The 138,434-nt window shown below is 45.3% G+C and overlaps 2 protein-coding genes across 5 annotated transcripts; both read left to right on the top strand.

The window, feature by feature from the left end:
- The first annotated feature begins 60,747 nt into the window (after nucleotides 1–60,747).
- Plekha2 (pleckstrin homology domain containing A2) lies at nucleotides 60,748–124,008 on the top strand. 4 transcript variants are annotated; one of them, XM_045130733.1, is made up of 12 exons: nucleotides 60,748–60,809; nucleotides 75,382–75,544; nucleotides 92,936–92,992; nucleotides 99,669–99,717; nucleotides 101,494–101,591; nucleotides 109,007–109,147; nucleotides 109,681–109,827; nucleotides 110,117–110,185; nucleotides 110,561–110,631; nucleotides 111,241–111,304; nucleotides 119,355–119,432; nucleotides 119,982–124,008. In XM_045130733.1, exons 2-12 carry the CDS (start codon nucleotides 75,404–75,406, stop codon nucleotides 120,342–120,344), a joined length of 1,278 nt encoding a protein of 425 aa, XP_044986668.1. In that variant the 5' UTR covers nucleotides 60,748–60,809; nucleotides 75,382–75,403; the 3' UTR covers nucleotides 120,345–124,008. The 4 variants fall into 4 exon arrangements, with proteins under 4 accessions (XP_044986668.1, XP_044986667.1, XP_044986666.1 ...); XM_045130732.1 differs by lacking the exon at nucleotides 60,748–60,809 and adding an exon at nucleotides 61,087–61,195; XM_045130731.1 differs by lacking the exon at nucleotides 60,748–60,809 and adding an exon at nucleotides 61,279–61,387.
- Nucleotides 124,009–124,282: 274 nt separating this feature from the next.
- Nucleotides 124,283–137,605, top strand: Htra4 (HtrA serine peptidase 4). The gene is made up of 9 exons (XM_004668974.2): nucleotides 124,283–124,820; nucleotides 125,435–125,534; nucleotides 126,490–126,694; nucleotides 127,680–127,874; nucleotides 128,282–128,314; nucleotides 130,611–130,725; nucleotides 131,418–131,475; nucleotides 131,814–131,909; nucleotides 136,872–137,605. Exons 1-9 carry the CDS (start codon nucleotides 124,331–124,333, stop codon nucleotides 137,035–137,037), a joined length of 1,458 nt encoding a protein of 485 aa, XP_004669031.2. The 5' UTR covers nucleotides 124,283–124,330; the 3' UTR covers nucleotides 137,038–137,605.
- The last annotated feature ends 829 nt before the right edge of the window (nucleotides 137,606–138,434 follow it).

The raw sequence follows: 138,434 nt of genomic DNA, 5'->3' as shown, positions 1-138,434 counted from the left end.
TTGACTCCAAAGTGAATAAGCTGGGTTTATTTTCTCTATGGCTTCTTTCGAGACTCCTGGTGTCGTCCCAGCCCCTGTGCCAATGTCTGTGATTCCAGCAGGCACACAACATTTCCTCAAGATGCCTACTGCGTGAAGGCCAGCCTGTATTTATTGCTGCTCAGAACAAACTGATCAAATGTACTGAGACCTTACAATGTGCAAACTCACCACCAGATTTCAACTGTAAAGCTGTGTAGACTTGTGCATTTTTTTTGTGCCAGACCTCAGAAATGACAGCTTGTAGGCACAAGAGGCTAATCTGATGTGTGTGAGTGCACTCCCAAAACAGTCCAGCATTAAAGCCATGACAGCTCTTGTGCTATACCATAAGGAATGTGCCTTCTACCTCACCGAAAGGCTGGAACTTGCTACACTTTGCCTTTTATGGAATCCTGAACTTCCCAGGTATTTTATGTGTGTATGGTGTGCATGTGTGTATGAGCGTGTTCGTGTGTGTGGTCAAATTGTATGTGCTGGTGCATATGGGTGCATGGAGGTCAGAGGTTAGTGTTGGATGTCTGCCTCACTCACTCTCCACGGGGCCTCAACCTGGAGTTCAATAATTCAGCATGTCCAGCCAGTCAGCCCCAAGGACCTGTCTGCCTCCCCAGCTCTGGGATTTCAGGTGCATACCTTTTACATGGGTGCTGGGAAATGAACTCAGACATTAAGCCATTTTCCCGGCCCCAAGGCATTTTTTTAAACTTTCTCCCTTTCAGTTGATTCTGGTTACCAATTTTCTGGTCACCAATTTTCAGTTTAAAAAAAAAAACCACCTAAAATGTATGTGATGACCACTATGGGGCGCCATTCCCAAAATCTTTAGGACTCCCCTGCTCCCAATTGAAGATCAAACCAAACCATTCTTTGGAGGCTTGAATGAAAACCAAACAGAAAACTAGAGTGAATGTTAGTGTGCAAGGATGCATACATACTTGTGTGTGTGTGTGTGTGTATTTCTAAATGTCTTTTAAATGTGTCCAGTAGAAGGCTTAAAAAGTTTAAAAACACTTTAAAATTTCAAAAAAAAGCCACTAACTATCTCACTGTTGAAGAAGTTATTGGATTGGTCAATAATTTTATGGAGTGAAAAAAACATGATTGCAGTATCTATTATATCTTAATGCAGTGCTGGGAATTAAACCTGAGTGTCAGGCATGCCAAACACATGCTTTACCACTGATCCACATTCCCCAGACCCCCTATTTTTGAAAGTAAGCTGCAGAATTAGAAAATTTAACAGTAAAGTATGGTTCTGATAACTTGATGAAACCAAAACTTCAGGAAGATGAAGCAGCATTCAGGAAATGACATGAAATGGGAAAAAAAAGAAAGAAATTGAGAGTGGTGTAGAAAAAAACTTAACACCTGGGAAAGAAAATCTTTTTTTTTTTTTTTTTTAATTGTGAGGTAGGGTCTTACTCTAGCCCAGGCTGACCTGGAATTCACTATGCCATCTTAGGGTGGCCTTGAACTCCTGGCAGTCCTCCTATCTCTGTCTCCTGAGTGCTGGGATTAAAGGTGTGCTCCACTACACCCAGCTAAGAAAATACGTTTTTATGGAAGAAAAGGGCTGAGGATATAACTCAGTGGTAGGCTTGATCACCAATACTACAAAAGAAGAAAGAATATTGAGCAAACAGCAGAATACTATCTTCCCTCACCCCAGCACACCAAGCTCCTGCTCTCCCATGGCTCAGGCCCAACCTGCTTCTACTGCCAAAGTGAACCTGACTCATGGCTGAAAGCCTGCAGCCTCTGGGCTCCAGCTGCTGTTAGGTGCAAAGCGCTTGCCTCAAGGGTGAGGCCTGGACTCCACCCCTGCACTGAAAATAAAAAAGGAAAAGTGAAAGCATGAGATCAACTTTGAAGAATTCTTCTCTTAACAATTTTGCACATTTCAATTCTGAATTGCGAATATGTCTATAAACTGTAAGCAATATTTTCATTAAATCTTGTGATTCTGGTGATTTTCTTTTACCCAAGGCCAGTACACTCTTCTACTGAGTGACCACTGCCATATGCATGAGTTCAATGACTGTCCTGGTCGCAAGTTCAGAAATGTGAAAAGCTTTTAAGTCCAAGTCCAAGGAGGAGATAAGGAGACAGCAGGTTAATTTACCACCATCTCACCTAGGCAAAATAATGGAGGTTGGATAAAATAGTGAGTTCACTGGAAAAATTTGCTGAAATAACCACTAGCTTATCTAAGTATTTTTAATTAGGATGATTTTATGCTTATAGAAAAGTCGCAGACAATCCAAACTTTCCTTCTTCTGCAATCTGCTCTGCACTGCCACCTCTCCCTGTGTCTTGTCCCACTGGTTCCTATGCCCAGCCCTGGGGACACACCCAGGAGAAAGCCATTGTCATCTATGTCTTCCCTTCGCCCCTCACTACCTCTTCCCTCTTCTTTCTCTTCTCTTGTTTTCTTTTGTCATGGTGGAACGAGACACAGAGCTTGTACATATTAGGCAAATGCACTACAGCTGAGCTTTTTCTCTTTCCCTCCTCACGGATTCCCCTTCCCCACTGTCCCCCAGACAGTAATCCTGATACAGCATAAGGAAAGACTGTGAATCCTTCCTCCCTACTTTAGCAATTTCTTTTATAGCATATAATATGTGATGAGTAATCACTTCTCCAATCAGGTACATTTCATAACCTTTTAGAAGTTAGAAAAGGACAAATCAATATGTGATAATTAGCATCAGATGAAAGAAAGGCCGCTTCCTTCCTTCCTTCCTTTCTTTCTTTTTTTTCCTCTGCATGTTCTGTGCAAAGAACTTGTGTGAGGCTCAGAGAGCTGGAATCAAGGCCTGGCCAGTGCTCAGGGCCCTGGGACTGTCCTTGTAATTCTGCTTACCTCTTTTCTCATTGACACACCTAGAGACACCAGGAATTGGCCTAAGTCTAGGGGGTGGGTTCTTTTTAAAACTACATGTGTTTGAGTATTCTAACATGTTATAATTGTCTTTAAAACTGGAGCAACTTTCAGGCTGAAGTGATGGCTTAGTGGTTAAGGTCTTGGTCCTTGCCTGTGAAGCCTAAGGACCCAGGTTTGATTCTCCAGGACCCACACAAGCATCTTGTTGCATGCATCTTGAGTTTGTTTTCAGTGGCTAGAGGTCCTGGTGCACCCATTTTCTCTCTCTCCCCCTCTCTCTGATTATAATACACAAATAAAAATAAAAATCCTAGCCAGGCGTGGTAGTGCACACCTTTAATCCCAGCATTTGGGTGGTGGAGGTACAAGGATCCCTGTGAGTTTGAGGGCACCCTGAGACTCCATAGTGAATTCCAGGTCAGCTTGGGCTAGAGTGAGACCCTACCTTGAAAAAACAAATATAAAAAAATAATAATAAATAAAAATACTTCTTAAAAAAACTTGAGCATTTTTCCAGTGCCTTTTCAGATTTCTTTTGCATTTCAGGCAGAGTGGCCTGATATAGCCAGTCTCCTAAGTTATTCAGTTATGGCTTACATGTCTATACACGCTTGGTCCTCAGCTGATGGTGCTGTTTTGAGACTTGGCTGGAGGAAGGTCTTGCAAGTGGTTTCTTAAGAGTATATTATTTCTAGTTCCTTCCTGACATATTCTCTGCTTGCTAGTTGGCCACCAACATGTGACCAACTGCCTCAAGCTCCCACCCCCACGAACTGAACTGCTCCTGCTGCCCTGCCTCCTGCCCTGAAGCTGTTACTTCAGAGAGGTATTTAGTCACAGATAGGAGAGCAATTAATACATTTGATCATAGTTCTGCCTTGAGAAATACTACTTTGTATGGAATTCCTGTTTGTAAGCCCACTCGTCAAATTAATGTTTGCCTGATCCTTTAATGAAATTAGATCATAAGCAATAAATAAATTATAGACCCCTCTGCCAAAAAAAAAAAAAAAAACCTGTAACTGTACTGTATGACAGGGATTCTGTGTCCATGGACACCTGACCTTCAGGGAGCAGAAGGTTCACTTGGCTGTAGATAAAACGCTTTCATGCTGTCTTGGCGATAGACTGAGGGCACAGGAAGCATATACCAGGAAGCAAATTTGTAGGCAGATTTAAAGATACTAGTTGGGTACACTACCATTCCCTAGGTGGGTTAAATTCTAGGCCCATCTGTGCTTTGGGCCATTGATACACCATGTGTGGGGGTGCATGTGTGTTCCATGTCACTTGTGTGGAGGTCAGAGGACATCTCTGTCGAGCCTCACCTTCCAGCTTGCTTCAGGTAGGAGCTCTCGTTGTTCGTTGCTATGTCCACCAGGCTAGTTGGCCCACGAACTTCTGGGGATTCCTCATTATTGCCTCCCATCACACTGGGATGCCTGCTGGGATGACACATGCTTGTGCTGGTATGTCTGGCTTCTCGTGAGTTCTGGAGATCCAAATTCAGGTACTCATATTTGCACGGCCAAGCACTTTGTCTGCTGAGCTATCCTCCAGCCCTGATCTACTGTCTTAATTATGAAATAGTCCTATTTCTGGTCTATAAAACAGACCAATGTCAAGAATCTTATCTTGTCTGACAGTTTTCGTAGTTTGTTCCACTTTTTTTTAATCAGCAGGTATTATTTAGATTTATTTATGATTCCACTTTGTTATCTTGTTCTAAACAAGAATGGTTTCAGGGCTGGAGAGATTGCTCAGTGGTTAAGGTGCTTGCCTGTGAAGCATAAGGACCCAGGTTGAATTCCCCAGTGTTCATGTAAGCCAGAGGCACAATGTGGTGGCACATGTGTCTGGAGTTTGATTGCAGTGGCTGGAGGCCCTGGTGAACTCAGTCTCTCTCCTTCTCTCTCTCTCTCTCTCATTCTTTCTTTCTCCTCTCTCTCAAGTAAATAAATCAATCAATAAAATTAAAGAATGGATTCAAGGCAGTTTACAGGCATAAAAACCATCAGTGTCATGTGAGATTGCAGATAAAAATGATCATGACACAGAACTGGACTGATGCTGTTGGAACCAGTCATTGCCACCCAACCATATGGCAGGCACGGTCCATCCAGACATCAACCTGTCACCACTGAGTGAAATCTTTCTGAAGCAATTCAGCAAGCCACTCCCCCACCATGTTTCCTTTTGCTCTTATCCACTTGTAATGAACTTAACAGACATCATTGTTTATGACATCACACAAGAAAGGCTTCAGTGGAGGTTGCATGGGAAAGTCAGCAGTTCTTGTCCTGGACATGTGTGTTCTCCGCATCGTGTCAACATGCTGGCCACAGCCAGTTCCTGCCCACTGCCTGCTCCCAGGTGGCCCTCACGCCAAGAATGGCTTTCACATTTTTGCACTGCTGCAGATGGAACCTAGGACTTCCTGAAAGCTCAGGAAGTCCTCTATCACTAACAGACATCTCTGACCCATTTTTAAAAAATGATTTATGATATCTAATGTGGTGTAAGTACAGTATTGAAGGGATGACAAGAACAATGTCTGCACAGCTTCAGTTCTGATGCTATTTCCCCACCCCCTTCCTCTTCATCTCCCTGCCCTCTTCCTACTATCCCCTCTGCCTTCAGTAATTCCTCCTTCCACGTTCATGCCTCATATCATCTGCTGCCCTTCCTGCCACTTTCCCTCAAAGCCCCCAACCATCTCACAGGTCTCCTTCTAGTTTCCTAACCACATTACTCCCACATTTAGAAGCTCGGATCTGCACAAGAGAGAATATGTAGGGTTTGCCTTTCTGAGCCTGGTTTACCTCACCAATATATTTTCCAATTCCATTCATTTTTTCTGTAAAATTCATAGTTTCACCTTTCCTTATGGCAGAATAAAATCTATTGTGTATATGCACCACACCTTCATTATCTGGTCATCTGTTGATAGGCATCTCCATTTCCCTGATACTATGAAAAGAATAGCAATAAATATGGACATGCAAATATCTCTTAAAATGTAGAGTTCTCTGGACCTCTGCCCAGGAAGGGTATAGCTGAGTCATATGATAGATTTATTTTTAGCTTTTTGAGAAACCTCCACACTGCTGTCCAAAGTGGCTGCACCAGTTTACACTCTTCCCAGCTCTGAATGAGAGCTCCCCTTTCCCCGCACCCTTGCCAACATTTGTTTTTTGATGATAGTCATTCTGAATAGGGTGAGATGGAATCTCAAAGTCATTTTAATTTGTATTTCCTTGATGGCTAAGGATGCTGAGCACTTAAAAAAATTTTTTTAGCAATTTACGTTTCTTCCTCTTCTTTTTTTTTTTTCTTTTTGGTTTTTCGAGGTAGGGTCTCACTCTAGCCCAGGCTGACCTGGAATTCATTATGGAGTCTCAGGGTGGCCTCGAACTCACAACGATCCTCCTACCTCTGCCTCCCTAGTGCTGGGATTAAAGCCACGCGCCACCACGCCTGGCTTACATTTCTTCTTTTGAAAACTGTCCAGTTCATTGCCCATTTATTGATTTGCAGTTTTGGTTTTGTGTGTGTGTGTTTAATTTTTGAAGTTACTTACATATTCTATAGACCAATCCCTTGTCTAAAGTGTAGCTGGCAAAGATTTTTGCCTATGCTGTATGTAGACTGCTCGCTCTGTTGGTAGTGTCTTTTGCTGCACAGAAGCTTTTTAATCTCATGCAATCCCACTTGTCAGTTCTTGACAGCCCCTGATTTTTGGAGACACGGCCTTGCTATGGAGCCCGGGATGGCCTTGAACTCGCCATCCTCCCTGCTTCTGTGTCTCAGGGGCTGGGATTACAGGCATGTGCCACCACACCTCCTCTGCTGGCAGTTCCGGGCCTTGTGAATGCTACATGCCCTTGTTAAAACTTGGTTGTCAACTTGACAGGATTCAGAGTTAACATGGAAATAAATCTCTGAGGTAGTCTGTGAGGGATTTTCTAGATTAGGCTAATGAGGTAGAAAGACCCACTCTAAATGTGGCTGCGCCGTTTCTTAGGCTGGGGTTCTGGTCAGAGGAGAAGTGAGGAAATCCACCTGAGAGCCGCACTCGCTGCGATTCCGGCGTGGACGCCTGCCTCCAGCTGCCTCCAGCTCCTGCTGCCGCGGCCGCCCCACGGGACGGACTGTGCGTCCTCTTAAACTGCAGACGGAAATAAGACCTTCAGTTGCTTGTGGTCAGGTATTTGGCCATGACAACAACCACGACAGGAGATTATAAGTAGGGAATAAGGTGATGAGAAGAACAGAAAGGACAACAGGAAACAGTATGAAAGCAGAAAGGAAACTATGCTGGGAGAGAGAGTACAAGGAGGGGAAGAGGGAGGGGGAAGGAAACAAAAAATTTGTTTGAAAACACCATAACAAAAACTAATCCTTTGTATGCTCATAGAAAAACTATGTAAGTTAAAGAGTTCATTACTTAAATAATTTAAAGAAATATGTATTTGCGGGAGGAGAGAGAGCGTGCGTGGAACTATGGGCACATCCGCGCCTCTGGCCCTTGTGAGCAAACTTCAGGTGCTTGCACCACTTTGCGCACCTAGCTTTATATGCATACTGGGGAATTGAACCCTTTTAAGACAGTGGGCTGCAAATACTGTTAGCCATTGAGCAATTTCCCCAGTCCTCACTGAAAGTTTGTAACTCCCCATAATGCAGGATCACATGATCCTGAGGCAAATGAGATGGCTGGGATGATCTTGCTCAACCGGCTGGTCAGGGCGGCACTGCCATCCCTCTATTCTGACCTATAGCTTGGCGCCGTCTACCTCACGGGAACTGGCCACTTTGGCTGAGCTATGAGTAGGGTACTATGGAGTGAGTTCAGGAAGTGCCTGCCCTAGTTAAGTGCTGCCCAGATGGGCTTGGAGCACACTGGGGAAACAGACGGATAACAAAACATATTTTTCCTCTTTTTTAGTTTTTATTTTATTTTGTGTGTGTGTGGTTCTAGGTATAAAAGGACGTTGGGCATGCAGAGAAGGCCCTTTGTCCCTGGGTTGTATCTCTAGCTTTTTAAAAATATGTTCTTTTCTTACATATTTGCAGTGGTAGGTATCAAACTGAGGCTCTTACCCATGCTAAGCTAACCTTCTACCACTAAGCCCTTTCCTTCCTCCTCCTTGTTCAGAGAAATTCAAAGATGCTTCCATTTAGTCTGACATTTTTCACTTGTGGTTTTAAATTTTTATTTTTGACAATTTCATACAAGTACATAATGTATTTTGATCATGCTTATCTCTACTCCCCGCTCCTGTTAAATCCCTTCTTCTTCCCAACTGATTCTTGCCCTATTTTCATTGTTGGTTTTTTTTTTGGTTTTTTTTTTTTTGGTTTGTTGTTGTTGTTTCAAGGTAGGGTCTCACTCTAGCCCAGGCTGACTCACGGCAATCTTCCTATCTCTGCTTCCCAACTGCTGGGATTAAAGGCGTGCACCACCACACCCAGCTACATTGTTTTTTCAGAAATATTTTCATGTTTATTTATTAATTTGAGAAAAAAGGAGGCAGAGAGCTGGGCGTGGTGGTGCACGCCTTTAATCCCAGCACTCCCAGAGGTGGGAGGATCTCCATGAGTTCAAGGTCACCCTGAGACTACATAGTGAAGCCTGAACTAGAGTGAGACACTACCTCAAAAAAAGAAGACGACGATGACAACAATGAAAAAGAAGAAGCTGGGCGTGGTGGTGCACGCCTTTAATCCCAGCACTTGGGAGGCAGAGGTAGGAGAATCGCCATGAATTTGAGGCTATCTTGAGATTACATAGTGAATTCCAGGTCAGCCTGGGCTAGAGTGATAGAGTGAGACCCTACCTCAAAACAAACAAACAACAAACAAACAAAAAACAAAACAAAAGAATGAAAAACAAAAAAGAAAGAAAGAGGTAGAGAGAGAGAGAGTGAATGGGCACACCAGGGCCTTTAGTCACTGCAAATGAACCCCAGACCCATGCCCCACCTTGTGCCTCTGGCTCATGTGGGTCCTAGGGAATTGAATCTGTGTCCTTTGGCTTTGCAGGCAAGCATCTTAAATGCTGAGCCATCTATCTCTCTGGCCCTTTTCATTGTTTATTTTTTTATTTTGTGGGTGACCCACTGAGTAAAAATTAGGGTTGCTTACACGAGTAAGGGATTATTTACTAGAGTATGGGCAATTTACCAGAGGCTATACTACTGAATAACTGTTTTTTTAATACCTAATTTTCCCTAAAACATGTCTCCCTCTCCTGTCAAAAGGACTTCTTTTGGTTTTGGTGCTGAGGTTCAAACCAAGGGCAGCTAAGCACATGTTTAATTATTTAGCTATTAATTATTTTGCTGCCACTTTAAAGGACTTTCTGTATGTACTTAATAAATTATTAATTTATTTAAAGGAATTCATTTATTTACTTAACTATCTTTCCAAGACAGGGTCTTGCTATATAGCTCAAGCTGGCCTTGAACTCAGTATCCTCCTGCCTTTGCTGCACAGATGTTGGGGTAACATCCATGTACCACTGTGCTCGGCACTCAGAAGACTTATATTTTATCATCTATCTATCTATCTATCTATCTATCTATCTATCTATCTATCATCTACCTACCTACCTATCTATTGCAATTGAGTGTGTGGTGTGTGATGTGAGGTATAGGCATGTGTATGCACCCCAAGCGCATGCGTGCGGAGGCCAGAGGAGAACAACAGGAGTCTTCTTACTGCTGTCATTGCTCATCTGCATAATTTCTTGAGTGGTATCTCTCCCTCACACTGGAGGCGCTCAGCCTGGAGTGTCTATCCCTCTGAGCCCAGCAATTCTTCACCACCCTCTCCTGCCCTCAAGGAATTGAAGTTACAGACCTGAGCAGCCACACCCAGCTATTTTACATGGATTCTGGGGAGTCAAACTTGGCAGTCTCTGTCCTGAGAGGCCCTTACACTTAAGCAGCATGAGCTCTTAACTCTGAGCCTTCCCTCCAGCCGGAGGACTTTTAGAATGAAACATTTTTAACATTTTAAATGAAACATTTTGATCTTGAGTCTATTTTCTTTTTTAAAACACACACACACACACACACACACACACACACACACACACACACACACAATTTGCAAGCAGAGCAGAGACAGAGAGAAAGAACAGAGACAGAGAGAATGGGCATGCCAGGGCCTTCAGTTACTGCTAAGTGAACTCCAGACTCATGCACCACTTTGTGCATCTGGCTTTACATGGGTACTGGGGAATAGAATCCAGGTCTTTAAGTTTTGCAAGCAAGTGCTTTAACCACTGAGCAATCTCTCAAGCCCTGGAATCTATGTTATTTATTTAAGAGAGAGAAAGAGGGAGAGAGAGAGAGAGAGAATGGTTGTTCCAGGGCCTCCAGCCACTGTAAATAAACTCCAGACGCATGTGACACCTTGTACATCTGGCTTAGGTGGGTTCTGGGGAATGGAACTGAGGTCCTTCAGCTTTGCAGGCAAGTGCCTTAACTGCTAAGCCATCTCTCCAGCACCCCCTTTAATCTATTTTCAGTGCAATCTTTTCCAAACTTTAGCAACTTAAATATTCATAATAAACCACTTTTAAAACATCAATGAGTAACTAGAAAATAGTCTAGTTTCTGATTTTGTACATGCGCTGGATGGTGAGTCCCTCTCAATGTCCAGAAGAACCATTCCACCTTCTCATCACAGGCTGCCTTTGAACCTCTTCTCTGAGACCTGGTGTCTCAGAAGAGAGAAAGAGTGCTTCTCCATTGATTCCTTTAGCATCTGTCATGATCCTTGCCAGAAAGCATGGGCCAAGTTGTGATTTGACAGAACCAAACCCTGAGGTAGCCATGACTGCTTTTCACAGCGGACTGATAAGAATGGAATTCTTCTTCTTCATTTGCTAAGTTTCTGGCCAGCTTTCTTGCCTCTTTTTTTGTTGTTGTTTGTTTTTATTTTTGTTTTTTTCAGGCAGGGTCTTACTCTAGCCCAGGCTAATCTGGAATTCACTATGTAGTTTCAGGGTGGCCTCGAACTCATGGTAATCCTCCTACCTCTGCCTTTTGAATGCTGAGATCAAAGGTGTGTGCCACTGGCTCTTCATTTTCTTTACAAAATGTGAGATCTTGAGGGGGTCCTAGCTTTTAGATGACCCCAAGTTGACCACTGTAAGTCATGTCAAGTTAGTGACTCAGTTATTGAGGCAGAAAGAGCCAAGCTTGGAAAAAGAAGAGAGTTGGTACTTCATACCTGAACGGGCAATTTATGTCCATGGTCTGGCTCCACAGGCAGGGCTACGTTTACTGGTCTTGGGGGTCATTTTAGTTTAACTTTTCATTTCTAGCATTCTATTAGACTATGTTAGAACACAGAGTCAAGGAGATGCAGCCGAGCATGTCTCAGAGAAAGTGAAGAGAGCCAAAAAGGAAGGAGAGAATCCAATGGCCTTAATGCTTGGAGCGTTCTCAGTCTAGAGGCTCAGGTCAGTGACATTCCTTCTGTGGCGGTTCAGTCACATTTACATGGTTTCATAATAAATCACATTTTGTCATCCTAACATTGTAAATGCTGCTTGTTTCCAGTTTGAGCCTTGTACTACTCACTTTGCACACTGAAGTGACAAAGGACCTGACAAGAACAAGTGAAAGAAGGAAAGGTTTATTTGGGCTCATGGCTTTGGTCCAGCCCACCACAGAAAGGTAGACATTGTGGAGCAGTTTGGTTCACATCTTGGCCCACCATGAAGACGGAGGTTGCTGACACTGGGCTCCATTTTCTTCCTCCTCCTCCTCCTCCTCCTCCTCCTCCTCCTCCTCCTCTTCTTCTTCTTCCTCTTCCTCTTCCTCCTCTTCTTCTTCTTTCTTCTTCTTCTCTTATTGCAGCCAGGCCTCCATCCCATGGGCGTGTGCTACCCACATTCAAGGTGAGTCTTCACCCCTCACTAACCCTCTCTGAAAATTCCCATACAGATGAAAGGGTCTACTGTTCTTCCCCCACTCCTGTGTATCTACCTGAAGACTGGAATGGACAGTAAAATGGAATCTGAAGGGTGAAGGAAAGGATTGATTGACATGGGAATACAACTTGAATGGAAACTGGACCTTTGGGGACCTCCTGTTTGCCAACCAGGAGGGAAAAGTGGATTAACTGAACTCCTGCTGGCAGCAGCTGACAACTAACTGGACATGACAAGTGTGAGAAGCTTTGGGACACCAGTCAAGGGGCACTGAAGCAGAAAAGGAGCAATCAAAGTGAGACCAATGGCCCCAGAGTTTTGGAGACTTCAGGGTGGCCAGTGCTCTGCCAGGGCAACAAAACACTGGGGCCCCAGATCCCTGGCTCCCATCTCCCCAGCAGAGTTATTGGATCCCAGATGACAACTGGGGACCCAGACTAACTCCCTTGAGTGGTGCCCAGAAGAGCAGGATGACAATAGGACGCTAGCTCCTGACCTGGATCGCCCTTGGGGCTAGGATGCCCCCCTCACGGTTTCTACTCTCCCAAGAAAACATTAGGTCCAGATCTCCCTCACCAAGAGAGTCTTAGGCCCTGACAGAATCTACCCCCATCCCCATGGACCATGGCGCAGACATGGACTAATGCAGAGGATCCAATCATAAGCCCAGAAACAGCTTGGAGCAGAGCCTGTACTCCTGAGGACCAATCCAAGGACAGGGGAGGGACATTCAAAAGGCATAACTGGATCTCTTTACGCAAGACCTGGGAGACCCCTCTGTCAATCAACTTCTTCTTCCACCTCACTACACCTGTCTTTTATCTAATTCTTTATTGGATGGGTGGAGAAGAACCCTCATGCTAGCCACAGGTATCAGAAGGTCCCATAGGGTCATCAGAAGCTGTGGGAGCAGCAGCAGGTTCTCCTTAAGCAGGAGCCGGAAGCTGCTGAGGCATCTGCGGGGCGGAAGGCAGGCCAGCGGCAGGAGTCCCAGCACAAGCAGCTCCAGGGGTCTCGGGTCTGGCAGGCCAAGCAGCCGGAGGTCCAGTGCATTGACAAGCTGGAACTTACGTAGACACGGGCAGGTCTTGACTGGTGCATGCAAATAAGGTGAAAATCACGGAGGCCAATCAGAAGAGCTAGTGAATCTGCCAAAATTCACAAGTTCCCACCAAGCTCTCCGGTTTCCTTGGTGCCATGGCAACCGCTTTTGGAGCAGCAGGGGTTCCAGCTGGCACTCCAGGTGTTCTCAAGGAAGGGCCCTTTGCTCCCAGACTGTGCCAGCACCCCGCGACTGGGAGCGGCACTCAGAGGTCAAAATGGGGCAATCATAGACAGCCTTGCAGTCTGTGCTTTTCACCCAGGGTTTCTCCATGTCACAGAGCAGGGTGGAATCAGCTCCTCCATCTCATTTTCTGTCTCTCAGATTTGCACCAAGGTGTGTCTCTCCAGTCTCCCAGGTGGTGGCTAAATATGGACAAGGAGACAATAAAGATTTAACCCCAATAACCTGCCGAAAGCAGAGAATTTGAACCCTCTGCTGCCCAGTTCACCACTTCTAGCAGATCCTGGAAAGTGTACATGGAAGCCAAGGTTAATAAATTATTTTTACTTGTATAGCATCTGGCAGGAAATGCAGCATACGCTGTAGCGATAGAAAACCAGTTAGGGATTTTGCGCAGCTAGGACAAGGAGGCTGTCGGTGTAGCATATGCCTTCAATTTTGTAAAACTCGGCCTAAGAAGGTAGTTAAGTTTAAATTTTGGGTGCTTTACAAGCTGACGATTACTGTATTTTGGAGTAATATTAAAACAACCTCAGTGATTAAAAATGAGAGAGGTGATACATTCCCTATTCACTGGACTTCAACACCCTGGTCATGTGGGGCTGGTAATGAGTAGCTCAGTGGCAGAGGCTTTCCTAGTGTGCATGAGATTCGGGGTTCTGTCCCCATTACTGCAAGGAAAAGAATGAAAACATTCTATCCTGGATGGAGGCTCCTTCAGGTATTATGAAAGAATGGACCAGTTCAGACACAGCTGAAGGGTAGGTTAAGCAAATGCTTGTTAGAAGAGAAAGCGAAAGTAAGGCAGAAAAGCTCCCCAGCTTCCTGAGTAGCCATCTGGTGACTTGCATTTGGGCTTTTTAATGCTCTTGGGGGTGTCAAGATGGATTGGATTGGTTACTCTGAAAGTATGTTGAGGGGGTATCAATAGGCTGATGAGAATTAGATAAGGAATTGGTTACTTTCTTTTTAAGAATTGGAATTTTTTAAAGAATTTTTAAGAATTACTTTATATAGACCAGCTGATCTCCCAGTGAGTCAGCATGAGTCAGAGCTTTTGACCTTTTGGAAGTCAGAGCTTCCCAGACTGCTTTCTGGACTTAACATAAAATCTCTGTGCTTATTGGCTCAGTCAGGCCATACAGATATCTGCTTATCCTTTCGGGCTTGTAACCTTGACTAAGTCCCTACAAAATGGGGGCTACACTACCCCTGATCCCTATCAACATCTCTCCAGGCAAAGCTAACACAACACACACGGAGAGAATAAGTCAGAGCTCACAGAACCAGAGCTGTGACATTCAGGACATGCTACCCCGGTATGTCCTATATAAACATATTGATCAGTGCTAAGGTCTTCCTGAAAGTCAGGGATGAAACTACCATGTGAAAGACACTCTCTTTACTAGGAGGAAAGAACATTCTTACTGCCAAATACTCAGATAGCTGCACAAACTCACCTGACTAAACCAACTGTTTGCTTCCAAGATCCCCACCCCCCTCCACAATTTAGTATTCTTACTCCAATGTAGTGTAGAAGTATTCATCCTAACTGCTTCTTCAGGTAATTTTTTGTAGACTCCTGTGTACAATAAAGTCTGTATGCTTTTCTTCTGTTCTTATATCTGTCCTCCTGTCTTGCATCAGTTCCATCTGGAGACTATAGGAAGACAGAGGAAAAATTTTACCTCTTCCATATGTCTGCCATATTTTCTTTCTCTCTCTTTGTGTATATATGTGTATGGCATATATGTGTCTATATGTGCATGTTCATATCTGTTTGTATGGACACACATGTGCATGGGCACATGAAGACCAGAGTTGACATCTGATGCCTTCCTCAATTGTTGTCCACCCTATTTTTTAAAAATGTTTTTTAAAATATTTTATTTATTTATTTACTTGAGAGAGGGAGAGAGGGAGAAAAAGGCAGGGAGAGAGAGAGAGAGGTGGGGGAGGGAGAGAATGGGCATGTGGAGGGCCTCAAGCTACTGCAAATGAACTCCAGATGCACATGTCACCTTGTACATCTAGTTTATATGGGCTCTGGGGAATTGAACTATGTCCTTAGGCATCGCAGGCAAGTGCCTTCACTGCTAAGTCTTTTCTCCAGCCCTCTACCCTGTTTTTAGTGGGGGGGGGGGAGAAAATTGGCGCCAGGGCCTTGAGCTGCTGCAACTGTACTTGGGACACATGCACCACCTTTTGAGCATGTGCAACCTTGAGCATGTGTCACCTTGTGTGTCTGGCTTACATGGGATTTGGAGAGTCAAACATGAGTCCTTAGGATTTGCAGGCAAGTGCCTTAACCACTAAGCCATCTCTCAAGCCCCCTCTGCCCTATTTTTGGAGACAGGATCTTTAACTGAACCTGGAATTCACCCATTTGGTCAGACTAGCTGGCTAACAAGCCCAAGGATCCTCATGTCTCTGCCACCCCAGTGCTGGGATTACAAGCATGTGCTATCATATTTGGATTTTACATGGGTGATGGAGGTCCAAGCTCAGGGCCTCATTCTTGCACAGCAAGCCCTTTAGTGACTGAGATATCACCCCAGTCCCTATTTTTAGATTTTTTTTGAAATAAATAAATGTATTGATTGATTGATTTAGATACTAGGTCTTGCTGTGGCTCAGGCTGGTCTCAAATTCATGATCCTTCTGCCTCAATTTCAGTCATTTTTTAAAATGCATGCATGTGCATATGTGTGTTCTTATGTGTGCATGTGCAGGTACATATACATAGGTCTGTTCCTTTGTGTGCAGGTGCATGTGTTGTGCAGGTGTGCGTGCCTGTGGAGGCCACAGGTCAGCCTTGAGTGTCATCCTCAGGAAAGCTCACGGTCCACTTTTTCTTTCTTGATCCAGGGTCTTTTATTGGCACAGAGCTCTCCAGTTAGGCTGGACTGACTGGCCAGCAAGTCCAGGGATTGCTCTGCCTTTGCCTCCTCTGGGCCTAGCACTGTTCCATGGGTACTGGGGGACTGAACTCAGGCCCTCATGCTTGTGGGGCAACCATATTGCCTATCTACCCCTACTTATGGTCCTATCTTTGTGTGTGTGTGTGTGTGTGTGTGTGTGTGTGTGTGTGTGTGTGTCTGTGGTTTTTCCAGGTAGGGTCTCACTCTAGTCCAGGCTGACCTGGAATTCACTATGGAGTCTCAGGGTAGCCTAGAACTCACAGTGATCCTCCTACCTCTGTCTCCTGAGTGCTGGGATTAAAGGCATGTGCCACCATGCCCAGCTGGTCCTATCTTTTAATATTTAATGTCTCTAAAAAATTCCAAGTGTGGTATTCTAAGTATGGTCTATGCTCCTAGCAAATTCTTTTTACCTAGTACATAAAAACAAAAGCCTTAGTATGGTAGCATATGCCTGGAATTTTATCATTTGGGACTCTGAGGTAGGAGTTCAAGGCCAGCCTAAACTACATAGCAAGTGGCAAGCCAACCAGGGTTGCATTGTAACAGACCATGTGTCAAAAATAAATGTAGACATTGTATAATGTTTAGGCCAAATTAAACATATCTAAGGCTGGAGGGATGGCTTAACAGGAAAGGCACTTGCCTACAAAGTCAGAAGACTTAGGTTTGATTCCCCAGGACCCACATAAGCCAGATGCACAAGGTGGTGCATGCATCTGGAGCTCATTTGCAGTGGCTGAAGGCCCTGGCATACCCATTCTCTCTTTCTCTATCTGCCTCTCTCCCCCAACTCAAATAAATAAAATAAATAAATTTAAAAAACATATCTACTCCTTAAATATTTATCCATTCTTTATGTTAAAATATCCAAAGTATTGATAGAAGAAATGACTAATCAGAGCTTCCTCATCAAGTAATTTATTGATCAAAGAAGTAGCGCCTTCTGGTGCCAGAGGACAGACCCTGAGAAGTTACCTCATCTGACCCTGTTACTTTACAGATGAGGGGTGTGCTTAGTGCAGGACCTCTCCTTATGCAGTAGAATTATCACTTAGCTATTCTTTCCACTCAGCGATTTAACTTTCTGATGCATAGAAGAGAAACTAAGGACAGCCTTGGGTTTTAAATGAAGTGCACTGGGGATGTCGTTTGGTGATAGTATACTTGCCTGGAATGAGAGGCCCAGGATTCAATCCCCAGCACTGCAAATGGTGCCTCCTGGAGCTGTGCTGTGACTGGCCAGTGTGACTGTCTGTGGTGGCCCTGGTAAATGGACATAATGGAGTCTGTGCATGGAAAATTCAACCAAAGCAAGCAAGGCCTTTGGTAGCAGTGTGCTCTGGGCACAGGAGTTCATGGACGTACATGATTGTAGTGCCACCTGTTTGGAGGCAGTGGTGGGAAGATCACTTTCAATAGCAATGTTAGAAGGGAGAAAGAAGGCAGAAGAGGCAAAGGAGCGGTGATTCTTATGGGCCCATTACAGAAAGCACTTGCATCTTTGGCTGATAAAGAGATCTTAATTGGCATGCCTGTCTTCAATGGCTGCTCACGCACACAAACACACTCGCACCCACATAACACATACACAGACCATATACACAAAATGTATATATACATGCACATAATATTTGGCAGAGGCATGTTTACACAAAACTAAAGAAAAATGAAGTTAGACATAGGAATCAAAATGTTTTTGGATTCCCTGCAGGAATGAGCTCACAAGTTAAAGCGGGTGGGGTGGAGTGCTCTCCAACTATTAAATTTATTTTTGAAGTTTTCTTTGGATTTAAATTGGCTCCAGGAAGAAAACAAGCCCTCATCCCAGGGGAAACATCTTTGCAAAGCTAATAGAAAGGCCTGATTCTCCTTGCTGCTAATGGAGTGGCAGGTGCACAGGGCCCAGGGCCAACAGAATGATCCTGTCCATGGTGGTTTCAGCAATAAGTTTGGCCAGATATTGAAATAAACATTTGAAACTTGAGAAACTCTCTCTGAGGTATCCTCTGTTTACCCTGGCCATCTAGTTTACACAGAATGATGTCACTCACAGGGTTTAGAAGGCAGATCCAAGCTTTCTAAATGGCAGTCTTGGGAATCAAAAGCAGCCATGCATGTGGGTTTGAGCTGTAACAAGCATGCTTCCTAAGCAGAAGCCTCTGCCCACTGCAAGCAGAAGACTGGTCACTGCAGTGGGAGGGCATGGGATTCTCAAGGCACAGAGATAAAGGTCAATGTTGGGACTGGGAAGATGGTCCAGTGGTTAAAAGTGCCTGCTTACAAAGCCTGCTGGCCAAGTTTCAATTCCTAAACCACTCACAAAAGGACCTACATAAGCAGTTTGCAAAACAGTGCAAGTGCCTAGTGTTTGCAGACTCAAGAGGCCCTATTGTATATGCACATGCACTCATGTACACACACACACACACACACACACACACACACACACAAATGCGTGTGCATGCACGTTCACACAAATAAATAAAATACAAACATTTTTATCTAGGCATGGTAGGGTACACCTTTAATCCTAGCACTTGGGAGGCACAGGCAGAGGTATGTGGATTGCTTTGAGTTTGAGGTTACATAGTGAATTCCAGATCAGCCTGGGCTAGAGTGAGACCCTATCTCAAAAAAAAAAAAAAAAAAGAATAAATAAATAAATAAAAAGGAGGCAATGCTGCAAGGGTAAAAACAGTTTCAGTTTCAAAAATGAAGTTGTACTAGGTAGTGGTGGATTATGCCTATAATCATAGCACTCTGGAGGTGGAGGCAGGAGGTTTATGAGTGAGATGCTATTTTTAAAATGGTGGCAGGAGAGATAGCTTAGCATTTAAGAAGCTTGCTTACAAAGCCTAAGGACCCAGGTTCAATTCTCCAGGTTCCACATAAGCCAGATGCACAAGGTGGTGTGTGCATCTGGAGTTCGTAGTGGCTAGAGACCCTGGTGCGCCCATTCTCTCTCTCTTATCATCTATCTGCCTCTCTCTTAAATACACACACACACACACACACACACACACACACACACGTATATATGTTTACAAAAGAGAGTCTTGCCTAGTGGTGTTTGCCTTTCACTCCAGCACTCAGGAGGCTGATGATAGAGGATCACTGATCCTGAGAATCAAGAGTGAGTCCCAGGTTGGCCTGGGTTAACATGAGACTCTGTCTCAAAAATAAATAAATAAATAAATATCAATCAATCAATAAATGAGTTCTGGAGAGATGGCTTAGCATTTAAAAAGGTTGCCTACAAAGCCTAAGGATCCAGGTTTGATTCCCCAGGTCCCATGTAAGACACATGCACAAGGTGGTACATGTGTCTGGAGTTGGTTTGCAGTGGCTAGAGGCCCTGGCATGCCCAGTCTCTCCCTCTCTCTTTCTCTAATAAATACATAGTCAATCTTAAAAAAAAATAAATAAAGTAGAGTACTAAGAATGCGTAGCTCAGTGTTTGCCTTGCATTTCTGAGGCCCTGAGTTCACCCCAGCACCGCAGGGAGGGGCAACATATCCACTGAGTACAGCGTGGGAAGCTCACCTTTGCCAGTCTCCTCTAAGCAACTTGTATCTCCCCACCCCGATTTTTTAAATCTTTATCTTGTCTTATTTCTCAAGCTGAGACTTTGAGCACTATATTGAACAATAGTAGAGAGAATGGGCACCATTATCTCATTCAAGATTTTAGAGACATCATGAAAGCATTTTCAATTTTGTCAAATGCCTTTTCAAATGCATCAATCAAGATGACCATGTGATTTCTGTTCTTAAGTTTATGTGTATGGTTTATTACATGCACTGATTTATGTTTGTTGTACCAACCTTGAATCCCTGCTAAGAAATAAACTTGGTTGCATTGTATGACTTATTTTTCTAAATTTTATTTAGTTATTCACTTGAGAGAGAGAGAGAGAGAATGGGTGCGCCAGGGCCTCCAGCCACTGCAAACGAACTCCAGACGTGTGCGCCCCCTTGTGCATCTGGCTAACGTGGGTCCTGGGGAGCCAAGCCTCGAACCGGGGTCCTTAGGCTTCACAGGCAAGCACTTAACTGCTAAGCCATCTCTCCAGCCCCGGATCCTGCTTTTTTAAAATACATTTTATTTATTTATTTATTTGAGAGAGAAAAAGAAAGAGGGAGAGAATGGGTGTGCCAGGGCCTCCAGCCACTGCAAACAAATTCCAGATGCATGGGCCTCTTGTGTACCTGACTTACATGGGTCCTAGAGAATCGAACCAGGATCCTTTGACTTTGCAAGCAAATGCCTTAACCACTAAGCAATATCTCCAGGTAGGATCCTGCTTTTTAATCCAGTCAGTCCGCAGCTTTTATTGGTGAGCTAATGGCTATTTACATTTAATGGAAAGAGACTTGTTATTTCTCACAGGTCTGCTAGGTGATACCCTGGCTGGCTGGGTAATTGCCAATTACCTTGGAGTTGCTGGTTTGCTGTCTGTGTGTGACTGATTGCTTCCCAGCACATTGTAGTTCATCTGTCCTCTCATTTTTTATGTGTTCTCATGCATGAGACCTTCTTTCTGCTTTCTCCCAATACAGTATTCCTTTGAGAATTTTCCACAGTTCTGGCTTTGTTGTCATGAATTGCCTTTGGTGTGTATTTGTTTTGAAATAACTATTTCTTCATCAATTTTGAAAGATAACTTTGCCAGGTGCAGCAAGCTTTGTTGGCAGTTATAGACTTTCAGGACTTGAAACATATTACGCCATGCTTGCCTGGATTTTAAGGGTGCTGATGAAAGATTTGAAGTTATTCTGATATTCCTGCCTTGGTATGTGAGTTGATGCTTTTCCCTTATAGCAATGGGTGTGTGTGTGTGTGTGTGTGTGTGTGTGTGTGTGTGTGTGTGTTTGAGAGAAAGGGTGACAGAGAGAGTGAGAGAGCATGGGCATGCCAGGCCTCCCTGTCACTGTAAATGAACTCCAGATGCATGCACCACTTGGTACATCTGGCTATTGACATGAGTACTAAAACCTTGAACCAGGCCACTAGGCTTTGCAAGGAAGACCCAACTCTCCAGTCAGCCCTTATAGCTTTTAACATTGCTTCTTTGTTTTGGATATTTGACCTCTTGACCACGATATGTAGTGAAGACTTTCTTCGCTAGTCATGTCTATTTGGGATTCTAAATTCCCCTTCCAGTTGGATGTTGACTTACTCTAAGTTCTGCTGTAATTTCATTAAATAATTTGTCTATGCCTTTTGATTTTATCTCAGCTCTATTTTCTATCACATGCGTTCTTAGTTATCTAGATTAGCTGGTCAGTGAGCCCCACAGATCTTCCTGACTGCCTCCCCATTTCTGGGAATACAGATGTTCACCAGCACCACAACTGGTTTTTACATGAATGCTAGGGGTCCAAACAGGCTCGCATGCTTGTGTGACAAGCACTTTATTAACAGAGCCCTCTCCTCAGGCACATGTTTTCTTCACACATGTCCTAGTACTATTGTCCTGTCTTAGTCCTCCAACCTTGAAAACTGTTCTCCTGCACACTCTGTCACTTGATGGTGCTTTCTGATGCATTATTTATTTTTTCCTTTTTCAGCATGTGTGTTTGGCTCTTTTTCAGTGTTTCCTCTATCTTTTGCACATGTGTGCATGAGCATATGTATGTCTGTCTCTGTGTGGGCATGTGTGGGGTGCAGGTATGTGTGCACACGGATGTGTGTGTGTCAGGCCGGAGGTTGGTGTTGGGTATTTTTCTTTATTTCTCTTCACCTTGTTTCAGGACAGGGTCTCAAGGAGCCTAATTCACCTAAGAAAGCGAGCCAGCAGACCCTGGAGGTCCTGCTGCTCTGCCTCCCCAGGTGGAGGCCACCATGCCCGACATTTAATGTGGGTGCTGCAGATACAAGCTCAGGTCCTCGGGGATGCTGCATGCCAAGAAGTTCATCCACCAAATGATCTCCCCAGCTCTTCTCTCCATGTTTATAGATTTCTCCTCCAAGTTATGAACTGTTTCACTTCCTTTGAAAGAAGCTTATCTGAGTCTTGTACTCACTTCCTTCGTTTGCCCATCTGTCTGGTCTTCAATGCATCAGTGAGCCTTCTTAAGAGCATGACTCAATTCTTTCTCAGACATTTCTGCTGTCTCTGTGAGGCTGGCTTCCATAAGAGGGGAGCTGGGCCCCTGCGGTGTTTTGCTGTCTAACATGTTTGTCTCTTTGTGTTTCTTTGTTCTATTTTCTTCATCTGTTGGGACAGATGTTTCTTCCAGTTTTAACCTTTCCCCACTTTTCTGTATGTGTGATTTGTTTTGTTTTACGTGACTCCTCTAGTTGGTTGTCTTCACTGAGGATTCCTTTTCCTGCAACTGTTTAGGAGGGAGACACAGTAGTGTTCCAGTTCTGTCTGGCTGCAGGAGACCCTTGTAAATTATACTTGTGTCTCCCCTAAGTTTCAAACAGTGGCATTGGCACACTGGTTGAAGAATGTGTGAGTGTGTGTTCATATATATATATATATATATATATATATATATATATATATATATACATATATATATACATATATACATGTATATATATGTGTGTGTGTGTGTATGTGTGTGTGTGTGTGTGTGTGTGTGTGTGTGGGAGCAAAGGATATCAGAATTTAAGTAGTAAAATTAGAAAGGAATGAAAAAGGGAAGAAAGTGGTGGATAGTGTGAATAAGAATGAAAGAACATGGGCTGGAGGTATGAGAGGTAGGAGGATTATTTAGATATAGAAATGTAGAAAAGAAGATTATTATAGATGCAGAAAAGTAAAGACAGTCATAAACTTCTTTTTTACTGCGGTAGAAGTTAAATAGCTTAACATTTAATATATAAAGTTATTAAAATATTAATCAAACCTAAACAATTAGAAAGAGAAACAAAACTACTAGAAAGTCAAAAATGCAAAAAAATTGCCAGCGTGATGGCAGACGTCTTTAATCCCAGCACTCGCGAGGCAGAGGTGGAGGGATTGCCATGAGTTCAAGGCCAGCCTGAGATTATATAGTAAATTCCAGGTCAGCCTGGGCTAGAGTGAAACCATACCTCAATAAATAAATAAATAAATAAATAAATAAATAAATAAATAAATAAATAAATAAAATCAGTAAATTAAATTTATAAAGGGAAGTAACCTGAATTAGACAGTATTATGCTTTGGGTTTGAATTTTCCCCCTCACTGCCATAATGTGATTTCTCTCTCCCCTAGGGTTGTCATTTGCATCAGGTCTCCATAAGGACAGGGGTAGACGGCTAAGCTCAGCAGTTTGGACAAACTAAGTCTCTGTGCCCTTCTGGATGAGAGCGACTTATACAAGTATAGACTTGTTTCTGCCTGCTTCCTGGCCAGAGTGTCCCTCCTCCACTCATCCAGTTACAAGCCCCCCCCCATGAGTTAGGAACCCACAGTTGGGGCTTTCTGTGACTCATGCTCTGAAGGGATGAGGAAGTGCCCCCCCCCCATTGGTTTATGTGCTGGCTGAGTGCTAAATTGCACAGCAAGTGTGGGGAAAAGGGAGTCATTTTTCTGGCTGGCAGCATAGTGTCCTGACCCCCTGGGCTTTATAGCACCCCACTCTCCCACTTATCCTGCTCTGCTCTGCCCTTTGTGTTTACTTTTCTCCAGCCAGTTTCTTGTCTCTGAGGAGCCTTCTACGAAGCTACTGACATTGATCCATGAGGAAGCTGAGCTGATATTGGTCGTTGGCAAATACCGTGACAAAGACCTGCAGGATGGAGAACCCAGTGAGAAGTCCTGGTGGTGGAGTGTTGTAGTTCCCTTTGCGTTGTGGGGACAAAACACCTGACCCAAAGCAAGTGATGGGAAGGACTTATTTTGGCTTAGAGTCTTAAGGAGAAGCTTGACGGTAGCAGGAAAAAGATGGAAGAACAGAGGCTGGACAACCCCTCTGCCACAGTAGGTGAAAATAGCAGCAAGAGAGTGAGCCGAATTCTAGCTCAAGGAAGCTAGCTATAATACCCCTAAGCCCACTCCCAACCCCCAAACCACATATCTCTTCCAGAAAGGTTCCAATTCCCAAATTACCACCAGCTGGGAACCAAGTGTTCTGAACACATAAGTTTATGGAGGACATCTGATTGAAACCACCCCATGGTGTTGACCTGGGGTCTCTTCATGTGGCCACTTCATGGAAAGAAAATGTTCCCCAGGGTGCCAATGTTGACTATGTCCCTGGCAGCAACAGTTGCAGAGGGGGGCGTGTGGTCTGATTGTGAGACACATTCTCTGGCATGTAGAGCCCACACTGGCCAGTCAGAGTAATGCAAGTGGTGGTGGACGCTTGGTCCTGTGGAACAGCAGCCGTGGCCATTCTTCTCTTCAGTGTGTTCACCTACAGGCTCCACCTGGCTCGTCAACTGCCATCTTACATGGACAAGTTTTTATTGCCTGGGTAATTCTCATCCATTGGAATGGCACCAGGAGGTCTGCTGGAGCAGCTGAAGTAGGCTTGCTGAGCAGAACACAAATCCAGTCATAGCAGCAAGCAGCATAGGAAATATTTTTTTGATGTGCGTGTTTGCAGATGTGTGCACCTTGTGCATATGTATGGGGAGGCGAGGGGAAGACGTTTGGTGTCCCCCTTTATTGATCTACCTTAGTTCCTTGAGACAGGGTCCTTCTGTGTTGGTCAGAGTTTTCTAGAGGAATAGACTAGAATGAGTATGTATTATAAAGGGGATTTATTGAATTGGTTTTTAGGATACCGGCTGGTAGTCCAAAATTGGTTGCCTGCACACTGGAGAGCCAGAGAACCCATCATCTGCTCAGTCCATGAAGCTGGATGTCTCTGCAGTCCCAATGTGGTATGGAAGGCCTGGAAGATTTTGGGAGAGCCACTGGTCCGCTGCATGTTGGAAGGCCAATGAACTTAGGTTCCAATGTCTGCAAAGGATAGTAGCAACAAGGTAAATGCACAAACCAATAAACAGCACTGTGGGCCAGACAAAAGACCCGTGTTCTCTTGAAACTTCTTTATATGTAGTCCACTACTAGAGGGGTTGCTTTATCTGGAGGAAGGACTTTCTCTTCAGTGAAGCCGTCCTGGAAATGCACCCATCCAAAAGGTGTGTCATCTGCGTGAATGAGTTAGGAAACTGCATTCAGGATTTCAGAACTCAGGGCATTTGTAGGCCTCAAATCTGACTATAATATTTGAAATCCATGCACAAGAGAGCAAAGACATAACATAACATAACTAGGCAATATTGAATGGAAGACAATGAAAACTTGGTCTTTGTCAGGGAAGTGACTCTTGAAGTTCTTTAGGGGTATAGCATACCTCCTCATGGGTCACACTTTCTATCGCACTTCTAGGGTCCAGCTTGGTCATAAGTTTGGTCTAGAGGCTAAGATGGGTGTGCACTGAGAGGCATCAGTATTTCCTTGTGTAGGTCGTTTCTAGTTCCATATACAATGCAAGATTAGTTCTCTTATAAAGGGCAGAGAGTTTAATAATGTGGGGAGTGGAGGTGGGATAACTGCACTGCTCAGGGTGGGAAGGGTACTTCCACAGGCTCCTCCCTCTCAGAATCTGAGAGTTCAATGTCCACAGCTTCATCGGGATCCTCCTGCATATTTCTATTCCAAGTTACAGGATCTCATTCTATTTTGATCAGTGTCCTCACTTTGACTACCAACACCCTGCAAAGGTAGGACTTACATCAGCCAATCATATGATGAAGGCTAGGCTTTGGCTTTCTGTAAATTTGGTCTCATGACTGCTGGAGAGATGAGTCTCTTCTGAGGCACACTTAGAAACCTTTAACTCCTTTGTGCACATCTGGAGCTGGGAAATTTCATCTCTGAGTTTATTCTTGTCCCCTGTTGTGTTATCCAGCAATGCTAGAAGTAGCCAGCATCATTACATTTCTGACTCATATTTTTTACAAATGTTCAAAATTTTTATATACAGAGTCACTGAAAACCTTGCTCCTCACAAGAGGTAAATCAGGATCATCAAAGATATCTCGACCTGGAGAGATGGTTTAGTGGTTAATATGCTTGCCTGCTCAAGCCAAAGGACCCAGGTTCAGTTCCCCAGGATTCACATAAGCCAGATGCACAAGGTGGCACAGGCGCTGGAGTTCATTTGCAGTGGCTGAAGGCCCTGGTGTGCCCATTCTCTCTCTATCTGCCTTGTTCTCTCTCTCTCAAATAAATAAATAAATAAATAAATAAATAAATAAATAAATAAATAAAATACAAAATATCTATCTCCCAGAGTTCTTTAAGTAGTTCACACCATGGACTATCTGTGCTTTCCTTCTTACCAGGATAGTCTTTAGGAACACTAGAATTGGAGAAAGAGTGATGGGGTAGAACATCTGACATTGTACTCTAGCCACTGCAAAGGAGTGACCCCTTGGCACGACTGTATGGGGTACTGAAAGGACAAGATGTGTCTATACTACACATGCACACTAAATGTGCATGCACACCACATCTCTCTCTCTTACACACACACAGGCACTCAAAAAAAAAAAAAAATCTCTCTCCCGATTCTTTGTTAAAAACAACTCAAAAGCTGGTGCCTTCGGCAATGTCAGAGTCTTTGTGTCACAGAGTGTCATCTGCTGTCTCAGATGTGTGGGAAGCCCTTTCCACTGGGAAATGGTTTAGGCTCCAATTTCCTTGCATGTGTGGGTAAATAAGCCAGCAGGCGATGTTTTTTTTTTGAGGGACCTGGTCTGAGGGGACCCCAGCAAACTCTCCTTGTTGGACATGTGCACTTGAGGTGTTATAGTCTGATGAAAACAATGGGGAGCTATGATTAAGGCATGAAAAACTCCAGAATGGAGCATGCTGCCTAACTGCATTGTACCTAAATAAAGAAGGCCACCATGTGCTGGGAACTGTGTCACACAATTGATGTTCTGCCTTTTCACCAGACAGAAGTGGAGGACAGGGGAGCGCTGGCTCTGTTGTCACTTCCAGAGCAACTGTATAAGTCCCTGGGTATGTAAGCACACTCAGAAATTTTAAATAGGAAGTGGGATGGGGAGAGACCAGTTAACAACAGCTGAGCCCCGGTACACTGTTGGAGCCTGTGGGTCTGGTTTTATCCTCAGTTAGGGGTTCTTTTGGTCCCTTCTATGCACAGTGTTCAGTGACATAAAGATAGACTGCTACTGACCTTGTTGCAGAAGAAGCAAGCCCTTCCAATGGCCAGTGTAAGCAGTTAATGGAAAAACATGGGTGAGCTAATTGGAAGCGAGTCACAAATGCACTCAACATCAGATCTGCTATAGTTTGGATCTTGAATATTCTCCAAATGTCCATGTGTTTTCACTTGTCCCCAGGTTTTGGTACTATTGGGATGGGATGGGACCTGGAGGAGATGGGTCCTAATGACAGGAAGTTAGGTCACCACAGTGTACCCTTGAGGGGGTACTGAGTCTCCAGCCCCTCCTGTCTCTTGCTTTGCTACCTGACCAGCATGGCATGAATAGACCTCTTCCATCATGCACTTCTGCAGGATGTACTGCACTGTCACAGGTCTGGAGCAATGGTGCCAAATGACCCTGGGTGAAAAACTGAGAAACCACACAAACTTTTCCTCTTTTTCAGTAGATTATCTCAGACATTTTATCAGCTGTAGAAAGCTAACACAAAATCCTATAAACACCTCTTACTTTTGAAAACCAAAGTTTATAGCTCTTAGTTGCAGAATGCATTTGTGTTTGCAGTTGGTCATCAGAGAAACGATCTGGATCTCACCCCGTTGCCCACTCGTCATCTGGTACCTGTTTGAGAGGCAGCACATGGCATCAGGAAGGCAACTGGTTTGACAAAATATGTCTAACTCTAATTTGCAGAAAGGGCTGGGGTATGGCTCAGTGGCAGAGCCTTCAAGAAGCCCTGTGGAGTTTAACCCCAGCACCAAAGTAAGAAAACCAAGATGCAACAGAGGAACTTATGATCGGAGAACAGTTACAGCATGAACTTCTCATTTTCCTTTGGAGATACAGGTTCTACCTCTCCAAGAAAGATGGAAGATTGAGAGCAAATGGGGATGCAGGTGTATTGTTTGATGAGAGAGTCTGAGGTCCACAGCTGGCATAACATACCTCTAAAGGCCTTTGAAGTCTGCCACTGGGGCTATGTGAGTGTAGACTCCATATGAGGAGGTATTTAATTTATCTTAAGTATCTTGCTGGTGAAAGGAATATGAAAGAGAGCGAGAAAGACAGAGAGGGAGAGAGAGAGAGAGGAGAGAGAGGCTCTAAAAAGGTTAAAAGAGAGAACTCAGTTCTGGAAGAACACCATTCGGTGGGAAGCCTGCTTCCTGTGTCAGTTGTCCTTGATACTGAAAAGTCAGAAGTCCCTGACACCAGAAGATTTAACAAAAAAAAAAAAAAGAGTCCTTGAGATTAAAAGCCAATAATCTTTGAGAACAAAGTTTATATTTCTTTTTTTAAATAATTTTTTAAACTCTTTTGATTGACAACTTCCATAGACAACAAAACATGATAATTCCCTCCCCTCCTCCATTTTCCTCTTCACAAATCCACACTCCATCATATCCCCTCCCTCTCTCCATTAGTCTCTCTTTTATTTTGATGTCATCATCTTTTCCTCCTCTTATGAGGGTTCTATGTAGGTAGTACCAGGCATTGCAAGGTCATGGATATCCAGGCCATTTTGTGTCTGGAGGAGTGCATTGTAAGGAATCCTACCCTTCCTTTGGCTCTTACATTCTTTCTGCCACCTCTTCCTCAATGGGCCCTGAGCCTTGGAAGGTGTTAGAGATTTTTCAGTGCCAAGCACTCCTCTGTCCCTTCTTCTCAGCACTATGTTGTCTTTTGGGTCATTCCAGTGGTCACTGCCATCTGAAAAGAGAAGCTTCTCTAAACAGAAGTGAGAGTAGTATTAATATTAATATGAACATTAAGAGGCATGAACTTAATGTTCATACCCATATATTAATTCTGCTCTCACTTTTGACTAGAGAAGCTTCTCTTTTCAGATGGTGATGAGCCCTGGGAAAACCCAAAAGGCATCCATAGTGCTAAGAAGATGTGATGGAGGAATGTTCAGCACTAAAACATCTCCCTCATATCTTCCAAGGCTCAGGGTCCATTGAGGAAGAGGTGGCGGAAAGAATGTACAAGCTGAAGGAAGGGTGGGACTCCTTACAATGCGCTCCTCCAGACACAAGATGGCCTGGATATCCATGACCTCACTGTAGTAGCACTTCCTTCACAAGACCCTCATAGTACGAGGAAAAGATCATGACATCAACCTGAGAGAGAGACTAGTGGAGAAAGGGGGGATATGATGGAAAGTGGACTTGTGAAGGGGAAAGTGGGGGAGGGGAGGAAATTATCATGGCTTATTGTCTATAAGTATAGAAGCTGTCATTAAAAAAATAAGAAGTAAGGGGGGTGGGGAGGGAGGGAATTACCATGGGATTTTTTTTTTATAATCATGGAAAATGCAAATAAAAATTTAAAAAATTTTAAAAAAGAAGTAAAAAAAAACCCACATAAAAGTAAAAAGATAGAAGTGTTTACTGGGCAGTTTGTTGAGCATAATATATGCATTTAGCCAGACACCAGCAGGAATTACACCTCTAGGGCTCAAGACTTCCCCTGTTACAGGTTTTTCAGTATCAGGCATGTATTCCCTCCCATGGAGCGGGCCTCCAGTCCAATTAGTGAGCAGTTGGTTTCCCCCATAACAGACATGCCACTATCACACCCATTAGCTCATTTGGCCTGGCTGGCCAAACTTAAGGCTTTCAGTGTCCACTGGTGTTTATCTCCACTGGTGATTTCTCTTCTCCCATGGAACTGCATGCAGCATAGCTTTTTCCAAGTTTCTGCTTCTATTTCTGCATCTGGTAAAGGGTTCCTAAATTTTTCCTTCCTCTAGTTTTACCCAAGAAACTACATCCATTTTATATTTTAGTCAATTGTGTGAGATTATGGGGTCAAATTCTGACTCAGAATAATGCCCGGGACCCTGTGTCAGGGAACAAAGACCCCAGCAGACTTCTCACCAGGCATGCTTTTCTTGCCGGAGTTCTTTAACAACTGCTGCCCTTCAGCAGAAGTATCATTGCCTTGTTTGGATTGTGAAATCATTCTTGCACTCCAGACTCATTTCTAACTCTGTGATCTAAAAAGCCAAAACTCAGCTATTCCAGCCAAAGATATTTTGTACAGGTTTATTTTGCATGATGAACTACATGGGCCCTTGCTCTGAAGGCACTAACTTTTGTATCAACTCAGGTTAGTATGTTAAGAAATAAATGCATAGAATGGGCCTTTGTGGCACAGGCTGGTAATCCCTGTTACTGGGGAGGTTGAGATAGGAAGACTGCACCAGTCTGGGCAACATCAAATTCATGACTAGGATGGACAACTTAGATAGAATCTTTTTCAAATGAAAAAGCAAATAAGGGCTGGAGAGATGGCTTGGCAGTTAAGGTGTTTGCCTGCAAAGCCTAAGGACCCAGGTTCAATTCCCCAGTACTCACATAAGCCAGATGCACAAAGTGGTACATGTGTCTGGAATTCATTTGCAGTGGCTAGAGGCCCTGGTACACCCATTCTCTATCTGCCCCTCTCTCTCTCCCTCATAAATAAATACATTGTTAAAAAAAGAAAAGAAAAGAAAGGGTTGGAGATATATCTCCAGGGTAACTAGTTTAGCATGTGTGAGGTCCTGGACTCAATCACAGCCCCAGAGAAGCAAAACAAAACAGATCACGAGAGAGAAATTCTAAAGCTCTGTCAGCAGAAATATGCAGACATCGCTGGTCCCTTCTAGGTGTCCAACAGTTCAGCAAACTTGGCCACCTCTTCGGTCCTCCAGGCCGCTATTGTCCCACCTGTTTCTGGAATGCAGCTTCTGAGAAGGCAGAGCGGCAAACCCTTGGCCTGTGGCAGCTTGAGAGCGGTAGGGAACCTGCTCTGAGCACTTGGCAGTCGTTTCCCGAGTCTTGCTGAGCTCATCTGTGGCCCCTCCTAGCATAAGCAGATGCACTATTGATCTTCAGGATGAATTTTCAGGATGAATTTTGGGAAACAAAACTGACCCATTCACTGACCTTCAGTGTCAAGGTCAAAAGATTTTAGGTTTGCAGATAGCAATTGCTGCCTGCAACACACCATGTAGTACAGACCGCAGTCCTAGTATGTCTTTGTATATGTCTCATACAATTTGTCAGTTGGTCAAAATAAATTATTGTCTTCTATGATTGCTTTTCAACATATTAGGAACATGTTCTCTTACTCTCTGAAAATCACCGTAATACTATTATCTGACCCAGCTAATAAGCATTTTTATTGACATGTAATAAGCGCACATACTAATGGGCTGGTCTGTGTTAAAGTTTAATACATGTATACAATGAAGTCACAGTAATTCATATTTCTGCTTCCTTAAGTACTTATTATTTATTTGTGTTCAGAGTCTTCAGGTTTCAGCCTTCTAGTTATGTAAAAGCTATATATACACAGCTGTGCACTACTAGTCACTCCACTGTGCTGTGAGACATTTTCATCTTTGTTTCTTTGCCTGGACAGGCAGCTGAGACTGTGCCACAAGCATTTTGGGGACAGGTGATGCTATGGCCTTTGCAGACTTATAGGAGATGACTGAAAAATAACAGCTCCCACCCTATATGAATTTCCACTTGCTTGAACTTTTCCCAGTTCCAACTTTACCCATGAGGCAAGTTTGGTGTGCTGGTGGAGCTAAAGTCAAGAATGCAGGGAGCTCAAGGACAGGCAGGTCTTCGGTCTACACTCGGTCTTACCTGACATTTTCAAGGAAATCCTCGCTGACCTCCAAGCATCCTACTCCTGCTGTTTGGGAGAACTACCCTATCCTGTGTAATCAAAATATGCAAAACAGGGAAGGCACAATCTCTGTGCAATAATATTTCCAGTCTCTGCACCAAGTGGGAGTAAGTGTGAGTAGGAAAGTCAAGTGTGAACAGGGAAGCTGCTGTCCAGAGCTGAAGGGCTATGCCCAAGGTCTCCCCAGTATACACTGAAAATGCAAAGGAGGGAACGGTCCTTGGTATTTGGGGGCAGTGGTCAGAAAATATTACATGGACCAGGTGGCATTTGACCATCTTGGAAAATGAGAGGTTTTTGTTTGGTGCCCCATAGGGATGCCTGTGCCCAGACAGACATATCACAAGTGAAGTCTTGGTTGAATATGCCAGACCATCTGGAGGCCGATTATGGCACACAGGAATAGGAGGCACAGGAAGAAGAGGGGAATGGAAAGCATGGGCAAGATCATAAGGACCTCTGGGAATGGAATAAGCAGGTCACATGGTATCTGTAAGTAGTGGCTTCTACTGGAAGGTTTAAAGTGCCAGAATGACATAATCAGAGTTTTGTTGTAGGAAAATCAAGCTGAAGGCTCTATGGAAGAAGGAACACAGGGGTAGGAAAAAGTCCAGAGGGACAAGTCACTTTTCTCCTTAATATCACCCAAGAGCTTAAATAAAAATCCAGAAGATTGCTCAGCAGTTAAAAGTGTTTGCTTGTAAAGCCTATCTGCATGGGTTCAATTCCCCAGTACCTACATAAAACCAGTCACAAAAAATGGCACATCTTCCTAGCATTTGTTTACAGTGGCAAGAAGCCCTGGAACACCTGTGCACACACACATAAATAAACAAGTAATAAATAAATAAGCTGGGCATGGTGGCACATATCTTTAATCCCAGCACTTGGGAGGCAGTGGTAGGAGGATGGCCATGATTTCAAGGTTACCCTAAACATGTTAACATGAATTCCAGGTCATCCTGGGCTAGAGGGAGACCCTAGCTCAATAAATAAATAACTAAATAAAATAAAATGAAAGTAAAAACCAAAACTAAAAGCTGTACATGGAAACAGTGACTGAGATGTTGTACTTATCTTCTCAGGAATAAACACCTGACCAGAAGCAGCTGATGGGAAGAAAGGGGTTGTCTGGGCTTACAATCTTAAGGGGAGGCTTTGGCATGGCATGGAAAAGATGGTAAAGCAGAGGCTGGGCATCACTTCTGCCACAGCAGGTGGGAGACAGCAGCGAGAGAGTGACAAGGGGGAGCTGGCTAGAACACCCTCAAGCCTGCCGCCAGCCCCCAAACCAAACTCCTCCAGCAAGGATCCACCTTGCAAATTGCCACCACCTGGGGACTAAGCACCCCAAACAAATGAGTTTATGGGGGACATTTGATTCAAACCACCACATTGGGGGTTAGGAAGATGGCTCAGCAGTTAAAACTTGCTTATGAAGACGCCGCATGCTTAGGCTGCAAGGTCACTGAGAAATCCTGCTGGAGCTGAGCTGAAAACCTCCTCCATGTAGACCAGTTGACAGAAAGCTGGGAAAAGCTCCATGGGAGAGAGAAGTCATCAGTGGAGATAAATAATAGTGGCTATTAGCCTTAAGTTTTGCCAGCCAGGTGAAATGAGCCAATGCATGCAATAGTGGCATGTCTGTTATGGGGAAAGCCAACTGCTCACTAATTGGACTGGATGGAGGCCTGCTCCACAGGAGGGAATACATGCGTGGTACTAAAAAACCTATGGTGGGAGAAGTCATGTGGATATGGTGGTCTAGGGGTCAGGAGAAAGGTCTTGGTCCAGCATACATACCTACTTGAGAGTTGTCAATACAAAGTAACTGAAGACAGGAGAAAGACAGCTAAGAGGAAGGAGGGAGAGGTATGAGGCCAGTGGGAGAAGCCCGGTGCACCTGCGCTTTCTGAGAAGGACTCTCCTCCGCGCGCGGGCAGGTATCCCTCCCTCGCGTTGCTGGCTGCGCTGGGGCTCTCGGGCAGGTCCTCTGAGAACAGTAGCTCAAGGCAGAGTTTATACAGGGTCCTGGAGTCATTTCTCTGATCGGAGAACAAAAGGACAAAAGGTTTCAGCCACCCTGGGGCCATTCAAGGAACTTCTCGCAGGACAGCTGTTCACTTGGAGCCTCAGGGAAGGGATTTCCACAGCCTGTGCGCTGGAGCCAGGAGCCAGCCCTTCCCCAAGGCACAGCTTCCTCTCACAAGCCAGCTCCGTGGGAGAGCACGGGCCACTCCCACAGCTCTCCAGTCTCCCTGTTTGTAGGCGCTGGGCATCCAACCCAGGACCTTTTACCTGCAGCTTAGTTACTTTCCCAGCCCACCTGTTTATTTTAAGATTCTCTCGTGTCCTCTTCCAGTGTTGTAGTAATAAAAGGATATGTTTTCAATACCAGAAGTTAACATTCATTGATGAATTTAAGGAGACTATAAATAATGCTAATAATACTCTGAAAACAATACTACAATTAGCTTTATCCTCCTAGATTTCTATTTTCTTCCATTTGTTTTATGAAACATTATTAAAATTACACACACCCATGGCCTGTTTTAGCTTATCCTATCTCCAAATACAGGCACCTTTTGAGGTGCTGGGGTATGAACTTTTGGGTGAGGGACATATTGTACATAATTACTTTCTTTGGAACGATTTCTAGAGTGGGAATCACTGAACCAAAAAATAAAAATGTTTGGCGCTTGGTGCGGAGGTGCACACCTTTAATTCCAGAACTTGGGAGGCAGAGGTAGGAGGATCACCAAGTTTGAGGTCATCCTGAGACTACATAGTGAGTTCCAAGTCAGCCTAGGATAGAGTGAGACCCTACCTCAAAAAATAAAATAAAATAAAATAAAATAAAATAAAATAAAATAAAATAAAATAAAATAAAATAAAATAAAAATACTAGGAAGATCCTAAAATTTATTCTTCCAAAAGAATTTAACAACAGATGGTTGTAACAGATTATTTACATGTTTAAAAAAATAAATGAGTGAGCCAATGACAGGCTCCATCCAGCTGCACAACAGACACTTCCACAGTGGCTAAGCTAACAGGTAAATGAAATAATCATCTTATAAGGAGCAAAGGTTCGTTTTTCCTCACCACTCACCTCATCATAGGTGGGAGGTTTTTACCTATGATCTGGTTGCCTTGCCGTTTTTAGGACTGTGGGGAGGCAGTGCCTGGTGGCAGGGGGTGTGGGAGAGCAATGATGTTAACCTCGTGACTTAGAAGGGAAAGAAAGAGGAAGAGGAGGGCTGGAGAGATGGCTCAGCGGTTAAGGCACTTGCCTGCATAGCTTAATAACCTAAGTTCAATTCCCATTTAAAACCAGATGCACAAGGTGGCGCACATGTCTGGATTTTGTTCGTTGCTGTGGCTAGAAGCCCTGGCTTGCCCATTGTCTGTATCTGCCTCCTTCTCTCTCTCTCTCTCTCTCTCTTAAATAAATAAGTAAAAATATATTTAAAAATAAAAAGGACAAGAATGAGCTCAGGGCACTACCATCCTCTTGGAGGGCACACCCCCAATGACCTAAGGACCCTTTGGTTTCACCTCCTAAAGACCCCACCACTGCTCAGTAGTGCCAAGGGCAGTGGACCAAGCTATAAATACATGAACCTTTGGGGAACATTTATCCAAATCAAACTATAGAAAGTTTTAAAAACATATTGGTTAGAGGCTTACTCATAGTAGGCGAAGCACCAAACTACCACTGAGCCACACCTCAGCTACACATTTCAATCATTTAGCTCCTTTCTCATTCCTAGAAGACAAGCTTCATAAGGCAATGGAGTTCACATCTCTCTGTGTGGAGTACGGATACAAACAAACGCTTTCACTTGCAGAAAAGAATAAGCCCAAGATGGCTTCCCATCCCTTCCTTTCCTCCCTCCTTCCTTCTTAAATTGTCACAGGCCTTACTGAAAATGACACAGAGAATTAGTGGCAAAGGCAGAAAAACTAGAAATCCAGTTTTCTGAGTTTTCAGCCCTGTCTATTATCATCCCTAAGCAAAGAACATCACCTGTCCTTAATAACTAGCCTGACAGTGATAGAGCTTTGTGGCTGAATTCATGGCAGTGATGCTTTTCAAGCAGGATGCTCAGTTGGCCATGTGCAAAGCACAGTATTTCCAAATGCTTTTCTGCAGTTGCTGGAGAGGAAGAAGGCTGAAGAACGTGCGCCTTCTGCCACCGCTGCTCCTTCCCTGACCTGTCCTGAGCCTGCTTTCCTAAGATTTCCATGAAAGAATCTAGGGGCTGGAGAGATGGCTTAGTGGTTAAGGCACTCGTCTGTGAAGCCTAAGGACCTCAGTTCCATTCCCCAGTACCCATGTAAGCCAGATGCACAAGGTGGCCCATGTGTCTGGAGTTCGTTTGCAGTGGCTGGAGGCTCTGATGTGTCCATTCTCTCTTTCCCTCTTCCTCTTTTTCTCTGTCTCTAACAAATACATAAAACAAATATTTTTTAAACAGTGTATCTAGTATATTTGAAAAACATTTATACAATTACTTTAATTGTATAAATCTGTAGGGTACAATGTGATTACTCTACATATGAACATATGCATATATAGTACGTGATTCTCCTGCCTCGGCCTCCTGAGTACTGAGATTGCAAGTGTGCATTAGCAACCTAGCAAGAGCCATACTTCCGGGTATGTGCTCATGTGTGTGCATGTGGGTACATGCATGCCAGAGCCTGAGTGCGGAGTCAAGAGACAACTTTAGTGTCAGTCCTTACCTTCCAACTTGTTTGAGGCAGGTCTCTCATTCACTGCTACTTTTGCCAGGCTAGCTAGCCTGTACACTTCTGGATTCTTCTCCTACTTTTGACTCTCTTTGTATATTTATAGCTTCTTATTGATTTTTAAATATTTATTTATTTATTAATATTTAATTTTTATTTATTTGACAGAGAGAAGGAGAGAAAGAGAATGGGCACACTAGGACCTCCAGCCAGTGCAAATAAACTCCAGATGCATGTGCCACCTTGTGCATCTGGCTAACATAGGTCCTGGGGAATCCAACCTGAGTCCTTTGGTTTTGCAGGCAAACGCCTTAACTGCTAAGCCATCTCTCCAGCCCCGCTTATTGACATTTTTTATGCCATGATGGTTTTCAGCCATAATTGTCCCCCATCTTGTCCCCTATCCCCAGGAGTTTTCCATTGAACTCCCTTCTCCCTCCAACCATTTCCTTTTTTATTTTGACTTTTGATGTCTTTTTTTTTTTTTTTCTTTTACCTTCCTTTTCTCATCCATGTCAACATGTTGATGGGCCCAATACTGGGCAGGTAACAACAGCTGCTATGAGGTCATGAATACAACTACTCTCATGTCCAGAATACAATGTTCCAGTACACTGCTTCCTATCCTCTGGCTCATATTCTTTCTATCACCTCTCCTGCAATGTTCCCTGAGCTTTGCCAGGCATGAGAAGTATGTCTCACTTAATGATGAGTGTTCAACTTCTTCATAGGACTTTCATGGGTTTTGTTTGAGTCTCTCCCAGAAGTCACTGCCATCTGCAAAAAGAAGTTTCTCTGATTAAAAGCAGCACTACTCTATGAGTATAAATGCAAGTATTTTAGAGGAAATGTGATGGACACAGCATATCCATTTAACCAAAAAATAGCAGTAACTTCCCCTATGACCTCCCCAGCCATATGATTTTGACTAAGTTTTCAGTCCTAGGCATGAATTCCCTCCTGTGGAACAGGCCTAAAATCCAAGTAGAGAGTAGTTGGTTAACCACATAACAGTCATGCCACTACTGAATTCATGGGTTCATCTTGCCTGCCAAAGTCACTTGCATAGTCTCAGTTTGCTTTGTTTCACTGGGTTTGTTGCCAACTTCAGTTTGAAACTTCCCAGGGAAGTTGACTAACTGGCCATACTTGGGTCCCAGACTAATCTGCAGCCCAAACAAAATCAGGTGAGTGGGGCTGGAGAGATGGCTTCATTGTTAAAGCACTTGCCTGCGAAGCCAAAGGACCCAGGTTTGATTCCCCAGAACCCACATAAGCCAGATGCACAAGGTGGTGGCATACATAATGGATTTTACGTATAGTGGCTGAAGGCCCTGGCCCATTTTCCCTCTCTCTCTCTCTCTCTCTCTCTCTCTCTGCTTCTCTCTCACAAATAAATAAATAAAAATAAAATAATTTCAAAACAACAATAAGCAAAAAAAAAAATCAGGTGAGTGGAACATCAAGATTGGTCTAAGCCAGGCCAGCTGACCACTTGGAGGCCACTTCACCATGAGTTACTGATGAGCATCAAGACTCTCTGGAGCCAGAGGCCAGGAGGGTGAAGGAGCCTGTGTTGGGAGAGTTGTAGGGAGGGGAGGGAGGAAGAAGGGGACGGGAGAAAAGGGGGTACAGGCGAGGAAGGAGCATATGTCAGGGGAGTTGGGGGGAGGGGATGGGAGACAGGCTAGCCTGGGACCACTTCAAAGGAATGAATTTTTACATTTTTATTACTGGGGATTGAACCTAAGGCCTCCCACATGCTAGGCATGGTCTCTGTCACACTGAGCTCTATCCCAGACCCCCCCTTCCCTCCCCTCCCCCTGCTCTCTTGTTCCTCTTTCCTCTCTTCCTCTTTTTTTTTTTTTTTTTAATATAAAGACATGCTTTATAGCTTCGGCTGGCCTAGAACTTGGCATCTTCCTTCCTGCCTTAGCCTTCTCTTGAGTAGCTAGAATTACAGGCCTGTGCCACCAGGTCCAGATTTCCCTTCTCCTCCTCAAGCCCCCCTACCCCTCGCAACAAATGATCATTGTTTTTCCTCCATAGTTAAGTATTCCCCTTCTCAAAATCAGAAAATCTAATGGAAATAGCATCTCCACGATTATCTGGAACTTCAGTGTCACATTCCGACCAACAGCAAGCCAAGGGAGCCTTCTTATCTGTAACTTGAAGTGAAGTACCTGGAGCGATTCTCTTCCTTGTGAACTGTCACCTGGAGTTCATGGTCACATCATTTTCCTTTTGGCCTCTGTCGTCTGGCTGGTCCTCTGCCACCTGATGCTGTTATTCCTCCATGGTTGTTCACCAGCTGTGCAGGGTGGTGTGGCCTTCACAGTCCTGTTGCCTGTCTGCCTACTTGGAGACAGCTGTGACTCTGACATTAGTGTGGAAACCTGGGAAGGACGTGTGGAAACCTGCTGGCCTGGTCCTTTTACTTAGCAGGAGAGACACCAGGCGGAAGTATTGTGTCACACCTGCTCAAAGGCACTCAGTGTATCAGGCAGAGCTTGTTTAGTCCCTCAGGTGCTCTGATTCCTAATGCAGTGAAACCTCCAAGAGTGTGATGAAGCCACCTGTGGGAAGGACAGAGTGGCAGACTGTGTACTTAGCATGCTGTAGACCTTGTTTAATCCCCACCTCCAAAAAAGAAAAGAAAAAAAGAAGAGAAATACCGCCCCCCCCCCCCACACACACACGTGCACTATTCAAACAGTTCCCAAGCCCATTGATCAAAGCCCCACCACATCTTACTTATTATAAAATAATAAATCCTGCCCCTGTGTGAATGCCCTGCAGGCCCCTCAGCAGGACAGGACCTCCCTCTGATGCTCAGTGTCCTTACTGAGCCCCTGTCACACTGAACCTGTCCTGGAGGGTGGGAGGGAGGCAAGTCCTCCATCTGCCTCAGCTATGGTAACCAAACTCTGTCAATGAGTCATTTATAAACAATGGACATTTACTGCTCACAGTTAGTTCTTGGAAGCTCCAAGGTCAGGGCTGTGGTTTCTGGGGAGGGGTCACCCCTCCTCAGAGATGGTGTCTTCTAGCGGCCTCTACACAGCTGCGGGGGCTACACACTCCCATCAACTCTGCTGCCAGAGCGTGAGGTTCACTCCTCATCAGTTTCTAGAGGCTCCCACATTACTAGTGCCACATTAGTCACTGAGCTCCAGCATATGAACTTGCAGACGCCAAATTTGGCAGGGAATACCATCTTTCAAATGATAGTAGGTTCTGTCAGCGCAAAGTTCTGTTGGGGGACAGAAAGGACCAAGTATGTTATCAAGACTCAGGGACATTCAGGTCACCAAGGCTGCTGAGAGCAGAGTGAGGTAAATGACAAGCTTGGGAAGGCCACTTTGTATCTTGTCGCCCTTACATATAAAAGAAAATAAAAAATTTCCCCATGTGCTTAAAAGCACCCCCAAATATCTTCTTGTTGGTTGCAGTGGTTGAATCAATGTTATAATCATCAAAAAGCAGAGATATCAAGCACCAGGGTCTCGGAAGCTCAAGGACAATCTGGGGAGACTCCACAGATGGGGCCTGGTTCACATCTACTTTGAGAAAGGAGCCAGCCCTTCATTTTTCATTCAAGAAACCGACACCCTAGAGCATGAGAGAAGAGGAGCTAACAACCTACTCTAGATGGTTCTGGAAAAAAAAATCTACCAGTGCCATAGGTTTGTAAAAACAGCCAAAAATTAGCTCCTTGCTTGCATCACCACCTCCACAGGTAAGACAACTGGCTGTTTCTTATGCTTTTTCCTGCCTTAGCTCATATGTGTAGCTTCTACTGGTAGTGCTGGAGTTTTCCTTCTGTGGATGTCTTATTATAAATAGATTGTTAACAGTCTTTCTACTCTGCCTTCCTATTGTAGAATAATTTTTATTGAATCAATATTTAATGGGTGCTTCATGATTTATGCAAACATTGCTTATAGAAGAGCTATGAGCACATTATGGTTACTTTTACCATTTCCATAATTATTGGAATTCATAATGTTAGTATTGTTTCTATTACTATTTACTTGTGCTGGCGGTGGGGGAGGGGAGGCTGTGGATGGTGGCTCTAGTTCTCCCACTGGTCCACGTGATCCTCTACCTCGTGATCTGCTCCTCCACTGTTCACTGTGGTCCTCCCTTCACGTTTCTTGAGTTTGTGAAGAGCTCTGGTGTGAGTGGAAAATCCCCTCACTGCCTTTTCCTGTGGCTCAGGCCGAGCCTTGAAGCTGTGGCCCCGCAGACCTGCTGCTGCTGCTGCTGGAGCCGCTCTGCCTGCCTGTGCGGGCTCTGGACGCTCTGGATCTCTCCTACTTCTCTGCTGCCATTGGTAATTTCTTACACACCTCACTTTTTAGTAGAAGAGTGTATTTTGATGTTTGATTTTTTTTTTTTTTTTTTTTTTTTTTTTTTTGCTTTTTCTCCCCTCAGCTGCTTTGGCATGGTTACTACACCACCATCTTAATTGGAAGTTTAAACATTTTTTTAAAGAATTTTATTTATTTATTTTAGAGAGAGAAGAAGATAGATAGACAGCTAGGGAGAGAAAGAGAGAGAGAGAGAGAGAGAGAAAATGGGCATGCTCTAGGTACTGCACATAAACTCCAGACTTATGCACCACCTGTGTGTCTGGCTTACGTGGGTTCTGGGGAGACAAATCTGGGTCTTTAGGCTTCACCAGAAAATGTCTTAACTGCTAAGCCGTCTTTCCAGCCCTCTTTAAAACTTTTTATTGAAAATTTTCTTTTCTTTTTTTTTTTTGTAGACTGTCCCTCATGGGAGTCTTTTAATTGTTTGTTTTTTTGAGATAAGATCTCACTCTAGCTCAGGCTGACCTGGATTTCACTAAGTAGTCTCAGGATGACCTTGAACTCACAGTGATCCTCCTACCTCTGCTTCCCTAGTGCTTATTGAAAATTTTCATACATACACAAGTGCATTTTGATCATAATCTTTTCCCAATACCTTCTTTTTTCCTCTTGTCTCCTTGCCACTGCACTCCGATGATTTCATTTTTCGCCCTTCCTCATCACCCATGGTGCATGTTGACGGGTCCACTATTATGTTTATGCAGGTAACAACAGCTGCTGTGAAGCCATGAAGGCACTGTGTCTTTAAGATAGTGTTTCAAAGAACTCCTCCTCACCTTTTGGCTCATATATTCTTTCTGCCACCTCTCCCAAAATGAGCCCTTAGCCTTGGAGCATGTGACAGAAATGTCTTACTTAGTGGTGGACACTCATCTGTCACTTCTCAGCACACTGATGAGGTTTGAGTCTCCCCAGTAGTCAACACCATCTGAAAAGATGAAAAGTGGGAGTAACACTAATGTATGGCCATAAACATAAATATTTTGAGGCCATGAACGTAAATATTTGTTGGGCAGAATACATCCATTTAGCCGAATGGTAGTAGTAGCTTCCCCACCCAGGGCTCAGCCCCCTCCCAGCTACAGGCTGTTGCCCGGGTTTGTAGTACTAGTCGTGAATTCCCTCCAGGGTGGACCTCAGGTCCAACCAAGAGCAGTTGGTAACATCTATAATAGACGTACTTCATTGGTGGCCTCATCTTGCCTGGCTGGCCACTTTTGTAGCTTGCAGAGTCCACTGATGGTTAGGTTATTGATGATTTTTCTCCCACAACAGGTTCCATAGCCCTTTCCAGCACTATGTCAGCTACCCATGAAGGAGGAAACTTCCAGCTCAGTTCTAGCTTGATTTCTCAGTGTCCTGCATCCATAGCATGTAGTGTCTTCAGCAATAGTCTCACCATCTACTTCTGGAGGACATCCAAGAGCCTTGATAATAGCCTGTGCTGTTTTGGGGACCCTGAGACCTCCCTAACAACTCATTGTCAGTTATCCCATCCCCAACACTGGGAGTTTTATGTAATAACCTATGGCATCTGGGTACAGCATTATCAACCCCCATAGATTTTTTTTTCTTTCCTTCTTCCTTCCTTCCTTCCTTCCTTCCTCCCTCCCTCCCTCCCTCCCTCCCTCCCTCCCTCCCTCCCTCCCTCCCTCCCTCCCTCCCTCTCTCTCTCTCTTTCTTTCTTTCTTTCTTTCTTTCTTTCTTTTTTTCTTTCTTTCTTTCTTCCTATCTCTCTTTCTTTCTTTCCCTTTCTCTCTCCCTCTTCCTTTGTCTTTCTTTCTTTTTGTGGTTTTTCAAGGCAGGGTCTCGCTGTAGCCTAGGCTGACCTGGAGTTCACTATGTACTTCTCCAGGGTGGCCTTGAGCTCACTGTGATCCTCCTGCCTCTGCCTCCTGGGTGCTGGTATTAAAAGCATGTGCCACCATACCCAGTGAATATTTCTCTTTCTTTTCTTCCCTTTTCCCTCTCTTTTTCCCTTCTCTCCTCTCTTCTTCCTTCCTTCTCTTCCTCTTCTTCTTTCTCTCTCTCTCTCTTTTCTTCTCCCATCTCCGACTTTTCTTCTCTATTTGAAGATGATTGGTTGGAAAGACTGACATTCTCTTCTTTTATAATCCCTTGACTATAAACAGCACCCAGAATCTGGCTGTCATTTGACTGTGTCATGTTTCTGCAGATTCGCAGATACCCGCAGGCTCAGAGTCAGAGGCTCCTATGGTCTACCTTGGTGCCTTCACGGAGAGGGGTCTTGGTGTTTCTTGGGTGAAGGGCATAGGAATTTTATCCACTTCTCTGACTGCCTTTGTTCAGAGTTTGAACTTTTGAACCTCAGCCCAGAGAACCATGGAAAGACAGGAAGGGAATGCCCTGACCAACAAAGGAAAACGGGGTGAGATGAGGCAGATCAACTAGGTAATCAGTTAATTCAGTGAATGTCAGCCATATTCCAGGTTCTGTCCTGACAGAGGGGATGTAAAGATGATTACATTCTAGGGCTGGAGAGGTGGTTCAGCAGTTAAGGTGCTTGCCTGAGAAGCCGAAGGACCTGTGTGCAATTCTCCAGATCCCATGGAAGCCAGATGCACAAAAGTGAGGCAAGCGCAAGGTTGCACATGTCCACTAGGTGGTGCAAGCATCCGGAGTTTGATTATAGTGCCCTGGCACGTCAATTCTCTCCTTTTCTTTCTCATTCTCTCTCTCTTCCTCTCTTTCATAAAAAAAGACCAGGCTGTTGGGCTTGTCTCAAAAAAAAAAAAAAAAAAAAAGAAAGAAAGATGACACGCAGCAGCAGAGGGGAAGGCACACAGGTAAACAGATACACAATGCGATCTGTGCATTTCATGGTCAGTGGCCAGTCCCCTTATAGTGACAGCTGTCTGTCAGGCATTGCATCCTGCAGCTAGGTTTATTCCTTCCTTCCAGCAACACTGGGGACTGGCACCATGCGCTGTGCTGAGTCTGCGGTTCTGGCACTGAGGAGGTGAAGACGGGAGGAATAGGAGTTCGACACCAGCCTAAGTTAATGCCACCTTGTCTCAGAAAACCAAAAACCCAAACCAAGCACACACATTGTGTGCTCGACATTATCACACCCATCAGTATAAGGTCAACTGTCCCATGAAAGAAAGTACAAGAGCCTCAGGGCAGAGAGGAGGGAGCACTCTGTGCTGTCTTTGGTGGGGTTCCCCAGGGCGCCTGCCTGGGCAGAAAGGAAGACTGAGATATAACCTGTCTAGGGAGGGCCTGTCTCCCACATACTTCATGGACCTCACCCACTTTTCCCTCTGGTCTGCAAAGTTGTGTAGACCATCTGAATGGGCCCAGCCCGAAGTACAGTCCTCAGGAAACCATCACAGGCACTAGAATATTGTTTTCAGCCTGGAAAGAACAAGGAGGGGGAAAAACAAACAGTAAAACCTTGAACTACAATTCTCCAAGCTGCAGAAAACTCTTAGTGATACAGTCCTCCCCCCCCCCCCCCCCCCCCGTACCGAAAGTGCAGTGTGTCTGAGACTGGGTGAGGACTGGGCCCTGGGCTGTGGGTGGATGTGTGGGTTTAAAAACAGTTTTTAGAAAGGAAAGTAATCTGGTCCCTAGAGGCTGGTGGGAGGCATCACGTGATGAGGGGGAGAGGGGAACATACAGAACTCTGACCTTAATGGTTTCTAAAGTTCTCTTCAGAAACAGAAACTTGGCTGGGGTCTCCTGGGCCAGCTGCAGGCCTGTCTTTCCTCCCCTCCCCGTCAACATAAATAATTTTTTAAAGTATTTATTTATTTATTAAAGAGAGAGAGAGAGAGGGAGAGAGAGAATGGGCATGCCAGTGCCTCCAGCCACTGTAAATCAACTCCAGATGCACACACCTCCTTGTGCATCTGGTTTACATGGGCCCTGGGAAATGAAACCTGGGTCCTTAGGCTTCATAGACAAGCACCTTAACCACTAAGCCATCTTTCCAGGCTGCAAATAATTTTTGATTTTGGGGAGTTGGAGAGGGTAGCAGTAGTAAAAAGGAGCTGGATCAGGGAGGGGCAACCCAGAAAGACTTAATCCATCTTTCCTAGAGAAACTGCTTAGGGGAGTGCCAGGTGTTAGAAGAAATACAGTTGCTTTGAATAATATTTTGTGTTTTGCATCTGTGGCCTAGTTTAAAGAAGAGCCCCACACTTTATAGAAATGAGTTTTTACTCTTCAAGCTTCTGTGCTGGACCTCACACATGCTAAGAACCCACTGTTCTATTGAGCTACACCTGGAACCATAGACTCTATTTTTCAAATTTACTTACTGTTATTATTTTTGAGTTTTTGAGACCGGGTCTTAGCATATAGCCCAGATTGGTCTGATACTCCTGCCTCAGTCTCCCAAGTGCTGGAATTATAGGCCTACATCACCACAGTAGGCTATACTTACTATTTTTTAAAATCTTTTATGTTTGATTAACAAGTATTGATTGTACATACAACGGGGCTCAGTGTAATGTTTTCACACAGCTCGTGCTGATCAAACCCAACCTTCCCTTACCTGCCCTTCCTCACTCTTCTCAGCCTCTAGCTACCACCAATGTTTGTTAGCTCCCACGTGTGGTGAGAACACATGGCGTTTGTCTTTGTGTGTCTGGCTTATTCACTTACTGTAATGACTTTCAGTTCCATCCACGTGGTTGTAGAAGACAGGATATCATGGCTAGTGTTCCAGTGAGTATGTACCACATTCTGCCTAAGCTGATTACATGCCTTTTTCTTTTTAAAGTATTTATTTATTTGAGAGAGAGAGAGGGAAATGAGGCAGTAAGTGGGGGAGAGACAGAGAAATAAGGCAGAGAGGGAAGAAGAGAGAAAATGGGTATGCCAGGAGGACCTCTTGCCATTGCAAACCAATTCCAGATGCATGTGTCACTTTGTGCATCTGGCTTTACATGGGTACTGAGGATTCAAACCTGGGTCCTTAGGCTTTGCAGGCAAGAGCCTTAACACTGAACCATCTCTCCAGCTTCCCATGCCTCTTTATTTTGGAAGGGATGCATATGTGTGATGTGTGTGTAGCGCATGTGCAGATGTGTGTGCCCTTTGTGCAGGCTTGTGGAAGCCAGAGGAGCACTGGGTGTCCTCCTCTTCATCCATTCTCCTGTTTCCTCGAGAAACATGTGTCTCACAAGAGCTGCCCTTTTCACAGTCAGCAAGTCCCGGCAATTCTCTGGTCCCTGCCGCCTTGCCCCAGGCCCAGGGTTACAGATGCATGTGGCCATGCTCAGCGGCTTGTGCGGGTGCTGGGGAATCCAGCCTGGGTGGTCTCAGACCAGCATGCTTGTGCAGCAAGCGTTCCAGCTCCCCAGCCTCTGTGTTTGAGACGGGGTTTGCCTGCACTGCGTGCCTACCCACTTGCTCTCTGTCAAGCCGCTTCCACTGCATTGCCTCCAAAGAGCTTCCTCCTCTCAGACTTGTCATTTCTGCTCTTTCTATTTCTGTTTTGCTTTGGGTAAGATGAATGGAAAAAAAGATAGTAGGAGGGGACCTAGAAATGGACAGCATTGATGAAAGGAAGGAAAACTATGATATGGGGAGAAGCTGGTTGAGTTATTTATCCATTTTAGGTCTCAGAGTTTCTCGTTTCTTCATGGTTTGAATTCTATACCACTGCAGAGAGACATGGATATCTAGGTTCATATGAATTTCAACACCAAACTAATAACTACAATAAATAGCTAAAATCCTGACACTACAATTGTGTGTATTTGAGGCAGTTCACATACCTCCTTCCATGGCAGGAACACAAAGGGCATGGCTTTAAGAAAAGCAGTATCTGAAAAGACTAAGGGCTGATTTCACACCTAGTCTCCTTCCTCCCAGCCCCGCTTTCACACTAAAGGCCTTGCTCTGGGCGGAAAACACCTCCAGTATCAAGATAAGTGTCCACTGAAGATATGTGCATGTTAAAGATGTAAGACAAAAACCATTTTGTGATTTATTGCTCGCCACAAAATCTGGATAAAAACTTAGTGGAGTTGCCCACTGGTATAGATCATTAGAATAATTTTCATTTCAAAGATGCACTGTACCTTTTGGATACATTTTGGGTTCATAGCCTGATTGAGTGGAAAGTACAAAGAATTCCCGTATCTTCCCCTTGCACAGCTTTCCCTAAAGAATGGTTTGAAGGGCAATAGCTCCGTAGCCCAGGCAGGCCTTGAACTTGTAATAGTCCTGGAGGAAGATGTTTCATATAACTTGAAGGAGGTCAAGAAATTAATTGGCATTGCCAACCAGGGCCCTGATGAGTTCTCTGGAAAAGGTATACTGGATAGAGACTGTCACCTAGGGTGTGTGTCCATAGGGTATTTAGTCACTTTAGGCCCCAAGTGAAGCCATAAGCCATTCTGGTTTATGCCCTGGTTTTGCTTCCTTCTAGCCAGTACTGGAAAGAACACAACAGAAATTCTTCATTTAATAATGTGGAGCAGGTTTCTCAGAGCTTACCTTCTTATGAGAAATATGGAACGTGTAGATGTTCACACTTGCTTTTTGTGGGGGGAGTTTGTTGTTGTTGTTGTTGTTTTTTTCCAGGTAGGGTCTCGCTCTAGTCCAGGCTGACCTGGTGTTCACTATGTAGTCTCAGGGTGGCCTCAAACTCACAGTGATCCTCCTACCTGTGCCTCCTGAGTGTTGGGATTAAAGGCATGTGCCACCACGCCCAACTGGGGGAAGTGTTTTGGGGGGGAGGGTAAAATGAACCAAGGTCTTACTGTATATCTAGGCTAGCCTGGAACTCTAGATCCTCTTGCTCAGCCTCGCAAATGCTAAAATGACAGGCCTGGGTCACCAAGAGCAGTTCAACCATGCTCATTCTTGCGATCAGTAATACTAATGCATGGATTCTTAGTGTCATCATATATGTATATGTGTGTGTGTGTGTGTGTGTGGTTTGTGTATAAATATATGAAATAGTTACATTTAAAAAGCCATAGCAGGGCATGGTGGCACATGACTTTAATCCCAGAACTCAGGAGGCTGAGCAATAGGAGCATCACTGTAAGTTTGAGGCCAGCCTGAGCTACAGAGTGAGTTCCAGGTCAGCCTGGGCTAGAGGAAGATCCTAACTCACAAACAAAATAGATTTATAAAAAAAAAACAAAACAAATTTCTTTCTAAAAGACCATCCTTTCTCATTTTATGAAGAGAATAATTTCAAATACTGTTTTACTATTCCATGTTTACTCATCAATAAAACACACAATGAGCTGGAATGTAGCTCAGTGGAGAGGGCTTCCCTAGCATGGGCAAAGTCTGAGTGTTGACTCTGCAGACAGCAATTGATGAATCAACCAATCATCAGTCAATCCTATTCAGTGTAATTGCCAAGATGACTCAGGCTCAAAAGTGTCTTGATACTGAGAGCTTTAGAGACACCTGATAGTTCTTTGCAAATTGTAAAAGTCAGTATGTATGTATGTGTGTGTATATATATATATATATATATATATATATATATATATATATATATATAGTTTCAGGAAATATGATAGGGCAATCAATAAATGATGTTCAAGTATAAAATACATTTGAATATAGCTCTCAATGAGAAGCAGGATGAAAGTGAAGTTCAAGGAGGTGAAAAGGAATGACTTAGCATTCATGACTATCAAACCACTGCCCTGTTCATGTTCAAAAATGAATGATGGGGCTGTAGAGATGGCTTAGCGGTTAAGGTGCTTGCCTGCAAAGCCACAGGACCTGGGTTCGATTCTCTAGGATCCACATAAGCCAGATGCACAAGGTGGTGCATGCTTCTGGAGTTTGCTTGCAGTAGCTGGAGACCCTGGCATGCCCATTCTCTCTCTTTCTTTCTCTCTCTCTCCCTCCCTCCCTCATTCCTTCTCTCAAATAAATAAATAAAAATAAATGAGTGATAATGTCAAATGACTGGAGTGCTTGGACACTAATGGATGCATTGAACCAGAGTGATATAGCTGCTCCATTGCAAGAGCCCTGCTCGCAGCCTGTAGGACAATTCCTCTGCAACATTTTAACCTGTCATGTAAAAGATAGATGATTGGGGGTGAAAAGGCCCAAAGTGAGGTCAGGGGAAGAGAATGAGTAAAGGAAAGGTGGAGGGAGGGCTAATGAAAATCTAAAAGGATATAAATAAGTCATATGGAAACCTACATTTTTGGACAATGGAACGCTCAGAAAGCCATAGACTGTTGCTAGAAAATTTTCAGTACCAGAGATGGGATACATTCCAGTGGGTTGTTGGCCAGGGAGGTCCCTGATTCCCCCAAAACATTATAGGCCATTGCCAAGGCCCTTGGTCTCCCACCAGGAATAGATGGTAAGACCCTATTGCTGAAGACTCCACATACTTGGGCTGCAAGGCCACTGAGAAATCCTGCTGGAACTGAGCTGATAACCTCTTCCATGTAGACCAGCTGACAGAAAGCTGGAAGAAGCCATCGTGCATGCAGTTCAATGGGAGAAAGAGAAATTATCAGTGAAGATACTCAACAGTGGACACTGCAAGCCTTATATTTGGCCAGCCAGGCCAAATGAGCTAACAGGTACAATAGTGGCATGTCTTTCATAGTGGAAACCAACTGCCTTCTAATTGGACTGGAGGCCTGCTCCATGAGAGGGAAAATATCCCTGATACTGAAAACTTAAAACAGGGGTGGTCATGAGCCCTAGGGGTGTAATGTCTGCTGCTATCTGGCTAAATGTATATACTATGCTTATCAAACTGCCCAGCAAGCACTTCTTTTAATGTTCATACCTTAGATTAATGCTACTCTCACTTTTGGTAGAGAATATTCTCTCTTCAGATGGCAGTGACCATGGAATGACTCAGAAGTCATCATGGTGCTAGAAAGAAGTGAGCAGAATGCTCAGTACTTGAATCCCTCTATCACACCTTCCAAGGCTCAGGGTCTAATGCAGATGAGGTGGCAGAAAGAATATAAGAGCCAAAGGAAGGGTAGGACTCCTTACAACATGCTCCCCCCAGACACAAAATGGCCTGGATATCCATGACCTCACAGTGCCTGACACTACCTACACAAGACCATCATAATAGGAGGAAAAGATCATGACATCAAAATAAAAGAAAGACTGATTGAGAGGGGGAGGGGATATGATGGAGAATGGAGTTTCAAAGGGGAAAGTGGGGGGAGGGAAGGTACTACTATGGGATATTTTTTATAATCATGGAAGCTGTTAATAAAAATTTGAAAAAAATACATATGCTAAATGAAAAACAAAAGGGATAAATAAGGTATTTTGTTGTTTATTTTTCTAACATTTTCGAGGGTCCTAGGTAAGGAAAAGTTTGAAAGTCACTGCTCTAAACCATCCCCTTACTGGCAGTCATGCTCACAGCATGGAATTGCTAATATTCCAGAGTTTGAACAACCTTGAGCAATAGTGATGGTGGACTTCACTGTACCTGTGATTTCTGGTCCACAAGTTTTTTGTAACTCACCACAGTGCAATCTATTTTGAACTGGGTGGTCATTTCAGGATCACAGTTCTAGGGCTTGCACTGAAGAAACCAAAAATAAATTGGCGCCTAGACCTCCAAACTGAATGATTTCAAGAACATGCCGTTCCATCTCGGTGCCGTGGTTGGACACTGTGCTCTTAACAGATGTTCATGAGCCTCCTTCTCACGGCCTTCTGCTGTGGTGCACGTGGCCTGAGGAAGGGAGGGCTGTGGCAGGCCTGTGCGGAAACTCGCTGAGCATTGAAGTGACTTGCTCAGATGCCGGATGAGGCTCTGTTGGAGTTGCTCCAAGCACTGAAACTTTCTTAGGAAAAGCAGAAACCTGGCTGGAGACAGCCCTACTCCCTGGTGCATCCTCAGTACAGAAAGGAGCAGTGAGGTGAGGGAGGAAGGACATGCTACTTTTCACATCAACTGTAAAACAAGAGGAGTCCCGTATAATTAGTACAGCTGGTTCTCTTGGGTACCAAAATCCTTGGATGCTCAAGCTCTTCTGTAAAACGGCATTGCATTTACATATAGCCTCTGCAATCCTCCTGCATACTTGATATCAGCCTTTGGTCACTGATGATACCCAATATGATGTGGATGCCATAGAAATGGCCATTGGGCTATACCATTTGTGAAATAATGAGAAGACAAACATTTATTCTGTTTTTTTTTCAGGAACTTTTTTTTTAGTACATAGCTGATTTAATCCATGGATATGGAAATGGTACTGTTAGGCACAGTGTGGGTAAATGTGCTTACTCGATCTGCGATGCTGCATGTAGTGATGCCTGTGTGGGGCCCAATGAGGGATATATTTCACTGTGATTTTTGTTTGTTCATTTTTTTTTTTTTTGAGATAGGGTCTCACTCTAGCTTAGGCTGATCTGGAATTCACTATGGAGTCTCAGGGTGGCCTTGAACTCACGGCGATCCTCCTACCTCTGCCTCCCAAGTGCTGGGATTAAAGGTGTGTACCACCATACCTGGCTCACTGTGATTAAAAAAAAAAAAAAAAAGACAAGCCAGGCGTGGTGGTACATGCCTTTAATACCAGCACTCAGGAGTCAGAGGTAGGAGGATTGCCATGAGTTTGAGGCCACCCTGAGACTCTATAGTAAATTCTAGGTCAGCCTGGGCTAGAGCGAGACCCTACCTGGAAAAACCAAAATAAGTAAATAAATAAAAAGATGTAATATCTACTTAAGTACATAACTCTTACAGTATTTTTAGCTTTAATTTTTTTCTTTAAATTTGTTTTTGAGACAATAGTAATTTCAGAAGTAACTGTAAGAAATAATGGTAGCATGAGGTTCCAAAGCCAAGACAAGGACCATTTCCATCCGTACAAAGACCCCTTTGTATTTTGGTACCCACACCTGCTTTCCCATATCATCCCCACTTCTTACCTACCACCTGCACTCCATTCTATATTTTATCATTTCAAAAGGTTGTATAAATGAAGTAAGTAGCATGTAGTGTGTGACCTTTTAATTGTTTTTCTACTCAGCATAATTCCCGAAGGTTCATCCCATTGTCATGCCTTTCAATAGTTGGCTCCTTATTCCTTATTCCTGTACATCCATGGCATGGATGTACAGCCTTCTGCCTAAGTATCCACTGGTTGAAAGGCATCAGAGTTGATTCCATTTGGGGCTGTTATGAGCAAAGGTGCTCTGAGCATTCATGTACAGGTTTTGTGTCACATTGAACTTTTGTTTCTCTCAGATGATGTCCATGAATGGCATATTTAACTTTTATATGAAACAGACTAGGCTCTCTTTAAACTTATGGACTTTCTACCTCCATACCCTATGTACTGAAATTGTAGGTGCATACCACCATGCCTGGCCTGTATGTTTAATGTTTTTTTAGAAACTGCCCAACTGTTTTGTAGAGGTATTGCACCATTTAATATATGTCCACTAGCAATCCACTGTGATTCAGTTTCTCATATGGTGTGAACTATTCTAATAAATGTGGTATCTCACTGGGGTACATTTTTTTTTTTCTCGAGGTAGGGTCTCACTTTGGTCCAGGCTGACCTGGAATTAACTATGTAGTCTCAGGGTGGCCTTGAACTCTCAATGATCCTCCCACCTCTGCCTCCCAAGTGCTGGGATTAAAGGCATGCGCCACCACGCCCGGCCCATGGGTACATTATTTTTAATTTATATCATTTTCCTTTTCATAATTTCTCACTTGTGGCTCACCTATGGACATCAATTAAAAACATTTTTAATAATAAAAAGAACATAATGCACACAGTATATTTTAAAAATATGAGAGGGTGTGAGTGATTCATGCTGCATTGAACTTTACTGCAGCTTGATATGTACATGATATCACATGAAGTGTGACAAAACTTGAAAGTGGGTTCCTGGGCAAATTGCCTTCTCTAGTGACTCATCTGAGTTTCTTTAGTTTCAAGCAGAGATTCAGGTTTTTGTATGTTATTTCTGGTGTGGTTTTAAATGAATGAGTGGATACAAAATTGGCCTTTTTTCATGACACCCTGGGAAAATGAACTCAAGTCTTGTGTATGCTGGGTACATACTCATCAATTTTGATAACTACTTTACCCATTGACAAGTATTTTAAAGTTAAGGGGACAGTTATTTCTATGTTGTTGTTCTCTTAATCACAGGCAGCTATGAGATATTTGAGGTCCTTCACAACAAAAACTACTTTTAAAACTACCATTTCCACTCTAAGCATCAATACATGCTTAGTAAAGAAAACTGAAAAATAGATTTCTAAAAATTGACTATCAGATCCAGCACTGAGATAATTTTTGCTAATATTTTTAGGTAAATCTTTGCAACTGAATATTATTTTTGATTATTTTTTATTTATTTGAGAACAACAGACAGACAGAGAGAGAAAGAGGCAGATAGAGAGAAAATGGGGGCTCCAGGGCCTTCAGCCACTGCAAAGGAATTCTAGATGCATGCACCCTCTTTTGTATCTGACTTACGTGGGTCCTGGGGAATCGAACCAGGGTCCTTGGGCTTCACAGGCAAATGCCTTAACCGCTAAGCCATCTCTCTAGCCCTGCAACTGAATATTATTAATCATCCACACATATACACAAATTGATGATTTCAGGAGAACTGTGGGTTTAGGGAAAATAGGTGGAAGAAATGCAGCTTGTCTCTCTAACTCTTGTAATCTTGGCACATTGTATATGACTCACAGACTGAGTGATTGAAGAATAAAGGTTTTCTGGTTCCTGGTTTTGGAGGCAGCAGCTAGAGAAGGCTGTGTGTCTGTGGGGGTTCTGCAGAGTTCCAGCACAGTGCAAGCATGACATGCAGTAGCAGGAAGGCTGCTGGAAGACAAACAGTTGAATGGGCTTCCACGGCAGACCGACTCTCAATACAACCATAATCCATTGGTCCCAGAATGGATAAATCAAGTCCTGACGGCAGACCCCTCATGAGCCAGTCAATTCTTAAAGATCCATCTGGTCCCACTTCTTAATATCTCATAATGGAGATTACATGTCAACATGAGTTTTGGTGGGGCCAAGATAGCAGTATATGTCTTCTATTAACAAAATAATAGGAGGATAAAAGTTCCTATGTTCAAACATCTTTTTTGGTATTCTTATTTCCCATGTTGTATAATAACTTCTGCTGAGAATCTCTGACTGACATGTCACTGATTTCACTGATAACCAGGCATCTCCTGGAGCAAGCAGGATGGACTTTATTCCCACCGATGGCTGGGACTGTGTTCACCCACACAGATTTACTAATAGTCTCTGTGTGGGCTCAGTGCTGAGGACGTGAATGATGCAACCTATCTGAGCAAGAATACAGTCAAATATAATGCTAGAACACAGCCATAGGCTGAAGCCAGGGTAGCTACTCAGGCTCTCTGTGATGGGGAGGACTCTCACAGGGAGCACTGGCAACACAGCATCCCAGTACTGCCCAGCACACGTTCAGGCGGTTGGAAAGCAGGTATGGGGCCTCTGGCCAGCACACTGTTATCCCCATGGACAGGATGCACACTCAGTTTTAAGATTTATATTAGAATCAGATTTATTGGCCTATCAGTACTTTGCAAACTTTGCAACTTGAAATAATTTTATTGTATATATGCATATATGTATGCATATGGGTGTGTCTATATACGCATATCCTGCTTCTATTTTATATTTGATGCTATGTACAAACATCCAGGTGTTAGCTGACATTTTATCTTTTCTTGATCTTACTTAAATGTCCCTTAGTGCTGTGTCCCTCATCCTATAATGCAGAAATTTCCAGAGTTACTTGTGGTTCTCATTTTCTCTACTCTGAAGTCTCGGAGAGCTGGAGCCGAAAGAGCCCTGGGCTTCAAGCCTGGGTCCAGTGACTGTGAATCGAAGCTCATAGATTTGATCATGACTGGCTATAAGAGATTACAGCTGTCTTTTTAAAACCTAAATTCCTCCATTTGGAAGATGAGGTAACAGCCTATTATTGTCTACTGAGACTATGAAAAAGAAAGTTAGATCTTTGTATAAGTTTCATAGTGAAATACAAAAATTTTAATCTCAAGGCACAATACTGATTTTTTTCATGTGATTTTAATTTATCTTGTGGGGCAGATGACAGAACGCAGGGCCTTGAGAATGCTAGGCAAGTGCTTAGCCACTGAATTTCACACCCAATCCTGATGACAATTTTTTAAATTTAGTAGACATCCCTACCCACTTACTTACTATCTGCCCCCAAAATATGAATTCACTGGACTCCATTAAAAGTATAGGATAAGCCATCTGTTGCCACTGCCTTCCCTGTTTGATAGAAACACAAGAAGGAATGTAACTAGCCATTTGGCTCTCAGCTCATCAGTGACAGACTAGGGGTCAAAACTAGGCAGCTCAATGCCTGAGTCCAGTGCCTAGCTGGTCACTAGCTATGAAATTGCTTCCCATGCCCTTCTGACTGTATTCTTCCCTGCTCAGGGGCCTAGAGCAATAGGTTCAGGAGCCTTAGCTTAACGTTCGAGACCCTGCAGCTCCCTTTCTTCTCAGCTGTTTTTCTCAGCAAAGTCTTCCTTTTACCACTGTGCTTGCTCCTGTGAACACCCCACTGAGCTGTCCCACCGTCTCCCCCTCCCGGCTCTCTCCACCCATGGATGCTTTGTTTGCATGGGTTCTTCTTGACCGCCCCCCCAATTCTCCTCTGCTTAGCTGCTCTTCAGCTTTCAAGGTCCTCTGTCCTGCATCTCACTAGTCACGGCTGATGGATAATCTCTCCCCCTGACCTTTATCTCCCCTCTGTGTCTGCCTGTGTCATTTCTTGCTTTTATGACAGCCATATCTATACATCATGTTCTCTTCCCACTGAAGGGGAGACCTCTGAGGGTGCGATGTGGTTTTCTTCCTCGTAGAACTTCTACATCTTATTTAAAAATTAAGTCATAATTGTTCTTGCATTTTGCAAAATATGAAACATTACAGAATTCATCTCTTAAAAGTGAAATCTGGGCTGGAGAGATGGTTTACTGGTTAAGATACTTGTCGGCAAAGCCAAAGGACCCAAGTTTGATTCCTCAGTACCCATATAAAGCTGAATGCACGAGGTGGCACATGTGCCTGGAGCTGATTTGCAGTGGCTAGAGAACTTCGTGTGCCCATTCTCTCTCTCTCCCTCTTTATCTCTTTCTGCTTCTCTCTCTCATACATAAATAAATAAAGTGCTTTATTACAATAGTGAAATCCAACTGGAGAGATTGCATAGTGGTTAGGGCACCTGTCTGCAAAGCCAAAGGACCTTGGTTTGATTCCCCAGGACCCACATAAGCCAGATGCACTAGGTGGCACATGTGTGTGGAGTTTATTTGCAGTGGCTAAAAGCCCTGGTGAGCCCATTCTCTCTCTCTCTCTCTTTGCCTCTCTCCCTCTCAAATAAATAAAAATAATTTTTTTTAAAAAAGTGAAATCCACTATTATATCTCTTTTGCCCTTTATGAAGAGAACTGTGGCTAAGAATTTGTAATGTGCCATGCATGGTGGCACATGCCTTCATTCCCAGCACTCTGGAGGCAGAAGTAGGAGGATTGCCATAAGTTTAAGGCCACCCTGAGACTAATAGTGAATTCCAGGACAGCCTGGCCTGGGCTACAGTGAGAACCTATCTCAAAAAACCCCCAAAATTTTTTTCTTGGAATATGTTCTTTTAGACTTTTTCATATAAATACATGAAAGTATATAAAATTGTTTATAAAAGTAGAAGTATAGTACATATACAGCTTTGTAATTATTTTTTATTTTTTTAATTTTTAAAAAAATTTTATTTATTTATTTATTTATTTATTTGAGAGTGACAGACACAGAGAGAAAGACAGATAGAGGGAGAGAGAGAGAATGGGCGCGCCAGGGCTTCCAGCCTCTGCAAACGAACTCCAGATGCGTGCGCCCCCTTGTGCATCTGGCTAACGTGGGACCTGGGGAACCGAGCCTCGAACCAGGGTCCTTAGGCTTCACAGGCAAGCGCTTAACCGCTAGGCCATCTCTCCAGCCCCAGCTTTGTAATTTTTTACCTTAAGCATTATTTATCATTTATATTTCTCTCAATGCTATCTTCCTTTCTCTCAGAAGTGAATGCTAAGTATCATGCTTGCTTATCATGTGCTTTCCCGTGGAGCCATAATCCTGGTCCAATCACATTCCTTCTTCTTAACAGCAGTGTAAGACTGTGGATGTGCCAGAGTGTGACTCCCTGTTCTCACCATTATGAACAATGCTACAGTGAATGTGAAGTATATATATAAATATTTGTGTGTGCAAAGATCTCTTTGTAGTTACACAGCTATAAAACTTTTTGTAAGATATACACTGACACAGAATGGCTATGAGAGTGAGAGGGAATGACGATCCTAAGTTAATAGTAAGTCTCAGAACTGTGGAGAAGCCTCTTGGTCTATGTGTTCTGAACCCTTCCATCCATCTATCCATCCACCCATCTATGCATCCATCCATCACTGTTCTTGTCAGTACAGTTTAGGAGGATGAGGCAGGCTCTGGTATCAGTCTGCCAGGCTCTGTACCCAGGCTATGTCCTTGTACTTCAGCCATCTCAGAAACACAAAATAAGACAAATAGTACTCGGCATTTGACATTACTATACAGTTTAAATTAGGTAATACATGAAAAGCAGTTAGTACTAAGTACAGGGAAAATAAGTAAATGGAAAATATGTGGGAAGAAAAAATGGCAATAGGTTCTGATAATTTTGGATGAATGAAAAATAATAATAGGAGCCAGAGACATGGCTCAGAAGTTAAGGCACTTGTTTGCAAAGTCTAATGATCTGGGTTCAATTCCCTAGTACTCAAGTAAAGCCAGATGCACAAAGTGGCGAATGCATCTGGAGTTTGTTTGCAACAGCTGGAGGCCCTGGCGTGTCCACTCTTGCCCTCTCTCTCTCTGTCCTCTCTATCTCTGCTTACAAAATAAAGAAATATGACAAAAAGAAAATTATTTTAAAAAAATAATAGTGGTTTGAGAAATCTTTCTAGAATTGGATGATACAATTCTGTCTGGAACTTTGTTATTAAAACAAATATAACTGCGTATAAAATGACCACCTAGGAGAAGAGGTGCAATGTGTGACCCTTAAACAACTCATTTCTGTGCAAAATTAACTGGTTTGCATGAGAGCAAATATATGACTTTGGCCTTGTCAGCACCACAGTTTCCTAGTGGAATTAAGCAGTCCTGGATGCAGCCTGGAACTTAAAACAAAAAAAGGATCTCTAAGGACAAAACCTAGCATAGTTCACTGGAGGAGATATTGGCTCACTACTGGAAGCTAGCAGCTTCTTGAGTTAGCCAACCATTAACTTTGAAAATGGTTAGATATATATGAATAAACAGTGAAGGTAGATCAAAAGGCTGCTTGGATGCCCTGGGCCAGATATCTTACCTTCAGGGGAAAGTCTTATAGCAGTACTCAAAGACTGTGGGGGTGGCCTGGGTCCTAGAACTAACTAACTGCAAAACCTTGAGCAAATTGTAGAACCTTATTTTCCACTGGTCCAATGAGAGGGCTACTGAAATAGATAAAGTGAAATTTTCTTTTGGATGCTCCTCTCCCACAGGTGAGAGTCACATCAGAGAGGTTGTCTATTGCACTGAAAAAAATCAGTGCATAAAATCAGACCCTGAAAATATCTTCTTAAAGGAAAATATGTTCCTTTCAGGAGGGTACTTCCACTAGTCATCCTCCGGTCTTCCTAGGAGACAGGAGACTAAGGCCCTTGGCTTCTCGCCCAGGCATGCAACATAGAAAATATTTGTGGCTGTGTGACTGGGTGACTCAGGCTCTCCAGGGAAAGAGTTTTATGGGTTTTAATAAGAACCATACCATGGGATCTGACACGGCAATGGTGGTACAGAAAATGCTGAGCCCCAGTGGGATTTTCTGGGATCACTTCTCTAGCAGAGCCAACTGGAGCTGATGGTTCCCAGGATGAATTCCCCAGAGAACTGTATTCCTTTAGGCTAAAAAGATAAACCCGTTTTACAGTAAATATATAATATATATATATATATATATATATGGGTTGGAGAAATGGCTTAGCAGTTAGGGCACTTGCCTGCAAAGCCAAAGAACCCAAGTTCACTTCCCCAGGACTCATGTAAGCTAGATGCCCAAGTGGCACATGCATTTGGAGTTCGTTTGTAGTGGCCGAATGCCTTGGTGCAACTATTCTGTCTCTTTATCTCCCTCTCTCTCAAATAAATAAATAAAAATAATAAAAATAACACAGTAACATAGGGGTTAGAAGGTAAACACTGGCACGTGTAAACTGAGGCACGGTGCTGGTCCAGGGCTGGGAATGCCTAAAACATAAGTGCTGGCAGCAGACCTCCATGAACACATTAAAAAATAAACAAAACTGAGGTTGATTTATTTCAAGGGAAATGACGGCTCCCCCCCCACACACCTTGTCTTTTCCTTCCTCATTCAGAGCAAAATGTTCTTAAAAGCAAATGCCTTTTTATTTTTAATTTTTTTTCACACCTGAGAAAGTGGGGAGGCTCATTTTCGCTTTGGCAATCAAAATGGAAGAGGAAGCTTGTGCGATGTCACCACCCGTGGGGCGGGTGCTGCTGGCTGGGCCACCTTCAGGCATGCTCCCCGGACTCCAGCTCTCGGTTCCCAGGCTTTGGTCCCTCAGGTCCGAAGAGACTTCTCCCGGGCAGCCCCTGCCCCGCATTGCTGAGGTGTGGGCCTGCACTGGCATTTTCCCCCCTTTTCCCGCCCAATCTCGGGGGTTCCGACTCTCTCCCTTCCTGTGCCCCACTGCACCTGCTTCAGCGTGTGCGCATCTCACTCGCGGTGCGCTGTTCCGGGGCGGGGGGGGAGGGGAGGGGTCGAACCTATTACAGTTTAAGTTTCCGATGGATGGACGTGGTCGGCCCGGGTTTTGGGTACATCTATGTGTCTGTCACCCTCTGCACGTGGGAGTCCTGTGTCAGACCGGACAGACCTGCCCTTTCACAGATGGAGGACCTAGGACGAGTTAGTTACCTAATGTGCCCGAGTCTCAGTTTCTTCATCCCATGTGGGGTTGGTGCTCACGGGTGGCTGTGTGGATCCAGAGCGGACACAAGAGTCCTCTAAGATCCCCTCCCCACCTTGGCGATACCCGCTTCATGCACGGGTTTGTGGCACTCGGAAAAGGGCCCGCTGGGGCTCCTGGGGCACCCGGGAGAGACCCGGAAGATGCGCTCCTCTCCGAGCCCTAAAGTAATCGGACGTCCCCTCGCGCCCTGGGGTCGGGGGCGGGGGGGCACTTCTGGAGACGCGGGGTACCGAGCGCGTCCGCAGCCCTCGGCGACGCCCCCTCCCCTCCTCCCTCCGTGGCCCGTGTCACCTCCGCGGCGAGGACATCGGGGACATCAGCGGGGTTGCTCTCCACCCCCACCTTCCGCCCGCCTCCCCGGGCCCCTGGTGCGCCCCTCCCCAGCCACCGCGCGGCGCCCCGGCACCCCTCTCCTCTCCGGGCGCCCAGCCACCCTAGCATTGTACTCACATCCGGGGCTGGCTTTTGCTTTAACGCGAAACGTAATTAACCCGGAAAAAAAAAAAAAAAAAGAGCCCGAGAGACTACGGGAGCGAGCAGGGGAGCGGGGTGCGGGGGAAGAAGGGCGCGAGGAGGCGCGCAGGGCGGGAGCTCGGGAGCCGGGCAGCGCCACCCGAGCCGCGCGGGCCCCACCGACGCCCGCGCCCCATGTGACCCACCCCTGCCCGGCCCCGGCCCTGCACGGCGCGGTAAGCGGGGTACGCGCGCGGAGAGGGTGTGCTGGGCGCGGGGGCCGGAGCCCCGGGGTGCCCGGGGCCCGCCCGATCCGGTTGGCTGCGCCTGTCCAGGTGGCCGGACGCCACGGGCAGGTGTCCCTGCTGACCTTCCCAGGCCTCCCAGGAGAGCCCCGAGGCCCGCCCCTCCTCCAGCCCACCGGAGCATCCCCGGGTGGCCAAGGTCGCCGCCGCCAGGGGTCGGGCTGTGGGGCCGGGGCCGGGGCTCGGGTGGGGGCGGGAGTTCTGCGGAGCTGCATTTTCTCACGTTTGCAGCAGCGAAACTTCTTGGCGCTCTGGGCAGCGGCCCCGCCACGACTGCCCGGGCTGCGGGTGGTGGAGGAGAGCAGAGAGCGACCCAGGCAAGTTCCTCCGGCACCGAGCGGGCCTCGGAGGACTCCTCTTTCTCCTCTTCGCCACCTTTTTATATGGCTGCGCTCCGTTACGCCCCTAGAGAAACCCTCTCTTTTTCCTCCTACTCCCTTCTTGGGCTTCTCCGGTTCCTGGCAACAGGAGGTGATTTGGGGGAAAGCGCAGGGCCGGTACCAGGCGAGGTAAGGCCCTTGGAGGGGATCTTGTTTTCTGTCCTTCCCAACTTCTTCATCTTACACACTTCCCTCTTCTACTGCAGTCCCAGAGACTATGCGATTAACATTAAAAAAGAAAGAAGGAAGGAAGGAAAGAGAGAGAAGAAAGAAAGAAGAGAGGAGAGAGAAAGTTGTGACCATACCCCCTCTCTGCTTTTCCAGGACAGCCCTGCCCCCAGCCTTCCTCCTTTGAAGGCCTCCTTTTCCTTCGTGATAGCAGACATTCTGGATGCATCTTCTGCTTATAGCTCCCTTTCCTGCCCCCACCAGAAGCCCACGCAGGTTTTTCAGAGCATCATAGGCACCAGAGAAGGAGCAAGGGGAACGCTGGCCCAGCTGTGGCTCCTTGGGGGCACCTCACTTTGCAGTTGGGGTGGAAGTCCCAACACATTGTGCAAATGTACGTAATATGTTTGATGAAATCCCTCTGTCCGTTGTTTTATTCCTTTGGTGTCACAGCTGTCAGCACAAGCGAACCGACAGATCTTTAAAGGACGGAAGTTTTTGTTTTCATCTCAGCAGTGTTCTGTTGACATGCTTGGGTAACAAGAACATACTTGGCAGTGAGGAAAGAAGGCCCCTCTTTAGGGAACTGGCAATCTGGTGGGGGACGCAGGCTGCGCATAGAACCTAGAACACAGATCACGTCGGTGTTTGAAGAAGCCAGGAGAGGCTTTGAAAGAGCATCGTGGGTGGTGCAGATGTGAGGCTTCTCTCTGGCAAGCCACCTGAAGCCTGTCTAATTTATAGTGCACACTTTATGGCCAGGCCAATGTTTGTTGGAATGAGTGATGTAGCAAGTGAATGAATGGCCGGTGCAGGAAGCTGTTGGCCCTTGTTGGAGTAACAGAAGAGACAGAGTGGCACTAGGTTAAGCCTGAAAATTTGGTCCATCAAGCTGGTTCGTGGAGATTTTTCTCTGGCTGTTATCTTTAAGTTAGAAAATGTTTTGGCTGCACTTGCAAACTGTACTATGCGGCGCTCCTGGTGGAGTGTTAGCTGGCTGACAGTGAGAGCCTCGCTCACCTCTAGATGGGTAGTTTCTGGGGATTGATTTGGAAACTGCCTGTGGTTTGGTGGAGGGTTATTGCAAACCCTTCTCTTCCCTTGTCATCCATGCTTGCTTCTGCTCTCTCCGGTGCAGGGAAGTAGGGCATGCAAATCTCATCATGCGGGTAGTGAGCCGAACTGTATTCGACTGGAGATTGTACCCAGGTCAGAATGGGTCCTGAACACAAGCATGTTTTGGTGAGTGGCTGCTTATGGAGAGATTTTGGACACGCATCTCAGAGACAGAGAGCTTGCCTGGCAAGCCCTGCCTTAAGCTCCCAGCAGAGGGTGTGGAGGGGGGACAAGCATCAACTGTCAGTCAATTCCCCCAACAGCACTCCTGTTGGTGTGCCAGCTAAAGTGTTAGTGCAGGAGATACCAGGCAACAGGACTGTGGCCCTCCTGCCCGGCCGGGTGGGACTTCCTCCTTTGATTTCCTGTCCTTCTCTTGTTTTAGAGCAGGTGAAGGTGGTCGATGCTCCTGTTGCAGGCTGGACGAGTCAGATTGGGTCTTGCTGCAGACCTCAGTGAGGCAACTTATCTCATCTGAGTCTCTCAAAGGACTGTGGCCTTCCTTTATTTTGGCCTCTCCAAAGGCTTGGGCTGGCGCTGTTGGGACTTTGGGCCGAGCTGCTTCCTCACTCCCACAACCATCAACAGTTTGGGTGGCCTGACTTTCACTTTCTTGTCTGTCTTGGGAAGCTGGATAGAACTTGGCTCTAATCTGCTAGGCGTCAGAAAGGCAGGAAGCAGAACAAACAGTCTATAGGAAGAGTCTGAACCCTGCCCATCATAAGCACGTTACCAAGAGAGGGACCTGGACAGGCATGGGAGACAGGGCCACTGAGAGGTGGGAGGGTCGTGGGCCCTTCCTGATGTTCTGGAACTATAACTGGAAGACACTGCTGACCTTTGTTCTCGACCTTGGGCAGCTTTCTCTGCTCCCACCCCTTAGCACCGCCACAGCTCTTCTGACATTTTTCCTTTTGTCTCCCTGAATCTCTCTTTGTAGGCCAACTGGCCTTGAACTCTAGGTTCTCCTGCCTGAGCTTCCCAAGTGCTGGGATCACAGATGTGTGGCACCACAACTGGCTCCCTTCCAACTTCTAGAACTTTATGACTTACCTTCCTTATAAAATCTTTTCTCAGCCTTGACGCCAGATGAATGAAGTGACTTTGTGGAATAATGGGGTTCATTCACTTTGGCCCTAGCCCTGGTAGGCATGGTTCCTGATGCTTGGCAAAAGCTTTGAGCCATGGTGTCCCTTTGGGTGTATAAAGGCCAGCTGGGGGAGGTAAAGTAGGTGGGAATCAAGGTCCTCTTTTACTTATGACCATGAGACACACGAATTAAAGTACAAAGCAAGTCTGGGACTCACTGTGCTATTCAAGCAACTGGGTCTCCTGGCCACTGGCATGTGAATGCCAGCTCTCTGCTGCTGTGGTGGCCCATGTGCCAAGCCAGAGGCAGCTCCAGGGTCCCTTTCCTAGAATCTGAGAGTCTGGGTTCACTAACTGTCAGGGATGTCTAGTTCTAAGATATATGCTTTTTCATTTCTTAGAGAATCTTTAAAGCTGTAACATGTGGTGGTTTTAGACTGCGGTAAGAGTCAGTGCGTTTCCATGTGAAAGGGAGCTGAATGGGGCTACCTGTCCCTTGATTCTTGTGCTTTGGTATTTGTGGGGTTCAGATGGCCACAGTAGCCTCTGTCCTTCCCAAGCTGAGCAGTTTTTCAGTAGTGATAATGACTTAGTATTGTCTTCTGCAAGCTCATTTCTTCCCCTATCCAGGATTAAATCCAGGGCCTTGTGCATGCTAAGCAAATGCCTTACTACTGAAACACTTTTTTTGTTTGTTTGTTTTTCAAGGTAGGGTCTTGTTCTAGTCCAGGGTGACCTGGAATTCACTATGTAGTCTCCAGGTGGCCTCAAACTCGCAGCGATCCTCCTACCTCTGCCTCCTGAGTGCTGGGATTAAAGGCGTGCGCCACCATGCCCGGTTTGAAACACATTTTTAACAACTGTGCTTACCCAGTATTTACAGAGCCCCAGTTCTCGTGTGAAGTACTTTCTACCCATTATTTCATTTAGTCCTCAAAGTAATTGTCTTTACTTTTCAAAGGAGAGAGCAGGTTCAGAAGAGTTAGCTTGCTACATTTGAATCTTAGCCTGACTTAAAAACCCTTGCATTTCACTTCCCTTGCTATGCGGGTGAGTAACCGAAGTCAGCCAGTCTTTCTCATGGTTGCTGTTGTGCAAAAGTTCAGAAATACTCATACTGATAATGACTGTCACCTGCACATCCGCCTAGCCGCGCCCAGTCATTCTTCCTTCCTTAAACCTAGAGACAGGCCTTTCGATGGACACACCTAGGCCACACACTATTTGCAGAAGGCCAGCCAAGAGAAGAGATAGTAATGCTTTCTTTCCATCTGCTGTCTGTGTTTTCTTGCTCTGGGCTCTGTCCTCTGCAGCTATGAGGGGGAAGCCACACAAGTGAGCCTGTACTCACGGTCTCCTGAGCCGGGGTTTGCAGGATTCAAGCACCGCTGCTCTCGCGTCTCCAGGCTATTTATAATTCAGATGTGGCCGCCTGCTTGCTCTGGGGACTCTCTGGGGGGGGGTGGTCTGATGAGCCTGCAGCCCCACCAACTGCATTTTCTCTGCAGAGAGGTGAAGCAGCTAAGAGAAGTCAGGAGAGCCGAAAATATTACCTTGTGTTTGCCACCTTTGGCTCAGTGGTATCAATTTTAAGTGATTCTTGCCTTCCCATTTTTTTCTTTAAACATTCCATCTTGATTTATGTCTTTTCCTCCACTCCCAAATCCTGGGAGCCAGTGTGTTCCAGGCTGTCTCAGGGTCGGCATAGCACCCTTGCTGAACCTCCCCATTCCTAAAGATGTCTGCATTCCTCAGCCTGCGGTCCCCTGGGAACATGGGCTCAGGACATTCCCTTCTCTCTCGTGTTATTGGTCTGCCTTCCACGGTTTGGAATTTGCTCCTGTGACCGTTAGAAAATGCAGTGGTATTAGCGCAGGAGGAAACGGCCCAGCGCTTCCTACCCGGCTGGGCATGTGTGGGCTTGTGGCGGTTGTAGGGTTGGTGGCATTGTTGAGATTTTGCACCTCCATACCTGGTGCCTGGGTGGACAGAACACTACTGTGATTCCCCACATGTTCCAGCAATAACTCAGTGACTTCTCTTAATCTCCACACCTTGGGTCCCCGTAGGAGACCTCTGATGTCATTTCCTGATGCACTTTCTCTTCTCACTAGCTTAGCAGTTTCTGGCTTGTGTCCTCATGCCCTGCCTGTGCTCTGAGGGCGACAAGGCAGCCCTTGTGTTTGCTGCATGTGTGCCACACAGACAGAGCACCCTCCTGACTGCCGTAGCGCACTCCCAGGAAACCTCTGTCTTGTCAATGCAGACTAGGATGCAAAAAAAAAAAAAAAAAAAAGCCCTAATTTTTAAAAAAGAGAATCTTTTTTATTATTATTTTTGAACTGAGATTGCTGCATGTTATTTTGTAGACAGTTTTGTAATGTGGTCAGGAGGATCAAGCCATTACTACTTTCTCTCCATCTTCTTGGCCTTAAGCACCAGAGTACTTAGCGGGCAAGTCTTCTCAATTTCCCTCTACTCTTTCCTTTGTCTGCAAATCATATTTGTATCAAGGGGACCGTACAGGCAAATAATGCTATTTTACCCTTTTGAAGGGAGCATGCCCATGCTAGGCAAGCACTGTACCCCTGAATTACCCCTCTAACCCCAAACCGCACCTTGGATCACTTTGAAAAGGTCTTGAGCTTTTGCTTAAAGCATTGGATTATGTGTCTATTGCTTGTCCATCCAGCCATTGCTTTCATTTTAAAGTCTTACTGTTTGTTATTTGCTATTTCCCAGGCTGGTCGCGAACTCCTGGGCTTAAGCAGTCCTCCCATTTTCGTCTCTCTAGTAGCTGAAACTATAGGTGCATTCTACTATGCTTAGCCTTTTATTGAACTTATTATTATTGTCTTTGTTATTAGTTTTTTGAGACAGAGTCTCATGTGGCCCATGCTAGCTTTCAATTCATTGCCCTCTTGCCTCTGCTCCTCAAGTCCTGTAGGATTGCAGGCATATGTCACCAGAGTCATTGATTTTAATATAGAAGCCCTATCTCCCAAGTTGTAACAAGGAAAACCCATGGCAGTTCTGTGGGTTTCTTCTTCGTTGTTGCTTTTAGTCAAGCCCTATGGCAATCCTCCTGTCTCAGTCTCCCAAACGCTGAGATTACATGTGCAAGCCACCGTCCCTGGCTCCTGTTAAGGTTCACTGGAGAGTCTCCTGTTTCTTTTTTTGGAGCACTGGTCGTGTGTGGATCTGATATTGTAGCAAAGACATAGATAGGCCTGAATGTTTGGTTGCCCCCAAGGACATGGGCTCCCCTTATGAAGAGAAGAGAGTGAGGATCCAGGAGCTTATAGCAGTCTTGTTTGTTTACCCTGCATGATTGAGATATTAATTCTCAGCTTTGGAATGAAATACTAGCAGTGAGTGTGTTTGTTCCATTACACAGCTTGCTTTCTTGTAAATAAACACGCTTACTATGGAAAAATTGAAAATATATGGAATTTAATAAAATTCACTTATGGATCATAGCAATATTTTTAGTGACTATGTAACTAGTCCTTTAAAAATCCATATATTGGAGCTGGAGAGATGGCTCAGGGCTAAGATGCTTGCTTGCAAAGCCTAATGATCTGGGATTAATTCCCAGTTTCCATGTAAAACCAGATGCACAAAGTGGCACATGTATCTGGAATTGGTTTGTAGTGGCTGGAGGCCCTGACACACCCACTCTGTCTGTCTCTGTTCTATCTCTCTCTGCTTGCAAACAAATAAAAAATATTTTTTAAAAATGCATATATTGGAGTAGAAATGATTATTACATGATTGAGATAATTTTAATCATTTTATGCCTTTTAAAAACTTGATATGGCGAGTTTCTAAAGTGTATTAGAAATTAGTTGGAAACATTGCTTTATTTACTTATTTAGAAATTTTTAAAAATGCAGGGCATGGTGGATATGCCTTTAATCCACAGCACTCAGGAGACAGAGGTAGGACGATCACCATGAGTTTGAGACAACCCTGAGACTACGTAGTGAATTCCAGGACAGCCTTGGCTAAAAATTGAGACCTTACCTCAAAAACCCTTAAAAAATTTTTTTGATGTATTTATTTGCACGTGTGTGTGTAAGAATGTGTATGGATACACCAGGATCTCTTGCTACTGCAAATGAACTCCTGACATATATGCCACGTTTTGCATCTGGATTTATGTGGGTACTCAAGAATTAAACCTGGGTAAGAGGCTTTACAAGCAAGGGCCTTCAACTGCTGAGCCATCTCTCCAGTCCTATTTATTTATTTTTATCAATACACATAATTTAATTTTTGTTAATCCTCCTCCACCTCTTTCTGTTCCTTATCTCCCTGCCCTCTTCCCTGCATTCAACCTCCCTCCCTGGAATTCCCGCTTTGACTTTCACATCACATAAGATCTGTTACCTTCCTGCCCTTCTCTACTGAAGTCTTGTATCTGTTCTCATAGGCTCCTTTCTAGTTTTCTGTCATCTACACAGTTACTCCCATGGTAACACACATATGTAAAGGTTCTAAGTTAGGATCTGCATATGAAGGAGAAAATGTGGTGTTTGCTTTTCTGTACCTGGATTACCTACTTGATATTGTATCTTTCAGTCACATTCATTTTGCAGCAACTTTCATAATTTCACTTTTCTTTATGACTAAATAAAATTCCATTGTGCACATGTACCACATCTTCATTATCCATTTGTCAGTTGGTGGACATCTGAGCTGGTTCCATTTCCTTGCTGTTATGAACAGAGTGGCAATAAATTGGTTGAGCATGTATCTCTGTGGTAGGATATGGAGTCTTTAGGCTATATGCCCAGGGGTGGTATAAAAAAAGAGCCTTTTAACAAATTGTATATCATTTCTTCATGTCAGTATCTCAGAATTTATTTAATTATTCCGTGATTATTGGGTTATTCAGAGCATTTTCAACTTTTTTGTTATTATAATTCTGTTACTGTTTCCATCTTTCTATTTTGACTTTCATTTGCATCTTAGCTTATTTACTTGGATGGAGTCCTAAATGTAGTTAATGGGCCAAAACACATGAACATTTTTAGTTGTCAAACTGCTTTTCAGAAAAGGTTATCATCCTTCTGGGGCATATAAAAATCCTTGAACATTTTCTCCAAGTTGATGATAGTGTCATATTCATATATATTTGCACATGTGTATATGTATGTGCACATGCACCAAGTTCTCTTGCCAGTGTAAATGAATGCCAGGCACATATATCACTTTTGCATCCAGCTTTACATTGATGGATGGGGAATTGAACTTGGTTTGGCAGGCTTTGCTAGGAAGTTCCTTTAATTGCTGAACCATCTCCCTAGTCCTAGATGATATCTTTTTTTTTTAAAGCAGAAATTTTTTTCTGTTTTTGCCCCTCTGGTGTCTCTGTGTCCTACCTGGTGGTGGTGGTGGTGGGGGGGAGTTCTGTTGTTTTGGATCCCATTGCAGGCTGAGGTAGGCAGCTGTGGACTCTTCTCATGAGCTTTCTCCAGTCATCTGGCAAAGATGGGTCAAGAATCACAGTTTTAGCCATTTAGCCCACATTCTGCTGCTGATTAATAGGCAACTCTGGACCAATTCACTTTCTCTCAGTTTCATTATAATCAAATATAGTTTATTTTCATTGACACAAATACTTAGCAACTTACATTTTCCCTAGGAAATATCAATCTTTATAAAGCTTCCCTCTTCACAAGGTCTGGTAGCTGAGGCAGCAGGATCCAAGGTTCAAGGCCTGCCTCAGCATCTTAGTGAGATCCCATTTTAACATTTAAAACGCGAAATCAAACAAAACAAACAGGTCTGTGGCTATAACTCAGTGGTAGAGCACTTGCTGAGCAGGCACAAGGCCGTAGGTGCCATCCCCGGTACTAAAAACTTCTTTTTCTGTTGCATGTTTAATTACATTAGTTAGGGGTTGCAGAGATGACTTAATGGGTAAAGTGCTTGCTATGCAAGTGTGAGGACCTGAATTCAAATCCCCAGCACCCACATAAAAGATGGGTGTGGTGGTGTGTGTCTGTGATCCCATCACTGGGGAGGTAGAGAAAGAAGAACCCTTGAGGCTTCCCACTAGTTGCATCAGTGAGCTGTAGGTTTAGTGAGAGACCCTGTCTCCAAGTAAGGCAAAGAGTGAATGAAGAAGATGCTTCTGGCCTCCACATGCTCATACACACGTGTGGATAAGCATATGAATACACATACACATATGCATGCCAAAAAGATACAGTAGCTATTTGAAATATGTGGGGCCATGTTTTGGATTGATTTGGTGAATGTATGCCTCTGTGTGTGTGTGTATGTATGTGTGTGTGTAAGAGAGAGAGTATGTAAAACAATACTTAAAAAATATTTTTATTCATTTATTTGCAAGCAGAGAGAAATAGATGAGAGACAGAGAGAATAGGCATGCCAGGGCTTCCAATCACTGGAAATGGACTCCAGATGCATGTGACACTTTGTGCAACTGGCTTTATGTGGGTTCTGGGGAATTAGACTCTGGTTGTTAGGCTTTGCAGGCAAGCATCTTAACTGCTGAGCCATATCTCCAGCCCCCACCTTTTTTGAGACAGGGTCTCACTCTAGCCCAGGCTGGCCCAGAACTCCCTCAGTAGCCCCAGGCTGATTTCAAACTCATGGCAATCCTCTCTTAGCTTCATGAGCAGAGACTAAAGGCATGTGCCACTATGCCTTGCCATGTGCACAAAAATTTTTATTTACTTTTTCTAAAGTCCAAGAAGGTAGATGGAAAAAGAGAATCATGAAAGCTCACCCTTACCAGTCATCATTACATATATATTTTTTTTCCAAGGTAGGGTCTTGCTCTAGCTCAGGCTGACCTGGAATTCACTATGTAATCTCAGGGTGGCCTTGAACTCACAGCAATCCTCCTACCTCTACCTCCCAAGTGCTGGAATTAAAGGCATGTGCTACCACACCCATTATAAATTTTAAACTAGCTGTCATTTAAAGCAACGAGACCATTTAGTGTACATAAGAGCCTAAGGGTGATAAGAGTATATTCTCTGTTGTAGCATGAATACATAAACTGTTTTGGAAAGCAATTTTGAAACCAGGTGTGGTGGCGCATGCTTTTAATCCCATACTTGGGAGGCACAAGTAGGAGGATTGCTGTGAGTTCAAGGCCACTCTGAGAATACATAGTGAATTCCAGGTCAGCCTGGGCTAGAGTGAAACCCTACCTTGAAAAAAGAAAGCAATTTTTAATACATTTCAAAAATGACAAAAATTATAGCCTTGATCAAAGCCATATTATTACCTTTCATTTATGCTCATTTCATTTCATGTCAAAGAAAAATTGATTCATAAAATGAGGTTTTAGTATTATTTATACTAGTGAAAAACTGGGTTATAACCTATTAGTCTAATTACAGAGAAATGGTTAGTAAATCAAAATGAAATCACTGCATTGATGTTATGAAACCTTTAACAACAGTGCTAATAGACTAGTGGGCCAGTCACAACCACACTTTCCTGTGATGCTGGCTCTCCTACAACCAATCTGTCCTCTGCCTCCCACAGTCGTGATACGCTCTGACTCAGCGGCTTTAGGCCATCTGAGGATCCTCCCACCCCCATTACAATCAAGGTATATCATAAGTGGAATTCTGCTTCCGGTCTTTCCTTTTGGTTGATAAGGGTCCCACGCCCACAGATTCATGTGTATGGGAAGGTCCTCAACAGAAGTGGACTTCTCTGATGCCTTCTCTAGTTCCTGGCTTAGGATGAAGCAGGTGCCATCAGCCTTGTAGGCTAACAAGTGGAAATTTTCTTCTTTTTTTGTTTTTAAATCATATATATATATATATATATATATCTTTCATATTTTTGACCCTGGTCCCCTTTCCCTGGGGACCCTCCACAGTGGGGTTATGGGATTTACTTTGGAGTCATGAAGACCTCGGTCAGTCCCTATGCACAGTAGTGCCTCAGAGTATTCCTACCCACTCTGTGGCTCTTACAATCTTCCCACTTCCTCTTCTGCAATGTTCCCTGAGCCATGATAGGCCTGATGATAGTCAGATTTAGTGTGGAGTTCTTTGTAGCCTCTGGATTTCTGCTTTAATAGTTTTGTTTTGACTTGTTTTTCGAGGTAGGTAGGGTCTCACTCTATCCAATCTGACCTTGAATTCACTATGTAGTTTCAGACTGGCCTTGAACTCACACCAGTCCTCCTACCTGAGCTTCCCAAGTGCTGGAATTGAAGGTGTGTGCCACCATACCCGGCTTTGATAGATTTTGATTGACCATTGTGTCTGCCATCATCACTCAAGCTGGTGGTCAAGAGCAGTGTCCATGTCACCACTTCCTCTGCAGTTTCTCCTGGGCCTGGCAGATGTGGAAGAGGTGGCAAGTCTGTGGTGGGCAGTCAGTCATCTTCTTCTCTTATCTATGGAGCTTGGCTTTCCTCCGTTTTCTCTGCCATCTGTAAAATAAAGCAGATTCTCCAACCAAGAGTGAGAGCAGCTTGGGCTAAAGGGGGTCTGCAAAGTTATTAGAGGGATTTGTGTGTGTGTGTGTGTGTGTGTGTGCGTGCGTGCAAGCCCAATCTTCTTCTCCAGAGAGCAATAAGAAGAGATTTGAAAGCTAGTGTTCCTTGGACACGGTGCTTCCCAACTGTGCTCCCAAGACAGTTGAGTAGAGATTTCATTGGTTAGGCGAGAGTGGTGGCACACTCTTATAATCCCAGTACAGGGGATATTGAAGCAGGAGAATTGCCAGGAGTTTGAGGCCAACCTGAGCAGCATAGTGAGTCCAAGGTCCAGTGTCTGCTACATAGTAAGACCCCATTTCAGAAAGGAGGGAAGGAGGGAGATGGAGGGAAAGATTGATTTATCTCACCGACTAGCCAGTCTGGCAGTCCTCTGAGGCTGGGTTGGCATGTGAAGCTGGGCTGCCCAGTTGGGAGCTAATGTCTTCCCTGCCCTCAAGTGAGGGCCGCGCTCACTTCCCTTATGGGCAGGTGGGCTTAGCTTTTCTGCTCCACCTGTGTCAGGCCTCGGGCCTTCCACCCTTGACCCGGCGCGTGCTGGGCAACTGGGGTCCCTCTGAGGGCATCTCCTGATCTCCTGTCTTGTACCTCTCTCATTTCCCTGAACTCAAGCTTGTGCCCTTGTGAGACTCGAGCCGGGGTGGTGCCTCCAGGATAGAGGATGCCGCTTTGTTAGCGTGTCTTCCCCCTCTGTGCCGCTGGCCTCCAGTTTGGCTACATGGGTTCCTTTAAAAAAAAAAAACCCTCTTCTTCCCACTTTATCCTTTTCTTACCTCTCCTTTTACTTCTGCTCCTGTACTTCCTTTTTTTTTTTTAAAGCTGTGTTGTGCTGTTCCATCTTAGTGCTTAGTGTTTCTCTGTGGATTTATCCCCCGCGCCCCAGTGAGTTGATATTGGATTTCCGGCTGCTGCTGGGGAACGCTGCAGCCTCTGTTCCTCTTGGGAATCCGACCTGAACATCCCTGAGTCATGGGGTTCACTGTGCTGGTATCTACATGTGTGTGTACATGGATGTGTGCACTTGTTTCTTGGGGCAGTCTCTTAGCACTGGGGCCCATTATAGAGGAAGAGGACACGTCGCTGTCCTTGGAGCCAACCTAACCTTACGGCCATGTGTGCCCCTGCCCCGTGGAGCTTGCCCCTTCTCAGGTACGTAAAGTGGGGCAAGTGGTGTCCCTGGACCTTGTTGACCTAGTCACGGGGCCAGCCATCTCATGCCTTGCCTTGGCTAGGGGGCTTTAGTAGCTGGGGGCCATGGTGAACCTGTTTTCTTGGAGTCAGCCAGAGCTCAGTGGTGTTCACTTTGGAAGTCTGACTATCACATGGTGCTCCTGGACCCTGTGGGGCCCACCCTTGTCCCACTTCCATCCAGATCAGATGCCTCTGCTGTTGGAAGGTGCTCCTCTGCCCTGGGTGGGTGTGTGCGGTGGGCATGAGGCCTCCCACCTTTCGGTCGTCCCTTTAGAGAGGTGCGAGGGCTGCAGCCTGGACGTGTGAACTTGCCTCACATACCCGTTTCCGGAGTTAGGAAAAGTACTCAGGGCTTGGGACTTTATTTTGCCACTTGGTATTCTTTCTCAGCATGTCAGAGAAGTGAGTCAAGCCAGGAGCAGGTGTCTCTCTCAGGGCCTGAGACAGAGCCTACTTCCCCTTTGTCCTTCTCACCAGCCCCTCCCTCCTACCCCGCAGGATGATGGGAGCAGAGCCCAGGGATGCCTTTCATGGATCTGCAGAACCCAACCTGAGGCCATCTGGGTAGCTGTAGGAGTCAGCTTAGGTTGTCATGACAAAGTACCACACACTTTGGGGTTTAAACAATAGAAACTTTTTTTTCCCCCACATCCCAGAGGACAAATATCCATGATGGAGACCTCTCCTCATCCTGGAGATGGCAGTCTTCCCTCTGGGTCTCAACATGGTTCTCCTTCTGAAGCCATTGGCATCCACATTTATCTTTTTTTTTTATTTGTTTTTGTTCATTTTTTATTTATTTATTTGAGAGAGAGAGAGATTGAGAACGGGCGCGCCAGGACTTCCAGCCACTGCAAACAAACTCCAGATGTGTGCGCCCCCTTGTGCATCTGGCTAATGTGGGTCCTGGGGAACCAAGCCTCGAACCGGGGTCCTTAGGCTTTACAGGCAAGCGCTTACCCGCTAAGCCATCTCTCCAGCCCCACATTTATCTTTTTACAAAGAGATGCTGTAATGGACCAGGAACTAGTCTAATGATGTTGCATTAATTACCTCTTTAAGGACTTTATCTGTAGTTGGGTGTGGCTGCACATACTTTAATCTCAGCACTTGGAAGGCAGACCAGGAGACTCAAGAGTTTAAGGCCAGCCTGAGCTATAAAATGGGAGCCTGTAGCCACACAAAGGGCCTTATCTCCAAATACATGCTCGCTTTGAAGTCCTGGAGGTTAGGATCTCAGCATATAATGACTTGCTTCTGTTCCCCTTTTCAAGTTGCCGGGGAGGAAAAAGCCCACCTTTCTGACTGAATTTTTGGCAGAGTTGCATTCAGGTATTCAACCTGGAGCATTAGTTTTTCCTGAGATCATTTCTTCATGTGTGCAATGAGTTGCCACCACCTCCCATGGTGTTTGTGCAGAATAATGACACAGTTTATAAAGTGCTCACCGTATGCCTCACGGACAATTCACCATCAACCTCTTAGGAGGGATAGCACTATGATTTTCCTTATTTTATGGACACAGAAACTGAGGTGCATAGAGATTTAGAAATAATTACTTGCCACACAATAGATGCACAGAATTAGAATTTAAACTGAGACCCTTGACTTAAAGTCAGCCTGTCAGAGAAGTGGTTGGGGTTTAGCTGAGTAGGACAGCATACACTTAGGACGCAAGTCCCTGGCCTTGGCCCCAGCTACACATGATCATACACACACACACACACACACACACACACACACACACACACACACCCCAGGATTTATCCTACGGGAATGTAGAGGGCTGGATGCTATGATTCACACACAGTAGAGTCTCAGGAAAGTTAGTGGAGTTCACACTAATGGATTTTGACTGCTCACAAAGTTGGTGGGAGAGGGCTCCAGAACCTGGTGGGGTGGACATTGGGTACCCTGGGAAAGAAAGCTGATGGCAGCGAGTCCCAGCCCAGCATGTCACAGAGGTGAGTCAAGCCAGGAACAGGTGAGGTTCCTCCAGGTCCCGAGACACAGCCTGCTTTGCCCTCCTCACCAGCCTCTCCCTCCCGCCACACAGGGTGATGTGAGCAGACCCAGGAATGCCTTATGTGGATCGGCAGAACCGGATCTGTGGGTTTCTGGACATCGAGGAGAATGAGAACAGCGGCAAGTTTCTGCGGAGGTACTTTATTCTGGACACACAGGCCAACTGCCTTCTCTGGTATATGGACAACCCCCAGGTGAGAGGCTGGCGGGCAGCTGCCCACCATCACAGCTGCCAGGAATGCAGGGGCTGGGTTAGACTCGAGGACTCCATGTCAGGTGCCAACTGAACCTGCTGGTCAGTGAAAAACAAAAATACCCTCCAACAAACACCCACCAACCCGCGATGAGAACCTTCTCATTCTCAAGAGCTGAGGGGTGTAGCTTAGTGATGTGTGCTTAGCGGGTGCAAGATCCCCAGGGAGGGGAGAGAGGGGGAGAAGAAGTGAGGGATGAAGGAAAGAGAGAGAATATGAATTATGTGAGAATGTGGATGAATCCCAGCATAATGGAGGAGATGGTGCGCTCCTGCCCCCCAGATCTGGTATGTTCTCTCCTGCCTCGTGCACAGGAATTTAACTCTTGGGAAAGTCAGGCGGAGGCTCCAGCTCGGCCCAGGTTCCCGGGATGACTTGCCTTCTCTCCTCTCAGGGCTGTGGGCCGGTGGCTGCTCCTGCTCGTCCAGTCTGGGGCCCCTCCCCAGCAGAGAATGTGACCTGGTTCCTTGAGCTGGGTGGTGTTGGACTTCTGTGGCTTCCTGCCTCAGGAAGTCATGGAACTCGGGGCTGTGATTTGGCTCTGATGGAAGGCTTAGGAACAGCTGGGCTCATGCCTTTAATCCCAGCACTTGGGAGGCAGAGGTGTGAGTTTGAGGCCAGTCTGAGACTAGAGTGAATTCTGGGTCAGCCTAGGCTACAGCAAGACCCTACCTTAAAACACACACACAAAATATAAAGGCTTAGTTAGGAAGAGGAAATTCTATGTTCAGTGGTGGGCATGTGCTTTGAGATGTGAGACACGTGGGGATGGAAAGATGGTCCAGCAGTCAAAGGTACTTGCTTGTAAAACCTGTTGGCCTGAGGCACCAATGCATATGTCTGGAGTTTGTTCGCAGTGGCAAGACGCCCTGGTTCTGGTTCTCATTCCCCTCCCTCTCTTTTTCTGTATCACACACACATAAATAAAAATCTTAAAAAAATATATGTATATGTCTGTCTGTCTATCTATCTATCTGCCTGCCTACCTACCTACCTACCTACCTACCTACCTACCTATGTATATAGCTGGCCATAGTGGCACATGCCTTTAATCCCAGCACTCAGGAGGCAGAGGTAGGAGGAAATTGTCATGAGTTCGAGGCCACCCTGAGACTACATAGTGAATTCTAGGTCAGCTTTGGCTAGAGTGAGACCCTACCTCAAAAAAAAAAAAAAATGTGACGTATGTGAATCTTGAAGTCATTGTCCAGGGACCAATCCTTTAGCAGCCTTTGCAGGATGCCTTTTGGATTTTAGTGCTAAGTAAAAACCCTATAGGTGCAGAAAGTCGACTGTTGCAGATTGCCTACTCCAGGAAGGACTTAGCCCTTGGTATAGCTGTGCCTCATGTTCCCCATAAGGCTGTTGCATACTATTTTTTGTTTTTTCAGGGTAGGGTCTCACGCTGGTCCAGGCTGACCTGGAATTAACTATGTAGTCTCAGAGTGGCCTTGAACTCTCAGCAGTCCTCCTACCTCTGCCTCCCAAGGGCTGAGATTAAAGGTATGTGCCACCATGCCTGGCTCTGTTGCATGCTTTCATCTGAGGTGCTGACCATTTGGACTGGACTCTGCAAACAGAAACGGTTGCACCCTCCACCTGCCTCCTGCCTTTTTGCGGTCCTGGTTCCATTTCCCTGTCTTTGCTCTGCACAGCTGCCCCATGTGTGGCCAGCAGGGTCCATTGTGGTAAAATGCGGGATTTAAGGTTCTTCTCCTGCACTTTGAAGGGGCTTTGAAGTGTGTCTTCATTGGCTTCTGATACAACAGGAGCTCTGTGGGGCTCAGGAGTCTGGGACCCATTTCCTTTCCTTCTCCTACAGGCCTGCTATGGAGAGCTCAAATCGTCTGAATGGGGCTTTGTCCTGGTTACTGGCTTCACTATTTGGACTGTCCTGAGCTCAGACTTACTTGCTCAGGGAGTACAACCAAGCCTCTTCCAGCTTCCTCTCCTAAAAGTTAGACTTTCATTCATACCCTGGGCCACAGTGAGTCACACTGTCAGTGACAGATTGGCCATGACCATAGTGTCCCCATCTTGGATTTTTTTTTTTTTTTTTTTTTTTTTGGCTTTTCAAGGTAGGGTTTTGCTCTAGCCCAGGCTGACCTGGAATTCACTATGTAATATCAGGCTGGCTTGAACTCACAGTGATCCTCCTACCACTGTCTCCCCAGTGCTGGGATTAAAGGTGTGTGCCACCACACCTGGCTCCCATCTTGGGTCTTGAATGTTCCTCATGGGTCAAACCTTCTGAATGTGATTGTCACTTGGCCTTGATGCCATACCTGACTGCCTTCCTGGCTCACGGACCACCTCTGCACCAATTCCCACCTGCCCTGGGAGGCCTCCTCCCCTCCCTGCCAGGGAGGCTCTCAGTGCTCTTTCCATGGGAGTTGCCAAGGTGAACTTGTGAGCTAATGCTGGGAGCTCTTCACATCTTCCTAGGCAATAGAGTGCAGTTGCTTTGGCATTCGCCTAAACAGGAAGGGCCTTGTGACATAGTGACAGTTCAGAACATTTTACTTCTTCAGTTGTGTTAATTCTTTGTCATATTAACAGTCAAGAAGCCTCTCTTGAGTTGAGAATAGGTGTTTGGTAAGCTAAAATGGTATTTGTGGATAGTTATTAGAGTGCCAAATACAATTCAGTGGACTCTCATTTCTCCCTGACCGTAAGTCGGATGGTTAGGCGTTCCTATGTCCACTCTGATGCGGAGGGGGGGACATCTGACCCGCGCTACAGAGTGCGACAGTGGTAGAGCGCCTCAGCCTACCAGTCTGATGCCCCTGCCCCCGCCATTACTGCTGGAATGAGACAGCTGTCTTGAGGTGGCTTAGAAGGAAGGAAACCCTCTAAAGGTAAAGTCTCTAAACAAAAAAAGGAGGTGGAAGACACAGCCTGGGAGGTTCCAGATGACAGCTCTGCTGGCATTGAGCTACAGTGTCTGATATTGGATGAATCCATGCTCACTGTATGAATGGTCAGCGGTGGGTCCTTAAGAAGTGCTGAGAGGTTAATATTGCTCTTTTGGTTCTAGGGACAGAACCAAAACCCAGTGGAAACTTCAGACTGGGATCCCCTGGGGATTTTGGTCTGTCTCTTTGGAGAGGCATTTTGAGGACTGTTTTTAGTTATTGGACATCTTACTTTTTTCTAGGGAAAAAAAAAAAAAGACTCTTGGTATGGTACCATAGTTGTTTAACAGGCAATAATGAACAGGAGATTTTCTTTTTTTAAACTTTTTAAAAGTTTATTCTTTGTTTTAAAGAGAACATGCATGTGTGCATGTGCATGCACACACACACGCATGAGAGAGAGAGAGAGAGAGAGAGAGAGAGAGAGAAAACTGTGCACCAGGGCCTCATGCACTGCAATTGAACTCCAGACACTTGTGCCACATAGTGAGCATGTGCAGCCTTATGCTTGCCTCACCTTTGTGAGTCTGACTAACATGGGATCTGGAGAGTAGAACATGGGTCCTTAGGCTTCACAGGCAAGCGCCTTAACTGCTGAGCCATCTCTCCAGCCCGAACAGGGGATTTTCCCATGTTTGACTCTCCCGGTAGTTGGTGCTTGCTGAGCCTGTCTCCACCAGCACTGTGTCCACTGCTGATGCCACTGACTGCAACTTCTGATGGATGAGTGCTCACCGTATAGCAGGCATTGTGTGAAGTGTTTTGCTTGTATTATCTCTTTAAATCCTCTCACAGATCCTGAGCCCTTGGGGCTAGGATCTTTTTGTTCACCTTAGCTCAGGTAGTGCATACAGCCCTGGTGTGGAGCTGGGGCTCACCGCTGTCCACCTCCTTCCTGCTTCGATCATTGGCTCATCGATATGCAGGGTCCTGAAGATGCTGTGGAAGGTGAATTTAGCAAGGTCTTTGCCATAAGGAAGCTTCAGGTTCGGGTGGGGAAATGTTGCACACTTAAGACTGTGTAGCTCTGCTAACCTGACTCATTATGACAAGACAGTCCAGAGGTGGAATTTTCCATGGAAAGTCACAGGCCTGGAAGACAAGGAAGCAGAGCTACTGTCTGGGCTCCTCTCAGCTGACTGGGGCCATAGGGAAGTCCTTTCTGTCCTGGAGCTTAGCAGCATTACCTCAGACGTATTGGCTAAACCTGCCTAATTTATAAGACACTGGGCAAGGTGATGAGGCCACCCCAGTGGGCAAGGCAGGTGGGGAGATAGATGGATGCACAGAAGTGGAGGAGGGAGAGTTGTGGGCTTTACTTCATGGGGAAGGTGGCACTAGTTCCTGTGCGTGCATGTGTGTGAAGTTAACAGGGAGGGTTTGGGCTGAGCCCCTGGGAGCTCTGGGATAGGCCTCAGAGTCATCACATTGCATGCATCTGTGCTCATGAACGGGTGGCTCTGAAGCTGTGGTCAAAATGGCTTCCAGCAGCCCATGGTCCTGTCCTCTTCCCTCCCCTCCTCTTTCTTCCTCTTACCTCTTCTCTCCTTCCCACTTTTCCTCTCCTCTTTTTTTCTCCTTCTCTTCCTTTCCTTCTCTACCCCATTAAAAAAAATTTTTTTTGGTTCATTTTTATTTATTTATTTGAGAGCAACAGACAGTGAAAGAGGCAGAGACAGAGAGAGAGAGAGAGAGAGAGAGAATGGGCGGGCCAGGGCCTCCAGCCTCTGCAAACGAACTCCAGTCATGTGCACCCCCTTGTGCATCTGGCTAATGTGGGTCCTGGGGAATCGAGCCTCGAACCGGGGTCCTTAGGCTGCACAGGCAAGCACTTAACAGCTAAGCCATCTCTCCAGCTCTCTACCCCATTTTTGATACAGGGTCTCACACAGCACAGGCTGTCCTCAAATTCATGTAATTGTTGATGATTTTGAACTTCTCTCCTGATCCTCCTGAATCCACCTCACAAGTACTGGGATTACTCACACCACCACACCCACCCAATGATTCTTGAATAGAAACGAACATTGCCTAGATTTTCTTAAAATAGCTTACTTGTAGCTTACTTGGTAGAGTGCTTGCCTAGCACACATGAAACTCTGGATTCAGTCCCCAACATTGTGTAACAGAGTGTGATGGTATAGGCTTATAATCTCAGCACTTGATAGTAGGATACAGGAGGGTCATGAGTTTAAGGTCATCTTGGCTATATAGTGAGTTTAAGGCCAGCATAGCCTACATGGGACACTGTCTCAAGAAAACAAAATTAATCAGTACTATGATATGACACTAACATGTGTGTGTGTGTGTTTGCAGTGCTAATGATAAAAACCAGGACTTGGCATGCATTAGGCAAATATTCTACCATTGAGCTACACTTCTGATGTCTAGCAATCATATTCCAGTTGAATGCTGGTATGTAAAGGAGATGAAACGGCCAATCAGTGCTCTACGTCACAGTAGTCTGCAAATAGTGATCTGTGTTTAGTTGCGCAGCAATGCTGATGTTTAACCCCTGCAGTGCCTGCACAGCTGGGTGATTGTAAGATAAATTATATGGCACTGAACAAGAGCAACAATCATGGAAACAGCATGGCTTTAGATGGTTGGACTTGTTGGATTTACTCTGTAACACATATGTTTTCCTCTTTCCCCAAAAATTACTCAAGTACATTTCCTTTCACAGGCCACAGTGTGAATTATGAACCATCATGATGTTTCCTGAGATTGTATATCTCTTCTGGTGAATCCAAGACTTCAAAGGCCTTTGTTCAGTTTGAAAAACAAAAATCTGAAGGCAGGCCCTTTTTCCATTAACAGAGAGCATTAGCAGGGTTCACAATGAGAGGGATGTTTGAAACATTTTAGTGGAAAAGAATACGCAGTGTAAGAGGAGAATCTACTAGTATATAATTTATTATGGACAGTATTGTCTTAGTAGCTGAGTGAAAACTGGCATTTTTAAAATATTTATGCTTTTATATTGGTGGCACTTGGCTGGAATCCATCAGCACATAAAAGGATTTTGCACTATTGGCTTCAAGCTGTCCAAATGCCAAGAAACAGGAAATGGCTTGCATTTAAAAATGGGCAACCTGTGTGCGCAGCACACAACTCAGTGTGGAGAAAGAGGATGCCATGACAATTTCTGCCTCTTTCACCTGTCTTCCAGCTCTCAGCCTCTCGGCAGGGCAGCCAGCAGTGCTGCTTTCTTTTGTGCCTGTCCACGGTATTTTCTGCACAGAGACGTATCATCATAACTTTTAGATCTTCAGCAATGGTTTCGGAAAAGTCTTTTTAAAAGTCTGTGTGTGTGTGTGTGTGTGTGTGTGTGTGTGTGTGTGCGCGCGCGCGCGCGCGTGTGCATGTGTGGGCATGCTCATGCCATGGCACATGTGTGGAGGTCACAGAACAGCCTTGCGTGTTAGTCCTATGTGTTATTCATTAATATTTTTTGTTCACGTGTTTTTAAAAATTACGGACTTTCTTCCGGGTGTGGTGGCACACGCTTTTAATCCCAGCACTTGGGAGGAAGAGGTAGGAGAATCGCTGTGAGTTTGAGGCCACCCTGAGGATACAGAGTAAATTCCAGGGCAGCTGTGCTAGAGTGAGACCCTACCTCAAAAAAAAAAAACAAAAGAAAAAAAAATATGGACTTTCTATAGTTGATATATTAGCTGCTCATGTCAATATAAGATTGTAAAGGTTAAGCAGAATATTATTATACTTTTGTTTATTTTGTTAGAATAAGAATGCATAGGAGGTGGGTGTGGTGGTGCACTCCTTTAATCTCAGCAATCAGGAGGCTGAGATAGGAGGATCTCAATGAATTTGAGGACAGCCTGGGGCTACAAAATGAGTTCCAGGTCAACCTGAGCTAGAGTGAGGTAGAGTGACTCTACCTCAAGAAAACCCACAAAAAAAGATGCATAGGGACTGAAAAGATTGCTCAGTGGTTAAAGGCTTCTACCATATGTTTGATACCCCAGCACCCATGTAAAGTGTGACACAAAATGGTGCATGCATTAGCATTCACATACACATATACATGCATGCAAATAATTTTTTTGTTTTTAGTTTTTTTTGAGGTAAGGTTTCACTCTGGTCCAGGATGACATGGAATTCACAATGTAGTCTCAGGGTGTCCTCGACCTCATAAGATCCTCCTACCTTTGCCTCCAGAGTGCTGGTATTAAAGGTGTGTGCCACCACACCTGGCAATAAAATTTTTTTTAGGGCTGGAGAGATGGCTTAACAGTTAAGGTGCTTGCTGGTAAAGCCAAAGGATGCAGGTTCGATTCCCCAGTACCCATGAAAGCAAAATGCACAAAGTGGCATATGCATCTGGAGTTCTTTTGCAGTGGCTAGAGGCCCTGGCACACCCATTCTCTCTATCTGCCTTTTTTGCTCTCTCAAATAAATAAATAAAAATATTAATTGTATACAAGATCATGCCAGTTTCTCCTTATTGAAATTGTGACTTTAAGCTACAGCAGGGTCCTGTGGGTTCGGAAGATGGGCTGCAAGTAGCATTTTGCTTTGGAGCTCATTGTCATTATTTATACCTGGTGAGCTGGGCAGTATGATGAACACAATAATGAAGGAGATATCTTCTTTGGAGCTCCTACCTTCATATGCAACATGTGATAATAACATGAAACTCTCTGTCTGGGATATAATTAGTGTGGTTGTTAAACTGATGACTGTGAAGGTGCATTGATGAGCTCTGAGTGCCACTGAGATGCTGTTTGTCAAGAAAGTTTGTTGTGGAACTGACAGCAGAGCGGACAGGGAGAGCTGGAGGTGACAGCTAGGATTTCATCACACAGCTTCCTGCTGTGTTTGGGAGGAGGGCGCAAGGCGGTGGGAGCTGAGGAGGAGCAAGCTTGCAGGCTGCATGAAGAGAGACAATGGCAGGCCTGGTGATGGATGCAGGGGTGAGCTACAGTTATAGAAGTGTGGTACCTACCTTGTGCATAGCTGACTGTCATGATGCACATGAGCTTCATAATATCCTGTATTTAGAAAGGTGTATATATTTTGTCGTTCTAGGGGATTAATCCCAAAGCTGTGTGCATGTTAAGCAAGCGCAGTACCCTTGAGCTTCCTCTCCAGCCTGATATAAAGTTATATTTATAAGCCCAAAACTTTGAATTTATATATTTTAGAAGTCACGATTGGTATTTGTTGTTTACTAGACACAGCTCTTTTTTATTATTTTATTTTTGAGAGAGAGAGAAAGAGGCAGAGAGAGCGAGAGAGAGAGAATGGGCATGCCAAGGCCTTTTAGCTGCTGTGAAGAAACTCCAGACACATGTGCCCCCTTGTGTGCATGTGCGACATTGCGTGCTTGCATCACTGCGTCTGGCCATGTGGGACCTGGAGATTGAACACGTGTTCTTAGGCTTTGCAGGCAAGCACCTTAACTACTATGCCATCTCTCCAGCCCTAGGCACAGCTTTTAAGCTTTTAATTATATGTAAATTATAAAATTATTTATAAATTATATATTAGTCTATATATTATTATTTTATATATATTATATATGATATACATATATTATAATATTATATATATTATATATATAATATTATAATATATATAATATATATATATATTATATATATATAGTATATAATATATATCATATCATATCATATCATATATTATATTATATTATATATACATATATACATATTATATATAATATACATATATTATATATAATATAATATACATATATATAATATAACATACATATATTATAATATTGTATATTATATATACTATATAATATATATTTTATATATTATATAATATATATTATATAATTATATTATATATTATATAATTATAATATTATATAATTATATAATATTACATTATATATTATAAATTATATATTATAAAATTATATATAAATTATAAAAAGTGCGACTTATTATTATTATGCATTCCTACTTGTGCATAATTAATTCAAATTTATAAGCAAGAAATTACAGACAAGTGGTGATGGTGACCTTGGGGAGTCAGTGTTTCTTTTAGGAAAGAGAAGTGACAGTGATACAGGTGGACATACTGTTTCTATCTGCACATGTAAAAATAAGGAAATGTGACAGCAAAGACTGTTAATGACACAAATGTGAAAAGTGAGCGTGTATTCTGTGAACACTGCTATCAGTATAATTAGCATGTTTTAGTGCTGTTCTGAGCAAGCTTGAAACACTATTACCTACCTATCTTAAAGGATGGTTTGAGGCTTCTGTATGGTAACAAATATGTTTTTAGACCTGGAAAATAGGAGGCACTTAATAAATATTAGTTCACTCTGAACAGAAGATGATATACTAGATAAAAATTAACCTTGGCTGTGCGTGATGGCGCATGCCTTTAATCCCAGCACTAGGGAGGCAGAGGTAGGAGGATTGCCATGATTTTGAGGCCAGCCTGAGACTACATAGTGAAATCCAGGTCAGCCTGGGCTAGAGTGAGACCCTATCTCAAAAACCAAAAAAAAAAAAGTAACCTTTTCATAATAGAATAATGGCATGCCACTTCAAATCAGTTATTTATTCTTTACTGTTTTATTTATGAGTTAGCTGATATAGTGGGGCGTATGTGTTTCATGGCATATGTGTGGAGGCCAGCGGACAACTTTTGGGTTAGTCCTCGCCTTCCTCCTTGGTTTGAGGCAGTGTCTGAGCTGGTGGTTTACTGTTCTGTTAGTGAGCTTCTCAGAAATTTTCCTGTTTCTTGCCACAGCTCTGGGCTTTTTACATGGGGTCTGGGAATCTGAACGTAGGTCCTCAGAGTTGGTTGGCAGTGCTTTACCCACTTGGCCGTCCTTCTTAGCCCCCAAGGCAGTTTTAAACAACATATATCATAGTAATTTTATAGTCACTTGAAGTCACAGATTTTTCAGGAACGATTAATGTACCTATCCGTATACATAAAAATTTGAGTATTTATAATAAAAACGTTTCACACCTGATTAAGAAGGGGAGGTGGGGGCTACTGACCCATGGGGAAGTTGGGAGGGCAGTTAATGAGGGGGCAAGAAGGAAATGACATTGAGTTTGAGACAAATTTGAAGAGGCTGCGTTAGAGAAAGAGATGAGTTGGCATATTAAATTTAAGGCCTTAGAACCACTCAAGTGACTGATAGACTCACACATGGTGCCCAGGCATGTGAACAGGTTCAGAGAAGGAAGTAAAGGACGTGGGTAGCTAACAGATTTACATGGAGGAGGGTCATCCTATCTAAGCAGGCACTGACTATGTCAGAATACATAGCAATCTATGGCAGTGACTGCTCGTGAGGAACAAGATTAAAGTGGGTATTTTGAACTGGGAGATGGTGAGAATAGCCACGGGCATCTCGTGATCCTCAACTTTGTGACAGGCAGCCTGTCGGGCTCCACAGCCAGGTAAAGCCCTCCCGGGGCAGGTAGTGCCCAAGGGGAGCTTGGCTGTGTTCCTCCCGCTGCTCCCTGACACCTGTGGTCGTGTTCATGTGTGGAGTGTGCAGCAGAACACCTTCTTCTTCTCCTGCATAGGTGCTCTTCTGCGAACCTGCATGGTCTTGGCTTTGGCACAGTGAGCTTGGTTTCAGTTCACAGGCAGCCATGTGGGCACATACCCTAGCAACGGGATTGCCATCTGCACTCCTCTCTTCTCCCACTGACAGCCAGCAAGCTGGAACTGATGCCCCCCTTACTGCCATTTGGGCTCCCCAGCAGATGCAAGGGCAGGTAGAGAGGTCCCGGCACCTCTCTTTTCCTTGTCCCTTCTCATCCTCTCACCCCTGGTCTTCCGGAGTTTGGCATCTGAGAGCCGGTTGGACTAGTTCCTGCCCCACCTCGCTTGGGCAACTACGTAGGGCTTCGCTTTGGGTAACCTTGCCTGTCCTGCTTTTGTATTTACCTTTCATTGACGATTGACTCTCAGATACTGTCTCAGGGGAGGTGGCCTGTGATGAAGGAAAGTGTCACGAAGGCTTTGTAAATCCAGAAGGTCTGGACTTGAACACTGGCTTGAGTATTTGCCACCTCTGTTACTTTGGCCTAGTGGCCTCATCTGCTACATCTGTGAAACGGGAATGTGGAGCTTCAGTTAGGGCGTGTGAGAGTGCCTGGCAGTGCGTGTGACAGTGGTCTTTCAGTGTGTGTCTCTTTTCTTTGCTTGCTTCTTAAATTACACTTTGCCTTGCAGTGGGATTATGAGCTCAGTCGCCCCTCCATGGTTCAGTCAGGGAGGATCATGGGGGATGAGGTACCCAAGGATCTTGTGGCACTGAACTCCTGTGAATTTATGAACCAGTAGTTGGATCTTCTAGTCATTCCTAAGCTCTTTGTTAACTATTATTAGAAAGTGGGAAAGGAAGTAAATGTCACATGAGTACATTTTTCTGTTTCAACAAAAAGATATTTCTAGAAGAAGGCTCCTTGTGGAGACATCAAGTCTCTGGGCAGCTCAGCCCCTTCCCTAGTGATGACAGAGAAGAAGTCGCATACGTCCACTCCTCTGAGAGCCTTGCCAGCAGAAGAGTGTTTGAACAAAATGCAAGGCTTTAAGGCTAGGCGTGGTGGCTCACACCTTTAATCCCAGCACTTGAGAGGCAGAGGGAGGAGGATAAACGTGAGTTCAAGGCCGCTCTGAGACTACATAGTGAATTCCAAGTCAGCTCTGAATTAGAGTGAGACCCTACCTCAAACCTACCCCTGAAAAAAAAAAAAAAAAGCAAGGCTCGGCAATGTCTTTATGGCATTCTCGTTCAGTCCATAGGAGCCTGCCCTGGGCCCTTCAGTGTTCACATAATTCAGAAGATCTTGCTATGTAGCTCAGTGTGGACTGGAACTTGGCATCCTCCTGCCTCTGTCTCCTGAGTGCAGGGACTACAAATCCAGCAGAGGTTCATGTTAATGTTCCCAGTTAACGTCCTCAGTAAGCATACAGTCAAGTAGGAAGAGACTTAAATCAGAAAAATATATGTTAATATGACTTTCAAGGCTAGGTTTTGTCCCAACAACCAGCTGTTCTTGAACTTGGGCTCATTTAGGGATCACTGAAAACACTTTTAAAAGGAGGCAGAGGTAGGAGGATCGCCCCGAGTTCCAGGCCACCTGGAGACTACATAGTGAATTCCGGGTCAGCCTGGGCTAGAGTGAGACTTCTACCTCAATAAACAAAAACAAACCAACAAGAAAAATAACATATTCCACTTGGTTTGGAGTATGATTTTTGAGGGTGAAACCCGAGCCAGGGCTTTGTTCTCAGGAGCTCCCAGGGGCTTATGCGGAGAGGTCCAGAGTCTATTGAAACACAGGGCTGGCTGGAGTCAGTGGAGGGGTTGCAGGAGGATCCTGAGTTTCTCCTTTGGCTGGCGTAGGATGTGGCTCCCTTCCCTACCCTGACACCCTGTCGCCCCTGAGCGCCAGTTCCTGGAGTTCTTGCTCTGTAGGCCTCAGTTCAGGTCTGATGACAGACACGTTGCTGGGTGGGGAAGTGTGCCTGGGCTGTCCAAGTGCCACCCTGGCAGTGAGCCGTTGCCATTAGCCTCCAAGGTCCTGTGATTGGAGTGGACAGTGAGTATCACCTTGGATCAAGCTTCAGGCGTCCTGGGGCTGTTTTCCTGGGTCACCTGTTTCCCCAGGGTGGGGAAGAAGGTGGTGGACAAGCAGTTTTTCAGACATTTGTCATAGTTTCCTGGATTCTTTGGGAGGAGAGGGCATATATCTTCCCCTAAACAGAATGTAAGTGGAATGTGCATAAAATCCCTCAACCTGGCCAGTGGGTGGGGTGGGGGTGGGGGCGCTGCTTATTTTTCTGAGCCAGAGCTGGCTGGAGGCAGGGGTGCTGGGTGCTTGGAGCAGCCTTGAAGGGCCAAGGGGTAAAGTTGTTGAAACCTGATTTCCCCTATCTGCCATTACATGTGGCTTAGAGCCCTACTTCATCACTCGTAATTCATCACGCGGCTCTGGAGGCCTGTGGGCTGTGGTTTGAGGGAGGGGGCATAGTTTCGGAAGAGGAGCTCTGGGCCCTGGCATTTACATCATGTAATTAGCCTGGCGGAGGGGCACGGGGCTGCCCTGTGTGCTGTGCTCTCTCATGTGTTCCTCTCAGCTACTCTATCATGTAGGGCGCATCATCTCTGTCTCATAGGAAAAAAAAAAATTGTCCCTGGTCATAGAGCACTAATGTTACAGCTAAAATTCTGTGGCAAGCTTTAAAATCACACCATGCTGCTTCTAGGGTATTGGTGTGTAAGTCAGGGGACCTGAGCTATATTTCCGGCCCTACCACTGTGGTTGTGGCCTTGGACAAATGGCCTCACTCATAAGTCACTTTCATTGTCTTCACAGAGGGGAGAGAGGGTGAGAGGCCTGCCGCTTTGCTGTTCACCCTGAAGCTACCCTGAGGCCGTGGAGACAAGGGTCTGCTTCTGTCACAGCAGATCTAAGACTTTCTGCCCTTTACACACTGTCACGCCTTACTTTGGAGAGCTGTATGCCTCTTTTTTGGATTTTGACTTGAGACTTACAGAATCTCTCTGTCTCTCAATACACTCAAGGTTCCCTTAAACAAACAAGGAAGTTGTTAAGTAAAAGAAAAAAATGGGTAACTAAAATAAATGCTAATTTAGGTACTCAAAGATAGCTTGATTTACTTATTTATTTTTGCACTGTTGAAGATAGAACTTCAAGTCTTGGAGGAAAATTCTGTCCCCCTGAAGTACATTCCCAGACCCTCAGTTTTGAGACTGACTGCTTCACCCTAGGAGGTGGGGAGTAGAGTCCAGAGTCTTTTCTAGGTCTTTTACTAAGGCTCAAGGGCTCTGAAAATCCTTACATGGCTGTGTTATTCATATCAGTTTTCTTGTGAATAAAAAGTGTCACACATTGAATGTATTTTAAAGATGTATGTTAATTTAATAACACATGGGAGGGTCTTCTTCCAAATTTAAGGTCTTTGTTCCCTCCTTCCCTTTTTTCCTTCCTCCCTCCCTCCCTCTTTTCTTTCTTTCTTTTTGGTTTTTTGAGGCGGGATCTCATTACAGCTCAGGCTGACCTGGAATTCACAATTCACTATGTAGTCTCAAGGTGGCCTCAAACTCATGGCGCTCCTCCTACCTCTGCCTCCCAAGTGCTGGGGATTAAAGGCGTGCACCACCACACCTAGCTAAGGTATTTCCTAAGGCAGTGTCCTGCCATCTCACTGTCACCGCTTAGGTAAATTTACTAATTTACTAATTCTCCTTGACCCTGAGTGTACCTCCTTTCATTGCTTTGAGATAGCTTCACAAGCTTTTCCAGGAGGATGCTGGCAAAGGTGTTAGAGCTGCAGACAGTCTCTCGGGTTGTAGGAGAAGGACCTTTCCAGATTGTCTACTGGGAATTCCACAGCTGTGACATTTTTCTTTTCTTTCTTTTTTTTAATATGAATTTTTACTTTATATTAATTATAACATGTTATACTCCTTTATCTCCGTGCCTCAGCTCCCATTGCCCTGGAGATCCTTCTCAGTGGGGTTATGCTATTCACTGTAGGGTCATAAAGGCCTCAGTCAGTTCCTGTGAGGTCGTGGGGATCATGCCTCAGGACATCCCTACCCCCTCTGTGGCTCTTACTGTCTTTCTGCTCCCTTTTCCACAATGTTCCCTGAGCCACAGCAGGCCTGTTGACAGTCTAATTTAGCGCTGAGTTAGTTCTCTGTAGCATCTGGATTTCTGCTTTGATGGGTTTTGATTGGTCACTGTGTTTGTCACCATCAACCTGGGGCTGGTTGTCAGGCTGGCAGTAAGAGCAGTGTTCATGTCGTCACTTCCCCTGCAATTTCTCCTGGGCTGTGGCAGATGTGGTCGAGGTGGCACATCTCATACAGCTGTATTTTCTCATCTTGGCCACTACTTTGGTGGATTATTGCTCCTGTATCTTTTTTACTGCCTACCTGCTAATGGAGAAATCAGAAAGTCAAGAGTGTGCCAGCATAGACTGCACTGAGGACAGGGTGCCTGAGAGCTTAATGGCCTTGGTTTTTTTAAATGTATTTTTTATTTTTATTTATTTGACAGAGGGAAAGAGAGAGAGAGAGACAGAGAGACATGAGAGAGAGAGAATGGGCACTCCAGATCCTCCAGCCATTGCAAATGAACTCCAGACGCATGAGCCACCTTGTGCATCTTGCTTATGTGGGTCCTGGGGAATTGAACTTGGGTCCTTTGTCTATGCAAGCAAGCACTTCAACTGCTAAGCCATCCCTCAAGCCCTTAATAGCCTTGTTTTGTTGTTGTCCTGTGTTTTTCAGTGCTGAGGATGGGGCCCAGGGCATGGCTTATGCTAGGGGAGCACTCCCGTTGATGTGGGGATGGGGCCCAGGGCATTGCTTATGCTAGGGGAGCACTCCCGTTGATGTGGAGATGGGGCCCAGGGCACTGCTTATGCTAGGGGAGCACTCCCGTTGAGAGGGAGATGGGGCCCAGGGCACTGCTTATGCTACGGGAGCACTCCTGTTGATCTGGGGATGGGGCCCAGGGCATTGCTTATGCTAGGGGAGCACTCCCGTTGATCTGGGGATGGGGCCCAGGGCACTGCTTATGCTAGGGGAGCAGTCCCGTTGATGTGGGGATGGGGCCCAGGGCATTGCTTATGCTAGGGGAGCACTCCCGTTGATGTGGGGATGGGGCCCAGGGCACTGCTTATGCTAGGGGAGCAGTCCCGTTGATGTGGGGATGGGGCCCAGGGCATTGCTTATGCTAGGGGAGCACTCCCGTTGATGTGGGGATGGGGCCCAGGGCACTGCTTATGCTAGGGGAGCACTCCCACTGATCTGGAGATGTGACTTAGGACTTTGTTCATAGTAAGGGGAGCAGTCCCATTAAGCTACAATTATAGCTTTTCTTACCAGTTTAATAGTATGTTTTCCTCAGTACTCTTTAGTATTCTGACCTCATTTTATTTAGTACTCCTAACAGACAGTCCTATGAAGGAAGCTCACAGGTACATTTTTTTAAAAAAATTCTTTATAGTGTGAATTTGTACCCTGTATGTTATTGAAAGGATTTTTAAATACCACAAACATGGACAAAACCAACCAGATCAGAGCAATCAGGGCAGAAAAGATATATGGGTCACATTATGAAATATCTTGTGTATGTGTATCTAGGACCATTACAAGAGTTCTTAATGGTGTTAACACATTCTTTCTGCTCTCTTATGAGCAGAGTACTGTAGGTGGGACATGCCTAATCTAAAAATCTTAACTTAAAAATCTGAAATGCTCCCAGATCTGAAACTTTTTGAATGTTGACATGCTATCAACAAGTGGAAAGTTCCATACCTGCTCTCATGTAAAGGGTTGTGACTGAAGCAAAGGTGAACTAAAGACACTGCATGAAAGCACCTGTGAGCTCTCTATGTAGTGTGCATATGAAACATAAATGAAACTTTGTGTTTAGACTTGGGTCTCATCCCCATGACTTTTCACACTTCTCATTTCATGTGGAAATGTTCCAAATTTAAGAAAAAACAGTCTGCCTATGTGTAGTGGCACACACCTACAATTCCAGCATTAGTGCAGTGGAGGCAGGAGGATCAGGAGCTCAAGGTCATCCTCTGCTGTCCATGGAGTTTGAGGCCAGACTGGGCTATGTACCTTGTCTCAAAACAGACAAAAAATCTGAAATCCAAAGAACTTCCAGTCCTAAGCATTTCGGTTTGGATGGGAGAAAGTCAGCTGACATTGTAGGCCTTGTTTTTATTATTATTCTTAACAATGTATTTCGTGTTGGTCTTTAAACTTGTCCTTGACCCCATTCTGCTGGGGACCCTCCTCAGTGGGGTTGCAGGTAATGGGGTTGTGTGTTGTAGGAGCAGCAGTCACTTTTTTGTGGGAGGGGGAGGAATAAAGGCCTCTGGGCATGATGTCTCAACCTGTGGCTCTTACAGTCTTCCCGCCCCCTCTTTGGCAAAATTCCCTGGGCCGTGGTGGGTGAATTTTAAGTCTACTTCAGTGATGAGCTCTTAGGATCCTCTGGATCTCTGCTTTGGTAGGTATTGAATAGACCCTGTCTTTACAGAAGGAAAGAAACCTAGGTTTAGTGGTTAAGGGATGTTACAGTAAAACAGTGGAACACACACTTCTGACCGCAGAATAACTCATTATAATAGGTCAGGTGAAGGGTAATGTTACTGTGTTCTGCCAGGACATCTGTTTTGTCCCTGAAATTATTATCCAGGCATTATTACCAGCATCTTGTGGATGAGGAAAGTGAACCAGAGAATGGCTCGGTGACTTGACTAAAGTTGCAGTGCCAGAAAATGACAGAGATAGAACCAGGGTATTGTCTTCCGTTTTGTGCTGCTGTCCTCATGACCTCATGTATTATTATTTTTAGAATGAACAACTCTTGTCTTTCAGAACCTGGCAGCTGGGGCAGGAGCGGTTGGATCTTTGCTGCTCACCTACATCTCCAAGGTAACATTGGTGCTCTGGGAATGCACATTCGCTATGAGGGTTTAATATCTCGACCGGAAGCAGCGCCACATCCTTGGGGCGTGGCCATTATCATGTTTTCCTTTCCCAAGCTATTGCTGACGGAAGATTTGCTGTTGTCTGGTGGGTGTGGTGTGGTTGAGGGTGTCTCAAAGCGTCTTACTCCTTGGACACATGAGGTAGTCAGCTTCCCAACCCTGGAACAAGTACCCAGTAGCTGCAAGCTGGAAACCAAGCTTTGAACCTGCAGGCCTTTGGGAGACACTCCAACTACAAACTGTAGATTCCACAGTGTCACTCACCCCCGCCCTGCAAAGCAGGTAGAGATGCTGGTTGAACTGGAGGTAGGAGTAGGAGGAAACTTTTTTTTTTTTTCTGGGGGTGGGGTGCTTAACTGGTACAAAAGGAATACAATGCCAATACCCCCTGTGCAGTAAAGGTTATCAGCAGAAAGGCTGGGGCCACACTGGAATTTTATCAATCCCCTGGATATGATGCCTGTGGAGGGAAAGTTGAGAATGGCCCAGAATGATCACAGATGTGCCAGGACCATATTCCATAGCTGGGTAACTACTGGGGAGTCTGGTAGGCAGCTGGCATTCTGTGTCCTCCTCAGTTTGCATCAAGGGGCAAGACCATCCCCTGTTCTGTGCCGAGACCTATGGGCAGGGCTGGTTGATGGTGCCCACATGTAACTGCTGATCCCAGCTGTTTTGAGCAGCCCTCTGTGGGACAGGCACTGCCGCTGACCCGTGATGCCGTCTTGATAAAAAGACCTGGGGATTTACAGCCTCCCCAGGGAGAGGAACTCTGTACAGTGTCGAGAGCCAGGTGGCACCCCGCCAGCCTCGGGACTCAGAGACTCCGGAAGTCCTGCCCCTCACTGCAGTCCTCCTGGGGGCTGCTGTTTTCTTGCCTGACCTCTTCTACCCCCAGGGCTTTGAGGACCTGCTGGGGGGAGGGGTTTGGAGCTGAGTTGAGCAGCCTCCAGTCCCATCTGGTAACAAGTTTGGGGAGCCTTGTGTTCAGCCCCCACTGCAGCTGCTTGAGAAAGGGGTATTAGCCTGAGGACCTGGGAGGAGCAGGCATCTTTGGCTGGAGCTGCAGGCTGACCTGGTGTCTGCCAGCAGTAGGCAGGGCCTGGCCGCCGTATTCCCAGGGCAGAGGCAGAAGATTCTGGGCAGTGGCTGAGCTGATTAGAGAGGAGATAATGGCCTCAGGGGAAGGGCCTGTTAATGTGCAGCTGGGCCAGCACAGCTGCAGGCAATTTCTCCATGTCTTGTGGTAAGTAATGTGGCTGCCTCCCTAGGCCAGGCCAGGCCATCCCAGCCTAGCCTGGGTGGGGGCCTCCTTCCCGTCTTGTGTCCTCATTTGTTGTGAGCTCATGAAGTTATTTCTCCAGAAAGAGAACTGAGAAGGCCCGGGGGGGGGGGGGGAACCTCATAAAAACTGAAAACTGAAACCTCCTATGTGAAGGTTTGCAAAGGTTTTTTTTTTTTTTGGTGAGGGAAGCGTGAACTTAATCTCCTGCTGAATCATGATTTATGATTGCTGCTCAGATGAGGGTTTTAGTAGGCTCTGACTTACGGGCTGCCTCATTTAGAAAGGGTGGCCTGACTTGTAGCCGTTCCTGACACAAGTACGCCTGCATGACCCTTTTGTGAAAACCCACAACTGCCACTGGATAAGTTCGAGGTTTTTCTTTATTTCGTGCTGAGCAATGCAGGAGGCACTGTATTCGGGCACTGGGCTGGGTCCTGTTTAGATTCCATGTTACCGTTTCTTACTAGCCATAGCTCCTTCCTTCTAGGCTCAAATACTTTCCAGTGTTAGCTGACCTGGTTTGCCATGCCTCTCTGTTTAGGGGAGCTGTTTGAAGGACTCTCCCGAGGACTAGTGTGGGGGGGATAGGAACTGGCACTGGGTCCTTCAGAGAGGCAATCCAGAGATGAAATGACCCGATCTCATGTTTTCATATCCCTAGGACATTGTGACAGGAAAAACCCAGATCTTCAACACACTGGAAAATTATTAAACCTGCCCTTTGGTACCACTTTCTCTACCTGTGAGCCTTCTCTTCCATTCCAGTCACCTCTACACAGTCAGCTCCATTTGTCCCATTCTCAGCCTGAGCTTGACCTTCATTACCTGTCAGAAAGATCTTCCTAAAATGCTGATTGTTAACTTTTAAAAAATTATTTATTTTTATTTGAGACAGAGGTGGGGGGAGAGAAAGAGAAGGAGAGTGAGAATGGGCACGCCCAAGGCCTCTAGCCACTATAAATGAACTCCAGATGCATGTGCCACCTGTGCATCTGGCTTATGTGGGGCCTGGAAAACCCAATCTGTGTCCTTAAACATCGCAAGCAAGCATCTTAACCATTCAGCCATATCTCCAGCCCATTAGTAACTTTGTTTTTGCATGGGTGGAGGGAGGGGTGTCATGGTTCCTTTTGAATGTCCAGTGAAAAGCAAGGACTCATTTTCCAGGTAAATGCACTTATGTGTGGACAAACCTTGAAACTGCCTGAGGCTGGTCCAAACACCTTGAGTTGAAAGATGTGTGAATGGTGGCTGCTCTTGATGCCCTCTTGAAAGGCATGGTCACTCCAGAGACGTGGGCAGAGTTCTGAGTACGTCATGGTCTTATTTTTCTGCTGCTGCTTCTGTCAGTGGGGCCCTAGTTCCACTTCCGGCCAAGGGCAGACAGGGTGGGGCCGGCCCTTGCAGTATGTCCTACCGCTGACTTCACTGCCTCTGTGGTCTGCCTTGAATCTGATAAGCACAAGTCCCCAAGAATCTTGAGCTGTGGAGCAGCCTGTCTGTGTCACTTGATCAGGGACTTGTGCCCACTCTCCTTTTCACATTCCAACCCTCTCTTGCAGTTGGCATGATCAGAGGGCATGCCAGTCAGCCATTGTTGGGCAGTGACTGAACTGTGGCCACGGTGCAGGATGAAGGTGTTTGCACCCAGGTGACCTCACTGGAGCCAGACTTTGGGGCACCCTCACCCACCTGTGGGCCACACTGCTTCCTGGTGGGCCATCTGTTCTCTCTCCATGTCTGAACTTGCCTGTTGCAGCCTGATACCATAAGTAACAGGTGGTGGATAGGACAGAGGGGTCTGCCTCCTATGGGGCTGGGCAGGATGTCAGGGAGGGAGAGGGAAAAGACAGCTCTTCAGTAGTGTCCTTGGCCCTTGTATGTAAGATGCACAACTGGTAGACATCACTTCCTTTTCTCCTCTTGCTGTCCTGTGACTGTATGAAGAGGACTTCTCACTCTGCTTTTACCCATGGGGAAGCTGAGCAGTCATTGGGGGTCTCACTTCCAGCCACACAGCCCATCAGAGCAGAATTAGGATTTATCCTGTTCGTTTGGCAATTAGTTGCTTTGTCTACGGCACTTCCAGGCTAAGTAAGCCAGGAGGCGTAGAGCACACTTAGACACACATGTGCACACTCACACCTCTTGGTGGGAAGGCACGCACATATAGAAAACAAACAAGCAGAAAAGGCTTCAGTTCTCATGATGAGCACATGGGTGGCATTCTCCCAGGCTGGCTTATATATGTGCTCAGAAGGACTTTTTGTGATCTAAGTGGGATGAAAGGTGTTGGCCAGGAGCACCCTCTCCAATCAGCGATGCAGATGAGTTTTTCAGAAAAAGGGTGATATTCCTGATAAGGCAGAGCAGGTCTCCAGGGTCCAGCTTTTCAATGCCACCAAGCACGTCAGCTAGATGAGAAAGGAGCAGTGAGAAAGGTGGGCACTGTGGCCAGGATACCAGGCAGCTCGGGAATGCTCAAGCTTATGCAGGAAGCACATTCAGGGCAGGCTGGTGACTGGTAGGAAGCTTCATGGGAGTATGTAAGCCAGGGCAAGGGTATCCATTGGCTTGGACAGAACCCTGGGAAAACCAGGGCACACAGGGCCAGAACTGAGGCTTCATAGGTGCCAGAGTCCTGGCTGCTACAGGTAAGGTGTGCAGAGATGACTGAATTTGTCTATCTAAACTCAGATATGTAGGCTTCCCTTTGCTTAAATTTTCATGTTTTTCAGAACTGTCATAGGCCTGTGATGTGATATGATGTGACCTCACATCAGGATAAACATGACAGGGTGCCCGTTTCCCTCATTCAGTAGACTGGTTTTTATGCCCACATCTACATGCTTCCCGGCTTCTGCCTGGTGAAGCCCTGTGCTGCCTTAGGACTCTGCTAGTAGGAATGCCATCAGCAGAGGTGGCCCCTCCAGGAGATGCCACGTGACATTTTGTATTTTTATTTCAATACCTGCCATTGAATTTGATATGCAGACATTTACTTAAATATTTATATCTTCTGTGGTTTATATGTTGGAAAGTAGGCATTCTTTTTAGGTCTCAGATGTTTTTGCTTGTTAGTTTGTGGACTTTTTTAGATTAATTAATTTGCAAGGAGAGAGAGATAGAGACAAAGACAGAATGGGTGCACCATGGCCTCTAGCCACTGCAAATGAACTCCATGTTCATGTGCCACATTGTGTATCTGGCTTACATGGGTCCTGGGGAATTGAACTCTGGATGTTAGGCTTTGTAGACAAGCACCTTAACTGTTGAGCCATTTCTCCAGCCCTTGTTTGTGGTTTTGAGACAGGGTCTCACTATGTCTCTCAAACCTGACTGGAACCTGCTGTGTTGCCTAGGCTGGCCTCAAGGTTATGATCCTGAGCCTCTTGAGCACTGGAATTACAGGCATGCGTCACTCTGCCTGGTATTATAGCTCTTCCTTAACGAGCAGGTTTTATGTGGTAGGGGGCTAGGTGCCTTGTGTGCACTGTCATCTTCAGTCTCCATGTTCACCCTGTGGGAACATGGCCTTCTCGTCCCTTATTTGACAGAACATGATATGGAGATCACACACCTGTGATGTGTGATGTGTGATGTGAGACTGACTTCAAAGCCAGGCTTCACTGCTAACCCTTTTGATCTTTCATAGGGTGCTAACCATAGTTGCTGTTTGAGTGTTTGGGGCAATATTAATTTTGGCTAAGAAATCAGGGCAGTACTCTAGGAACTATGAGCCATGAAGACATCAGTTTTTAACTTGAGACTTTTCTTTAGCTCCTGGCTTCTAATACCCACTCCTGGAGCCCAGAGATGAAAACAAGAAGGCAGATGCTCTTGGCTAGAAAGGGCAGGATAATGCCAGTAGATAGATAGGTCCTGTGGGAAGGAGCTGCCTCCTTAGAGATCCCAGGTACAGTGCAGAGTGGTCAGCCAGTGTCAGGGATAGTCAGAGTCCTTGGAGGCTGTGATGGAACATTGAGCCCGAGTGAGTAATGGGGTCTAATGTAAGACAGATACTCAGCCGTGTCCATGCAAGGGCTCAGCTTGCAAAAGCTAGGTGAAATAATATAGCAGCAGGCAGTATAGTGTTTCCACCTTCACCTGCCCATTCCTTTGACTAGACATAGGTGGGCTCCTTCCTTCCCTTGGCCCCTCTCTGCTTGGGAGGAAAGTTGCTTGTTTTCAGAGTGGGTAGCAAGACCACTGGTCAGCATGTGTGAGTGCAGGGGCTGCCTGCCCCCTCCCACTCCCAGTGGACTGTGTGTGTTTGTAGCACTTCCAGCTTCAGCTGAGATACTGTTTGAGGAAGGGAGTTGGCCATTAAAAAGCAGAATAAAGATCTGTTGAGAGGAGTGGGTCCTAGCTAGGTCTTGTGAGCCAAACAGAAATCTTTTAGGACCCGGTGACTTTTAATATTTTATTTATTAATGTATGTATTTGAGAGAGAGAGAGGAATTGTATGGGTATGCTAGGGCCTCCTGCCACTGCAAATGAACTCCAGGCGAGCGTGCCACTCTGTGTATCTGGCTTTACATGGGAACTAGGGTATCTAACCTGGGGCATCAGGCTTTGCAAGCAAGCACCTTATATGACTAAGCCATTTCTCTAGCCCCAATGGCTTTACTGTTTTAGGAGAGAGAGAGAGAGAGAGAGAGAGAGAGAGAGAGAGAGAGAGAGAGAGAGAGAGAGAGGGAGAGAAAGAAAGAGAGAGAGAAAGAGAGAGAATGTCTTGCCAGGACCTCCAGCCATTGCAATTGAACTCCAAACGTGTGTGCCACCTTGTGTGCATGTGTGGCCTTATGCATGTGTCACCTTGAGCATCTGGCTTAAGTGGGATCTGGGGAGTTGAACATGGGTCCTTAGGCCGTGCAGGCAAGAGCCTTAACTGCTAAGCCATCTCCCCAGGCCTCCAATGGCTTTTAAAAGTGTTTTCCATAGATGAAAATTAATATAGCCATCAAGAGAGCAATGATCTCTGGGCAGTGGGCATTCTATCAGATGCTCTTGGCTAGAAAGGGCAGGATAATGCCAGTAGATAGATAGGTCCTGTGGGAAGGAGCTGGCTCCTTAGGGATCCCAGGTACAGTGCAGAGTGCTCAGCCAGTGTCAGGGATAGTCAGAGTCCTTGGAGGCTGTGATGAAGGGAGCTTCTAAAAAGTAGAACTGATAATGCCAATTCCTTAAGGTAATGATCACAGGATTCTGAGTTATTGGCTTTCAAAATGTATATATATGTTTATATGCCTTTTATGTATGAAAAATATCATAGTAATAATTTTTCTATGTTGTTAGAAATGCATTCAGATCTCTTTTCTCTTATTTGATATAGGTGAGCATAGCTACCCCAAAACAGAAGCCCAAAACTCCATTTTGCTTTGGTAAGTACTGAGCGGGAGGTGGGTTTTCTCCACACTTCTGTGACCACTTCCTCCTTTGTTCAGAGACAGCTCTGTGACCACATGTAGACTGTACTCAATGTGTGATCACAGTGAGGTTTTGGGTGTGACGTGCTGCTTTTATTGATCTTGCTAATAACATGAGGGCAGCATGCTGGGGTCAGTAACATTTCAGCCTGCCTGTTTCCTCTCCTCTCTTCTCCCCTCCCCCTTTGACAGGATCTCAGTACATAGCCCAGGCTAGCCCGGAATCTTGTGCTTTTCCTGCCACAGCCTCCCAGCTGCGGAGATCCCAGGCGTGCACTATCATACCTGCTTTATTTCAGTTTTTTTTCTTTTTTAAAAAATTTATTTGAGAGCAACACACACACACACAGAGAGAGAGAGAGAGAGGGAGGGAGGGAGGGAGGGAGGGAGGGAGGGGGGGAGAGAATGGGTGCACCAGGGCCTCCAGCCACTGCAAACGAACTCCAGAAGCATGTGCCCCCTTGTGCATCTGGCTAACGTGGGTCCTGGGAAATCGAGCCTCAAACCAGGGTTCTTAGGCTTCACAGGCAAGTGCTTAACTGCTAAGCCATCTCTCCAGCCTATTTCAGTTTTCTTAATGGCCCCGGAAGGGCACAAAATATATAATAGAAGTTTCTCAAAGCCTCCATGTTAGACTGAATAATGATGTGTTCAGCAAAGGTAGAGACTGGGGAAGGGAGTGTCAGGGGTGGGAAGGAGAGTGTTCCGTAGAGAGTCTTAGTGTTGTCAGATGAATGACAGTGTTGGGGGAGCAGAGGGAACAGAGGCATCCAGTGCACTCAAGCCACTGAACTGTGGTTGAACCCAATGAACACATTGTTGGATTGTTATTTGGCACCCGTCGTGTTCCCAGAACTGTGCTCAGCACTTCAAGCAAATGCTGACAGGCATTTCTGTATGTGTCCAGGGTGGTTCCAAATGTGAGCGTCAGGAAGACAGCTCGATCTTGCTTTGTTACTGTGTGTCCTCGGCACACAGAATGGCTCCCGACACCCAGAGGGTGCTCAGTGAGTGAATGTTATATGAATGAATTGATGAACTCTGTCTCTTTTGTGCTGGGTTCCTCTCTAGCTCAAGCCTGTGCTAAAACGATGAGGTAACCCCTTCTCCCAGTGCAGATTGGCTGTCTCATTCTAGTTTTCCTACTTAATATCATTGCTCAGCTCCAACATAACTCTTCAATTTTTGTGGTCAGCTGATCTAAAAATATGTGATAGCCATAATGAGCCCAAAGTAAATGGCTGACTAATGGAACCCTCAGAGAAGAGCAGGTTGAAAATGAGGCCAAGGTCACAGACTTGTTCTCCAGCAAACTGCATTCTTTTCCCAGCCACAGACAAGATTCCCAGACAGGATGTCCTAGTGGAAACAAAGCCCTGGACCCGCAGCTATGCATATCATCACAGCTGTGAACTGTCACTGCTGTTGTACAGTGGTTCATGGGTGTCTTGTGTGTGGCAGTATTGCCACCATGAAACATTGCAGAGCTGCTGTTAACATCCAGTGTCATTTTGTGGCCAACGGAATAATCCCTACTTTGAAAGCTGGGAGAATGAGCAGTGTGGTTTGCTGCTTCTGAAACAAGCAAGTGACTCATGGCCATGGGGAGTTTCCTGATCTGTGGGGGTCTCACGTGCCTGGGTGTCTCAAAGACCTTAGCTTTGTGGACCTTTGTTGTGTTATATGGACTCTGAACTGGGGTCTTCTCCCTCCTTTCTGTGACTTTTGCAGTTATTAATGCCCTGTCTCAGAGGTACTTTCTTCAAGCCAATGACCAGAAAGATCTGAAGGACTGGGTTGAAGCCCTGAACCAAGCCAGCAAGATCACTGTACGTATGCTTCTGCTCTTTCTGGTAGTGAAAGTGAGCCTTCCAGCTGGCGGCCTGAATGGGGTCGGGGGAAACCTCAGATAGCAACAGGGACTTTCCCAACCGTCTATGCAGATTCGGCGATTTCTGATCTCCTCTTGTCCCTTGGTTAACAGATCACAAATTAACTCAAGAGTTGAGTTTGGCTGGGCATGGTGGCATACACTACACCTATAATTCCAACGCTGGTGAGGCTGAGGTAGAAGGATCACTGTGAATTTGAGGCCAGCCTGGGCTACAAAGTGAGTTCCAGGTTACCTTGGGCTACAGTGAGACACTGCCTCAAACAAACAAACAAAAGTTTTGAGTTTGAATCAAGTTCAAGGGGAAGTTTATGGATGCCCCATCCTTCTGTGCTTCCTGGGAGGGTTTCTGCCAGTCAGGCATGCTCTGGGCAATTCTGGGACGCTGATTCAGACTGTGGTAGGACTGGAAAATGGCTTGCTGACTATGAGAAGTAGAATGAGAAGAGACGTATGTGAGGGGGAAGTCAGGACTTTTTCCAGGACACTTTGGGTCTGCCCGGGAAAGCCTTCCATTGGAAGCATTGCTGACTTTTAAACTGGTCTTGGACTGGGCATGCACTAAATGATTCCTCTTACTCTCCTAGACTGTCTAGTGAAGAATTATTTTCCTCCTTCGAGATACAAAATAGAAAAGGGAGGAGGTTAGAAGGAGGGAGAGAGGGCAAACTGTGTTGGCTTTCCACCACTGTAACAACATGCTAAAATGATCTGCACGTAAGAAGGAAAGGTTGAGTTCAGCTCGTGCTGACCTGTGCAGGGTTTTGGGGGACATGCAGTATAGGGGGCTCGTGTGCCCCACAGCAGTTGGGAAGCCGAGAGCAAGACAGAAATGGACTGCGGTGCCAAGATCCCCTTCACAGCACACTCCAGCTGAATTAATGTCTCACTAGGCCCCTTCTATTAAAGGTTCCAAAAACTTTCCAATAGTGGCACAGGCTGAGGACTAATCCTCTAACACAAGGAATATTTACCCACTTAAAAACCTGTATGGGAAGCCAGGTGTGGTGGCGCACGCCTTTCATCCCAGCACTCAGGAGGCAGAGGTAGGAGGATCACCATGAGTTTGAGGCCACCCTGAGACTACAGAGTGAATTCCAGGTCAGCCTGGGCTAGAGTGAGACCCTACCTCGAAAAAAAAAAGGAGCCAGGCATGGTGGCACACTCCTTTAATCCCAGCATTCGGGAGGCAGAGGTAGGAGGATTGCCATGAGTTTGAGGCCACCCTGAGACTACACAGTGAATTCCAGGTCAGCCTGGGCTAGAGTGAGACCCTACCTCAAACCCCTCCACCCAAATAAAACTATGTATGGGGGGAAAAAAACCCCTAACAAACCCTAAACCTTAAACCAGCAAGACAGGCAGACTCTCATTTACTAGGATTTGTTTGCTGGAAGGTTTGACTTCCACTAACAGTGACTAGGTGTGTGGCAAATTATTCTCTCAAACACTTCAGTATTCCTGTGAATAGATTAACAGATAAAATGTATACATTCATTCAGGATTTGTTAGCCTAGACCGAAGCAGAATACAATTTACTCTTCTAAGGATTGTAGCTGTATAGTTTCTAAGTATACTAAATCTTGGTAAATCTGTGAAGAGAGAGAGAGGCAAGGTGTGTGTGTGGGGGTCTTGCTAAGACTCTCTCCTGTGAGCAGCTCTCAGCTCCTGTGTATGGTTCCAGAGTGGACTATAGGACATATTTTCTTTATTTATGTTGGGACTTTGTCTCTTTGCATCTACCAGAATTTGGGGTTTATTTTTTTAATATGTAACGTTTGACTCTAGTTCAGAATCTCTTCTTGTTTCTATCTCTGCTTTTTTTTTTTTTTTTTTTGTAACTGAAACCGGGTCTTACTTTGTATCCCAGGCCATTCTTAAACTCATGATCCACCTGCCTCAGCCTCCTGAGCCCTAGGGTTACAGATGTGAGCCTGCCTGTTCAGTTCTATGTCCATTCTTGCTAACCAGGCTGGACAGCCTGCTACGAAGTAAAGAGCACTTTTGCTTCCCTCCTTCCTTTCCCCTTTCTTCCTTCCTTCTTTCCCTCCTTCCTTCCTTCCTTCCTTCCTTCCTTCCTTCCTTCCTTCCTCTCTCTCTCTCTCTCTCTTTTTCTTTCTTTCTTTCTTTCTTTCTTTCTTTCTTTCTTTCTTTCTTTCTTTCTTTCTTTCTTTCTTTCTTCTTCCCTCCCTTGCTTCCTTCCTTCCTTCCCTCCCTCTCCCTCTCATCCCCATCTTTCCCTCTTTTCTTCCTTCACTCCTGGCTCCTTTCCTCCTTTCTTATGCGAGGGATTGAACTCAGGACTTTGTGTGTGCCAGGCAGATGCTCTTCTCCTGAACTATATTTCTAGACCCCTGTTTTAAAAATCACTGTTTTAAATTCTATTTATTTGGGGCTCAGGACTGAATCCTGTGGCTCATAGCTCTGCCACTGAGCAACAAGCCCGGACACTTGCCTTTGTTTTGTGCCTTGAATGTGGCATTGCTAGGAGAGTCTAGTTTCTCCTGCCTTTTCCCTGGCCCTGAGGCACAGGAGTTGCAGAGAGCTGGAGTGGAGAGGACATCTGACGGAGCCCAGAGGTGAGAGGTGCAGAGGCCCTTCTGGGGTAGGAGAGCTTCCTCAGTCTCCAGGATCCTTCTTGCTTTCTGTTGCTTGCTTGTGTAGTCAGCCTCAGGTACCTCAGATTTAACCACCCACAGATTGAAGGTGTTTGAAAACATTGCATTGTACTGAACATGTACAAACTTTTTCTTGTTATTAGTCCCCAAACACAGTGTAATAACTACTTCCATGGTGTTCACATTGTGTAAGTCATGATGATGGTTGAAGAAGCCAGGAGGATATGCATAGGCTAGATACAAATATCACACCACTTCATGTTAGGGACTGGAGCATCTGCAGAGTTTGGTACTCTAGTGGGCTCCTGGAGGCAATCCCCATGGATACCAAGGGTGGGGGGAACTGTGTGTGTCTTCATTGCTCCACCAAAAGGCTATGTGGGGTAGGAGGAAGATGAAGATGAGTGGTATGTTTTCTCGTGTTGTGTGTGTGTGTGTGTTTTAGGGAGGGGTTGTTCTTTTCTCCTCTTTCTATAGCAGTCTGTGTGTGTGTGTGTGTGTGTGTGTGTGTGTCCTCCTTATGGAGATGGAGACAACTGGGGAAGATGTGGGGCTGTGCTCCAGATGATGAAGTTGAGATTTATTTTAAGATACCACATGTGCAAAGTGTGGCCTCAGGAGCTTTGGAGATTCAGACATAAAGGAGGGGACAGAGTTCAGTTGGCAAAACTTCCATATATGCTCAGTTACACATTCCTCACAGCCCCTGTGTAATTTTTCAAATGAGGATTATGAAGGTTAGAATCTTGTTTGATGTCAAGAGGGTAGTTACTGGAAGAGTTAGGATTCTAACTTAGGTCCTCAGGCTTCAAGGACTTGGGAGTTTATAGTTTATAAAAAAATATTTAAAATAAGGCTGGGTGTGGTGGCACACATCTTTAATCCCAGCACTCAAGAGGCAGATGTAGGAGGATCACCATGAGTTTAAGGCCAGCCTGGGACTACAGAGTGAGTTCCAGGTCAGCCTGGGTTAGAGTGAGACCCTACGTTGAAGAAAACAAACAAACAAACAAATTAAAATAAGTATCAGTTTTGAAATATGTTAGATTGCACAGCATGTTAAATATCTAGCTTTATTTTGGCCTTATAAGACCTAAAGTAAGAAGGGAAGGTGTTATTTCCCCTATGTATAAAAGAAAATGTAAATGTTCAGAGATATAAGTACTTGCCCGAGTTCAAGGGGTCAGTGTGGATCCAGGTTTTCTGCTCATAGACTGGTGGTCATCTTGTGCTAAGATCACTAAGTTCCTTCAATTGAGGAAAGTGTTCTGCATATGGCCTTTATAGAACTAGAGTTTCTGAAATAGATTGGGATAGCTAAAACAATGGAAATGTATCCTCTTCTGCTTCTCAGGCAGAGGTCTGAACTGGGTATCAGTAGGCTGTCTTCCCTCTGAGGGCACAAGGGGAGAGTCCTTCTGACTCTTCAACTGGTGGCTTCAAGCTTTCCTTGATGCTTCTTGACTTGCAGCTGCACTGCTCCACGTCTGCTCTCTTTTCATCTGTCCTTCCCCCGTATGTCTCCTCCTCTTTCTAAAAATGTGACTTAATCCTACTTTAATTCATTGTATCTTCAAGCACCCTATTTTCAAGTAAGAGCGCACTCTGAGGTTATGGGTGGAAAGTTTTATTGAAGTCACTACGTTTTCCCAGAAAAGAAGTTGAAAACCAAGTGAAGTACAACACAGCTTGGTTCCCACGTGGTCCAGCCAGAGCCAGTGGAAAGAAGGATGCCCCTGCTGTTTTCCATCTTACAATGCAGATGAGATCCACATGGACCTTCCTCGTTAGAGGAGCGACTCCAGGTGGACAGGAGAAGGCGCAGCTTCCCTTTGGCCTTTGGGATAGGAACTCTGATTGAGCCTCCTGTAGTTCAGCCATGGCAGCGTCTTCTTTCTGGGAACTTCGGGTAATCACAGGGGTCTTCACACCTCACACCAAAAGTGATGGCAAATGATGAAGTCTCACTTCCTGTCCTCCTCCACAGAGGTGTTTTTGTTGTTGTTGTTTTGAGAAAGGTGTCACTATATGTTCCAGGCTGGCCTCTGACTTTCAGTCCTCCTGCATCAGCCTCCCAAATGCTGCTGGCACTGCAGGCTGGCATCACAGTTCTCAGCTCCTGCTGGGATTACAAATATGTGCCACAGCTCAGAGCTCTGGCAAAGGTCAAGTCACTCTGACTCCACAGGCTATAGAAGACGTGGAGGGGACCTTCAGTGTCTATCATGAGCTCTGCAGACATATTCTGGGAGATGGCCACCAAGTGCTGTGCTTTTGTGGGCCAGCAGGGAGTTCAGCGATAATTATGGCTTTGGGCAGATTGGACATTCTGCCGAGCCTCTCATTTTATGCTAACAATGATATTTAATCAAAGTTGCAGACTTTACTGTAAACGAAGTGAGCAAGGACACAGAAATGAAGATGTCGGGGAGGATGAGGAGGATGTGGGAGAAGAGGAGGATGAGGAAGATGTTGCGGATGATGAGGATGTGGTGCAGGATGAGGGGATGAGGAGGAGGTGGGAGTCAAACAAGGGAAGCATTAGAAGGATGTGGGGGAGGATGGGGAAAATAAGTGGAGGATGAGGAGGATATGAGGATATGTGGCCACCTGAAAGCTGTATTTCGCATCTAACAAAGGAACTACTGCCTAGCTGAAAATATGGATATTTATATGAAGTTTTAAATGCAGGTTGCAAAACACGCTATACAGAACAAACAAAACATAGTTTGAGTAGTGTCTCCCTTAAGCTAGGAGTTTGAGACTTCTGGCCTGTACTGCAGTTGTGAGAAGGGACAAAGATAGCTCATTCATTAGAAAAAAAACTGCTTCAAAACAGTCATACCATTGGTGAAATGCTAATTAAAATATTTCATAATGTATCTTCTCATTTGTGTTTCTAAAGTATTTAAAAGTAGGCACACTCTCGTGTACATCTTAAAAGAATTGCTCCCCTTTCTATTTTGCACATGAGATGGTGTGGCCATTTGGGTCTTGAATGTCCCCCAGAGGCCCATGTGTTGAAGGCTTGGTTCCAGTCCAAGGTGCTATCAGACGTGTGGAAGCCATTAAGGGATGGAGCCTGTGGAAGGACATTAGGTCATTGAAGGGGCTATTGGGATCCTGGGCTTGTCCCATCTCTCTTTCTCTCTCTCTGCTTCCTGGATGCCATGAGGTGAATAGGCCTCTTCTGCTGTGATGGACTGTGCTGCCACAGGTCCAAAGCAACAGGGTCAAATGACCATGGACTGAAACCTCTCAAACCGTGAGTCAAAATGAACTTTCCCCTTATTAAGTTTGATAACTCAAGTGTTTTGTCATAGTGATGGAAAAATAACTGACACAGAAGTTTTAGAGTTACACAGATCCAGTGGTTTGCAGAAGGTCACCTAGGTGGTTAGTGAGGGCAGAATTGATGCCCCAGGCTTTCAGGCTCCACAGATTCCCTCATTTTGTATTGTGTGCAAGCTGAGTATTCCTTATCCAAATGCTTGATCCCAGAAGTATTTCAAACTGTTTCAGATTTTAAAATATTTGTGTATATGTAATGAGAAATCTTGAGAATGAGACTCAATCTAAACAAAATTCATTAATATTTCACATACATTTTATAAACCTAGCCTGAAGTTAATTTTATGTTTTTAGTGTGTCTGCATTTTGAGTGCAACTTACCACATGAGGTCAGACATGAGGTTTTCAGAGTAGGCGTGCTCAACCTATACCATATGCATTTTTCTGTTTGTCTGCCTGTCTGTGGTTCTGGGAAAGGAACTCTGCTAGGCCACTATTGATCACTAAGCCACACCTCCAGCCTTTCCATTTTCACCTGTTACACCTACCTGTCTGGTAGGCTTTCTCCCAGGTCCTTTCACATCCTCCTGGGGCATGCAGTTTCAATATTTCTTCTAGAGACCTCCTCTGGGTACCCTGTTTTCAGTGGTCTTTTGCTTCTCTTTGCCTCTGTTCCCACTCATTCTCTCTGTGCCTCTCAACACCATTTGTATATTGTATTTGATTTTTTTTTTTTATTTTCAAGAGAGAGAATGGGCACACCAGGGCCTTTTAGCCACTGTGAATGAACTCCAGATGCATGCGCCCCCTTGTGCACATGTGCAACATTGCATGCTTGTGTCACTTTGTGTCTGGCTATGTGGGACCTGGAGATTTGAACATGCATTCTTAGACTTTGCAGGAAGCACCTTAACTGTTAAGCCATCTCTCAGCCCCTGTTTGATATTTTATTTATGAGAGAGAGAGAGGATAGCACTCTAGGGCCTCTAGCCATTGTGAGCAAATGCCAGCCATGTGAGCCACCTTGTGCATCTGGTATTAGGGTATTGAACCTGTGTCCTTAAGCTTTGTAGGCAAGTGCCTTAAATGTTAAGCTATCTCTCCAGCCCTCTGTTTGATATTTGATCTTTGCTTTCCAGCCAAGGAGGGTTGGCTCATAATCTATGGCTCATAATCTAGGTCCTTGGTATGTTTGCTGAGCATGTGATATGTTTGTGGTGCTGTGGTAGTGTGGTGGTGGTAGTGATGTGTATGTGTGTGTGTGTGTAAAGGGGTTGCAAGGTGAGTTCCTCATATTCAGATATGGAAAACCATGGAAAAGCTAGGGAGGAAAGACTCCCTATAATCTGGTAAATTTCTTTCCTTACTACCCACATCTTTGTAATTTTCCTGCTCTTTTCTGTAGCCTTCTATTTCCCATTCACTGTGTTGCTGTTATTCCTAGGTACCGAAGGTTGGGACCCTACCGCTGGCCACTGAAGTTCTCAAAAGCTTTACAGCTCCTCCCACCTTGGAGAAGAAGCCGCAGGTGGCTTACAAGACTGAGATCATTGGAGGGGTGGTTGTGCACACACCCATCAGCCAGGTGCTGGGTTGGCTGGGGCTTCTGGGGATGGTGAGGGTAGGCAGTGTCCATAGTCACCAGGGAGGTGCACAGAGCAGTGAGAAGATAGAGGAGCTAGTGCAGGGGGGGGGGTTGATCAAGAACAAACAGTGCGAGGGACTGTGTGGATTGTGCCAGTACAGAAGTTGAGGCTGTGGCATCTTGAAGCTGAGTGCTTGAGACAAGTACTTGTAAAACCTACAGGAATTGGGACTGAGACAGGCAATGAGAATAGACACAAGCCTACGGTCCCTCTTCCCATTTGAGTTCTTATCCCCTCCAGGTCTGTGTTTTCTGTCTTTCCCTTCCTCCTGGGTCAGTACCACCCTGACATCTTGCTTATGAAAGCACCCAGCAGAATGCCTAACCAAGAGCAAAGTCAATGTTTACTTTCTCTTTAACTGACATGGTATCAGAGGCCAGAAATCTGGTGGGAGGGCTGGGGAGGAGCTGTGTCTGCATACAGCATGACCCCCCCCCACCCAGGAACTAACCTTTATCCCATTTCCTTGTAGAATGGTGGGGATGGTCAGGAAGGGAGTGAGCCAGGGTCCCATGCCATCCTGCGAAGGTCTCAGAGCTACATCCCCACGTCAGGCTGCCGTGCTTCCACTGGACCTCCCGTCATTAAGAGTGGCTACTGTGTGAAGCAAGGAAATGTGGTGAGCAGCCACACCGGGGCCAGATGGGGGTTCTGGTGACTCCTCTGAACCAGTGGGCATGGGCACAGTGGAGAGGAAGGGAGAAGCCACAGTCCTCTGTGTAGCCATCACTAAGGCTCAACTATTGGTCTGCATGTCAGAGGGCTTGCCCCTGGTATGAAGAATCCTTTGACCTGCTGAAAATGGGAACATGGCTTCTGTGGTGCCGGGACCATGGGTGTTGCATCACAGGTTGTCAGCAGCTCTGGATCCCTGTCCCTCATGTTCAGTTCTTTATCTTTCATTGCAGAGGAAGAGTTGGAAACGACGTTTCTTTGCATTGGATGACTTCACCATCTGCTACTTCAAGTGTGAGCAGGTGCGTACTGGCTTTGTGACCCTTCTCAGAGGTCCCAAAAGCTAGGAGGTGCATGGGTACACACCCACAGGAGAGCATGCATGAGTGGAGATGGGACATGTGCCTCTTGTCTCCATTCATCTTGTGTGCCTCTTTACATGTGCCTAATGTAGCCTTACCTGCCCCCAGTTTCTGCACAGTGTGCAGTGTGCTCTTGTGGGGCCAGAGCCATAGGACATCTCCTTGGATCCCTATTCCCTGCTTAACCATCATTTTAAGACCAGATTGGTTTTAGCCAAGCATCTATGAGATAGATGCACTGATTTGGTTGGCTGGTCTGGATCATCAGGTTGTGTGGACAATTTCACTCATCCATCTTTTCATTTTGTCCTCCAGGACCGGGAGCCCCTGCGTACTATATTTCTCAAGGATGTTCTCAAGACCCATGAGTGTCTGGTCAAGTCTGGGTAATTACCGTTTTTATTTTTATTATTTATTTTTGAGAGAGAGAGAGAATGGGCGTGCCGGAGCCTTCAGCCACTGCGATCAAACTCCAGACGTGTGTGCCCCCTTGTGTGCATGTGCAACATTGTACACTTGCATCACTGTGCATCTGGCTGTATGGAGATTCGAACATGAGTTTTTAGGCTTCACAGGCAAATGCCTTAGCTGCTAAGTCGCCTCTCCAGCCAAAGTGATGCTTAAAAAATATACTTATATAAATATAATAAATAATAATAATAAATATAATAAATATAAATATACTTATATACTTATATATATAAATATTAGAGATGGGGGTGGGGAGAAAATGGATATGCCAGAGCCTCTAGCAACTGCAAATGAACTCCAGAAGCATGTGTTACATGAGACCTGGAGAACTGAACCTGGGTCCTTAGGCTTGGCAGACAAGTGCCTTAACCACTAAGTCATCTCTCCAGCCCAACTGCTACTCTTTTGATTAAAGCCTCCATTTGTCCTCTGGGCTAGAATAGCCTGGACACCTCTTTCAGTCCCCAGACTCAGGGTCTGCCAGCATGCCTGGTAATGTTTGTTTTCTTTTTATTCTCTCCTAGTGATCTGTTAATGAGGGACAACCTGTTTGAAATCATAACCAGCTCCAGGACGTTCTATGTACAGGTAAAATGCTCACCCCAGGAAGACCAGCGTTCCACCTCTGTGAATGGTGGTTGACAAATGGTGGTCCCCCTTGCCCTTGTTTTCTCTTTGCTTTCAAAATGTCTAGGTGATAAACTGAGCCCCCGAATCAGTCTGTGTCCCATTTCATTCTAAGTAGGATGTTTGCCAGAAGCTCCCGTCCCATAAAAAAATAATACCTATAGGCTGGGCCATGATGCTGGAGAATGTGAGTCCTTAGCGGTTGCTCTCAGCTGCTGTGCTCCAGCTAAGCAGAGAAAAGGAGAACTGGTGGGTGATTTCACTTCTGCTCCGGAGGATATTTATAAGTCCTGCCTGTGTGTGGACATCACTGTGTGCGGAAGGACAGAGTACAGAGGGCCCTGTATGGGCACAGGTGCAAAGCCAGCTGTACTGAGAAAGCCATTGTTTGGGCTCTGATGGGTCACTTATCAGGAGCTGCCCCAGCCCCAGCTTTGGAGTTCTCCCAACCCCTTATGAAGTCACAGCAGCTAGTGAGGCCAATTTCCAAGCAGGGCGTAGATGTGCAGAGCCAAATCCCTAGCCCAGGAGCCTGGCAGAACACAGAGGACACAGATTCCTTGCACCATGTGACAGGATTTCTAGCATTAAGGTGCTGTGTTACACACACACACACACACACACACACACACACACACACCCCTCCCCCGCCCCACACATACGTGAAAGAAGTCTCAAAGTAGAAGAGGCACTGGTTGGGGAGGAGACAGAGTTCAGTGGATGAGAGGACAAAAGAAGGTAATGCAAGGGGATTACGTTCAAGATATATTATATCAATGTATTAAAATTGTCAATAAAAAAGTGATGTAGTGGGCTGGAGAGATGGCTTAGCGGTTGAGCGCTTGCCTGTGAAGCCTAAGGACCCCGGTTCGAGGCTCGGTTCCCCAGGTCCCACGTTAGCCAGATGCACAGGGGGGCACACGCGTCTGGAGTTCGTTTGCAGTGGCTGGAAGCCCTGGCGCGCCCATTCTCTCTCTCTCCCTCTATCTGTCTTTCTCTCTGTGTCTGTCGCTCTCAAATAAATAAATAAAAAATTTAAAAAATATATTTAAAAAAAAAGTGATGTAGTATCTTCAATGCAGCCTTCCCCAGTAGAGCTTTGGAACTTTCCTACTCCCTTTTCTTCTCTGCTCCCCACTAAATGCCCTCTCTTCCACAAAGGGCCTCCCCCATTTGGGGGGCGGGGAGCAGGTCTCCATTGCTCTTTCTCCCAAGTCCAGCGGGCTTGCTGGCAAATCTGTCATCTGTAAGCCATGCTTACTTGGAATGAAATGACAGAGAAGTGACTTGGGAGAAGAATGGACTTTGGGATCACCATGCTCTTAAGTCTGGTCATTTTCAGGTGCCATTGCCATTCAGGGTCAATGTTGAGTCTGCAGATAGAACAAGTGCTTTTAGCTCCTGCAATACTTTGTTGTGTATGTTCAGGGGGCATTTGTCTCAGGTTTGGGGACACCCAAGTTAACCAGAACTGACCTTGGACCCAAGAGAAAGTTTTTGCCCCAGTAATTCTACAGCTGACACCATGTGAGGGATAAGGAGGAAGTGTTGGGTAGTCGAGGCACAGGGAAGTTTGCTGGAGGTGTGACTAGGCCGTAGGACACTGTGACGGGGAGGAGTGGCCTGGAACCACATAGAAAAGAACCTTTATCATATGAAAACTGAAATAAGATTTAGGAGGTCAGGTGACCCAGCATGAGCTGCAGGGGAGGAGGAGCAGAGCATAACAAAACAGAAACCAGAGTAGCTGATCACGCCACCATCAAGAGTGGGGTTTTCTGCCATGGTCTCCTCCAAAGTTACCTCCCCAGACTTAGGGAGGCAGCGAGGGTGTCTTAAAGGAAAATGTTCCCAGAGGAGTGTGGAGGAGAGAGAACAGGCAAGGGAGAAGCTCTTGTGACAAGAGTGTGGGAAGAAAGGAGCATAGAGCATGATGGAGACTGAACGCCTAAGTATGGGGGTCAGTGCTGCCCTGCCTGGCTTCTTAGCAAGCTTGTGTTTGGTCCTGAGAATGAGCCCCCTCAGAGGTGAGGTCAGAGGAGCAGCCCAATCAGATTTGCCTTTAGAAAATAGTGCCTGGGCTTGGGCAACTTACTTAAGTTTCAGAGCCTTGTTTTACACATCTGTAAAATGGAGGCAAGAGACTGGGAAGAACTGTTGAGAGAAAAGAGCCAGCATGGGTGGCACTGAATATCCTGGGCCTGTGGCATATTCAAGGGGACTGCAGTGACTAGGGATTAGTTGGTGCTTGATGTACTGGTGGCATTAAGTAAATATTTTTTCAAGTAAGAAATAATACTAAGAGTTAAGGAGAGAGCCCAGGGCAGAAGATAGGGACTTGGGACACATGAAACTCAACAAAACATGTTCAGAGGGTTGTGCTGCCTATACCAGTATACTGCATGTCCCAGAGGCGGCCTGGCACTTTCGTCCTCCTTCCCTTGTGTTCCCATGTTTCTAGGAAGAAAGGACACTGACATTGCCCTGAATAAATATTTCTAAAAATAGCAAGGAGAGAGGGAAATATCATATTTAAAAAATATTTTTGTAAGCCTCCCTGGTGGTTGGTGCAGTAGAAGACAGGAGAATCTGCATACCTACTTTTTTTTTTTTTTTGCACGCTCTGAGACCATGTGCTGCTTTGACTGACGAACACAAAAGTCTGCTTTTAGTTAGATATGTATTTGAGATAAAAGCACTATTTCAATAATATCCTTCTTTAGGTAATCATGAGAATTCTCTGTATATCAGAACTTGAACAAGTATGGAAGTTTAATGTTTATGTACAATGTGGAATCTGAAACCAGATCAGTCCATTATCATATGATTATGTTATGACCACTGATCACTGTTCAACGGGCACTTTAACCAACAGCTTGCCTGACACTGGTTTTTGCCATATTACTGGCTCATTTTAATTGGTTTTGAGATAAAGTCTGCCAAATACCTAATTGTAAATAAATTGGACTGATAGTTTGTATGTCCCTCATTTTTTTTTTTTCAAGGTAGGGTCTCACTCTGGTCCAGGCTGACCTGGAATTAACTCTGTCATCTCATGATGGCCTTGAACTCATGGCGATCCTCCTACCTCTGCCTCCCGAGTGCTGGGATTAAAGGCGTGCGCCACCATGCCTGGCTATGTCCTTCATTTGTTACGAGTAAAAGCGATCATGATTCATGTGAACTCTCCACAGTTTGTGCTGAGGGTCTGGAAGTTTGACCCATCATATGCACATAAGGCTTTCTGACCTGCTTCTCATCATACATAGATCATCAGCCAGAAATAACCTTTGATCTGGGAAAGCAAACTAGGAAGCAGAGCCTCTCTAGGCCGAAAAAATAAAATAAAAAATAAAATAAACTTTGTGGACACAGGAGAAAGACCAGAGCTGGGTTCTGATGATTTACTATTGGTAATTTTGGCTTACATATCATTTGTATCTGTGGTGTCTCACAGGGTGTCAATCTTGGCTGTTCATGAAAAGCAGACATTTACTGTCACTTAGACATTCCAGAGAAAAGTACTGAGCAACAGCCTGTAGGCAACACATCACTCAATTCTGTGCAGTCCCTACCTCATCTCTATTTTGCACATGAGCAAGTAGTGTTGAAGGTATATGTTCTGATTGGGATTGTAAGCCATGATGGAACTGGCTATGGAACTGACTGGGAAGTGACAGGGGCTCAAGCAAGCCTGTTCACTTATGGTCAGAGTGACCTGGCTCAGAACACGAGGTGTGGGGGGAAAATTAAATCAGAGGAGTCTGCCCCTAATCAGGAAAGACTAACCTGGGTTGACTGGTTATCTTGGCAAATGCATCATGTAGCCAAAGACCCAGGATCTAGCTGTAGTTAGGCATCAAATCAGGTAGAAATGGGGCTGATGTCAGCTGACTTGTCGGCGTAAGATAGTTGAAAGTTCCAGGCAAGGGCTCAGAATGAGAGTTCGGAGCTGGGGTGTAGTTTCATGGTGCGGCACTCACCTGGCATGTGCAAGGCTCTGGCTTCAATCTCTAGCAATGCACACGTGTGTGTGTACATACACACCCTCAAAATGAGATTTCAACCCTTGGGATCAAAGGCAGGCAAACAGGGTCAGCATTTCCCAGCCACAGAGGGTCTGGAGTATTAAGGTATTTATCGAGAGGAGGATTGAGTCTTCAAATGAGAATTGTAGTACAAACTGGTCTTTGTAAGTTATCCCAGTTGTCAGAAATAGGGTATTGTGGGGATCATAGTAACGGTAAGAGGGCAAACGGTGAGTTATAGTGTTGGGGTAAAGCTCTTTGGACACTTTCCACTTAGGTTACAAGGTGATTGACAGCACCAAGAACTATACAGTGCATCCTCTTACCCAATCATATGTTGCAGGGCTGTGCTGAAAGAGGGGATTAGTCCTTGGGGAGTGGGAAGAGGGATCCAATAATCTGTTGGAAAAGGAAAGCTGCCAAAGTTGGGAATGGGAGGAAGGAAGAGCTGCTACAGGCTTAGGGTGGGGTAAAGCAGTAACCATAGGTAGACACTGGATGGGTTAAACAGTAGCCAGAAGTAGATATTGGATGCCTTTTATTGATCGCCATCATAGTTCATTGCTTCAAACCACTGCATCTGCTATAGTGCTAGGCCTGTAGTAGATAGTGAAAGCTCACTGAACTGCAGTAAAACTACAGATTGAAGTGACTCACTTTAATATGTTGATCCTTCTCATAAACTGCCTTCAAGGATAGAATTGTTTTCAACAAGGCATCAGAGCCAAATGCACATTCAACATCAGGGCAGGAGGAGAGGAAGATATGAGCATGGCATTTCTCTTTTTGTCTACCCAGTTCTGGGTACCTGTTAGTTTCTTCGTAATTCATCTGGGCTGGGTGGAACTCAGCTCTTCTTTATCGCTGGTTCATGAAGTCACCTTATGACATGGACTTAGGGCATTCTGAGGGCTGGAGAGATGGTTCAGCAGTTAAAGGCACTTGCTTGCAAAGTCAGACTGCCTGGGTTTGATTCCCCAGTACCCACATGAAGCCAGATGCACAAAGTGGCACATGCATCTGGAGCTCATTTATAGTGGCAGGAGGACCTGGTGTGTTCATACTCACTCACTCTCTCTCAAATATATAAAATATTAAATAAGAAGATATTTTTGAGATATTGATGAAAACTAGGCATAAAAGGAATCTACATACATGCACCATATTTTTGGATAAAACATTATGCATTTCATTGAAGTTTAGAACCCCGAATGGATTCCAGTTCTTAAAACCAGTAATAAAGACAGTTATTTTGGCCTCAGTGAAATAATATTCTTTCTTTCCATATGGAATCAAGTGTAACACTTGCTTTTGTATTTGAATAATAGTTTAAAATAGCTTTGAAATGAAATATCAAGCAGTGGTTAGGGACTCATGTAAAATGTTACTCCTTCTTTCACATGGGATCAATTGCAATATCTGATTTTTTCTTACCTATGTATATACACATATGCACATATTTATTAACTTTTTGTATTGGGACCAAACCCAGACCTTGTGTAGACTTAGCAGGACCCTTATCATCTGAGCTCTGCCCTCAGCTCCTGAATATTATTTACAATGATGTTAAGTAGAGGTTCAATTTATCTTCATGACTGAGTTCCTACTTAGGTTATATGACAGAATTAGTGATTTAGGAAGGAAATTGAACTCATAGTAGTTTTAGTTAATTAGTACTAATGACTAATTGGTTTAAGAAAGATTTAATTATTTCTTCTTAGGCAGAGGTTGGGGTGGAAGTTCTGTAGTCTTATGTGATAGTTCTTGGCCAAGATGTGAATTTGGTGGCAGTGCAGTCGGGTTCGCTTTGCTGGCAGAAAACACCCGACCAAGAGCAGCTTGTGGGGGAAAAAGTTTATTTTGGCTTAAGCTCCATGATTGCAGGGAAAATGATGGCATGAGCAGAGGATGGACATCACCCCCTGGCCAACATCAGATGGACAACAGCAACAGGAGAGTGTACTGACACGGGGAAACTGGCTATAGTACCCATAAGCCCAGTCCCCAACAATACACTGCCTCCAGGAGGTGTTAATCCCCAAATCTCCATCAGCTGGGAACCTAGCATTTAGAACACCTAAGTTTATGGAGGACACATGAATCAAACTACCACAGGTGGCGAGCTAGTACCTCAAAGCCAGTCAGGTAGATAGCCTGTAGCTTTAATGAAAATGTTAGATCTTTGTGATGTAGGAGATGTTTGTGTTGTTCCCAGTCCCCATCTCTGTCCCTCTGGCTTCTAATATTCCCTCTAACATATCACATTTTGTCTCCCAAGGAAGGAAGTCTCTAATAAATGCTTTTCTCCTAATGGAAAGTTACTTCCATAACATTCAAATGCATAATAACCTTCTCCCACCAACTATGATACCCTATTTGATCCTTTGAGGGCCACTCCCCTCACAAGCCCCTACCCCCCACCAGAGCCAAATACATGCTAGGCAAGTACTCTGTCACACTAAGCCCCAGGCCAGCCCAGCCCAGCTCATGATCCTTTGTGGTAAAGTTTACATACAATTTGAGAGAAAACATCTCAGGATGAAGGCAGTAAGAAAATCCATCGTGGTAGAATTTAATGCTATAAGAGTTAAAACAACAGTAACTAATATGTAGAGGGCCCTGTGTGTCTGGTACTGCTAAATAGCTTTCCTTAACTCATTTAATACTCCTGGAAGGTCTACTAAGGAAGAGGCTATCCCTGATTTTAGTAAAGTTTGGAGGTCTAACTAACCCTCTTGCTCTTTTTGGACCAAGGGTGAATTTTTCTTTTTCTTGGGAAACTACCAGTTTACTAAATAACTAGAAAGAGTCAAAGGGAAAGTACATATAAATTAGAAGGCATAGCACACCCAAGGTGTGTGCACCACAAACCCTTGTTACACTATTTTGGTCTGGTGCCCTTGCTGATGTCCTCCACACCCAGCTGACCAAAGAGGGTTTGATTTGGAGCAGTAGGGGTAGGGATGCAAGTGTGAGTGAAATGAAATGAAGAACCAGCTCCACGAAAACCAAGTGTTCTTGTTTTGCCTTGACAGAGGGCAAAGAGTAGAAGTCGTTTTGGGCATGGAAACTGAGAGCAGAAAGTGGTGGTGTTTACATACTTACCTGTACATGTGCTGTGTCGGGGCGGGACAGTTAGGAGAAAGTGCCAGGGACAGAGGGGCTCCCTCACTCTTATCCCCACCTCTGGCTGCCACCCAGAGTAGCACCTCAGTAACCTTCCGTGTTCACTTTGGACTCAAGTCTTCCATAGCGGGAAGGCACCTCCTGGCTTCCTTCACACAGTGGCTGCTGTCCCCTTCTGGCCTTGAGAGGTTTATTTGCTGAGGGAAAATACTTCACACAGCATAGCTCTCCAAGGTCTGTTACTCTTGAGGCCCCAATGGGTTTTGACGACAGGCCGAGACAGCCTGTGCTTTGAGAAAAACAGTATGTGGATAAGACATTCCTGAGGGTTTGTAGAGGATATTAGTGGAGTTGAAAGTGGGACACCCCCCCCCCCCCCCGCTTAGGTGTTCCCGGGGGACGATGACTGTGCTGGGAGTGAGGAGAGCTGGAATCCGATCACCCATACATCTTGAACTTCACTTTTGGGCCTTATTTTCCTTCTGGATAAAAACTAAGAGGCAAGTCTCAGTCGTTTTCCAGAGGGGATATGGAACTTTAATGGGACAAGGTGCAGAGCTCTCCCCAACTCCAAAGCCCCCTCTCCCTCTTCAGAGCAGAGAGGGTGAGGGACTTTCATAGACGACAGTGGGCTAGATTTTCTACTCCTCCAAAGCCCCTCTTCTCCTTAGTTACTGGGTCAAGTGTGGTAGTGGAGGGAAACTAGCCTCAAAAGTCTGCAAGCCATTGGACTGGCTGGTTTCCCTTCCAGCTCTAATGGTGCTGCGATTTTGTGAACTCAAATTTGAGCCAGAGACTTGGAAGGCTAACGTCACAGTGCCAAACATGTTTGTGTAAGTGTGGTGGGTGTCTTGCAGGCGGACAGCCCTGAAGACATGCACAGCTGGATTAAGGAGATTCAGGCAGCTGTCCAGGCCCTCAAGTGCCACCCCAAAGTAAGTCATTTCTTTTCTGTGGCCCAGTGTCAACTGAGATAAATCTTCTTGGAGGGGGAGTGCTTTATTTGGTGATGTAGGTGGGCGGCCTGAGCTGCGCCTGTAGCAGAGGCCACAGACTGGCTCACTTGTTTTCCTCCTCCTATTAATTTGGGTACAAATTAGTACATTTTCTTCTACTTTTTTTTTTTTTGGTTATTGGAAGATATGAAGTCAGATATTAGATAGACATGAAGTTTTTGCTCGAGTCCTGGAGGTCTCAGCTCCAGGCAGACCCTGACACACGGAGTCAATTCTGTTTAACATTAACTTGTTTCTTTAGATAGTTTTGAGATGGGCCTTGCTCCACTGCCCAGGATAGCCCTGAATTTTGGGGCCTGCATTAGCCTCCTACAGAGTTGCCCCTGCCCACACAATGCCCCCAGCTTCGTTACACTTCACTGGTGTTTTGTGGACAGATGGGATGCTGGGTAGGTACTTTTTTCTGGGACTTTGGGATTAACAATGCCAGGGAACATCCTTGTCATTGCCTTCTCTTTTTGTTTTTAGGAAATATCCTTTTCTAGATCCATTTCTTTGACTCGACCTGGAAACTCCAGCCTTGCAGGTGGGCCTAACTCTGTCTTGTGCAGGGGCCGGCCACCCATGGAAGAAAAGAAAGCCCTCTGTAAGGCGCCCTCTGGGGCCTCGTCCTGGCAACCCTGGACACCAGTCCCTCAGGCCAGAGAAAAGCTGCTTCCGGCTGTGGAGGCTCCAAAGGACTCTTTGTTCTTGCCTCAGCGAGGGGAGAGCCAGGCTGCAGGGGTGTCAGCAAGTTCTCGTGCAAGGCACAGGTCGGAGCCACAGCACTCCAAGGAGAAACCATTTGTGTTCAACCTTGATGATGAAAACATACGGACCTCTGATGTGTGATAAGCTTAGTGTCATGGTAGGCGGCGAGGAAGCAAGGACTCACGAAAGGGGGCCTGACTCAGTTTCTCTGCTATGTTGGAACAAAGCGGTCTGTGACACTTTCATCCCTGAGGATACACTGCAGGAAGGGTCCATCAGCTGGCTTTTGTTTCTGGTGTTACTGATGTAGTGTATTTAATTTGGGAAAGTCACTAGGTTAGACCTAGAGGTGTACACTGTTGCCTTTGAACTCGCCTGAGGAATTCCTGGTAAGGAGTTAGTTTTGACACTTCCTCTGTAGAGGAGGCTGGAGTTCAGACTCACCCCAAAAAGGGTTTATTTCCTCATCAGTGTTTTACTTTGGGGGGGGTTGTTTTCAGTCTTCACACATGACCTGAAGCCTGGGCCCCAGTTTCATTGTCCCTTGTATTGGCTGAAATCTGTAGGGCAGGCAGGTGGGAACCAGACTGACGGAAAGGCGTCACTGGGTGGTGGAGGACAGCTGGCTGCAGCTGGACTAGCACCCATTCTGAGAGGTGGTCCTGGAATCCTGGAGCAGAGGGAGAACCTGAGAATTCCTGCCTCAGCGGCTCTCCCAGGACACTTCTCAGAGGAAGAGAAGGGGGACCTCTTGTGAGTCATGAAGAATAATGCAACTGCACCAGCCATTTGAGGGAGTCACTCTATTTCCTTGTTGCTATAAATGTGGGTGACACATCTCCCAGGGCAGTTTCTGGGTCAGGCCCCAAAGATGGGGTTTTCAGTGTTAAATACTATGTGTTAAGAGACTAGAGCAGACACTTCCCTTGAAGCCACGTTCTCTGAATGTGTGGGGAGGGCTGATGAGGTGCCGTAATTCATGTGTATGTGTGTGATAGATGATCTTTAGGGTTAGATTAGCGAAAAGCAGGTACGTAAAAGCTGAAGGGTTTATCCCACTAAGCTTCTTTGATCCATGTTTACCAGACAGGAGAATTCTGTTCTGGGGAAGTAGACCTTGAATTCTTGCCTCACAGCGCTGTCTCTCTCTGCAGGGGCCAACACTTGTCTAATCCTAAATGCTGTATGTCCCACGCCAGGCCTGAGGCGCTGTCTTCTTTAGCATTGCCTTGTGAAAGAGGCCCTGTGCCCTTATTGGCCAAGCCCTGAAACCTGATGAGATTCCATATCCTTGAGATATTTATATATATATTTTTCATGGGATAGAAAACAGCCGTGCACAAATTGAAGCAAAGGTGCTGAGTTGTGGGCTTGACATTTCCCAAGTTTCAGAAGCCCCTAGAAGATTGAGTTTCTTACCTAAACTCTAGGGCATGGCTTCTTCCACTGGGCAAGGTGTTGTTTCCAGTCCTAGCAGGAGCATTTGTGTATACAGCTTTGGTGAGGATGTAGCTGCTTTCCAGGTTTAATTTTTATCAGCTGGGCTACTTAATTATATTTTCAGTTAGACATTTGTGGCTGCAGAAAGAGACTAAGCATTTTTTTTTTAAGTAAATCACCACTGTTTGTCTTTATCTAATGCAGAAGCCAAAACATATGTGAAGCTCGTTAGTGGCCGAGGGGGTGAGTTCTTCCCAGTGGCGCCATGACCCTGAAGCCTGTGTCATGCCAAGCACTGCCGACGTCCCTCACTAAGTTTGGCCATATGGCCCTGGCCTAAAAAGGAAATCTATAGGGTCTTTCCCTTTTTCTCTCTCTTCCATTCTTCCTCTGTCCGTTAAAATTAAATTCTTGCATGCTTTTGTCATCAGATGTTCTTGACTTAGGGACTACTTGTGTTGGATCAAGGCTACAACCTACTTCAAGTACACTGACATTAAGAAGCCATTCGAAATCCCTAAAACCTCTCGTCTCTGGTTTCACCTTCAATTTTTTTCTCAAGAAAAATCCTTTGGCTGGTCAATAGACATGTGTGGTAGAGAATGAATGAAAATAAGCTAGGAACTTGTGATCATGCTATAAACATTCCCCGGCTCATGAAAATACTGTCATATTTTGGTATTTAGATGACAAAATCTACCTATTTCTATTCTCTCTCTTGGGCTGGAGAGATGGCTTAGTGGTTAAGGTGCTTGCCTGCTAAGCGAAAGGATCCAGGTTCAACTCCCCAGAACCCATGTAAGCACATGGTGGCACATGCATGTGGAGTTCATTTGCAGTGGCTACAGGTCCTGGTGTGGCCATTCCCTCTCCCCTTTCTCTAGTAAATAAATTTGAAAAGATAAAATCTACCCATTTCTATTCTCTCTCATATACTGTTTACTAGTTTACTACTTCTTAATTAACTGATTGGTCATTATCATAAGTTGATGTCTCCTAGTAAGTAAAGTCTGTTTTGAGAGAGTAAACATAATCCAATTTTTATTATATTTCTAGAAGGAAAACAAAGACTTGCCTTCAATGACTCCAAGTGAAAAATACCTGGGAATTCCAGGTTAAAACATTGTTAATATAGTTTTAATATCAGAAAGATCTATGTCATGAAGCCTGGAGGCATTTACATTCTCAGATCTCATTTCAGAATTCTATTTATGTCTATATTGCTTTCCTTCTGGCCAATACCAGTCTTTTGGACTCTGGTTTGGTTTTGACAGGGTCCTACTATATAGTCCAAGTTGGTGCTGAAACCTCTGCTTCAGCCCACCGAGTGCTGCATTGCCAGTGTGTGCCACTTTGTCCAGCCTACCAGGGCCTTTTCAATGTGAGCCAAAGATGGTACAGATGTGACTGAAGCATTTAAATGCGTGTTGAACAGCCTGGGGGTAAGTGGATGGGATTCAGTGAAGACCAATGGTTAAATGCCTAGGCTCTGTAATAAATCTGAGGGTTTGGGGCAAAACTAAAAAGGGTGTTGCAATTTCTTTGTGGAATAAAAGCAGTCTCTGAATTGGCTTGCTCTGTAAGGCTTCAGAAGTGGTCTTGAGCCACTGCGTGTTAACAGGACCTCAGGGTGATCTTCTCTAGCAGGAAGATTCACTATCCATGAAGCTTGCTTCTGTGACAGGACGTGGGATAACACAGCTAGAGAATAACCTCAGGTCAAAGCAGTGGGATCACACCTCCACTTCCAAGTACAGTGCTGAGCCTGGGAAAGAGAAGACTAAAGGTCCAGCTTGTTAGTTTACTGGACGTGAAAAGTCCCCGGCTCCCCTGCAATCTGAACTGCTCTGACCGGACCGAAATGATCTCCTGTGTACATGGTGGGTCAGTGGGACCAGAGGGGTTTGATTGCAGTATTAGCGAGATAAACAGGCAGCGGCAACACTCTGAAAATTGAGTTTCCAAATCAGCTCTGCTTAACTTTGAATGTGTTAGAAATGGATGGGTCCGTTAGCTTTTTTTTTTAAACTAAAAATCTCGTTTTTCCTTAGTTCTTTTTTTCCTCTGTGGGTATGTTATTGCCTGTAGGCCAACTGCAAGCACTCATTCTGGGTAGAGTTTGAATAAAGCGAATATTTGGCAAAAACACAGCGTGACCCCATCTCTTTGCTTATGAAGTGTGGCATGACTGTGTTTTGAGTCAGTGTCCGGCTGTGAAATGCACTTCCTGCTAGCCCTGAGCTGAGTGCATGGAAACTGTTATGCTTCTATTTTGTGTGAGCTCCTAATTGGTATGTAGCAAAAAGTAATTTTCTGAAACTGTTTTGTTGCTTTTTTTTTTCTTTTGTAATAAAACCATGTGAAATACTGAAATCTGGCTGTGTGTTTTCCTGGTGGGACCTCTTGGCCATGGGTGATCACTCTCACTGGGCCCCATTAATTGTTTTATGAATTTCACAAGGTAAGCCCCTGAGAGCAGGGCTGGGGACCTTCCTTCACCACGTGGGAGTGGCCCTGATCCTGAGGTGGCAAGGCTGCGGGGAGAGGTGTGGGTGTATATAGAGAGGTCAGCCAGACTCTGCCCCTTAAAATAAGGGGCTGGTAGAGGTGACACCGGGCCAGGACGAAGTTAGGTCATTTGGGGCCAGCTGTGAGTCCAGAGTGAAGTGAGGAGGCAAGTGAGAGAGATGAGGAGTCCCCAGCTGCTTAATGTTGGATCATGGCCTCGGCTCCTGCAGTGGCTGCTGTTGCTGACCCTGGCGCCCTGGCCTGGGGCCAGAGCCTGGAGGTCCCGCGCCCTGCTGCCATGCCCAGAGCCCTGCGACCCCAGGCGTTGCCCGCCGCTGCCCACCTGCTCCTCGGGGATGGCACCGGTGCTGGACCGCTGCCGCTGCTGCCGCGTGTGCGCCGGGGCGGAGGGCGAGGCCTGCGGCGGGGCGTGGGCGCGGCCGTGCGCTCCGGGGCTGCAGTGTCGCGCGCCGCCCGGCTCGGGCTCCGAGCGCGTCCGCGGCTCCGGGCAGGGCACGTGCGGATGCCCGGTGGCGGGGGCGGCCGTGTGCGGCAGTGACGGGCGCACCTACGACAGCCTGTGCGCGCTCCGCCGGGAGAACCGCGCCGCGCGCCTCCGGGGCGCCCTGCCCGCCGTGCCCGTGCAGAAGGGCGGCTGCGGGGACGCAGGTGAGCGCTCCGGACTTGCTGAGCTTTCTCGGGAAGCGACTGTTCTCATCTCTCTCGCCGGACAGTAACTCTCCTGCGGTCTACCCTCGTCTCACGTGTCCCGAGAGTCAAACTTTTTTTCTTTTAAATTTCTTATAATTTTTCTTTTCTTTCCTTCCTTCCTTCCTCCCTCCCTCTCTCCTTTCTTCCCTCCTTCCCTCCTTTCTTTCTTTAGAGGTAAGGTCTCACTCTAGCCCAGGCTGACCTGGAATTCACTCTGTAGTCTCAGGCTGGCCTCGAACTCACAGTGATCCTCTTACCCCTGCCTCCGGAGTGCTGGGATTAAAAGCGTGCGCCACCACGGCCGGCTAAATTCCTGATTACCTGGCTTCGTTACGATGCATCATTTTACCTGCTGCTCCGTGGCTTCTCCCCATCCTCCCTTTGAAGCCTGCCTTCCCCTGTTCGTTTGCTTCTGTCTGGTATGGCCAGCTCAGTGGGCAGCGAGGGAAACCTGCGGACAGGGGGATGCGAGCGCGGAGGAAGGGCACAGAGATTGACCCCGCATGCGAGCCGGGGGAGAGGGAGGGGAGCGAGGCTTCAGGTGCCCCCACGAGCGGCGCGTCTCTTCACAGGGACCAGAAGCGTGGGGCGGCTCCGCGGCAAGTACAACTTCATCGCCGCGGTGGTGGAGAAGGTGGCGCCCTCCGTGGTTCACTTGCAGCTGTTCCGCAGGTAAAGGGCGCGGCGGGAGGGTCAGCTGTCCCGGGTGACTTGCTGCGGAGCCCCTGCCTGCTCCAGGACCCTTGGAAGAAATCATCCGATGGTGGGCGGGGGCATGAGGAAGCCCAGGTTACTACTGTGTAAAGCTCTGGGTTCCATTCCCAGTCGCAGGGCGGAAAATCTATTGAGAGTTAACTTAGCCAAACAGCAAAGAGCTGGGCACAAGGATCCTGAAGTCAAGTCGGAGCAGATAGGGGGCAGGTGTTTCTTCCTCTCTTGTACCCCAGAACAAATTTTTAAGGTTAGTTGTAGGAGCTACCCAGAATTGTTAGTGGCATTTCTGGTCAGTCCCTTACCGCGTTTCTGGCATGCAAGGAAATTCCGATTGAGAAAGCAGGATCAGTTTGTCCTGTCACACAGCTGGCTGGTACTGGAAACTAAGCTAAATTTTCTTGGCTCCCTACTTGCTTATGACCCTGAGCCTGTGGCCTCAGGTCTACCTTTGATGACAGTGTTAGCATAAGGCTCAGCGTCTGCAACAGACGACCCCCCAGGTAGGCACAGAGACCAGCTCTGGTGAAGGAAGTAATGTCTCGGAAAATTGTACCCAGCTCTCAATCATGTTTGCAGGAAGGCTGCAGGGCATGGGCTGCATGCAGGTCACTCACATACATGTGAAGAAGATGAAACTAGCAACATGCTTGAGAAAATTGATGCAGATATACTGATGTTAGGTTTCCTGATTCAGAAATAATGGCTTGGGGACTGGAAACATGGCTAGGTGGTTAAAAGCACTTGCTTGCAAGGCTTGCCCGTCCTGAATTCCATTGACAAGATACAACCAAAAATTGGTTGTGTGTTCATTTATAGTAGTGCATGCATAAGTGTTGATAAAATATTTTAAAAAGCAGTGGCTGCATCCCTGATTTTCCTGTTCTCCGCTTATACTGCTGTCTTGTGGAGACAGGTCACCTCTCACCAACAAGGAACTTCCTGCCTCCAGTGGCTCTGGGTTCATAGTGTCTGAGGATGGCCTCATTGTCACCAATGCACATGTCTTGACCAACCAACAGAGGATCCAGGTAGAGCTCCAGAGTGGGGCCCAGTATAAAGCCACTGTCAAGGAGATTGACCACAAACTGGACCTTGCACTGATTAAGATTGAGCCAAATGTGAGTAGTTGAGAGCCAAATCAAAGTCCACTCATTTGGGGATTTTTCATCTATTTACTGATGTTTTCTTTCCCCTTCCTCTACCATACCACTTCTTTTACAGCTAGCATATGCTTTCCACATCTAGTGTCCTCCTAGTTTTCCTTTCTTTTATTTTCTTCCATGCCTTCCTATACATTTCCTTTTGCATTTTTATTTGAGAAAGAGGAGAGAGAGGGAGGGAGGCAGATAGAATGGGTGTGCCAGGGCCTTCAGCTACTGCAAATGAACTCCAGATGCATGTGCCCTTGTGCATCTGGCTTATGTGGGTGCTGGGGAATTGAACCTGGGTCCTTAGGTGTTGCAGGCAAACACCTTAACTGCTAAGCCATCTCTCCAGCCCCTGGCTATACATTTCTGAGAGTCTTCACTGACTAACCAGCATTTTTTTTTTTTCTTCTGTGATTTCTTCTTCAGCAGAGAAAATAATTTGCAATTGCTACACCAGGTGTGGTCTGCTTCAGAGAGTTTTTAAGAAAAGTGATCAGATACCATCCAGACCCACTGAATCAGAGTCCCACTTCAATAAATCCCTTGGGGTTTCATGTGCCCACTAGTTTGGGAAGTGCTGCTCTGGGTGATGCCATCCTGCTTGTGGCTGATTCACTCTGACTGTAAACTTTGGAGTTGGAATGGTGCTATGTGAATCACTAATGTCAGTTACTTCACTGGTCGTTTCTTAATAGCGATTTCTATAAAACAGCAATTTTTGATATTGCAGATGATCCTAATTATCTAAATAAGGGGGAATTTGGCTTTAGGTAAACTTTGAGAAGAACCAGGCAAAGAACCTGTGTGGGAAGGGAGTTTTAGAACAGTGCCAAGGTGACGAGGTCAAGCAAGGCCCATGCCATGCTAACAAGAGTCAGCTGGTTCTACCTCTTGCTTTGTTGTGTCTTGTTTCTTCCTCATCCCTCTGTGTGTCCCTGTCTGTGTCCATGTCCAGACTGACCTTCCTATACTGCTGCTGGGAAGATCATCTGATCTTCGGGCTGGAGAGTTCGTGGTAGCTTTGGGCAGCCCGTTTTCTCTTCAGAACACGGTGACTGCCGGGATTGTCAGCAGCACACAGAGAGAGGGAAAAGAGCTGGGGCTGGCAGATTCAGACATGGACTACATCCAGACTGATGCCATCATTAATGTAAGTCACTTCAGAAGTCCATCTACAGCCCAAAAGGTCCTGGCAGGTTGATAGTGAGAATAAAGGCACAGTGACTGCTTTTCCCTTTGGTCAGTTGGGCATGTACAGAGGTCAGTTAGAACCCTCACTAAGGACTGGAGTGCTGCATTGTCAAAGCCACACATGCATCTAGAAGGCTCTTGGGGCTTGTCTCAGAGGCCATTGGTATCACAGAATTTAGAGTCCTTGCACTGTGGCCCTTTACCCACACTGACTTCAGTATTAGTGACAACAGGTGGCAGGATCTTGGCTGCTCTGGGGGAGTAGGAGCTCCTCTGGTAAACCTTACTGAGAACTACATATAAGTGATATGGAAAAATGTGTGTACCCTTTGGTTAACAGATGGCTTTTTCTGCTTCTGTCTTTAGCACGGGAATTCTGGGGGGCCTCTGGTGAACTTGGTAAGTGCCATTTTCCTAACATTTCATATTCTTCCTAAGAAACACTTTGCTGATTCTTTATTTTGTTATCAATTAATTTTATTTTAATTTTGGTTTTTCAAGGTAGGGTCTCACTGTAGCCCAGGCTGACCTGGAACTCACTATGTAGTCTCAGGATGGCCTCGAACTCACAGTGACCCTCCTACCTCTTCCTTCTGAGTGCTGGGATTAAAGGTGTGTGCCACCATGCCCAGCCACTCTCCAGATTCTATGAAGTTGACTAGGGTGCCACTCTTGTGGAGACAGTTAAAGAATGATTTTATTTTCAATTCTTGGGTCTTAAGTAAATAGGAAGAAAGTTTAGGACCTGTGATGGATTTCTTTATCATGCTAGAATGTGATCTCATCCAACCAAAAGCTCTAGGGCCCTGGAACCAGCTTATTCAAAGTCTTCCTCTTTAACATATTTTCTGTTTCCATTGGATAGCTACCCGAAGCCCTGAATATTCAACCCATATTTATGCCCAAAAACCAGCTGTGCTGTGTCATATATGTCCCAGAACACTACACTGCTTTGTGAAGAACTGTCCCTCATCTAAAAATGGTGGTTATATAATGTGGTCTGTCTAGAGTTTATCTTGACCTCATTATGGATGACAGAAAAGCCACAACTGGAACTTGCTGTTTGGCCAGGTGTTCTGTTCTTAAGTTTCCTGCAGGGTGTCTAGTGAAGGGCCAGGGTCTCACCTCTCAGATGCATGTGGAAACGAGCGTGCACTGCTGCCAGACTCACGTGTTCTGAGACCATGAAGCCTTTGCTTTTCTTTAAATGTTTTGTTTGTACCCCCTTTTTTTGGCACTCCTGAATTGAAGCCCAGGACCAGACACATGCCAGTGAAGTACTTTACCAGTGAATTCTACCATTATTTATTTAGTCATTTGCTGCTGTTGAGTCATGTGTACTACCATGGCTGGATGTTTGCTCTTTTTTTTTTTTTATTTTTTATTTTTCAAGGTAGGATCTCACTCTAGCTCAGGCTGACCTGGAATTAACTCTGTATTCTCAGGGTGGCCTTGAACTCATGGCAATCCTCTTACCTGTGCCTCCCAAGTGCTGAGATTAAAGGCATGTGCCACCACACCTGGCTGTTTTTCTTTTTTTTTTTTTGAGTTTGTTATGCAGCCCAGGCTGGCCTAAAATTCTCAATCCTGCCTCTGCCTTCTGAGTGCTGGGATTTCAGAAATATACCACCATAGCCATCACAGTTTTTCAAAAGCAGCCTGCTCTAGTGAGCTCTGCTTTTCCAAGGCAGTCAAGATCATGCCACCAACTGTCACCAGTACTAAAGCCAATGTAGAGAAAGCCACATTTTATTTTAAGTGGAATAACTGTGATTTAGTTTTTTTATTTTTTTATTTTTCTGTCACTCCTGGCAGTACTAGGGATGGAACCCAAGGCCTTGCATGTTCCACCACTGAACTTGTAGTCCAAATGACAGTGCTTCTTACTCATCATGTTACATGTAATTCTTTGTGTCTGTCTACTCCATTATACACTGAGTTCTAAGAGCAGGGATGAGATACAGAGTTTCTGACCACATTCCCAAACTACTGAATTACCACTGATGTCTTAATATGACTAGAAATCTACTTTCTGTCTTTCCCATTGTCTAACCTCAGCTAAGGAATGATCAAAGGGCATGAAAATTACTTCATAGCTTCAGCTCAGCTCTGGTTGCCAAACTCAATTCTGTGACTTCTGAGTCATTTCACTGATACATTGCTGAACACCCAATAATCCAGCAGCTTTTTGTCTCTCCCATGGTTTTTAGTTTAATTAAAAGGTAACTCATGCTGGGTGTGTTGGCGCACGCCTTTAATCCCAACAGTCAGGAGGCAGAGGTAGGAGGATCACTGTGAGTTCAAGGCCACCCTGAGAATACATAGTGAATTCCAGGTCAGCCTGGGCTAGAATGAAACTACTTTGAAAAAAACAACAACAAAAATCAGTGCAACTGATGAAAAAAAAAAATGAGCTGGTGATTGACAAAACAAAACCCATGGCAGCCTTGACCTTTTCACTCTGAAAGCAGTCTAACTTTTGGATCTGGAAAGCTCCCCTTTCTTAGCTACCTGATCACACTAATTGCCCTGTGAGGTGATATCGGTTTCTTCTCTAATGAAGAAGTGCAGATCTCTCCTCAGCCCTCAGTTTTCCCACCCTACGTGCTAACTTCACCCATTCCTCTGAGTGTTCTGAAGTTACATGACTCGGCTTGCCAAGCTCCATGACCCAATGATGTCCCCCATTTGCCAGGACGGCGATGTGATTGGCATAAACACACTGAAGGTGACCGCAGGAATCTCCTTTGCCATTCCCTCAGATCGGATTAGACAGTTTTTGGCAGAATACCATGAACGCCAGTTGAAAGGTGAAGGGAGGAGGGTGGGATGCTTTTTGTCCTCTGTGCTTTTCAGGAATGTTCCATCTTTGGGAAAGCAGTTGTTTGGTGTGTGTGTGTGTGTTGTAGTATGTACAGTGTGTGTGTGATGCATGCACATATGTGCAGATGCATGCATCCTGTGTACAATGTATGCAGGCCAGAGAACATAGGGTACCCTCTTCTGCTTTATTCTCCTTGAGGTATATAATAAAGGGTGTCTTTCTGAACCTGGAGCTCATGTCAGTTTTCAGTCTGACTGACCACTGAGCCCCATTGGATCCTTCTGCCTGCTTCCCTCAGTGCGTGGGGTTATGTGCTTAGCCATGCCTGCTTTTTTTTTTATATATATGTGTGGGTGCTGGGGATCAAATTCAGGTCCTCAGGTTTGTTCAGAAAACCACAGAGCCAGCTGGGGCAGTGGTTCTCAGAACTGTCACTGGGTTCGGGTGACCATATTGGACATAAAAGCACAAGGTGTATCCAAAAATACTTGGAAATAAACCTGCAGGCTGGAGGGGTGTGTGTGCTTGTGCTGACTATAAAAGTTCTCTGAAGCACTCATTTCCTGGCAGTGTGCAAGGGCAGCTGTAATAACAAGGGGGTCTGGGACTCAAGTGTCTTTCAGTCTGTGTCCCAAGGAAAGTCTTATTGTGAGTCACAATTTGGGGTTTCCTTTCCAGGAAAGGCTCCTTCACAGAAGAAATATTTGGGTCTGCGAATGCTGCCCCTCACTCTGAAGTAAGCATGGGTTTGCTATGTCTGGGCTGTTCCTCAGAGGCACAGGCTATATTGCTGGGCAGTTTTCCAGGAAAGTTATAGCATCTGGATACAGAAGCAAACCACAGGCTATTTGCCTGCCTTGGCCTGCACTAGTAGCATTCACTGGGTCTGGACTACATCACATCCAGGCAAAGTCAGGCCTTGGCCTAGAGGAGGGGACTGTGCCTAGCAGGGAAAGGTGTCTGCTGGCCTCCAGCTGAACAGATGGCAGGGGGAGGGAAATAGGCTCTGTGCCTGCTGGGAGGGTAGCATTTTTCTGAGGCTCGGCATGATTCCTTGCTTCTTACTATCCCCAGTATTCTTCGGGAAATGAAGAGGCAAGATCCAAATTTCCCTGATGTCAGTTCTGGGGTTTTTGTATATGAAGTGATTGAAGGATCAGCTGCTGAAAGGTAAACCATGAGCAGGTTTTTGCTCAGCCTCCCATGTTGCCTCAAGGTGTGTGCCAACTAAATTTTGTCTATTCTTGCTTTGTCCAGTATCATGTCCACCTACACATGCTGCCCAGTATTATGTCTACCTACACACAGTGCACACCAAGCTCCTGTGAGGGGGCATTGCCACTCAGAAATTCAGCTTAAATGTCCATTTACTTTTAATGATTTAAGTGGAAAAAAAATTATAGAAGTGATTTAAAATATTTTCCTGTTCTCCTTTTTGTCTTTGGAAAGACTACTTTTTAATCATTTCACTGTACAAAATCTCAGTGTATAATGGCAGATTGAGTATGTGTTGCTGTTTTGAGTGGAATTCAAAGGCTCAAAGGAAGGTATAAAATGTTTGTCCAATTTTCAAAATACTTATTCATTGTATTAAATGTGTTAGCATTAGGACCATGCTATAGCCAACTAAGTTAATTGGCCAGATGAGAAGTGTTACTATTAAAGTTAATTTTGTTTAATTTTTTAAATGGTGACTGCTAGAAAATTTAAAGTGATCTCATCAGCTTGTATTCTTTTAAAACACATTTGTTTATTTATTTGAGGGAGGAAGAGAGAAGAGAGAGAGAGAGAGAGACAGAATATGAATGAATGAATATGAGAATGAGAATGAGAATGAGCATGGGCATGCCAGGGTTCCTTGCTACTGCAAACAAACTCCAGATGCATGTACCATTTTGTGCACCAGGCTTTACGTGGGTACTGGGGAACTGAACTTGGGCCAACAGGCTTTTCAAGCAAGGTCCTTTAAGTTCTGAGCTATCTCTCCATCCTCAGCACATTTCTTACTGTGCAATGCTAATACACATTAATAGTCTAAGTTTAAAATACTTTTTCTTGGAATTACCTGATTTACCCCCACCTTCTAGGGATTTTACCCATGTTCTTGTACCTATAACTTCATGCATGCTACGGAAATTCTATAACCTTGAGCTACACCCTAGCCTTCAATCTACTCTTTCAGTATTAGTAGGTTTTACTTAATAACTATTGTCTTATGCTATTACATAATTAATGTCATATATTATTTATTTATTTATGAGACAAGTTCTCACGATGTATCCCAGCCTACTTTGAAACTTATGATTCTCTTGCCTTGAGTGCTGGGATTATAGACATGCACCACCACCATGTACGGATTAATAATTCTTATGTTATTAGTAGGTATTCACTAATAATAGCTAAATAGTTTTAACAGGAGCACCCAGAATGCCTCATTTGCTTTTTTGTTTCATGTTACTGGGGCTTGAACCAGGACCTCACGCCTGCTACATTTTTTTTAAAAAAATTTTTGTTTATTTATTTGAGAATGACAGACTGAGAGAGAAAGAGGCAGAGAGAGAGAGAGAGAGAGAGAGAGAGAGAGAGAGAGAGAGAGAGAGGGGGAGAGGGAGAGAGAGAGGGAGAGAGGGGGAGGGAGGGAGGGGGGGGAGAGGGGGAGGGAAAGAGAATGGATGCGCCAGGGTCACCAGCCATTGCAAAGGAACTCCAGATGTGTGCGCCCCCTTGTGCATCTGGCTAACGTGGGTCCTGGGGAATCGAGCCTCGAACCGGGGTCCTTAGGCTTCACAGGCAAGCGCTTAACCACTAAGCCATCTCTCCAGCCCATCCTGCTACATTTTTGAAAACAAATTTTTCTTTGAACTCTGGATGACACTGTGAGAGGCCAGGGCTGACACCTGTGTCAAAGGCTAGATCAGCCCCTCCTTCCCTCTGCCCTACCATAGCAGGTTTGTTAGCTGATTTCACTATCGCTAAGGAACAGCTAGTATCAGGGAGGTGACTGTCCTCTAAATATTTTTCTCCTGGGCTTGCATATCTTTGTTAATTCTCTCTCTCTGTGTGTGTGTTTATTTTTCAAGAGTGCAGTAATTCGTTTAGATGATGTTAGACTGTGGCAACTCTTACAGAGAGGGCAGAAATCACAGATAGCAAAGTTCAGCATGGCTAAGTGTTGGGTCTCATGTTACTAAATTTGGATTGTCACGGGCTTTTCTAGACCATTCTTAGTCTCTGTCCTGCTCCTCCCCCTCCCCCAACTCCTTATTTTTAACTTCTGGTCCAAGGCCAAGGCAATTACTTTCAGCTCCCTAAGTTGTCCTGAAAATGTGGTATGACCAGTGGCATAAGAGTCAGCTGAAGTCAGTCAGAAAGGCAGAATCAGGAGCCCCATGCTCAGTATGTAATTTATAGCCCCTTGACCCATCTGGGGACAGGTCCTCACTATATATCCCTGGCTGGCCTTGAACTCTCAATCTTGTCTCAGCCTCTGAAGTGCTCAGATTACAGCAGTGTGCACCATACCAGTCTGATTTCTCTTTTCCCCTCCCCTCCAAGAGCCGTTCTCCTCCTCTTCCTCCCCCACTGGCTCTAGCTCTCTCCAGCTTACACCCAGGTCTTGTGCATGTTTAAGTACCTGTTCTACCATTAGCCTTCACCCCACAAAGGAATCTTCATTTTTAACAAGATCCCCAGGTGGGTCACATGTATGTTAAGGCAAGAATTATTGTTGTAAATCCTGATATCCCAACATCCATCCTTTCTGGCTTTCACCCATTTATACCTAATAACAGTGACACTATAGTAATAGTAACTTGCATGTAGGAAACATTTACTGTGTCTCAGGCACCATTTAAAGTGCTTCCCATATTTTTGTTTGTGCAGTCTTATGACATAGGTAATACTTCCCAGGGGAAGCAGCTGTGTGGTACACAGAGTAACTTAAGTCACACAGTAAGAGAAGGGATGTGGACCCTGGCTTAACCCCTTTATTGTTCTGTTTTCATGGCTGTTCTGGTTTCTAAGAGGTAGAGTCAATTTGTTGGCAAGAAGAATGGTTTTCAAGTCTTGCAAGTTTTAAGCTGTGAAGTTCATTTATCCTGCCTGAACTTAGTTCCTCATACAGTGGGTTTCCTTCCTCCTTGTGTGATTACTGACTTGCAGTCTTTCTCTACACACATAGTTCCAGGTCATCTCCTTCCTCTCAAGGCCTTTCTTGAATGTGGCTTTATACCTGTTTATTTTCACTTCCTCTTGCTTTCACCTTCCAGTTATTTTGTTTGCTTGCTTGCTTGTTACTTTTTTAGTACTGAGCATTAAGCTCAAGGTCTTGTGCAAGCTAAGCACACCTTCTACACTTAGCTACACCCCAGTCCTTCACATATGTATATATTTTAAATCTTTTATTTTATTTTTATTTATTTATTGACAGAGAAAGAGGGAGGGAGGGGAGGGAGGAAAGAGGGGGGAGAGAGAATGGGTGTGCTCGGGTCTGCAGCCACTGTAAATGAACTCCAGACACATGCACCCCCTTGTGCATCTGGCTAACATGGGTCCTGGGGACTTGAACCAGGATCCTTTGGCTTTGCAAGCAAACACCTTAACTGCTGAGCCATCTCTCCAGCCCCACATATGTATATATTTTAAACTCCATGTATCTTGGTATCCTATTGCATTGTCATTCATTTGTGCTATGTATTTATTTATCATTTTGAGGTAGGTTTTCACTCTATTCCAGGCTGGCTGGGAATTCAGTATGTAGTCTCAGGGTGGTCTCAAACTCACAGTGATCCTCTTACCTCTGCCTCCTGAGTGCTGGGACTAAAGATGTGCATCATCACGCCTGGCTCATTGTCATCTTTTTTTTTTTTTTTTTGCCTTGAGTTTTCCTTTTCCCTTAAATGATGTCTCCTGGAGTCATTGCATTTGACATCTCTTTTAGCCTATTTTTACATAAGACAAATAACTGGCCTCTATAGAGTTTTGTTTTTAAGGAGCTCACTATTACTTTTAAAATATGTAAAGACTGAATATATTGGAGACTGAATATAATATAACCCCAGTGTTGGGGGAAGAGAAGCCTAGTGCTTAAGCTTTAAATAACTGATTGCCTTTTTCTTTTCCTTTCTTTTCTTTTCCCTCCCTCCCTCCCTCCCTTTCTTTCTTTCTTTTTTATTTTAAGAAAACAGCAGAGAACTTTATTAAAAGCAAAGGAATAGAACACTGGCAAGAGGGGCAGTGGGCCACCCAAGTGGAAGAGGTCCTGGTTATTCCTGGGGCTTCAAAAATTTTTCTTTTTGTTGTTGTTGATACCCTCTATATACTTACTGACAATAAACCATGATATTTCCCTCCCCTCCTCCATTTTCCCTTTCACAACTCGGCTCTCCATCATATCACCTCCCTCTCTCTGTTATAGTCACTCTTATTTTGATGTCATCATCTTTTTCTCCTACTATTAGGGTCTGGTAAGGTATTTCTAGGCACTTCAAGGTCATGGATATTGAGGCCAATTTGTCTTGAAATTAGGGTATTTTCTGGGAAATGGATGGATCTGGAAAGGATTATATTAAGTGAAGTAACCCAGGTCCAGAAAGACAAATGTCACATGTTCTCTCTCATATGTGGATCCTAGCTACAAATGTTTAGACTTGTATGTGAGCTAGAACCAAAAAATCAGTAGCAGAGGCCTGTAACTTGGAAAAAGTCTATAAGGGAAGGAGGAGAAGGAAGGACTTTAGGGAATGGTATTGTATCTATGTAAGTAGAAGGACAGATTACAGGGAGTGGCTTTTGATTTACTGGAAACAGAATATCATAATGCAGCACAGCACTCTCCACTTCCTGAAACTTTGGGCGGTCCAAACTGATCAGAACTTCAAGTGCTGGGAAAACTGTACTACCTGGGCTTTGAGCTACTGGTGTCTGTAATGTGCTTGAGGTTAGCAAAGCCTGGAGATGAACAGAGGGTTATAGAAGTCAGAGATGAATGGAAATCAGAGGATAAACTACCCAATCCAGATCAAATCCACTGAATGGAAGGAGTAAATTTCTTGATGTCCTCCAAGTGATTTCACAGCATACCTTAGAACAACCTCTTATTTCTTTACACAATCTTTTCTTTCTCCTTCTCAGCTCGGGGTTGAGAGACCATGATGTAATTATCAGCATAAACGGACAACCTGTTACCACCACAACTGATGTCATCGAAGCTGTTAAGGACAGTGACTTTCTCTCCATTATTGTGCGTCGGGGAAGTCAAACCTTGTTTCTGACAGTCACACCTGAAATAACCAGTTAAGCATCTTAAAGAGAAATTATCTAACAAAACCAAGATTATATGATTTGGTGTGCACTGAAGAAGTACCAAAGATGCCAGGGTGTTGGGATATCAAGGGGGAATGGCTGCTCTGGGGACAGGAGCACACATGTATGTGTGCACATACATTTAAGTCAGGGGTCATTAGGTTCAGGGCTCTGGGCTGCTGCAAAGAAACCTTCCTAAGCCAAGAGGTGCCAGGAAGTCTGGGGAGCTGATAAACTTTTATACATATACAAATAGATCCACTTGCCAGTTGTATTAAGAAGCAGCTTGATTAAATGAATATGTTGTGCCCATCAAATTGCCCTCCAGATATGTAGGCTTATACCCAGAGATTACAGCTGTTCCCACCTTTGGTCAGAGAATCTTCTTTTTTTTTTTTTAAGATGGTGGTGACTACTAGGGAAACTCAAAACTCATCAAAGTGCTGAGAAGAAATGACTGCTCAGTGCCCAGTGCTATATGAAACATCTCTACGACACCCTCCATAGCTAAGGAGACATTGTGGGAAAGGGGGTGGAAAGAATGTAAGAGGCAGGGGATGGGGAGGAGTGCTTTGGAATGCTGTCTTCTGCACATGAAGTGGCTACTGCATTCATGACCTCACAGTGGCTGTTGATATCTGCACAAGACCTGCACAGTATTGGGCTCATCAACATCTTGTCATGGATGACAGAGGAGGGCCAAAACACAGTAGAGAGGAGTTAGTTGGAAATAAGAAGGGGGGCAACAGAAAGTGGAGGGAGTAAGACCAAAATTATGCATATGTATGAAAACTGCCAATAAAAAAGGTTAAAAAGAAATTCATAGGTAATCAAAATTTTAATGATTTTCCTTTTCTACTCACTTTCCCAGGTTATATCACATTTGGCCAGAAATTGTGGGTAGAGGAAGGTCATCATTTACGAGTCAGATTGAAAATGCTAAAAGTTTATTACCCCATAGGAACATCTCTCTCAAAATGAACACTAACATTATAGACTCAAGTTATGTTCCCAATAATGTTTCTGACTGAGGAGAGCTTCTGAGTGACAGCTTTTTTTTTTTTTTTTTTTTTTTTTTTAGGTAGGGTCTCACTCTAGCCCAAGCTGACATGGAATTCAGTTGGTAGTCTCAGGGTGGCCTTGAACTCAGTGATCCTCCTATTTCTGCCTCCCAAGTGCTGGGATTAAGAGAGTGTACCACCACACCCAGCTTTGACTTAGCTTTTTACTTATTTTTCTTGTGAGCTGGAGAGATGGCTTAGTGGTTAAGGAACTTGTCTGTGAAGCCTAAGGACTCAGGTTCAGTTCTCCAGTACCCACATAAGCCAGATGCACAAAGTGGTATGTATGTCTGGAGTTCATTTGGAGTGGCCAGAGGCCCTGGTATACTCT

This window comes from Jaculus jaculus, chromosome 12 (genome assembly GCF_020740685.1).
Source record: "Jaculus jaculus isolate mJacJac1 chromosome 12, mJacJac1.mat.Y.cur, whole genome shotgun sequence".
Classification (NCBI taxonomy): Eukaryota; Metazoa; Chordata; class Mammalia; order Rodentia; family Dipodidae; genus Jaculus; species Jaculus jaculus.
Note: the sequence above shows the minus strand (reverse complement) of the source record. Positions and strands in the feature narration are given on the sequence as shown.

Excerpts from the sequence above, each read along its gene's own strand:
- Plekha2 (XM_045130733.1), top strand. The coding sequence starts at position 75,404 with ATGCCTTATGTGGATCGGCAGAACCGGATCTGTGGGTTTCTGGACATC. Across the intron at positions 92,993-99,668 it reads TGCTCACCTACATCTCCAAG|GTGAGCATAGCTACCCCAAA; the intron begins GTAACATTGGTG and ends TATTTGATATAG. Across the intron at positions 109,148-109,680 it reads TGCACACACCCATCAGCCAG|AATGGTGGGGATGGTCAGGA; the intron begins GTGCTGGGTTGG and ends ATTTCCTTGTAG.
- Htra4 (XM_004668974.2), top strand. The coding sequence starts at position 124,331 with ATGAGGAGTCCCCAGCTGCTTAATGTTGGATCATGGCCTCGGCTCCTG. Across the intron at positions 126,695-127,679 it reads TGATTAAGATTGAGCCAAAT|ACTGACCTTCCTATACTGCT; the intron begins GTGAGTAGTTGA and ends GTCCATGTCCAG. Across the intron at positions 128,315-130,610 it reads GGGGGCCTCTGGTGAACTTG|GACGGCGATGTGATTGGCAT; the intron begins GTAAGTGCCATT and ends CCCATTTGCCAG.